The sequence below is a fragment of the Stigmatopora nigra genome, chromosome 1 (genome assembly GCF_051989575.1).
Source record: "Stigmatopora nigra isolate UIUO_SnigA chromosome 1, RoL_Snig_1.1, whole genome shotgun sequence".
NCBI classification, from domain to species: Eukaryota; Metazoa; Chordata; class Actinopteri; order Syngnathiformes; family Syngnathidae; genus Stigmatopora; species Stigmatopora nigra.
This window is the reverse complement of record NC_135508.1, coordinates 25,514,388-25,652,500: the sequence shown is the minus strand read 5'-3', so window position 1 is coordinate 25,652,500 and position 138,113 is coordinate 25,514,388. Positions and strand designations below refer to the sequence as shown.

At 40.3% G+C, this 138,113-nt stretch overlaps 5 protein-coding genes across 20 annotated transcripts in view; 3 read left to right on the top strand and 2 right to left on the bottom strand.

Annotated features, from left to right (window-relative positions):
* The first annotated feature begins 16,459 nt into the window (after nucleotides 1–16,459).
* On the top strand, nucleotides 16,460–39,845 carry hmga1a (high mobility group AT-hook 1a). 2 transcript variants are annotated; one of them, XM_077714100.1, is made up of 5 exons: nucleotides 16,460–16,699; nucleotides 17,621–17,716; nucleotides 23,252–23,332; nucleotides 29,528–29,581; nucleotides 38,193–39,845. In XM_077714100.1, exons 2-5 carry the CDS (start codon nucleotides 17,636–17,638, stop codon nucleotides 38,256–38,258), a joined length of 282 nt encoding a protein of 93 aa, XP_077570226.1. In that variant the 5' UTR covers nucleotides 16,460–16,699; nucleotides 17,621–17,635; the 3' UTR covers nucleotides 38,259–39,845. The 2 variants fall into 2 exon arrangements, with proteins under 2 accessions (XP_077570226.1, XP_077570233.1); XM_077714107.1 differs by lacking the exon at nucleotides 16,460–16,699 and adding an exon at nucleotides 16,768–16,923.
* A 1,192-nt stretch (nucleotides 39,846–41,037) lies between these two features.
* Nucleotides 41,038–68,380, bottom strand: smim29 (small integral membrane protein 29). Of its 10 annotated transcripts, none has more exons than XM_077714061.1 (9): nucleotides 68,073–68,380; nucleotides 67,940–67,974; nucleotides 53,042–53,247; nucleotides 45,878–52,955; nucleotides 45,555–45,642; nucleotides 44,251–44,276; nucleotides 44,048–44,153; nucleotides 43,397–43,467; nucleotides 41,038–43,274 (listed from the first exon to the last, which is right to left on the bottom strand). In XM_077714061.1, coding segments are annotated over exons 4-9 (342 nt in total). In that variant the 5' UTR covers nucleotides 45,880–52,955; nucleotides 53,042–53,247; nucleotides 67,940–67,974; nucleotides 68,073–68,380; the 3' UTR covers nucleotides 41,038–43,225. The 10 variants fall into 10 exon arrangements, 9 of the variants coding, with proteins under 9 accessions (XP_077570187.1, XP_077570208.1, XP_077570162.1 ...); XM_077714082.1 differs by having other exon boundaries at nucleotides 46,152–52,955; XM_077714036.1 differs by having other exon boundaries at nucleotides 45,362–45,642; nucleotides 68,073–68,375.
* On the top strand, nucleotides 55,622–100,089 carry LOC144194738 (protein kinase C and casein kinase substrate in neurons protein 1-like). 2 transcript variants are annotated; one of them, XM_077713995.1, is made up of 10 exons: nucleotides 55,622–56,033; nucleotides 71,264–71,393; nucleotides 84,444–84,600; nucleotides 88,266–88,501; nucleotides 88,611–88,766; nucleotides 88,833–89,008; nucleotides 92,734–92,854; nucleotides 92,953–93,059; nucleotides 93,806–94,002; nucleotides 95,664–100,089. In XM_077713995.1, exons 2-10 carry the CDS (start codon nucleotides 71,334–71,336, stop codon nucleotides 95,771–95,773), a joined length of 1,320 nt encoding a protein of 439 aa, XP_077570121.1. In that variant the 5' UTR covers nucleotides 55,622–56,033; nucleotides 71,264–71,333; the 3' UTR covers nucleotides 95,774–100,089. The 2 variants fall into 2 exon arrangements, with proteins under 2 accessions (XP_077570121.1, XP_077570131.1); XM_077714005.1 differs by lacking the exon at nucleotides 55,622–56,033 and adding an exon at nucleotides 69,200–69,369.
* Nucleotides 100,090–113,466: 13,377 nt separating this feature from the next.
* On the bottom strand, nucleotides 113,467–125,598 carry LOC144197907 (protein ILRUN-like). The gene is made up of 5 exons (XM_077718628.1): nucleotides 125,194–125,598; nucleotides 122,401–122,555; nucleotides 121,132–121,329; nucleotides 120,627–120,943; nucleotides 113,467–117,080 (listed from the first exon to the last, which is right to left on the bottom strand). The coding sequence occupies exons 1-5, from the start codon at nucleotides 125,343–125,345 to the stop codon at nucleotides 117,045–117,047; spliced, it is 858 nt and encodes a 285-aa protein (XP_077574754.1). The 5' UTR covers nucleotides 125,346–125,598; the 3' UTR covers nucleotides 113,467–117,044.
* Nucleotides 125,599–126,425: 827 nt separating this feature from the next.
* Nucleotides 126,426–138,113, top strand: part of bltp3a (bridge-like lipid transfer protein family member 3A) — a 33,169-nt gene continuing 21,481 nt past the window's right edge. For 3 of the 5 annotated variants that reach the window (XM_077740619.1, XM_077740537.1, XM_077740366.1), the window contains exons 1-2: nucleotides 126,427–126,635; nucleotides 132,480–132,642. In XM_077740619.1, coding sequence (XP_077596745.1) covers nucleotides 126,592–126,635; nucleotides 132,480–132,642 — 207 coding nt within the window. In that variant the 5' untranslated portion in view covers nucleotides 126,427–126,591. Of the gene's footprint in view, nucleotides 126,636–130,177; nucleotides 130,269–132,479; nucleotides 132,643–138,113 lie in introns of all 5 variants that reach the window. The other 2 variants (XM_077740455.1, XM_077740706.1) reach the window with 2 other exon arrangements.

The window sequence follows — 138,113 nt, the reverse complement described above, 5'->3', positions numbered from 1 at the left end:
TGTAAAAAAGACCACAAAGAAGTCATATACTCCTCATAAAGGGATTTGTTTGTGGCAATTTGCATTGAAATAAACAATATTTAACCTTTAAATTACAGAACTTTTCTATAACATGAGACTCTCTGAATATAAGATTCACTGTAGATTCACATTTTATTAAACTAAAGCAATAAATACATAAATTAAACAATAATTACCTTGCTAAAAGATAAAGAACAAATGACCAATGGAGTAGATTGATGGACTCAACGCCCTCATTCTCCGGTTCACTTTATAATCCAAAAATAATCGTTGTTTTGTCACTTGAATTTTTCATATGATAGTTTTAGTAATAATTACATGAGATTGAGTACCAGAATGATTTTGTTGACAGATACACGTGACACAACCCAACCAACAACACCAACCACTCGCACCACCGGGCCGTCCATTTCATTTTATCTCATCTCATTTTCTGAACCGCTTTAATCCCATTAGGGTCGTGGATGGTGCTGGAGCCAATCCCAGCTGACTCCGGACAAGAGACAGGGGGCATCCTGAAGCCGGCCAATCGCAGGGCAAAAGGAGATGAACAAGCATGCACACTCACACCCATACCTAATGAGACGTGAGTTGGATTTGAACCCAGGACCCCAGAGCCGTGAGGCTGACGTGCAAACCACTCGCCCCACCGGTCTGCCTCCATTTCATATACCAACATTTTTTTTCATATATATCTGTGAATGTTTTTAATCTCAGTGTGTTTGAGTTAGTTTTGCAAACACAATACAGTTGCAGTTAGTTATCAATTCTTCAACATAAGGATAATTTTTATTTTTTCCATTGACATTTTTTTTCCAATTCTAGTTTTGGTCATATTATTTGTTTTATTTCACAAACAGTTCTGCACGCTCAAATGTTGATAAAACTGTTGCTTTAACCAATCAGATTTCGAGTAGGCGACACTAAGGCCTTCTTACCGGCGTAGAGATACGTCATCGCTTTCACTAACTATGATTGACTAGTTATAGAGTGGACTAGCCAGAGGTGCCAAACTGTATCTGGAGCGAGCTGCACTAGCAAATATATTTTTGTTTTGACTTAATAGCGGTTTTGTCAACCTGCAATTTCTCAAGGAGAAGAAATTGATTTGTTTGCAGATTTACAGTCAAGGCCATTTTCAAGGCGGACTTTACAAGAAATGCTGGATAGAATTAAGGAAGGTCAGACAAGTCTGAAGCAAGCAAGCCCGTCACAACCGGGAACGAATATTTTCAGCACTAAATCGAATAAAAACTTCGATGGCGATAGAAAAGAAGGAGGAAAGAAAGAAGGGTGGATATTGTGTACAGCTAAAAAGGATTTTTGGTGGGTAAAATATGGCTATATTCCTATATAATATTTAAATTGTATAAGGTTATTATTCATGCTTTTTTATGTGTCGCAGCTGTAGCTGCAGTAAAGGTGTTATAGTCAGTAAAGGTTTAAATATTTTTTGAGGGTTGGATTGATCAGACATATCACTGAAAGTGTTGGTTTGAAATTCATCGCCCGCCACTGGTATTATACATATAAGTGGTTAGATTAGATTTGAAAAAAATGGATAATTGGGAACCTGTTAATTTAACATTACCAATTATTTAGATAGCAATATTATAGATATCACAACATTCTTTTTACCAATTACTCAATCTCTGAACAAATTTCTTTCAAATCCATTTAAGTCTTCAGTCTTGATGCAGTATCAATTCTGCAGAACTGTGGAAGTAGAGGCTCTATCTGGAGTGCCCTTTCTCACTTGTCAGCTTAGAAAAAAAACATCTAAGTTGCCCCCCTACTAAGACTATGAAAAAAGTAAGATTTAAAGAACAAGTATATAATATTGGCAAGAGTATGGGGTGTCTTCATTCTGTATTGATTAAATGTTTTATCCTCCCTATGATATCTTATCTCTGTATAAACCACCAAATCAGCAAAATGTAAATTTGTCAAAAATACAGTAGTACCTCAGTCATTGAATTTACATCCTTAGAGCTTATCTACTCACCTTCTGGGACTGACACTGGGATAGATGGGTTAAAATGTGTGATATAAGATATATATAAGATCTTCCTGTTGGCTCTCAGTGGATGATAAATCCTATGGGAAAACGTGGCAAGCCTACAGTTAGTGAGTCTATCAAGGAGAAATTATCTCTGTTTGAGCTTGGGATGCTCGGAGACGGTGACTTACTATTAATGGCCAGTAGGGTGGGGGTGAGGTAGCGGTGTCAGATGATGTAAGGGGGAATAACTAGAAGAAGGTAGGATGAGAAGAAAGAGCTACAAATTACAAATTATGTGGTTGCTAATTGCATTTTTTGTAAATTATGACAGTGGCCTGGTGGGTGAGTGGTTAGTGTGTCGGCCTCACAGTTCAGGTTGTAGATTCGATCTCAGGTGGGTCTTCACTGTGTGGTGTTCTTCATGTTCTCCCTGGGTTTGTGTGGATTTTCTCTGAGTACTTCTGTTTTTTACCACAAGCCAGAAACGTGCAGAATAGGCTAATTGAACACTTTAAATTGCTCCTAGGTATGAGTGTGAACGTGAAAAATTGTACTTCTCCTGGAACCCTGCGATTGGATGGCCACCAATTCAGGATGTGTCCCCCGTCCCGTGCCCATAGTTAATTGGGATGGGATAGTTGGGAGAAAAAAAGTACTACAAATCCTAAACATGACCTTGATGTAATTTTGTACAAGTACATGTTGTTTGATGCTATTCGTGTAGACCATAGCACTCAGAATAGATTGCAGCTGTATCTCTTGCACTTCATTCAACTTTAAGGTGGTAAGATCTGCACACAAATTCAAAGTTGAAGCCGGAATCCGCCCTCTTGCTAAGGAAGCTCAAACATTCTGAACAAAGCTCAAATGCCCTTGTCTTGTATTACAATGTATGACATAATCAAGGTTGTGGCATTTATATTGGAGAATCTCTACTCATGACTTCAGGAAGGAAAGATCAAATGAAGAACAAGAGAACATTTGTGTTTCCAAGGTCAAGTTCCAGTATGACTGTTATGTTCACTACATACTAATTCAATGTAAAGTGCTGATTATAGCAACAGGGACAGCTCATTCTAAGACTTTGTTTTTTCAGTTGCTGATCAAATTTCTTCATGAGCGGCAACTATATTTAATTTCCCTGATATGTCCTCTCCTTGGAGACTTGTTTGTTTTTCTGAAACATCAGCAACGTGGCCCTCACTGTGCAGTCTAACATCCTGTTTGTTTCCAAGTGCTGAATCCAGACTTCCGTCAAGTGTTATTTATACCTGAATATTTTGTATTACTTATTATTTCTTTAAAATTATCCATTGCTTTATTTATTCTTCAGAGTCATTTTGAAAAATGTGCATGGCGGGCAAACACCTACTGCTACCCATTATCTCACAATTGCTGGTATATTTTTGGATTACGAGGTCTGCAATCTTAGGGCAGAGGTCTCCAAACCGGTCCTTGAGGGCCGCTGTGGGAGCAAGTTTTTGTTCCAACCAATCCAACACAAAGAGTTTAAACAATGAGGTTTCTGCTGTAAAAAATTGAAGCACCTGACTGCAATCCACTGATTGTACCTAAAAAATACCAGATTGGTGGAAAAAAATCCTCTTACAGGTTGGAATGTGGCCCTTTCTGTATTAGTTTGGGGACCACTTCTCTAGTTCTTTAGACACTTCTTCTCAAAAAAAAAGAAAGCCATCAGTGGAGTGTAAGCAAATCTTATTTTAAACTGATGTTTCTCCATTTTAAAGGGAGAAACAACACATTTATCATGTATGATGCTAGTAGAAAGAATCTTGTTTACCAATTAATTGTAATTGTTTTGATTTATGGCTTTAAAGCCATACGAGAAATTACTGTTCGGGAGGATAATACAGAGACCGAGAGGAAGTCTGGATGTATTCTCACTTATAAGTCTATTCACCATGTGCCTATTTGATTAAATGTCAATAATTGAATCAGATGTCTGCCTGCAGTATTTTAATAATTTAAGTATAATTATTAATGAACCTATCATATGGGGTGTAATTTTTGTGTTTAAAATTTTTTTCTGCATCATGGGAGCTCTAACAAATTTGCATAGTTAGTGTATAAGCTTTGACCAACTGTTTGAAATGTAGTCATTTAAGTCGTCTGACCCGTTAGTCTAAACAGTACTTGTGTGTTCTGACCCGTTAGTCTAAAAACTACTTGTTTGTTTTTGGACTGTAGCCGGGTTAACTGTTTATTTTATGACATGTCCTCATACATCACACATTTAATGCGAGTGAGCCCTCACAAGGAAGGGAGAGGAAAAATAACCATAAGATAATAAACTCAGGGAGCTACCAAAACCTATGGTAAGTTTGTTTCCAGACAAAAAAGTACTTTCAGAAAATGAATGAAAGAATGAATGAACGAACGAATGAACAAACAAACAAACAAACATGCAAACAAACAAACAAATGAATGTTTCTCTCTTGCCACAGGGCAGGAATTGAAACTGCAAACATATGAGGAGTATGAGTTTGAGGAAACTCAATTATGCCAGTAGTGCCCCCTTGTTTTTGTATGTGTACTATACCTCTAATCTAATCTAAATAGTCCCTGGCGTGAGCTTGATAAACCAATAATAAACCAGCTGTATCAAGAATTAAACCCCTTTGGCGCACTCTACTTATATTGATCAAATGTCATGCTTCATAGCTTTCATTCCATTTACTAGGAACGATAGAAAGAAACCGAAGAGGTGCTATGTCGACTCTCTGGTCCACCTCCTCCGATCATTGTGCAGAGAACCTTATCCAAGCATAAGATGAGGCCTTGTCAGTCACTCCTAAGAACTGTCAATGTACTGTTGCTCCCACAGACAATGACAACTACAGTCGAACGTTGTGATACGACCGCTCATCATACGACATTCTTGTCTAACGACGAAAATTTCGATCGAAAAATTCGCCCGAGATACGATCAAAATTTCGTGATGCGACCAAGCCAGGTGGCCATTGTCTTTTTGCATCTCTTTTCTGTAAAAAATATTTCTACGACCACTGGGCGGACTTTGCATTTCCCCACCGGCCCGCTTTTCCCCCCGCGTTGGTTACATTTACATACCGGGTAAACATTATTACTATGGATCGGCAGAGTTCTGCAAAGAAAAAGAGACCGTTGACAATGTTACTGAGCTCGCTAGGCAATACGAGAGGAATACAATGAAATTAGGGGAAGGACTCTTAAATTGTTCTTACTTGGATTTCGAAGAAGATGGCTATTGAATCAACCTCCGAGGATACTCGCGAATTGTTTTATCAGTTTTGCTCGGTTCACCTAATATGGAATTGTTTTGCCCGAATAGGGGCTTGCTTGTTTTTGAGTTCCGACCTTAATTGTTGTTTTGAATACCTGATATGCAACCCTTTGCGGGCTGGATTTTCGACGGAGCACCTGGATTCACGACGGTTGAAGACTAATCCAACTAAGCAAGACATCTGAAGGCATCTCTGGCGAGTCCAAATGAATATCTGCATGTTGCGACAGAGGCTCCAAATGCGCGAAAGGGGACGAAGACTTTAAAACCTTCTGAAATACTAGTCTCTGGCAGGTGACAAGAGTGTAAAACTATGAAATTAAGGGCATCGGTGTCCTGTACTCCGGAAAAGTACTTAAACTCCGATAGTGGGTCACGTGTGTAGTTCTGAAAAAATACAAAAAATAAAATGGAAAGATCACCTAAGAAAAAACAACGAAGGGCGGAAAAGGGAAAAAAAAGTTACTACCTAATTACGCACGAACTTACTACAAAATGGGGAAAATCAAAGAGCCTACTACAAAATGGGGAAAATCAAAGCGCTTCAAGGGTTAAATGTGGGTGGGTGTGGGTGGGTGTGGGTGGGTGGGTGTGGGTGGGTGTGTGTGTGTGTGTGTGTGTGTGTGTGTGCGTGGGTGGGTGGGTGGGTGTGCGTGTGCGTGTGCGTATACATAGACATATACATAGACAGATATATAGACAGATATATAGACAGATATATAGATATATATATATATATATATATATATATATATATATATATATATATATATATATATATATATATATATATATATATATATATATATATATATATATATATATATATATATATATATATATATATATATATATATATATATATATATATATATATATATATATATATATATATATATATGTATATATATATAAGAAATTAGTATTTTAGGTTATCGCAGGTGGTCTCGGTCCCCATTGACCGCGATAACCGAGGTCCTACTGTGATTCAGTTGAGTTACGAGAAAATTGACATATGAGCTCAGTCCCGAAACACATTAAGCTTGTACCTCGAGGTACCACCGTAACTCTATTTCCCCACATGGAAGTCAGACCCAGGGCTAGACAGGTTGGTGGTTGCTCCTGTCACCCAATCACAGGTCCAGCAGCTGATGGGATAAGCAAAGGCAGGTGCAGGTAATTAGTTATCAAGGACTATTAAGGCCCTCCGCCATAACTGTAACATTGGAAATGCCATACGTTTGAGTCACAGGGTGCATTGTAAAATTTACTGATAAACGTAATAAGCTCTAAAATCAGTTTAAATGATTTTCAGTTTGTTCATTAAATGAGCTACACGTGCTACTTCCTGTGGTTATGTGACTCAGATGCTACTCAGAAAACGGCCCCTTCCCCCGCCCACTAGAACCCCCTTTCAACCCCCCTCTCCCTCCTCAAGGAGAAAAGATGACCCCACACACACATTTGTATCTCCACCCACCTTGCTTTTCAACTATTGCCACATGTTCCTTCCCTCTTTCCAATGGATGTTTACTGTCCTTTCCTCCTTCATGTTTTGATCACCCTTTTCCCCCATGATGAGAATTTGTGTGGTTTGTGTGCACGTGCATGTGTTAGGCTCCATCTTGGGTCAGTAATCATAGAAGATAAAACATAGGCAGGAATAGACAAACTTGGCCACATCTTTAAGCCAGTTTGGCTTCAGCAGCCATTGCAGTCAACAAGCTATCTTTTAAAATGGAGTTCTAGAACCAAAGAGCAAAATGAATGAGCCTGTTAGGAAAGAGGGGAAAGGGCAAGAGGACATCAGTGGGGGATGGGTGCGCATGCAGTAATGGGTTAAACCCCCCCTCTAAATGTCCCTCCCACTGAGATGCTTAATAGGATTCTGTCTGGCTTGGGCTATAACACAATTCAAGAGCCTGGAGATGATGAGCGAAACACGTTTAAAATGATTTTTTGTTTTGAGTCCATATTTGAATTACAGTTACTTAATTTGAGGCTAGCATGAGGGTACTGCATACAAAGTTGGTGCCAGTGGATTAAAAAATATTGGAAAGGGAAACACTTTTTGACCTTCACCTTTAATAGAAAAATGTATAAAGTGTGGAAATATAGACCATTTCTTATCTAGGAGACCCCTTTTTTTAGAATTGTTGCTCAGTGCCCTTTCCGGTCTCCAGGTGGTGTCAATGTATGAAGAAGAACACCCCTGCTCACACCAACCCACACTACAGAACCTATATCCTCCTCTTCATCCACTTCCTGACTGCCTTGTGTGGCAAAGATGTGGGATGGCGTGGGGGATGGGCATGGAGTAGTTGGGGAAGATGGAAAGGAATGAAGCAAATAGAGTATGAGATGGAGAATGAATGGGGTTGCATGCCAAGTGCTAATATACTGGGAAAAACATTGGTCTTATTGAGGAAAGAAACCTTCCCAAATTAAGACCAAACCCATTTGCCATTCCACAATCAACCACATTACACATGGATATAACATTCTTTAAATAGACTATGCCCACAGTATAATGGATTAAAAAGCAGATGTGCTTTGAGAGTTTTCTGTTCTAATTACCTTTTAACCAGAGTATTTTTAGCTACATATGGTTGTGTAATTTCCATTATAGACCCTATTGTAAGTCTCAGCATGATGTTTGTTTAGGACACTGTCTTAAGATTTAATTTACACATTGCTATTTTCGTAAATGTAATTTATTCACCAAAAATCCTTCCTTTCCTTACGAAGATTTAGACGACTCTGTCGTACAGATTATGCCTATGTTCTCGGAATGGAAAATTCCTAAATGTGCCCCAAAAAAGGTTTTATAAAAAAAATCCTATTTTTCTTCACCAGTGAGTGACAGACACTGGTACGTAATCTTGTAACATTACCACTTTTTTACTCCTAAAATTTATTTAATCTCCTAACATTATGCGAAGAGCAGTTTGTGCTCACACAGACTTTATGTTGACAAAAGTTGAAGCCAAACAACCTCCGGTTCACGTTACAGAATAATAAACAACAAAATGACTGTTTTATGATTTGAATCATATATTATTTAATGTTTGTCATTATTTTTTTATTTAAACATTGGAATACAGTAATACCTTGACATACGAGTGCACCAACTTATGAGGAATTTGAGATCCCAGTAAAATTCCGAGCAAATATTTAACTTGAGTTTTTTCATTGAAATATCCTGTTTTTCTTTTTTTTCAGAAAGTGGGAACAAATTAATTTGTATTTCTACAAGAAACTGTGATTTCAGATACAATAAATCGACATACGAGCTCGGTCCCGGAATGCATTAAGCTTGTATCTCAAGTTATTACTGTAGTTTAATATTAATCTCGTAATACTCTGATTTTCCTCTCTGAATATTACAAAATGTGTTAGGAGTAGTCTGCTATTGTTTTTCCCTTCGCCTTTTCCCGACTATCGTTTGTCCCTCCTGCCTTGCCATTATGTTCGCGTAGCTGCGCGTTTTTTGAAATGAGTCCCTGATGTGTCTGAGTTTAATGTCATTGTCGGATCGTCTGCCTAAATTCCCTACCATGCATCCACGTTACCTTGTTCCTCGATTCGGTCCGGTTTGGTTTCATGTTTCTTTTCATAAGTCTTTGTTATTTTGTAAGGTCCCTGCTAGGTCTGAAAATACAACTTCAGGAGCAGGCTAAGAAAGAGTGAGATCAATTTAAATAGAAAATAGGTTTATTACCAGACTGCAAAGCGGACAGTGAGAGTTCCTACAGTGGGGTCCTGTTCAACGCGATGTTCCTGCAACTCTAGTCGAATGACCAGTGAGTGTGTCTTAAATACAGGCAAAACTGACAGTTGTCACTAGGACTTTGGACAAATACGTTTCAGTCATTTGCAGGGCAAAAATTAATTGATCGGTGTCGGACAGTTGAGTATTTGTGGTGACATGTCAGCCCAATCACAAGACTAGGATTGATTATTCAGTCAGACAGTTGGGTGTTTATGCTGATGTGACAGGGTGAAGTAAGTGAAGTTATAAATGAGTGCAGGTGTTAAGGTAAAAATGGACTCACGCAGCTATGACGCGCGAAGCACGCAGATATGCCGCGCGAAGCGTGCGCAAAGCACGCACCGATGACGTAATGGGTACGCGCGAAACACGCAGCGATTACGTAATGGTCGTAGACCTGTGTATAGAATAAAAGCCGGGTTGTCAGACACTTCACTAAGTTGGCTTGAACATCAACAAAGGACCTGTCTGATTATTTCCCCCGTCTTTTAAAGGCAAATACAGTTACCCCGTAAATTCAGGGGTACAACATTTTTGGAGGCACCGCTGGGATTGCTGCTTAGATGACCAGTATTCACAACCTGATTAATGAATGCTGAGCCAGCAAAACCTAAACTACAACCAGGAACAAGACAGTGAGGAGAGGCGTTGCGGTGAAGAGGAACTTGAAGTTGGCAGAGTACTCGTCATCTGAGGCCAGTAGAGATCATCAGAGAGACGGTAAAAACGTGCCAGTTCAGTGTTCACTTTTGCACCATAAACCAAACTCCTACAGTGTTGAGGAAATGGAAATGGAACGGGAGCAGTTATACCTAGAGGTAGAAGAAATGTTGAACAAGCTAACAGTTAAAGACCTGTTAGAAATTTGTGATTTTCTGAACATAGGGAGTCCGAGACGCACATCACAACTTAGATTGTGTAGTCACATTAATAACCACCTGGAAAGAAACAAACTCAAAGACGAGGATCAAGGTATGTCTGAGTTGTTAAAATTAAAAGAGGGGATAAGGATGTTGTATGAAGACAGAAGACTGGGGTGGCATAGACTTTTTGGGGCAAAGCAGGCAATAAATAGTGAACACTTGGCCTTTCTTGAGCGTGAAAAAATTCTCAAGAAGGACCTTGAATCCCTCAAACAAGAACAAGCTAAGCAAAGAAGAGATTTGTTGGAGCAGCTCTCTGCTAAAACTGAAGCTATGGAAAACTACAAAGCTGAGAGAGAAAATCTGCGGTGCGAAAATGTAGAGCTGAAGAACCAGCTTGACAAAACAGTTGGCTGTGTAGCAAAGGCAGCAGCAGATGTGGAGGCAAAATAATTGAAACTTTTATCTTATGAAGAGGAAATAGCCCAACAGAAAAACTCTTGGCGCTAGAAAACTTGCATACTGATGAAATCGTCCAATCTAAAGATCACATCATCAAAAGACTGGAGGAGGACATATCGCAACAGAGAGAAGCCTTTCAGAAAAAGATTGACCATCTTGAACTTCAGTTTGAACAAGCTAAGCAGCAGAGAACTGATGAGATTAGAATACTACAAGAAGAGCAAAAGGCTCTGGAGAAACAGGAGGACATGCTTGTTGTGGAGAAGGAGAAACTTTTTCAGACCAAGCAAGCAAAAGAAAGTCAAAAGGCAAAAGGACAAATGAAACTGAACCAGAACCAACTGGGACCCTTTGTCATCAAAATCTAATTTGAACAACCACTTCTGACTTACCTGTTACACCTATATTGAGCATAGACTTGACTGACATACCTTTAGGGAAACTTGCTGCAGGAGACACACGTGAAAGTGATTGTAATGCAGAAAAACAAATTGAGGCAGCCGTCTTAAAACTACATGATGGAGTTAGGCCAGAAAGAGGTAAAGGGCGTTCCAGAAAGAAACAGCAGCCGGCATCTCATCAGGAGTCAGACAAAGAAAGCGATGACGAAGATGACTTCCACTATGAGCTCCGCCAGCTAAATGAGAGAGGTATCCAAGAGATGGAGCCGGAGCACAGACCACTGCCAGTGGACCAGAGACACGAAGTGAGGGGCCCTGCTTCCGGACCAGTACAAGTAGAAGAGGACCATCAGCTGGAGGACCTGCCTGGTGAGGGAGGAAACCCTCCTCTTGAAGGTCCTAGTGATGATCAGTTATCAGAGACCTCCCCGCCAACCGCCGTGACGGAACCTGAGGCGCTGACTGACGAACGGCTGAGAAGGGAGAGACACCCACCACGACGCACGACCTATGACCATCTTGGTATCCCCTCCTGTTATAGTACCCAGTCACCGCAGGAGCGGCTAACTGTTTACCCTGCACCAGGAGTGGCCCCTTGGTTAGTACACCTGCATCCATATTACCTGCAGCCACCCTTTATGTATGGAGTCCAACAAGCTTGAGCCTACAAGGGCGACGTGCATGATGCGGGCATGGACTGTCATGGACTGTCATGGACTGTCATGGACTGTCATGGACTGTCATGGACTGTTATGGACTGTTATGGACTGTGATTGCAGTGCCCATCCAGTAAAACGTGGACCGTACGAGTTGAGGATTATATTTGAACAGTGGCCCGTGCCGCCTGTACTATAATGAGCATCGGCTCACCGAAGTGGAAATGTTTGGGAGCATATTAATGTCGGGACGACATTTGTTTTTGTGGGGGAGAGTGTGACAGGGTGAAGTAAGTGAAGTTATAAATGAGTGCAGGTGTTAAGGTAAAAATGGACTCACGCAGCTATGACGCGCGAAGCACGCAGATATGACGCGCGAAGCGTGCGCAAAGCACGCAGCGATGGCGTAATGGGTACGCGCGAAACACGCAGCGATTACGTAATGGTCGTAGACCTGTGTATAGAATAAAAGCGGGGTTGTCAGACACTTCACTAAGTTGGCTTGGACATCAACAAAGGACCTGTCTGATTATTTCCCCCGTCTTTTAAAGGTATGTTGCTTTGTTTTGAAGATCGATTGAGTGTGGGATTTGCAAGAGACAATAGTTAGCATGTGAGAGAGGACGTAATGCTTAGTGATGGTTGTTTACTTTTTTTATGTGTGTGCGTGAATGTGCGAGTCTCGGGTGTATTATTTACAGCAAGCTACCTTCGGCCGCCGTTATAACGGTAGCATGATAGTATGCAGTATATGACGGCCGGAACAAAAGGTAACAAGTTACAATACTCATAAGTTATAATCGTTTATGCAACAAGTACATTGTTTTGGATTATAACGGGTTGTTAATATATTAATATGTATATATTCGGGTGTTATTGTATATTATGTTTTGTGTGAATTGCTTTGATATAACTAAAGTTGGCTTGAACATCAACAAAGGACCTCTCTGATTATTTCCCCCGTCTTTTAAAGGCAAATACACTACCCCGTAAATTCAGGGGTACAACACTGACATGTCAGCCATAAGGATGACTACGATGCTGTTATACTCACAAAAACTAATACAATATGAACAAGCAATTGCAAAGAGACTTTGTCTTACCTTACAGTCCCTCCTAAGTTATTCAAGTTTTGGTTATGAGCACTATTTGCCTCGTCCTCACCTGCTTCTCCGTGATTCGGTCATAATTCCCCGTACTTCGCCTCGACCTCTCCCGTGGACATAACAATATGACTTCTGGTAATTTGCACATTGGTTGTGAAACAATGGGTTAGAAGACTGAAAGTGGCGGGCAAATCCTTTTTCTGGTTCGGACAGGCTTGCTGGGGATAGATTTCTGACCCTGGCAACAAATTATGGCTAAACTGTGATTGGTAAATGCTTGAATTTGAAAACACAACCTGGAAGCAGCAGAATCAGGGAATAAGCAATGTAAGGAAACTGAGAGATAATTTGGAATTATTTAAGAAATATTCATAGACGTAATATAATTGACACCAATCTATGATTCAGATATTTTTAAGGCCAGTTCAGAAGGCCCTGAAGGCCCTCACGGCGCACCACTAACCTGGACTGGCAGTGATTTAGATAAATTGTCATTTTGGTTGTGTTGGGTTTCAATTGGTATTTACATACATTCATTCATTCATTTTCTAAACCGCACGGCACAAGGAGACAGACAACCATTCACATTCACACTCATACCTAAGGGCAATTCAAAGTACCCAATAAGCCTACCATACATTTTTTTGGAATGGGGGAAGAAACCAGAGTACCTGGATAAAAACCATGCAAGCCTTAGGAGAACATGTAAACTCCACACAGGTGGTCCAACCTGGATTTGATCCCAGGACCCCAGAGCTGTGAAGCCGACACACTAACCACTCACCACCCGAAATACAATCTAAAAATGCCTGGCTACCAATTCAGGGTATCCATCGCCGAATGCCCATGGTTGGCTTTTATAGGCTCCAGCACCGACAATGACCCTTGTGAAGATAAGAAGTGTGGAAAATTAATGAATCTATAAATATTACTATTTCTGAATGTGTGTGTGAGTGTGTAAGTCAATGTGTTTGTCCATTAACTTCGGATAAAATGGAAAAAGCACCGTACATCCAATTTTAATGCAATTCTGAACAAAAAAATGCAAATGTATGGCTGTAGAATGTTACAGCGCTCGATTTTTTTAATTTGGGCTGCAGTTTTTCCAAAAATATTTTTTTCTAACTGGGATTTGCATTTTTAAGCATCATGAAGACGCAAACATCAATAGCAATAGGTGCACGTAGTAGCTAAGAATCAATAAAAACTCTCGATTTTGGACTTTGATTGGACACTCTAAATTACCTCCACGTGTGATTGTGAGAGTGCATGGTTGTCCATCCCTGGAGTCAGCTGGGATAGGCTCCAGCAGCCCCCGTTATCCTAATGAGGATAAAGCGGTACAGAAAATGAGGTGAGATTTTGGACACTCAAGTCCATTCTCTAAAAAAACCTATTACTAAGTTTGGAAAGTTTTAGGGCTGTATTTTACATCTTAAAAGCAGTTACCCCAATTGGTGCTTCAGGTCCGGGTGAAGATCAAGTGTTGGTTTTCATTTCAACTCTTTAAAAAAAAAAAAGCAATTCATCCAGGTATGGTCAGCAAGTTTTAGGGTAGCCTTCTACAACTTTGATTAAATTTTTCCGGTACACACAAACCAGCCTGACCAATAATTATCTGCTATTCCATAGCACAATACGGAGATGAGCATTGCATGCATGTGTTATTCCAAGTTATCTGTACGCAGAGCTAAAAATCGATAAAAATACACAATTTTGGATCGAAAGTGGAGAGGCTTTGTTGCCCAAGCAGGTGGGACCGGCAAAGCCGACGCCGTCTGCTTGTAAATAATGTAAAAAAAATGTTTTTTTGAACGAGAAAAAATCACACAGAGATAGGGAATTTCCTTCATTTTATACATACAATACTTATTACAATACTACTAATCTACCCCCTATATAGAATAGGACAAAAAAATGATAATGTACCGTCTGCTAATTATTAAAAACAGGAAATAAACTGTCAGTGTTGGTTGTTTTTGTAATTTTATTACAAGATTTATTTTTTACCTAAAATAAGTATTATCACAGTATCAGCGGCCCGGTAGCTGAGTGATTAGCAAGTCGATCTTCCAGTTCCTGGGTTCAAATACAGGTCAGTCCATCAGTGTAGAGTTTGAATGTTCTGCGGTGGGTTTTCTCTGTGTACTCCAGTGACCTCCTATATTTTAAAGATATGCATGTTAGGATGGTTGGACACTCTAAGTTGCTCCCAGGTATGAGAGTGAACGTAAATGGTTGTCTGTCTACTCGTGCCCCACGATTGGCTGGCTACCAATTCACCCTGAATTTTATGTTATTCGGAACATCAGTGCCACCCAATTCAGCGCCAAAGTAGTGCCCTGACTTCAATACATTGTTCATCTTGAGATTTTCAGCGTGAATTTGGATATGACTATTCTGCTGAATGTCTCTTGAGACAGTCAAGCTTCCATTTATATGCAATATTTTTCCAACGGAAAACTCTCTTACAACTTTAGCTTTGCTGCATGTTTGGCATGGTAGAACTTTCTTTTAATTTGTGTTTATTTATTTAATAAGGGACAGCACATATTATCCTCTTTAGAGTCACAGGGGGTTCTGGAGCCAATCCCATCTGTCTCCGGGTCAGAGGCGGGGGACCCCTGAATCGGTGGCCAGCCGATCGCAGGGCACAAGGAGATGGACAACCATGCACACATACCCATACCTAGGGGAAATGTAGTGTCCAATCAGCCTACTATGCATGTTTTTGGAAAGTAGGAGGAAACTGAAGTACCTGGAGGAAACCCACGCAGGCTGGGGGAGAACATAAAAACGCCACACAGATGGACATGACCTGGATTTGAACCCAGGACCCCGGGGCTGTGAGGCTGACGGGCTAACCACTCCCTCCACTGAGCCGCCACAGCAATAATTCAGAAAAATGCATATACATATGTAAAGGCCACAAAACTAAGTGAAAACATGTTTTGGGTTAAATCATATTAAGCATCTGTATAAAACACTGTACCGCCAATATAAAAATGACAATAATGCAGAAAGAAAGAAATCTAAAACATAGAAAAACTAATGACCAAATATTATTTAATTTAATACATTTTATGCAGAAGAATACGCAGGGAAAAATATCTAGCCAGTACAATTCATCTCATCTCATTTTCTGAACTGCTTTACCCTCACTATGGTTGCTGGAGCCTATCCCAGCAGACTTCGGCCCAGAGGCAGGGGACACCCTGAATTGGTGGCCAGCCAATCACAGGTCACAAGGAGACAAACAACCATTCACCCCCACACTCATACTTAGGGGCAATTTAAAGTGTCCAATCAGCCTACCATGCATGTTTGCAAATGTGGGTGTGAAACCGGAGTGCCTGGAGAAAACCCACGCAGGCCCAGGGAGAACATACAAACTCCACAGAGGTCGACTGAACGGGATTTGAACCCAGGTTCCTGACTGTGAGACCTAGGTGCTAACCACTCAACCGCCTGCGCCCCCCTTAATTGAAATACTATGTTCATTCAAATTAAATATCGCCAGAGTTGCAAAAGACAGAGGTAAAAGGATGTATTTTTTATCTGAGATTTTACATTATCAGGTAAAAGGATGTATTTTTTATCTGAGATTTTACATTATCTTAATACCATTTTGGGAGGGACTCCAGACTTATTTTTCATTTAGAAATGTATTTTCAAGAATTATTTTACTTTATTTGTAAATGGTAAAAAAACAACAAAATATACTCAGAAACGGCATGATTATTTTGTAAGTGGGTCATTTAACATTTGGGACTAAACGCCCACTGATTTTGGAATGGCCCTGGCACATCATTTTTTACCCTCCACTCAATTATACTATTTACACACAGACATTGTTCCCTGTAGTTCGCATGCGTGGCGCAAGTTGTACGCATCCATTTTAGTCGAAGACTGGCGTGCTGAGGGAGAAGGGGGGTGAATGGGGGTTGAGCCCATCGAGTGCCGTTGGTGGCCCATTTATCATATCTCCGCCCTACAGTCCTCCTGCTCCCATGAGGGCGGCTCTTTATATCACCCCAAAATCCTCCTAACTGGCGCCTTTTCCCCTTTTATCTGCAGGAGAGGAGACGCGCATTCTACTTGGACCGCGTTGGATTAAACCTCGTATTCTACTGGTGAGAAAAACACGTTCTATGTTCAAATATCAACAAAAACAGCACCTTCCTGAATGCAGTTGCTTTTAATGCTTTGCTTGGATTTAAAGGGGGCGGGCTGCGTACTTGTGAGTCGACTCAACACGACGCTTTGTAGTAGGTCGGTACATGGCTCTCTAACCGGGTAAAGCGCCTAGTTTTAAGGGGCATATTTCGTTTTGGAATTCGGGCTGGGTTTTAAACAGGTGAGTGCACATTTTGCACCCGAAAGAGAATTTAAAGAGTATAGTTCGAGCCCCAGTGAGAGGAGGCGATATGCTTTCAATGAGAACCCGCCTATTGTTGATGTTTGCCCGCCGCTTAACACGAAACGCGCCTCGTTAGCTAGGTCGCATTTTTGAACGAGATGAATTGATATTTTCCACACGTTTAAGAACGGCACGCTGTAATAAAATGTAGATAAAGCTCTGATTTATGTATGTGCCCAGTGGGGTGCATATACTGAATGCATGGGATGCTTTTGGTATGTGAACGCACCGTGAGGCCTGCTGCTCCTGGCTGCACTATTCAAGCCGGTTAGACTGAGATCCGTGCGTATGAGCGTGCACATGGGCCCGAAATAGAGCCACAGGCAACCGTAGGTTTCAGAACTAGAGGCGTTGTGGCTTTGCGCCTTTTTCGCCCATGAACCAACCCCCCCCCCCCCCCCCCCCCCCCCCCCATACTAAACCCCCCCACCCACTAGCCCCCCCCCCCCTCCACCCAGGAGGCCACCCCCTCCACCCACTAGCCACCCCCTCCACCCACTACACATCCCCTCCACTCACTACGCATCCCCTCCACTCACTACCCATCCCTCCACTCACTACCCTTCCCCCATGTAAGTGAAACCAGCGCGTTGTCTTTCAAGGGGCTTTGACCATGTGTGGTTTTATTTCCTAGGTGTGAGAAGTAATCATGAGCGACAAAGGAACAGTGTCGTCTAAGGAGAAGGAGACAGAGAAGAGGGGTCGTGGAAGACCCCGCAAGCTTCCTCAGGTAAAAAAAAAATCCTTCAGGTGCACTTTTTTCAGTATCAACTGTGCGTGACTCACCAGTTTTGGGAGTGCCATCCTATCCAACCATTGCAATGTGATATTCCCGTCTTTTAATGTATTGCTGTAGGATAGCTCATTATAACATCATTCTTAATAATACTATTGATACATTGACTCCCGCTGACAGTTAGACATCCAAACCTTTGGAATTGGGAAGGTTGCCAACAAATGACCATGGCTGGGATAGCAAGAAGTGACAAATTTCTTTAAATTCACATCGGCTCGATAAAATAGCCGAATTGCCTAATCAGTTTTAATGCACTCAGACCCACCTTTGCTCCTATTGCACCGGCAGACATGCCATTCTGCAGTTTGCCGAATTGTTTTGGTGGCTATGAGCCGCAACAATGAATAAGAAACAAGAAATCCACCAATGTGGGTTTGCACTGTAGGGTAATTGGTCAAAATGTATTCATTAATTTATTGCTTGCGCAATTTCTTTCTTTTTTTATGGCGCTGACTTACAGTTTAGTAAAATTATAGGTGTCTGTATTCTGGTGTACAGTGGCACCTTGAGATACGAGCTTAATGTGTTCCGGGACTGGGCTCGTAAGTCTATTTACTCGTATTTCAAATCAACGTTTCCCATAGAAATGAACTACTGTATTTTCACGACTATTCGGCACATCGTATTTTTAGCCGCAGTGTCAATAACGTGTGCTAATTCTGTTATTTACACACACAAAGGACGCACCGTTCTTTTAGACGCAGCCAGGCATGGCGTATATATATCATTTATGGATGAATAGCAAACCGTAATAGCGCTGTCTGCGGAAGCAGCCCCAGACGCTATTTCCGGTGCACAGTGAATGCTGGGATATATTGGATTGGATAACTTTATTGATTCCGTATTCGGGAAATTTCATTGTCACCGTAAGCAAAAGGGTGAGGATTCAGAAATACGAAAGGTATTTTAGACAAAAGGTCCCATAGTCCTTTTATCAATGCACCCAGGTTGACGGCTGACGGCTTTGCACTGATAGTATCAATATACTACAACGGCGAACATGCTAGTTTTGTGCTACATGAAAAAACATAAAAACACGTTTTTTAAAAAGGCAACGGAAGCAAAACTCTTTACAATACTCGCATCATCATCACCCACAAAACCATCAAAGTCCTCATTTTCGGTGTCCAAATTGAACAATTGTCCATCGAAAATGCCGAGTTTAATACGTACGTCCAGACAGTCACAATCGATTCGCAAATAGTAGCTAGCTGGTAGCTAGCATGACTTTTCCAACGGTGCTTTTCATGCTTCGTCAAGCTGTATTGTTGTTGATGTACATAGGCCACAATCCATTGGGTCTATTGACAAAATAACTACTTCATATGCATTCACTGCACAGTACTATGTCTAAGGGAAAATAGTAGAGTCGGTTTACCCTATCGACTGATTTGTTTTATTTTATCCTGGTAACAATTTTAGTATTGGTTCATATATAAAGCGCACTGGATTATAAGGTGCCCTGTCTATTTTGGAGAGAAAATTTGACTTATGTGCGCCTTATAGTTGTGAAAATACGATAAAAAGAAATTAATTTGTTCCAACCCTCTGGTGACAACAAAAAACAGGATATTGGAATAGAATTTTTTTCAACAGTTTTATTTTGATTTCTATTAACAGAGTAAAAAATAAATACAGTGGTACCTCAATATACAAGCTTAATTTGTTCCGGGACTGAGCTCGTATGTCGATATTCTCGTAGCTCGAATGAACGTTTCCCATTGAAATGAACTAAAAACAAACTTATATGTTCCAGCCCTCTGAGAAAGCACCAAAAACAGGATATTGGATAGGGAAATGTGTTTTATTTCTTCTAATTCGCCACCTTTTAACAAAGTAACACATAATTAGTGGTTTATATTACTAAAATGTGTTTAATAGAACTAAAACTAGACAGATTTTGCGGAGGGTAGAGAGAGAGAGGGCCAAGATGGCGCCATCACGCGGAAGCCAGTGACAGTAGCTCTGTCCACGCTTATTTGTTTTTTATTGTTTTACAGCCCTTTTCTCTTTTTTTAAATTACATTTGAATATTTCTTAATACAATCAAACCTTGTGATATGACCGCTCGTCATACGACATTCTTGTCTTGTGATGAAAATATTGATCAAATAATTTGACCGAGATACGATCAAAATTTTGTGATGCGATCTAGCCAGGTGGCCATGGCACTGTCTTTTTTTTCATCTCTTTCGTATATAAAATATTTGTACGACCACTGGGCGGAATGTGCATATCCCTACCCACCCGCTTTTCCCCCCGCGTTGGTTACAGTTACATACCAGGTAAACAATATTACTATGTAATTTATTTTCTAATTTTACATCTATTAAATACATTTTACTACTATTAAACTACTTTGTCAATATATGGCGAATTAGAAGAAACAAAACCTTTTTTTCCAATCCAATATCCTGTTTTTTTGTGTTTTTTCAAAGGGTTGGGACAAATTAATTTGTTTTCAATTCATTTTAATGGGAAACGTCTGCTTGAGTTACGATATGCTTGTCATACGATCAAAGCCTCGGAACGGATTACGATCGTAAGTCGGGGTACCACTGTATATGACACAAATATTGAATGTCACATCAAAGTTTATGAGTTCCCTGCCCTCACGACCATAAATGTTTTCATCTTTTTGTCGGTGAATCTCGGTCTCACTAAAAAGAAAAAAGAAAAAGACTATAGTGAAGAAGACAGGCACAAATGTAATAAACAAGCTACAGTCATAACCACTAATACGTAAATATACATAGCATTATTCAGTATTTGCTTTTATTATTTTCTGTCCTCTAATGGAATATAGAATGTGCTGTCATTACTTTCAAGTTTCAACCTGTTTATATATGAACATTATTCATTAGTGATAAATGAGCAATACCTAGGGGTGGCATTGCAAGGACATAGTGATTTTGCTCATTGATTTCGCCTTCTCCTCCATCATTGGTTGCACTGACTCTGACCCAGTACGTATCCATTGCCCCTAGGCTTTTAGCAGTGTAGGTGGTTGTAATGGTGAAGATTCGGGACCTATCACTGTGCATTCCTTTTTTCATCAAAATATCCTTTAGCTTTATCCTGTATGTCAGGTTTATCCTGAGGCTTGGTCCAGGTCAAGACAAAGTGGTCTTAAGACGTTTCTACTACTTTTAAGCCAATAACTTTACCAGGGGGTTCTGGGGATGAAACATATTAATCTAGTTTAACCAAAACAAATATAAGAGTAACATGAACTTGAATTATATTCATTTCAATTGACAAACTTGCAAAAACAAAGTCACATGTTGGTTACATTTACACACCAGGTAAACAATATTACTATGGGCAAAGTTCTGCAAAGAAAAGCCGACGGTTGTCAATGGACACGAAACGCGATAATTGATTTCCACTTCCATTTCCACCATCCTTAGCAACAAGATATTTGCTTTGATTATCGCAGAGGAAAGTTACACGCCTCAGCAAATTTTCAACTGCGATGAAACTGGTCTTTTTTTTGGAAAAAGATGCCCAGGGGGACATTCATCGTGGTCTAGGAGAAGGCATTACCGAGACACAAACCCATGAAGGACCGCACAACACTAGCGTTGTGTGCTAATGCGAGCGGTGACTATAAAATTAAGCCGCTACTAGTGTACAATGTGGAGAACACTCGTGCCTTTAAGAGACACAACAACATCAAGAACGAAAACCTAAAAGTGATGTGGTGCGCTAATTCTATGGCTTGGATTATGCGTATTGTGTTGATATTTGTATGCGTCATTATCGAAATATTTTGAAGGGGAGGCAAAAACAATCAACTCTTGATGCGTCCGTTTTGAAGACTGGCAAAACGTCCGGTTGGGGTCAACTCGTAGAACTAAGGTAAAAAAAAAAAGATTAAAACTGAATTAGAATTCAGTTTTGTGGGAAGTTACATTAAAAGTTGTCTGTATATAGTTATCCAAGTTATTTTAATTTGTTTGTTCGTTTATGAGTGGGTTGTTACCATGGATAAAGTCCCCCCGAACAGCCCTGACCTCTGCCTCCCTCATTGTCTCTTCCCTCTGCGATATACGTCTGATTTTACATCTATTAGACACATTTCATTAGTGTTAAACCACTCGTTATTTATTACTTTGTCAATATATGGTGAATTAGAAGAAATAATACCTTTTTTTCTCTCCAATCCACTATCCTGTTTTTTGTGTTCATTCAGAGGGTTGGAACAAATTAATTTGTTTTCAATTCATTTAAATGGAAAACGTCCACTTGAGTTACGATATGCCTGATCACAGTCTCGGAACAGATTGCGATCGTAAGTCGAGGTACATATTTTTAAAGTGAAATGTCGAGTTGGCCCAACCTTGATCTAACCGTACACTAAACTTAATTCAATTTTTTTTCTACATTTTTTTTTTTACCTTCCTTCTCCCAACCGGGTTGGCTGTTTGCCCCGCCTCCCCCTGACTTTCACTATCGATGGGCTTTTTTTTTTTGCTTTTGTATTCCCTTCAAAATAGTCCGAAAATGATGCACAAAAATGTCCTCACAATAAAATACCGCACAACCACTTTCCAACGAGAAGTAATATATAGTCTTCATGCTAATGATCGCTACGCTATTCGTGCTGAGTGACAGGAAAAAAACACTGAAAAAATGCTACGCCCCGCCCAGTGCTCGTAGATATCTGCAATACACGAAAGAGATGCGGCAAAAAAGACAGTGCGCTAACATCATAAACAGTCTCATGTCTTGGCCACCTGAGAGATACTTATTTGCTCAAAATTTTACTCGTATCTCGAAATGCTCGTATGTCGAATGTACCACTGTAGTTGTCATGGTGTTTAGTACTGCTAAAATGATTTCGCAGAGGGGAGAAAGAGACTTTTTGCACGGCAACATGCTCGTAATAGATTTAAATGAACTTTGATCATAATACAGACACTCAAAAGTAAATTTAATCTAACCTTACACTAAACTTAATTCTAATTTTGTTTTACATTTTTATACCTTCTCCCGGTTGGCTCTATTTGCCCCACCACCACCCCGACTTTCAGCTTCAGTTTTTAAAAGGAACCTATCGAGGGTTGTTTACTTTTGTCTTCCCTTCAAAATACTCAGAGAAAAATCCGCCACGCGCACACACTGGACCGACTATTGGGGGGGGGGGGGGGGGGGGGCGATTAAATGCAACTCTTCGCCCAGTGCTTGTAGATACATTTACAGGAGGGAGTTGCGGTGAGAAAGATGCATGATGTTCTCATAACAGCCTATCGCGTCGGCTGTATGCTCGTATATCAAAATTTGTCTTGTATCTCAAGGTAAATATTTGCTCAAAATTTTACTTGTATCTCAAATTGATCATATGTTGGGGCACTCGCATGTCAAGTTATTATTGGATTTACTCTACAGTGCAATCATGAGCAGAATGTTAAAAAAAACACTGGAGTTTTCAGATTTTTTGGCTAACATGAGTGTCTTGATTCTAAGGAGCCCAGCGAATCCCCGACTGCAAAGAAGCCGAGAGGGCGGCCCAAGGGAAGCAAAAACAAAACCACCACCAAGGGCAAAGTAAGTCCATGATGTCTGAGTTCATCGCGTCAAATAACTGAAATGCAATGATTGGGATAAGTCCTAACTAAGGTTACTGGATCAGAAAGACAATCTCTATCCCAATCACAAAAAAATTCCATGCAGGTCAATAAAATTTGGTCAAATTACAATGTCCTGTTTTATATAAAATGGTATCCTTTGACCACTTCATATTTCTGCATAACCAGTAGAAAGTTAAAAATGGGTCACAACCTATAGTAGAAATGCATACATACGTACGTACGTACGTACATAAGTATTCTATCTCTCTCTATCTCTATCTCTATTATTTCTCTATTATTTATTTCCTATTTAACTGCCTCAAAATTTACACCATCGCTACGGTTTCCGCCATCTTGATTCAACTGCTAAATTGGAAGAATTCGGTAACACAAATGCATTCTGATGAATGACTTCATCGCATATCGATTTTGCGGGAATTGCATTCACTCTGGAAATAGGACTAGGGTACTTCTCAAATGGCATTGGCGGAGGTTGGCAGCTCTGCATCTGAATGAGTGCTTTATATATTAGTGGTTGATTTTTTTTAATCAAGATTATCGCATATTAGCATTAATTTACGAGACAATATATTCCTTACTTAAATTGGTCATTACGACTGGCCTAAAATTAGTCCAAATTTGATTCGGCCGTCCAATGCCTTTCTCTCGCCCAAAATAGCCCAAGTGACCTAACCACATGGTTATAACACAACATAATAGCACCAGCCAAACCCTGAAGAACGCATTTTCCTTGGTATTCCATGGCTTTCATCATTGATGTCCTACAGTTCCTGTCAAAAATAGCATAGTGCAACTGCATAGTGATGCTCAGTGTAGTTATTGTTCTTCATCAGCATGTCATGCGCAAAGTGACATGGGTGCAGACATTCATGCTGTTTCCACATTACCAGCAAACACTCCACTCAACGCACAGTCCTAGTTCTTCCCAGCCTGTTGTCTTCATAGCAACAACTGATTTTTGTCCATCACTCTGAACCCACCATGCGCATTGTCCTCACTGCTACTTTACATATGAGGGGTAAGGCAAATATTTATATTTTACTCAAGTTTGTGATATGGGTTCAGCGACTAAGGCCATTTGATTAAGTGTATAGGCCAGGGGTGGGCAAACTTTTCGGCCCAGGGGCCACATTGACTTAAAAAAATTGACGGATGGGCCGGGTCTGCACAAGATAAGATACATATAAAAAAGCTGCATCCATTAACAGTACATATGAAACAGAAACAGAAAAAAAGGACTTAAGTACTAACATACTCATCACTCATAATTAAAGTATATAGTAAAAAGTAAAGTAAAAAGGAATGTATTAAGAAATATTAAAATGTAATTTAAAAAAAATAGAGGGGCTGTAAAACAAGAAAAACAAATAAAAGTGGACAGAGCTACTGCCACTAGCATCCGCGTGACTGCGCCATCTTGGGGGAAAAAAACATTTGGACAACGTCGGCAGGCCGGATTAAAATCCCTAGCGGGCCGTAGTTTGCCCATGTCTGGTATAGGCCATTGGTTTAGGCCTCTGCTCATTTCCACCAGAAGTTTCTGAGCCGTGGGCCAGGTAGCCAGCGAACTACAGTGCCTGGAGTCTTTATAGTTCCTCTTGGCCTCCAAAATAATAGCCAATGAACCCAGTGCCCTGTGTTCATCTTTCTGCGGAGAGGGAGGCCTGCCTCCTGCAGGCGGTTCAATGCAATAGGCACCATAATGTGTTCAATAAATTATCAACTGCCCTAAAAAGGAGGTTCCATTCGTACAGGGGCTCACAAAGGAATTTATATGATTTACATTTTGGAAGAAGTTTACACAAATAATGGCAAAAGCAGTCTTTCCCCTCGATTTCTTTCACCAGCAGAAAGAGAAATTTAAAAAAATTAAAAGAAATTTTAAATTGATTTGAAGAAAATTGAAATACAGTCGTACCTCGAGATACAAGCTTAATGCGTTCCGGGACTGAGGTCGTATGTCAATTTCCTCGTAACTTAAACAAACATTTTCCATGGAACTAAACTAAAATCAAATTAATTCGTTCCAACCCCCTGAAAAACCAAAAACGTGATATTGGATTGGAAGAACATTTTTATTTGTTCTAATTCTCCCCTTATTAGCAAGGTAACAAATAACTATTGTTTTAATATTACTGAAATGTGTTTAATAGTACTGAAATTATACATAATTTTCGCAGGGGTAGAGAGAGAGACGTATAGCGAGGGGGGGGCTTTTTGCACTTCAACGTGCTTGTAACATTACATAAACAAATTTAAACGAACTTGGATTATGATGTGGACACAATCAAAAACAGATTTAATCTAACCTTACATGTGTCGATAAAACTGTAGCTTTAACTCTGGGGTCGGGAACCTTTTTGACGAAGAGAGCCATCAACAATTCATATTTTCAAACATTATTCCTTGAGAGCCATACTCAGAATTTAAAAGTAAAAATGAAAATGTGCATTTATTATTCATTTCACCACTTTGAAAGTAACAAAATCTGAATTATTTTGAGAACATTATTTCACTGTTGCTAATCAATTATCAATGAAAGAATGCATGCAGAAGAGAATAAGGAAGAAAAATTACGATTGAAAATGGCGGAGAGGCATATACACCCATCAAAAGAGCCACATATGGCTCTCGAGCCCTAGGTTCCCCACCCCTGAATTTGATTTGGCGACACTACGGCCTTCTCGCAGGCGTAAGGACACGTCATTGCCTTCTCGTAGGCGTAGGGATACGTCATTGCTTTCACCCACTATGATTGGATAGTGATAGAGTAGGCAAACTCCACCCACAATGGCCGACGGAGGAAAACAAATGGATTTGGTTGCAGGATTGCTGACAGCCATTTTCCAGATGGACTTCTCCAGAAAAAAATGGACATCATTAAGAAAGGGTGGTCAATTCCTAAGCTAGCAAGCCTGATTTACAACAGGGAAAAGGGTTTGTCCGCCACTTTCAGTTTGCCAAATACGAGCGCTACCCCTGGCTCACGGGCTTGTATTGCTGAGAGTGCTTGTTAGTTGCCACCGATCGATATGGTGTTTGGAGCAAATTTGCAAACCAGCAATGAGACATCAAAGCACTGCCTTACACTTACGAGCAATGGTGCTCTTCAAACCTTGGGGAAACCTGAGTGGAGTTACAGTTCAGCGAGCAAGTGCACAGGGACACAGAGCACCACAACGAAAAAGTAAAGAAAAATCGGGAAATCTTAAAAGGTTTGATAGACTGTGTAAACTTTCATTTCGGGGACACGATGAAAGCGCTGCATCACCACACAGAGGAAATGATAGGTTCATTAATAATTACCCTTCTGGTGTAATTATCAATATCTGCAGGTAGACATCTTATTCAATTATTGACATTTAATTAAATAGATTGCATCATGGATAAGGACCTTAAGGGAAGATACAGCAAAGCCCCTTGTCTTCAAAAGTATCCTCTCGAATAGTAATTTGCGTACGGCTTTAAGGCCATGAATCAAAACAATTACAAGGTTCAAAAACAACATCTGTAACAATAACAGAACAGGAAACTAAAACCAACCCTCATTTGGATTCAAACAATCACGCCTTCATTTGACCTAACAATCATATAACAATTACATAACGAAGCCCGAAGTGCGTCACGAGGTATGTACACTATACGAGTGTTATGGAAGTGGCAGATATCCCGAGTCCTTGCTGCTTCCCGATCAACAGCCCTCAGAGCCCGATACTGGGTGAGATGTAGCATAAACATTCCTTGGATAAGAGGTCCACGTGAGAGTGGACCAGGCGGCTGTTTATGTCCTCGAGCCGAACAATAGGAAGAATGATTTTAACAAAGAAATGAATTACTACACATATGTATTATAGTAATACAGAATAAACCCAACAGGAAATTATGTGGAAGTTTCGGGAATACCAAAAAACTTTCCCTCACGCAGCCTTCTCCATCTTAACGTAGAGCCACGGCACACTTTTCGATTTGCCTCGGTCGGCTAAGAACAGAACTGATTGTAATGTATGCCATGGATGATTTTACAGGAAAATCTCCCAAAAGTCTCCTTGACTTCCTTCAGCAGAAAAATCTGAGTGAGAGCATGTGGCGGCTGTACACATAAGTGGGTTTGACAGTGACCATCCCCCTGTCCACTGCTTCTGTCGTGCGGACCTTTTCAGCCCAAAATAGAATCAAAACTGATTCCAGAACTACAACAGGTTAGACTCGACTGTCATTATTAGCTTTGATGGCGATAGAAAAGAACTTCTTGATGGGGCTGAAATGCATGTGTAATCTGTACAACAGAGTAATTGAAATCTTCTTGGGGGAAGAATGGAGGCTGGATTTTGTGTATAAATTGAAATAATTTTTGCTGAGTAAAATGTCTATTTTCCTAAATAATGTTTGAATTTTTTAGGTTATTATTGATTATTTTTATGTATCGCAGCTGTTTCTGCATTAAAGGTTTTTAGCCATAAATTACTTATTGAGGGTTGGATTGATTCACACACTGCACTACTGAAGGCCTAGGTGTGAAATGCACGGCTCGCCACTGAATCTAGGTGATGTCATGTTCTGCGAGGGTTTCCTCCCACATTTCAAAAACATGCATGGTAGACTGATTGGACACTCTAAATTGCCCGTAGATATGGGTGTGAGAGTGCAAGGTTTTCTGTCTCCTTCTGCCCTGTGATCGGCTCGCCACCAATTCAGGGTGTCCCTCGCCTGTGGCCTGGAGACAGGTCAAATAGGCTCTAACACCCCTGCGACCCTAATGAGGGAGGATTAAGCAGTTCAGAAGATGAGAATGAGTGTTATCTTTGCTTAATAATGCTTCTACATATGACAATTTCCACCCTTTGATATGCAAATTACTGTTCTACTATACACAAACAAAATCCAAGTCATGAAATACCCCACAACGTCAATTTTTTAAATTATCACAGTCTTATGTATGGTGACGTGCTTTTGCACTGAGGTAATATATTTGGTAGGGTGGTTAGGGGGGCCTTACTTGTAAGCCCACAGTGATCAATTATACTTATCATTCCATTCAAAAGAAGAAAGCTTTGGTTTTTGACAGCATTTTATTTTGGGGGAAACCTTTTCCTGGACTATTTTGAAACATTGTCCAACATCATCATTGTGCTTTTATGGCTTGTCACTGACCAGCATTGGAACAGACTTTCAGTACATATCACTCCTACACAACAGTCATCTCCAACTTTTCCCCCCAAAAGTCAGAGATTTATTTATCACATTCATTATTTCAAGGACTACAGGATTATCAGAGCTGTGCAAAGGGGTTTTACTAGTTTCGGGAAGAACATAGAAGTGTGAGGACCATATTTTGAGAGTCCTAAAGCTTGGGAAAACCTCAAAAAGTGGATTTATGGTGCGGACACTCCCACATTCACAATGAATGTGTTAATGGACGGAAAGCTGTGCGCTGCTCATGCTCGTCTGAAAAAGCCTTTGACCCCAGCGTGCACAAAATGTTGATGTCACACGAAAGCTAATGGTCCTATTTATCGCATACCAAGCGCTCTTGACAATTTTACGATAAGTAAAATACTTTCTTCATTGTACACAGTGCAGAGCCATATATGTTGTATTAATAGCGCATGAAAAGTGGATTTGCATGTACCGAAAATTAGGTGATAGTACTTATCGAGTGATTGGTCTGGAAACTGACTTTCTGATTTAGCAACCATCAGTCAGAGTGTGCCATTGGGTGCGGATTGCCAGTGAAGAGTCAATGGTGCATCTTGTGCACTAGGCTTTAAACTGAAATATTTATTTTCTCATACGACACCTGAACAGTACTGACCGGTGGACCGGGATGACCTATGTTGAGCATAAGTTTGTAACTTCCACGATTTAGATTGTGTCTCTGTTGGAAACATGTTTTTCTTGAACATTTTCTTGTCATGGCATTTAATTCGGGGAAGCGCACTTTGTGGAGTAGCACTATCAATTTCGTCATACACTGCTATGTATGATGACAATAGGCTTTTGGTGATTGGATTATGATAAAGCCCATGTCTGAACAGATACATTATCAATAATTTTCCATTTTTTTAACTTGAACACAGGTCCGGTCATTTTAGTGCGATGCCACAAAATAAACATGACACATGGTTACTCACACTTTTTTTTCCATTTCAAGGCAAAGGCAGAACCTGCTCCTGGTGCAAAACGCAGAGGAAGACCCAAGAAGGAGGTAAAAATCTCCGTCCTAATACAATTAGGGTGATTTCAGGACACGTTTTCTGCCACACAGAGTACATTCCAAAACACTTCATGTCACTATTGGCGCAACAAGAATTTTGACTTTGAAGCATTATTTGAACCTGCTTTTTTTAAATCTATGATTTATTATAGGAGTGAACCATTGACATTTAATTTTGGAATTCTCACACTAGAGGGGTCAGCAGTATTTACCACCGAAAGAGTCATTTGATCCTGTTCCACGGGAAAGAAAACACTGGGAGCCGCAAATACTGTTTTATATCTAAAATGAATTTATGAACGCATTTATTAAATAGAAAGACAAAATATTTTTTCATAAACAACTTCCCTTTCATGCTTTGGGGTTCACCCCAGCCGTACACCTATGAGTGTTTATAAATGTTTATTGTTAGATCGTTTTTCTCCACAATTTAGGCATCGGAAGGAAATGCAAATGAATCTGCCCTGGCATCTTTGAATGTTCCATTTGCTTCTGATATTTAGCTTTTCTTAAATTTCTCCATACTTGGCCTTGCTGCAGTTGAAAGTTGCAACAAATGGGCAGCATTTTGACCGGTATACCGGCTTTTGCGAGTATGACGTTTATTTTGAGTGACGAAAAAAATAAAATATTTATTCTTATATCAAGATCACAATAATCCTCCAATTTAGAACATGTAATGAGGAGACGTGGAAACAAGGTAGCGTAAATGAGACGGTCCAACAAATAACAAACTACCCGTGGGGTTTAAATAGACAAGACTGGAAATAATTGTCAATGATACGCACCTGGAAACAAGAGGCAAGGGCAAGCGAAGAGGGGAAACACACGAGTAAAAAGCGAACATACACACACAGGATAAAATTAAATAACAACCTAAACTGGGGCTTTGCACGCCAACGCACTCGTAACCTAACAAACAAATTTAAATTAACTTGGATTAATATATACACACTCACTCAAACATACGTTTAATATAACTTTACACAAAACTGAATTCAAAAAAACTGAAACTGAAGATTCGACAGACCTACAACAGTTTTGAGAACTGAGACAAATTATTATGAGACTGAATAATGTTTAGACTTCTGTTATGCATGTTGTTTAAATCTTATGAATATATTAGCAAAAGTACACCGGGGTCTTCAGAATCATGTGACCGGAGGCGCGTGTGGATGGATTCTCTTCTTGCAAGAATAAAAGGTTATGATATCAGATGCCTCCATTATTGAAAGTTGAACTTTGGAGTACCCTTTGGTAAATCTATCAGTTTTAATTGTTTTTACCTTCGTTCTCCGGGTTAGCCGTTTGCCACGCCTCCACCCTCTCGTTTGCAATCGATGGGCAGTTTGCTGTCGTATTCCCTTCAAAATAATCCGAAAATGATGCACACAAATGTCCTCGCAATAGGATAACGCACGGCCACTTACCAACGAGAAGTAGTCTTGAATGAGCGATCACAGAAGCTAACAGGCTAAGGAAGGAATAACACTGAAAAAATGTAACAGCTCAGCCTACCCACATATTGATTATGGGTATTAAAGTTTTATTTTGAGAAAGGCTGCCATTGGCTATTGGTTTTGTGTGCAGTATACTTCCTTACCCAGAAAACCCTCTTTTTGCCCATGGATGCGCGTTGTGCGTTTTCTGGTCCATGTGTAGGCGAAACTCGTGTGAAGAAACCGTTCAGTGCTCGTAAATATCTGTTATACACGACAGATGTGGCAAAAAAGACTAGAGATAATTATTTGCTCATAATTTTCCTCGTATCGAGCATTTCGTATGTCGAGGTACCACTGTAATTTATTTCCCAAGCCACTCAGATCCGCAGGATAAAAGAGCCGCACGTTGCTCCGGAGCTGCTGGTTGCCTACCCCAGGACTAGAGAGTAAAAGAAGTTTAAGGTACATAATGTCCTCCCAAACTTGAAATTGGACTCTTGTAGCTCAAACAGAACTACGGTAATACCTCGATTATCGTGGTTATTGGGTTGCCGGACCCCCTGTGAAAAGTGAAAATCTGCAAAGTAGGGTCACCCCCATGCATTAAAAGAATAATTATAATAATGATTCCTTCTGTGCTGAGTCCTAGTTGCGCGAGTGACCTCTGATTACAGGTTTCTGTGTGAATTTTTACATTTTTATGTACTTAAAAAAATGATTTTTTTTTTTCAGTGCTGAGTCTCAGTAGCAAGAGTGGCTTTGGTGTTTTTTTTCTTCTTTTTATTAAGAGCCCCACACAGCAGCATTCCCACACATGAGGAGAGTCAATCAATCTTTGAGAGCCTTGAACCCTGGCTTCTTTAGTTCGTCCTTGGACAGAAATGTTCGGGACAGCATTCTCTTCCAAAAAAAAGGCCATTTTCATCCATATTGAAGATTTGCTCCGGCAGCTTTTCTCAATAGTTTTAGGGAACACGTAATGCCTCGCCGCAAGAGGCAGCCTTTCCATATAAACGACACGCTATGAAGGCCGAATCGCTGCTTCAATTTCTCGAACCAACCCTTGCTGAAAACGAAAGTTGTACGTGGTCGTCGCGGGCTAGTCTGGCTTGAGGTACCAGGCTGAGGATCGTGTTCATCGCCATTTTGTCTCCATTACCACCTTCAGGCCCCATAACATTGTGGAAAGCTTTAGCCTTACCTCAGATTATATTTGCATCCAGGCTAGAATTATTTTGCCTACAATCTTGGATCCAGAAAGAAGGTGCATTTTTCATTCGGACAATGGTCTTATTTTGCGCGTTTGCGACCGTTTTGGCATCCTTTGTTAATGATATCGAGGCGGTTTTATGGATGCTAGTGAACGCTAGATTCAAGTCTGTATTTTCCAGTTACTGTCGCTGTTTCCCGCTTTCATGTCCAACAGTGCCACTTTTTCATTAATTCTTAGCATTTTTCACTTTTTCTTCAGTTTGGTTGATGCACAAATAATGAGCGTTTAGGGCACAATGGTGAAGGCTGCAGAAATGAGAGAAATTGGCCAATTGGCATCCGAGAACTCGTAGCTCGACATATGAATGCGCCAAAATACAAGCAATATGAAATACAGGTACAAATTTTTGCAAATATTTATCTTGAGATACTAAACAAATTTTTATATACGAGAGGGTGCTCATAAGAACATCATGGGCACTGTCTCTTTCCCCACAACTCCCTCGTGTAATGTCTCTACGAGCACTGGGCGGACAAAGCGTTGACTTTTTTCAAGTGCAATTAATTAATTTCATAAGTAGAGGTGTACATTTGTACTATTAAACATAATCACAAGTTATTTGTTGCACTGTTAATAGACGGCAAATTAGAACAAATAAAAATGTTTTTCCAATCCAATATCCTGTTTTTTTTGTTTTTTCAGAGGGTTGGAACAAATCAATTTTTTGCTATAGATAATTAGTTCATTTTTATGGGAAACGTTCGTTTGAGTTACGAGAAAAAGGAACATACAGTTGTGGTCAAAAGTTTACATACACTTGGGAAGAACATGTCATAGCCCTCTTGGGTTTCCGTTTTTTTCTACAACTCTGATAGAGTGATTGGAACAGATACTTCTTTTTCACAAAAAAACATTCATGAAGTTTGGTTCTTTTACAACTTTATTATGGGTGAACAGAAAAAATGATCAAATCTTCTGGGTCAAAAATGTACATACAGCATCATGAATTAGCAATTTTGGTGACTTAGGAGGTTGCGTCAGTGAAATGAGCTTTAAAGCATGGCCTCTTAACTTCTTGTGATTATGAATGACTACAGCTGGTGACTTCTCTGAGGCCATTTAAAGAAGGCACATTGGATGCAGATGACCACAAACGCTAAAATGGGAAAGTCAAAGGAACTCCGCGTGGATCTGAAAAAGCAAATCGTTGACTTGAACAAGTCAGGAAAGTCACTTGGAGCCATTTCAATGCAGCTGCAGGTCCCAAGAGAAACACTGCAAACAATTGTTTGTAAGTATAAAGTGCATGGCACTGTTTTTGTCACTGCCACGGTCGAGAAGAAAACAGTCAGGGGGGTGAAAATTCAACCGAGAATCACCAAAAAGGAGATCTGCCAAGAATTAGAAGCTGCTGAAACACAGGTGTCAGTGTCCACAGTCAAGCGTGTTTTCCATCTCCATAGAATGAGAGGCTGCCGTGCAAGAAGGAAGCCCTTTCTCCAATAGCTGCACCCTAAGGCTTGACTGAAATTTGCTGCTGATCACATGAACAGAGAGATAAGACCTTCTGGGGGAAAGTTCTGCGGTCAGATGAAACAAAAATCAAGCTGTTTGCCCACAATGCCCAGTAATATGTTTGGAGGAGAAAAGGTAAGGCATTTAACCCCAAGTACACCATGCCTACCGTCAAGCACAGTGGTGGTAGTATTATGCTCTGAGGCTGTTTTGCTACCAATGGAACTGGTGCTTTACAGAGAGTAAATGGGATAATGATGTAGGAAGATTACCTTCAAATTCTTCAAGATAACCTAAATCCATCAGTCTGAAGATTGGGTCTTGGGTGCACTAGGGTGTTGCAACAGGACAATGACCTCAAACACACATCAAAACTGGTAATAGAATGGCTAAATCAGGCTAGAATGAAGGTTTTTGAATGACCTTCCCAAAGTCCTGACTTAAAGCCCATTGAGAACTTGTGGATAATGTTGAAGAAACAAGTCCATGTCAGAAAGCCATCAAATTTAACTGAACTGCACCAATTCCGTCAAGAGAAGTAGTCAAAAGTTTCAACCAGAAGCTTGTAGATGGCTACCATAAGGGCCTAATTGAAGTGAACATGGCCGGGGGACATGTAACCAAATATTAGCGCTGCTATATATATATATTTTATCACTTTTTTTCTGTTCACCCATAATAAAGTCATAAAAGAACCAAACTTCATGAATGTTTTTTTAGTGACAAAGAAGTATCTGTTTCAATCACTATCAGAGAAAAATCAGTTAGAAATAATTGGACACTCAAGAGAGCCATGAGATTGTTATTCACAAGTGTATGTAAACTTTTGACCACAATTGTACGAGCTCAGTCGCGGAACGCATTAAGCTCGTATCTCAAAGTCCTTGAAGGGGAGGCCTTTCAGCGAGGTACACATTTGCGTTAGGGAAGAAACAGTTTGTGAAGGCTTTTGGTATCCATCCTTTCTGTTTCCTTTCCAGTATACAGGCAGAAAGGCTTTGCTCTTAGTTGTATTAAGTTCATTTTGTCTTCTTGTGGCCATGTCTGGTCTACATTATCCGCGATATTCCACGGATGACTGTACTTTCTTGACTAAGCGTGGCATGGAAACGTGTCAGGTAACAAAACGACCTCAAAAAACCTCCACTGTCTGTTATAATAATCGAACATAGGCTTTGTCATCATCATTGACTCGACGAAAGCCTTATTGTCATCATACCCAGAAACTGCAATTGATGAAATTTGTAGTGCCATAAGGTGCGTTTTTTCGGCAAAAGACCCAAATAAGTGAAAATAATTTCAGACTCGTGATTTGGCATTCTGCCGTGATGGATACATCGCATCACCCCCGAGCAGATCACTTACCTCACTGTCTTTCACTTACCTTCAGTCCGCCAGTAGGAGGCAGATCACCACCCAACGTTTTTTCATGTTACCTCACCTCGAAGTTATTACACAGAAGGGATTGTGTGTCGTGTTACCTACCGCAAGTTTAGAGTCCTAATGGATGTGGGGTAAAAAACGTAAGCCTGTTTTTACGTACTTTATGAGACCTATAGCTTCTGCCAGAGGGCAGCAGCTGGAACAGATTGTGACCGGGAAGGTATGGTTCCCCGATGATGTTCCTGGCTCTGCTGAGGTAACAGGGGCTGGCAATGTCTTCCAGTGAGGGCAGAGAGCAGCCGACGATCTTCTGGGCAGTGTTAATCATTCTGCATGGCCTTTTTGTCTGCTGCCGTGCTTCCAGCGTACCACACTGTGATGCAGTATGCCAAAATGCTCTCCACGGTGGTCTATAGAAGGTTACCAGAAGCTAAGTGTCCAAGTTGTTCCTCCTGTGGACCCTGAGGGAATGGAGTCGTTTCTGGGCCTTCTTCACTACTGCTGTGGTGTTTATAGACCAGGAGAGCTTATCTGTGACGTGGACCCTCAGGAATTTAAAGGACTGGACCGTGTCTACACATACTCCATTTATGAGAAGTGGGGCCAGATCTGTGCTATGTTTGCGAAAGTCCAGGATTATTTCGTTTTTGTGGTGTTCAGTGTGAGATTGTTCACCAAGCACCACGAAGGCAGTTTGTTGACCTCATCTCGGTAAGCCGAGTCATCCCCTCCTGAGATGAGTCCGACCACAAAGGTGTCATCGGCTGATTTGATGATGGAGTTAGACTGGTGGGTCTGTGTACAGTCGTATGTGTACAGGGAGTTCAGAAGAGGACTAAGTACCTAGCCTTGAGGGGAGCCAGTGCTCAGTGTAATTGAGGAAAAGAGGTGGGGACCAAGTCTAACAGTTTGTGGTCGGTTTGTTAAGAAGTTCTTTATCCAGCAGCAGATGGAAGAGGATAGTCCAAGGTGGGAGATTGTCAGTCAGAATGTCCGGTATTATAGTTTTGAAGGCTGAGCTATAGTCAATGAAAAGCATCCTCACGTAATTCCGATGGTGCTGTGTGTAGAGCAATGTCGATAGTATCCTCTGTGGACCTGCTGGCTCTATAAGCAAACTGGTGAGGGTGAACTGAGGGAGGGATTTTATTCCTGATATGGCGGGCGACCAACTTTTCAAAGCACTTCATGATCACAGGTGTGAGTGCAACAGGCTTATAGTCATTCAGGCTGTCAATGGTTGGCTTTTTGGGGACAGGGATAATGGTGGCAGATTTCAGGCAGGATGGAATGATGGATTGTTGCAGGGAACAATTGAATTTGTTTGTGAAGACTCCAGTCAGCTGGTCAGCACAGGCTTTAAGCACCTTCCCAGGTACTCTGTTGGTGCCAGCAGCCTCCCTGGTGTTCACAGACCGCATTACCAGTCTCACTTCATCTTCCAGAAACGTCAGTGTACTGCTGCAGGGTGGTGGTGGGGGTGTTGAGACTGGGACTGATTTGTCAGTCTCAAAGCGGGCAAAGAAACAGTTCTGTTCCGCAGATGAGAAATGTCTATTTTCGGATAAAAACAACGTACACTGCCAGCTGCCTGCCGTTTTCCCCCCCCTCGGTGCTGAGTTGAGTGACAGTCCTCTGTCTTCCGCCATTTTCCTAGTTGCAAGCAGAAGACGGGAGTGGCTTGCGCTTGCCAGTTTCAGCATGGATTTTCACATTTTTATGAACGTTTTCTCAGAAAAATAATCTGCAATGTGGTGAGGCCGCGAAGTGAAGATCACAGTACCTTGCTATACAAGACTCGCAATACTATTTTGTCTCACGATATTGGTTTCACTGCCAATGACAGCACTGCGAATCCGCCCCTCATATCGAAAGTGAATTAAATGTCTACCACAACCAATGGGTACCAGGTAATTAACAATATTTTTACATCAACCTGTTGGTTATTTATTTATTACACCCTTTACAATTAATATATCTATTCTACAACAATAACCTTTTGAGCTACAAAGTATCACGGTATATCAGAGGTGTCAAAGTGGCGGCCCTGGGGCCAAATCTGACTCTCATCATTTTGTGCGGCCCAAGAAAGTTAATCATGAGTGCTGACTTTCTGTTTTAGGATCAAAATAAAATGAAGAAGATAGATTTATTGTACATTTCCTGATATTCCCCCTTTTAAATCAATAATTGTAATTTTTATTATTTTTTTTCTGTTTTTAGTTCAAAAATCATTTTAAAATCTAAAAATATATTTAAAATGGCGCTCAAGAGGTGATGCGATGTTTCCATCGTGGCGGAGTGCTAACAAGTCTGAATATGTCAGTTAAGAGGTCTTGCCTGAGATGGCGGACCTGTGGAGAAGCACTATACAATTTCGTCATACGCAGCTGAGGGTATGATGAATACTAGGCTTTTTGTCAAGTCAATGATGACGACAAGGCCTATGTCTGATTAAAAAGATAAAATAAACATTGTTTTAGATCTATAAAAAAGAAAAACTGAATATTCAGGCCCTTTTATACAGTTTATTTAATCCTTTTAAAAAATTGTCCGTCCCACATGAAATCGAATTGACGCTATAGCGGCCCGCGACCGAACCCGACCGAGTCTGACACTCTATATGATGATATTGATGTATTGTACAAGTAAATTTTGAATAATAACCAATATAACCACTCTAGGTTTTCTTTGAAGTATCTGAATAAAAAGCGACTGCTTCTTACGCCACGACTTCTTCCCAGACATTGTGGTTCCGTAGTAAAGTAGTTCTGGATGTTCTCGTCTTGGCAACTCGATGACATTAGTCATGTGGTGGAATGACCCGTAATTACCCTCAACTTATTTTTATGAATGAACACAACCAGCTGGGAATTAGTTATGGGAGACAAAAAGACTGGTGACTCACTGTGCCCACTGAGTCACTGCCCCCGTTTTCTTCAGACCAGAGCGCGTTGTCAAAATGTAGGATAAACATTGAACCTCTGAATATAGTCAAAAGTGTTGAGCTTTAAGCATTTATTAAAACATTGTTTTCTCTCATTTTTAGGACAAGGAAGAGAAGGCTTCACAGGAGTCCTCTGAGCAGGAAGAGGAGGAGGAAGAGGACCAGTAATATAAAGCGCATGCTACCTCACTTAACATTTACTGACTTACTGTTAACCATAACTGGACTGTATTTCCAAGAGCAGTGCTACTTTCATGATCACCGAGAGCCTCTTGGTTTAAACAAGGGCCAACAAAGTACAATTCTCATGCAACAGCACTGGATAGAACGCTGGACCTGAAGAGTAGGTCTAAGTATCACATGACATACGACAGCGCTTTTCTCTATATCTTGAGTTTCACCAGTCTTTTATACAGGACAGGTGGGCTTTTAGGGGGCTAGTGTATTTTCTTTTTTCCACTGAGAGATGGTTTGTAGTCTTTTTTTGTTTCTCCTCTCCTTACTCAATGTTACTTATTGATTATGCTGTACCTGCGTCTGAGATGGTAGGGCTTGTAGACTTTGTTTTGTACTGGATAAAGGTGACTTTTACCAATACTCGTGCTTTCGTGGTGTGGTTTACCCTTTTCTTTGCATCGTTTGCTCAATGGGGTTGATTTTCTGTGTTAACAATGAGAATAGATCACTGGTTGTGTACTGCATATACATTTCTCTTCCTTTCCCCTGTGTTACCACTCAATTGTAGAACGTTCTGTCATGTAGGACGTGAGGTGTTTCTTCTTGAACGGCCTTGTAGTGGGGGAGACAACTAGTTTATCGTTATTGTTTTTTTTTTTCTATACTTGCTAATTTGATACCATCTTAAACCATGTGCTGCTTCTGTTAAGATAGTGTCAGTTCATAAAGCATAGGGTACCGGGTTGGGAGTAGTCGGTCTTTCAGGGAGCTTTTACAGACGTTTTTCCTGCACCCTCACCCTGCTAACTCAAAGACAAACTGCCGACATAAAAACCCTAATGTAAATTGGTACTAATCTCATAGGGCTGCATATGTTATCCCCCTCATGCCACCTACCACCTACATCTTGATTTGTGTAATTCTCGTGTTCTTATTGTTTTAATATGCGTTTTTAAGTATGTGTTTGGATTCCTAAAATGTTTTTTTGTCCACCTGGAAGTCCATCCACACACCTCAGCTGCTGCAACCTCAGTTATATTCCCCGGAAAACTGCAAACAGACAACACAATGCCTGGAGGAGTTTGGTACCTCATTCAGCAGACTATACTGTATCTTTGCATTTAACCCTTTAGTGTTGGTTTATTTTGGCAGATGTTGGACAGGTTTCTTGATTACGTTTTTGTTTTTATTTTGTTTTTATATACCTGGTGGAAGCAGGCCTCAGCTTGCAGACTCGTGTATGCGTGTGTGCATGTGTGAAGCGAGTCAGGGAGACTTGTCAGCTTGACTGATGTGTTCACTGGGTCTAACAGTTGAGTAGGTTTTTCTTTTTCTTGTTGTGCACTGAAAAAGCACTGAGATTAGACATTTCCTGCTTGTTTCTCAAAATTTGATTTGTATCAAAAACTGACATCTACATCTGTTCATTTATATACTGGAACCAGTTGAGGAAGAAATCATTCTTTCTAAAGGACACCGTATATAAATGTACAATGTATATATTTTCTATGGTACCCAACAATTTGTATGAGATGAAATGGTCAATAAAGATAATTTTCTGTCATGTGTTCCATTAAATGTTTATTTGGTTATTTTAAAAGACATGGGTTGGAGATGCATGGAATGACGTGTTTTTAATGATTAGTGGGTTGTTGGGTTTGAAATTATAGGGTTGAATTGGTCCATTTGAGTTGGGTGGTGGCATTTGTTTCCAACCCTCCTAGTTCAAATGAATTAGAAGTCTTCGTGATAAATTCAGTTAAGTCTTCGATTTGACAATGATCAATAACGGTAATCAATACCCTGATTGAGGGAGGATAGAAAATCATTTTCAAACGTTACTTCCCTTAAATGTTTTTAACTTTTACAATGAGCGGTGGTTACTATTTTCTGTTTGGGGGTAAATTTAATTATGTCTCACTGGAGCATCCAACTTTAATATTGCTGTTTACCCCCACATATTTTGTGTGTATGTATGAGGATAGGCATGCATGGTTGTTTGTCTCCTTGTGGCCTGCAATTGGCATCTGCCCTGAAGTAGGCTGTGATAGGCTCTAGCACCCCCCGCGACCCTAGTGAGGATAAAGCAGTTCAGACAATAAGATAACTGAACGAAAAGAACACTCGGTTCTGAGGCATGGAGTAGCAAGAAGTTCTACCTCGAAAGTCGCGGTGGAATACATTAACATCTTTGCCTTGGTTATTGCACAACTAGTAGGTTTAAATTTAGTGTAACGTCAGATTTAAAGTTATTTTTAATGGTGGGTGTATAATAATCTAAAGTAATTTAAGTTATATTTAAAGTTTATGTTATGTTCCTAGTGCCTCCGTCAAGCCCCCGTCCTTTCTCTCTTACCGCAGTGGGGGTCAGTGCATTTTTTCGTGGGGCCTTCAACGGGTAAAATCCCGGCCCGCCACTGTTGAGTAGTTACATTTTATTATTGAAGATTTTAACAACTAGATAGGTGTTACTTTGTGAGTAGGTGGTGAATTAGAACCAATAAAAAGATGTTTTTCCATAATAATATCATAATTTTTGTTTCTTCAGGGGGTGGTAATTAATTAATTTGTATTTACAGTAGTTCATTTCTATGGGAAAAATTTATCTGAGATATGAGTAAATTGACATACAAGCTCGGTGCCGGAACACACTAAGCTCATGTCTCAAGGGGTTACTGTAGTATCGTAAAAAAAAAAAAAAGCAATTTTCAAGATATCTTCAAATGTAATGATGCAGTAAAAAAAACACTTATTTTCAGAAAGGGAAAGGTTCTTTTGACAGGCATATTTTATTCAGACGCTTAAAATGCAAGACTAATAACAAAGAATATCTTGGTGAGTTCTCATTTCCGTGTAAACCAATTGATAAATAATTAATTCAGGTAGAATCCAATGGCTCAAAATCAAGTAAACCTGCGGTATAACTAAAACGTAAATATTTTGAGGAAAACTTGAGCCTCAACGACTGCAAAGGAGAACATGAACGTTCAACAAAAAATAACCTGGCTAAAACACATTTACTGCTTTAGTCACAAAGAATAACTGGTATACAGTGGTATCTCGACATACGAGCATCTCAACATAATAGCATTTCGAGATGCGAGTAAATTTTGAGCAAATTATCGAGATGCAAGAAAGCCAGGTGGCCAAGACATGAGAGGCTGTTTATCATTGTAGCGCACTGTCTTTTTTGCCGCATCTCTTTCGTGGATAAAATATATTTATGAACACTGGGCGGAGACGTTGTATTTTCCCATGTTTTTTTCCTCCCGTTAGTCAATGCATAATACCAAATGAACAACAATAGATCCAAAGCAAACAGGTAAATGAAGAGTTGTGCAAAGAAAAGGCGAACGTTGACATTCAATATTAAGCGTGAAATAATTGAAAAATGAGATTAGTGTCACAAAGCTTGCTCATTGCCATGGATGATATTGTGTCACTTGGGAATTCCTTGGGGTTGGAGGTTAACAAGGCAGATGTGAATGGCCTAATTGCCGAGCAACACGAAGAACTGATTATACAGGATTTAATTGAGCTCCAGGAGCGTGAACATTTGGAGGTGTTGCGGGAACTCGTAGCGAGGAGTAGGTGGAAGAGGGGGGAGTCACCTGGCTACAAAGGATATCAACGACATGCTAGCCAAGTGGCAAGTTTTCTGATTTTGTAGAAAAGAGGCACCATGACAAGCTGTCAAGCGGCCGCGCGTTATCGTATTGTGAGGACAAGTAAATTACAAGTGAGTTTTGCGTAAAGTTACATTAAACATGTTTAAGTGTATCTGTATATATTAATCCAAGTTAATTTAAATTAGTTTGTTCTGTTACGAGTGCGGTGCCGTGGAAAGCCCCCCTTCGCTTCTCTCTACCCTCCGTGAAGTCTGTCTAATTTTAGTTCTACTAAACACATTTTAGTAATATTAAAACAATAGTTGTGTTAGTTTGTTAAAAGATGTTGAATTAGAAGAAATAAAACATTTTTTCCAATCCAATATCTTGTTTTTGGTGTTTTCTCAGAGGGTTGGAACAAATTAATTTGTTTTTTGTTCATTTCAATGGGAAACATTCATTCCAGTTACAAGAATATCGACATAAGAGCCAAGTCCCGGAACGAATTAAGCTCGTCTGTATATTGTATCTCAGGGGTGCCCAACTCTGGTCCTCAAGGGCTCCTATCCAGTCAGAAACACCTCAATCAAATTAGCAATTAATCAGCGAACTGTCCAGAAACGTGAAAACGACCCTGATTATTTGATTCATGTGTTTTGGTGGAGGGAGACATCAAAAACAGAGTGGATAGGGGACCTCCAGGACCAAAGTTGGCCACCCTTGTTCTATGTGATGGTCCTGCACTTGGTAGGAGAGGAATCTGCACTGGTGCCATTTCCTGTACAGATAACATGTTTGTAGTAGGAGTAAATTAGAAACACCCTCTTTTCTAAGTTCATTTTGAGGACTTGATGCAACTCTTTGGATTGGGCAAAATCAAACCAAAATCCCCAACAGGACTGTTCATGATAAGAGCAAAATAGAGAGCATTCATTTCTTCTGACAATTAGAAAGTGAAACACACACGCACGCACACACAATCAATTATTAGCAGCTAAATTATTTAGAAAGAGGATTATTCTAACCCACAGATGTTTTATTTGAAGGTGTTTTTGTAAGATTTAACAAAAGCTGCAGTCGAGAATGAATTTTAATTATAGGTCCAGATTCTTCACTAATGCAACCATTTCCTGGCTGCACAGTTAAACCCGTTTTTACATTGGACACTGAACTTCAAAAAGAGCTCTTCATACATGAAACAATAAAAACGTTGAAGCTTAAATGACTCATCAAATATACAACCAACGCCGCACTTGTGGTACTTCAAGAAAACGTGGGGAACAAAAATACATTGTTTAAGTGTAGTGTTATCTGGTATTTCCATGGTTTGGTTCCTTCAAGCATTTTTGGTCAGAAGAGGGCGTCGTTGTTGATAACTTTTTGCCCAACCTTGAACAACCTACCAAAAGAGAAAACGTGGTTAAGTGAGAATCACCGCTAAGATTCCTTGTGGGTCTGTATAAAAAACATGGTCTGTACATCGCTAAAATTTAGTTTAGAGAGAAGCAATTAATCATTTACCTAAAATGATAGCATGCAATTGTTCTTCTCTCTAAACTGATGTTGAGAGCCATGTCAGTCCAGCTGTTTTCCTACATGAAACACAGGGTTTGGGAACCTTTTGACCATGAGAGCAAAAAACAATTTCTATTTTTAAATATTATTCCTTGAGAGCCATACTCAGAAATTAAAAAGTTCATATACATCAAAATGTGTGTTTTTGAGTAATTTCAACACATTTTTAAAGTAAAGTATGTGAATTATTTTTGACAACATTGTTACGCTGTTGATAATGAGTATCAATGAGAGTATGGATGAAGAGTCTAATGAAAAAAAAAAAAAGATTAAAAAGGCGCCAGCGGTAGTGTCATCGCCACAGTGCCGAAGTGATGTTCCTATTAGTGTGTTGGGGACTCAGCTCTCTGACCATCGGTTTCAATATTTTAGCTCACATAGAGCCACATATGGCTCCCGAGCCAGAGGTTCCCTACCCCTGTGATAGAGGAACAAAGCTGTGAGAATTAAAATATCAGCCTGTCCACAGCACAGCACATATTAAGCAAGAAAGGAAAACCAGATTAAAAAGAAGAGGGGAAAAAATAGACACAAATGTACGAGTTAATGTGTGCATTTAAACACAACATACAAGTGGAAAATAGAAGTTTGTCTTACTCTGGTATCATCTTCTCGCCAAAGCATCTCTTGTTCAGCTTCATTCACCTCCTCAGATGGGTCATATGAATAGATTGGTAGCAGCTGATGGCGCAGTCTGTCAAGTCTGGGAAGATGGCATTTCACAGAAAGATGTAGTTTTAGATGGGAGGAAAGTTCTAACGAGTTGAGGTTTAATCTAAAACCTGAAATTATATCTTCACCTTCGTTTTTTGCGGATGTACAAGATCTGAAAACACATAACCCACGGATATAAATAAGTTATAACGCAACATTGTCTCCACAGTGGTACCTCGACATGTGAGGGGCCCGACATACGAGCAATTCGAGATAAGAGTAAAATTTCGGGCAAATAAATATTTTGAGGTCCGAGAATTTTTTTGATATACAAGCAGACAGCGGACGCGAGATGCTGCTCATAAGAACATCATGGGCACTGTCTCTCTCCCCACAACCTCCTCGTGTAATGTCTCTGGTCGCAACTCCCTCTTTGTAATTGTCTCTGTGAACACTGGGTGGTGCATTTTTTCCATGTTTTTTTTTTCTCGTTAGTCAGTGTGAATGCTAGTTCTCGTTGGCAAGTGGTCATGCGTTATCCTATTATGAGGACATTTGTGTGCATCATTTTTGGAATATTTTCAAGGGAATACAAACCCAAACCCTCGATATTGACTGAAAGCCAGTGTGGAGGCGGAGCAAAAAGAGCCGACCCGGGAGAAGAAAGGTATCAATTTGACAAACAAAATTAGTTAAAAAATTAATTAAGTTCAGAGTTAGGTTTGATTAAACCCATTTTTAAGTGTCTATATTGTAATCCAAGTTCTTTTAAATTTGTTTCTGTTATGTTACGAGTGTTTTGCCGTGATAAATAACCCCCCCCCCCCCACCACACACACACACACACACGCCTCTCTCGGTCCGTCTCTCTCTCTCACCCCTTCGAAATCCGTATAATTTTAGTACTATTAAACACATTTTAGTAATATTTAACCACTAGTTATGTTTTACCCCTTTTAAAAAATGGCGAAATAGAACAAATTTTAAAAAAATGTCCAATAAAATATCCTGTTTTTGGTGTTTGTTCAGAGGGTTGGAACAAATTAATTTGTTTTCAGTTCATTAATGGGAAACGTCCGTTTGAGTTACGAGAAAATCGAAATACGAGCTCAGTCCCGGAACAAATTAAGATCGTATATCGAGGCACCACTGTATTGCCATTACAGTAATATTATGTTACTGCTTCATGTCAGACATGATGGTGGTACTTTAAGAGTTTTGTGCATGTGTTTTACTGCATTTCATTTGGGAACTTACCACCGCTACAGCTATTCCGATGATGGTGATGATGATGAATGAAATCAACACATAGCCAACCGCCACATCCCCATTAATGATGGGTGATGGGGTGGTACTATTCATTGCATATAATCAGCCCAAGGGTAAAAGGGTGGGCTGCTTATGCAGGACCTCTACAGAAAACTGCAATTCCCCAACCAGGGATACACACACTGTGCAGTGGCCTTCTCCTCAAACTGTCCCCTTGCTGTTCAGGCCTCATCCTTTTCCTTTTCATCCATGTGATATCACTGCTCCTCCTTTACAAGACAAACCCCACAGGGCAGTAAAAGTATACCGTGAATGGTTAAGTCATGTGAACATACATTGTAATTGACATCAGACCATAATGAAGCGAAGATAAATAAGATAGTTGCATGTTGATTGTAAAAGTCAAATACGAAATGTCAGCACCGTTTAGTTGCGTTGAAAAATGAAACGACATAACCTATTTAAATCGAGTTTAGAACGGGGTTTTCAACAAAGTTTTCTCACATTAATGAAGATGCCACTTCCTTGCTTGACCTGTCCTCAACGCAGCGCGGTCTTAGGAGGGCACTTCCGGCTTGCAAAATATCGCATTTTGTCGCGCGTTCAAACCGGTTAGCTTCACCCTAATGTTGCAGTCGTAGCGGCTGCTGCCTCGGGAGTTGTTTAATCTAACAAAAATTCGAAGACAAGCAATTTACCCAAAGCTACTGTTAGCATCTCATCGGCTGCCAGTAAGGCGTCGTCGTTTAGGGGTATTACTAGTTGAATTGCCACTCACCTTCCGTGAATAACGTCGATTTGTTTGTGTTTCTTCCGCAGCAGCTTATATGTAGTAAGCTAGCTGTTGCATTGAGGACAAAAAGAAAGCTTCTTCTTTCAAAATAAAGCACCCTGACAGCTCAGCTCTGCCATACATACTCCATTTCTTTTTTTTTTTACCTTTTCTTTTTACCGCGGGCATGTTAACCCTTTGTTGCAATTTGCGATGTATTCATTCATTCATTTTCTGAACCACTTATCCTCGCAGGGGTCGCGGGGGTTGCTGGATCTTATCCCAGTTGACTTTGGACACCAGGTGGGGGACAGCCTGATTTGGTGGCGAGTCAGTCGCAGGGCACAAGGAGACGGACAACCATACATGCTCACACATATACTTTGGGACAATTTACAATGTTCAACCAGCCTACCCTCCATTATTTTGTGATATGGGAGGAAACCAGAGTACCTGGGGGGAAAAACACGCAAACCTGGGCTGAATATGCAAACTTCACACACTGAAGACCTGCACCAAAGTCTCCAAGGACTGAGAGGCCAATGTGCTAACCTTTTGTCCACCGGGCCACCTTAAATACATCTCATCTCCTTTTCGGAACCGCTTTATACTCATTAGGGTCGCGGGGCTGCTGGAGTCTATCCCAGCTGTCTCCGGGCCAGAGGCAGGTGGCCAGCCGATTACAGGGCATAAAGAGACGGACAACCATGCACACTCACACGCATAACTAGGGGCAATTTAGAGTGTCCAATCAGCCTACCATGCATGTTTTTGGAATGTGGGAGAAAACCAGAGTACCCAGGGGAAACCCACAAAGGAGAACATGTAAAACTCAACACAGTTGGACATACATTTGAACCAGGGATCCCAAAGCTTTGAGTCCAACACGCTAACCACACTAAATTGTGTGGTATTTGTAGTAATGTCACCACTTTTAAAGTACAAATATTCTCTGAGATCTATCGATGATAATCAGTGAGAGTATAGATACAGAAGAATCTTATGGACAAAAAAGTTTTAAAGTCGTACTAGAGGTAATGTCGGCGCCTCAATGATCACATAACGCTCCAATTGATACAAGCAGGACAGCTCTCCCATATTTTACCTCAGTTTAGCGGAGACCTTGCACCCATCAAAACCGGTAAATATGGCTCCTGAGCCATAGGCTCCCTACTGTCAGGTTTAAAACCATATACATTCAATAACTTTGGATCAGAGGTAGCACACGGAGAGTCGGCTTGATGAGATTTTCAAAGACTTCAGCTGAAGGAGGGGTCAGAGTAGCCAGTGCTGGGAGATGTGTCTATCCTCCAGCCTTACCGGTTCAAATCCCTAGCTACCTCCAAACGATAAGCTAGTTTTATTAACAAATGATCATGTGACATAGGTACAAACTTTAGGCGGGAAAAGGTGAACATAGAAATGGGCGTGTCATGGTATATGACGCGCCACTAACTAAAAGGTGTCATGATGGAAATTTCCACTAGGCTATGCAAATTTCTATTCTAGTGACTACACTAAACAAACCAAAAGACATAATAAAAATCATAAAAATACATTCCATACTCCACAGTCTGTTCGACAGAAGCAGTGGACACGGGGATGGTCACTGCCAAACACACTAATGTGCATGTACAGCTGCCCCATACTCTCACTCAGACGTGTTTTTGCTGAAGGAAGTCAAAGAAATCAGTGGGAGATTTTCCTGCAAAATCATCCATAGCATACATCACAATCAGTTCTGTTCTTAGCCGAGGCAGATCAAAAAGTGTTCCATGGCTCTGCGTTAAGGTGGAGAAGGCTGCATTTGGGAAAGTTTCCTGGTATTCCCGAAACATCTGCCAGTCGAGGAGGAAGAGAAACATCAGTCTTTCGTGGTCTTAGAATCTGGTCCGTGTCTGGCAAATAATATTGTCCAGAATCCTGTTGTGAAGTGTTGGGTCTGAAGTTACAGATCCCCATACTTACCAACCGTGCACATAGGAAAAACGAGGCATGAGACTGTTATATTTTAAAGCAACCGCGCGGCTGGGGAAGGTTGGAGGCGCGAGTCCATTATGGACACGCACTCGGCTCTGCGGACCTTCTTCTCTTCCCAAGTCCCAAGTCGCGCTTTTATTAAGTTTCAGCAATGATGTCATGGAAACGGTACAACAGTCACTGAGACATGTTAAAGACATCATTATGATTATTGACAGGTTGTTCTTTGTTATAGGAAATTTGGATGTCACGAATCCTTGCATATAATCTCTCAATCCGTGTCACGGTGAAATGTCATAGGGACCTTCAATCAATATTACAATCATCAGTGTCACCACCATCATAGGTGTCACTAAGTGTCACTGTTTGGCTGCGGATTTGTCAGAGAGCCAGTAGGAAATATGTATGTCCTTTGAAATGCACTTGTTAATGTTTTACGCAACTTTACATTCCCTCCTGTAGTGGATTTAAAAGGACATCAGACTAAAACAATTAAGCCTTCTCAGTATTACATCACTAGTAGATTTACAACATTAGAACCATTCTCAGGAATTGGCGAGAACCTCTTGGACTGAGAATGGAACTTAAATTGAAGTTAGGGAAGTAGCAATGTTCTCCAACTATGGCACACACACCTCCATCCTTTGCTGTTATCAAATCTATGACCATCCGGTCTTGCAACTCCATTTCTCTAAGGGCTCTTGATTTATCTGCTATACCTTGTAGGGCTTTGACAGTTTAGTTAATGAACACTCATGTAACACTTCAATGTCCAAGTTGGGAAATTAGTGACAATGATTTTCTGGGGGGGTGGACCACAACTTATGGTCACCAGGCACTGCCCCAAATTGAATCACGTGGTTTGACTTGCATCGACTTTGATCTTATATATCTTATCACCATTTGCATCTAACACTTCAACTTCTTCTACAGTGAAAGGCTGTGAACAATATTTGCTAAACATCGTAACCATCATTTCCAGCACAATCTTTGCCTTAGTCAAGTCTGTCTGTGCACTCAACAAAGACATTTTTTGTCATCAGAGTAATTTTTGAGTGATCTCCATTGATGATGGAGGCATTTAAAGAACAACACCATTGCTATCATAAATAACAGGGTACAAAGGCTTGTCTTCAATAATATGGAGGAAATGTTTCAGGTGGCTGTCAGTCTTGTACAGGCTCATGAGTTGGGTGGCTGTGTATTCTTTGAGCTGGTTTAGGGGCTTGAAGAGGATGTCTCCTGGTGGTTTAACTGTATACGTGAAAGGACCTGAGATGGTGTCTAGGTCATGAGTCCCTATCGCCACCAGACTCCTCTTTCTGCAGATGTTTTGATGCAGTTTGTTCAGAGCTCGATGAAGCTATTGTAGCGTTCCTGCGTGAATGTGATGTTCCTTAAAACTGCTGCCACAGCATAGGGCCGTACAGCTGCTGTCTCCTTGGTGATAATCCGCTTCTGAACCTCTCCACTAATTGGGCTGACCCGTTTGTACCGAGGGGCCTCCAACTTATTCTTGCAGTCCACGGACCAAACCTTCCAAACAGAGAAGGTCATAGCGGTTTGCTGGTACATCGATCTTGTAAAGGACAACATCTGACGCTCCCGCTGCCTTTACATCACCTTGCTCACGGCTGATAATCACCTTCTCGGAGGTAATTTCATCCAGCTCCAGTCGAAATTCGAAACATAGTTCGTCAAACTCCTCATCAGTATAGGTTTTCCCCAACGCTTTAGAGAGATCTCTTTTTACGCCAACAGTCTGCATGCTTTCTACTATCCTTCCTCTCTTCAGCCACGGTGAAAAGGACCCAACCAGACGCCTGTAGCTGCCTGCAGAGGTGCCTGACTACACAGGCGCGCACATATTTTCTTGGTTCTTCGACTTCACTTTCCTCTGTGACAGGAGCACGGCATAGTCTCATTTTTCAACTCGAATCTCTGGGGGCGTGGCATTCAGCCACACCCAGGCTGCCACTGATAGTACAGTCACAGTGATGAGGGTAGCAGCGGATTTCATTTTGGCTTCTGTGTGATGGTGTAAAAACTATGAGAGGTCAAGGTTAGGTGAAGGGTGCTCGTGGCAGGTGAGCAGACGTTAGATGATTTTTTCCGCGGACAAGGGTTTTGGAACCGTCCGACTTCCAGTCTACTCAGAGTCACCGATGTCCCGAACTACTTTGACTTGGGATTGGTGAATCCACATCGACCTCTCAGCAATCTATTACTGCGGTGGGGGTGGTGAGTTGGACCACGAAGGGGCCTTCCCAACATGGCGACGACCAGGACTTCCTTTTTGTGACTCAAGGTCACCAGACTTCACCACCTCCTGCAGTGTAGACACAAGGATCACGGCAGCTTACATGTTCTTCGGACAAGTTTATCGGTTTCTTGGTTTTATCGTACCATTCGTTCGCTCCTCAAGTCCCACTCTCTTTTGGACGTTTCACTTGTTGCACTTGTTGTTGTTGTTAGGCCACCCAGGCGTCTAAGGGTTACCCTCAGCTGCGCTAGAGCTGGCCCTGGAACGCGGATTAGTTCTTCCGGGGGGTAGCCGTTGGTGGTATTTGTTGCATTCGAAGGCGGCGACGGGCGGCCGCTCAGGACACACCTCGTGAAGGTTCCAACTTTGTCTCCCTGTTACACTTGTTTGGGCCTGAGATTATCTTGAACATTGTCTGTAACAAATTAAACAGTTCCTACAAAAATTTTAAAGTAGGTATTTAGACCTCTGGGACATGGAACACATGCTCTTCCATGTACACCCTCCCTCCTGTTGAGACATGGCTTTTTCCATGGCTCAATTTTGTAATAAAGTCTTTGCTAGGCACGGTAGGCCTTTCGCTGTAAATGGGCCGTCTGTAGATTGTTCAAATCAATTAACACTTTTTAGATCGACTCAGTTTTTGTTGTTGTGTATGCTGTTTGGTAAGTGTTTTCCGCTTCTGCTTTAGCTGCTGCATTCTGTCGTTGTCTTCAACGTGTGATTAACATTTGCTTAACATTTGCTTACCGCTATGTGGTTGGGCTTAAAACCCCAATGAACAAAATCACAACAATCTTACTTATTGTATAACTATAGTTTGTGAAAATTTAAAATCCTTATGAGTCAAAATCTAATATTCTAGCTGGTATTCTATTTTGATCACTGCTTCCTTGTTAAAATCAATAATTGTATTTGTTTTTTCCTTTCCTGCAATTTCACAAATTAACTAATCATACCAAAAATCGAAAGAATACAAAAAGCAAATCAGGCTGCTCTCTCCTCAGGAAAACAGCTTTTCCGTTCTCTGCAACAGTTACATTCAAATCAATTAGTATCCAGAAACAAATACACACATGTATGATTCTGAGTAGAATTGAACCCACTAAATTGTAAACACCCCTTGTTTGTTAGGGTCAATAATTTTAGCTTAATTGAGTCATTTAGAGCAATTAAAACTCATTACTTATAAAATGCATACTAATCAAGTCCAAATGCATGCAATAATGTGTATCGTGTTGCATATTATACTCAGTTGTTTGAAATTGAAAATATCCCAATTTAGTAGTCTTTTTAGCAATTGTCACATTCCATTGTCTTTGAAGTTTGCCCATCATCTATAAAACTTTCTTAATCAACATTTTTCAATAGTCAGGCATAAAATTAAATTGCAGTTACATTTCTACCCATTTTCTTTCTAATCGTTCACATTAACTATCTGTAAGAAGGTTTGGTCTCAATTGAAACGCTTTCGCTCTTTTTATGGAGACAATAAAATCAATATCAAAAGTTCCTAATGGCTTACGGTATTTCTCTCGGAGCAATAATCTTTCCGATCCACATTGGAGTGCTTGACACTACGTCTGATCACGTCAAAAAGTTTCTTACTCGTCTCCTCAAACGTTTCCACTGAGAGAACCTTCTTACAGTGTAAAGGTGGATCTGCATCCTCCTTTTCAGCTATTTTCATGTCTGCTGGTTGGTCAGCAAAACTTGGTACAGATGTTCTCATTTGAGTTGCTCGTGCGTCTTTTCCATGTTTCCTGTTGAGAAGCACAGTCTCCAACTGCTAACCCAAAATTAGTGCGTTTCTTTCAAGTTTTTTCTTTTATGCAGATAGCCAGATTAGACTCATCATGTAGCTTCAATCATGTAGTGCATGATGGCGGTTTGTCTATAGGCTACTAAATAAGATTTCCATATTTTGTCGTCCGGGTGACCTCGTCCTGTGGGCGCAATGATTTCATAATGAAATATGGAACCTTTAATCAATCCCGTCAATTAGTCAGTTAACACATTATTACTATAATCAACGGTACTTTGGAATTTCATATGATGCACTGTTTTGCGGGGAATTTGGATGTCACAAATCCTTGCATATAATCTCTCAATCCGTGTCACGGTTAAATGTCATAGGGACCTTCAATGAAATCAGTGGGAGATTTTCCTGCAAAATCATCCATAGCATACATCACAATCAGTTCTGTTCTTAGCCGAGGCAGATCAAAAAGTGTTCCATGGCTCTACGTTAAGGTGGAGAAGGCTGCATTTGGGAAAGTTTCCTGGTATTCCCGAAACATCTGCCAGTCGAGGAGGAAGAGAAACATCAGTCTTTCGTGGTCTTAGAATCTGGTCCGCGTCTGGCAAATAATATTGTCCAGAATCCTGTTGTGAAGTAGTTGGTAGTGCACGCGAGAATCTTGCGCTTGACCTCTCCGTGTGCTTGGAGCACCCGCACTGCGTTCGGTGGCCTCGTAGATTTCCTCATATCGGCTCCTCTCGCGTTCAACCGTGTCACAAAACTCATTGACTCTTGCAAGACAAAACTGTACATCCAATTTGTTGTTCTGTAGTATTGAAAAAAGCATGTCTGAATGCTTAAAAATTCCATTAAATGTGTGAAGCAAAAAACAAAATTCAAAATCATCCAGACCTGCTTTAAATCCATCAGCACGCCCCACAGACTGCTCGTCGTACTCGTCATGATGCTCCAGGATGTGATGAAACAGTTCCTTTAGAGCAGCTCTCTTATCAAATACTGTATTCACCACTCCGGATGCGTACTGCCACCGTGTTGGTGCCACTCGGGGCAGACGCCGCCGGCAGATTTCGTCAAGCAGCTGTGTGCGTCGAGGTGATCTCGAAAAACATGCAGCAATGACATTCAGGTGAGCAAAAAGTATCTTGCATTCTTTAGACTTTCAGGCCCCCTGAGTCAGTATTAAATTGAGCCGATGGGCATAGCAGTGTATAAATAAAGCTAACGGTGCTCTCTCCTTAACTTTAGCCTGCACCCCATTTAATTCAAAAGACATGACCGCTGCACCGTCATAACACTGTGCCGGGCATTCATTTTCCACCAAAAATTGAATGATGAGACCTGCAATGTCACCGGCTCGCTTCCCACTGGTAACATTTTCAAATCTGACGAAGCGCTCCTTGACACCTTTGCCCATGACGTAACGCAGAACCAGTGCGAGCTGTGCTGCATTACTCGCGTCTGCTGTCTCGTTCACCATTACAGAGACAAACTGTATTTTTTTTATTCTGCTTCTGATCTTTTCCTCCATCACTTCAGCAATAGCAGTGATCAGGTCGTTTGGTATTTTGCCCGATGTGCCACCAAACACTTTATTGGTGGACAGGTGGTAATGTAAATCCGTGTTTTTCTCAGCAATGAGAGAAAGAAGTTCCACATAATTAACTTTGTTTGGGGAGGCAGCGCTTTCATCGTGTCTCCGAAATGAAAACTCCTGCTTGCCCAAATAAATTACGCAGTCTATCAAACTTTTTAAGCTTTCCCTATTTTTCTTTACCTTTTTATTGTGGCGCTCCGTTTCTCTGCGCACTTGCTCGTTGAATTGTAACTCCACTCGGGATTCTCCAAAATTCTTGGAGCGCACCATTGCCTGTAAGTGTCCGGCAGAGCGTAGGTGTCTCGTTGCTGCTTTGGTTAAACAAGTCAAATTTGCAATTCCAGTGTTGCCAGGGGTAGCGCTCGTAGTTGGCGAACTGAAAGTGGCGCACACACCCTTTTCCCGGCTGTCACAAAGTTGCCAGTTTTGGAGTTGACCGTCCTTTCTTAATGATGTCCATTTTTTTCTGGAAAAGTCCATCTGGAAAATGGCTTTGCCAGCAACTCCAAAACCAAATCCACTTGTTTTCCTGCATCGGCCATTGTAGGTGAAATTTTCTAGCTCTGGCTGGCTCACTCTGGCTTTGGCCCGCCTACTCGATGACTAGCCAATCATCCAGATGTGCTTTAAATCCATCAGCACACCACACGGACTCATTCACCATTACAGAGACAGACAGTACTTTTAATTCTCTTCTTCCATCACTTCAGCAATAGCAGTGATCAGGTTGTTTTGTATTTTATCCGACGTGCCACTAAACACTTTATTAGTGGACAGGTGGTAATGTAAATCAGTGTTTCTCCCAGCAATATGAGAAAGAAGTTCCACATAAGGTATTTTTTTTGGGGATGCAGTGCTTTTATCAAGTCCCCAAAATGAAAGTTGACACAGACTATCAAACTTTTTAAGAGCTCCCTATTTTTCTTTACCTTTTCGTTGTGGCGCTCCGTTTCCCTGCACACTTGCTCGCTGAACTCTAACTCCACTCGGGTTTCCCCTAAAGTTTTGGAGAGTGTCGTTGCTTGTAAGTGTCCGGCAGTGTTTGGTGTCTCATCGGAGCCCGTGAACCAGGGGTAGAGCTCGTAGTTAGTTAACTGAAAGTGGCGTGGCGGACAAACCTTATTCCTGGTTGTAACAGGCTTGCTAACTTTGAAGTTGACCACCCTTTCTTAATGATGTCCATTTTTTTCTGGAAAAGTTAGTCTGGAGAACTGCTTTGTCAGCTCATTTTTTTCCTCCGTCGGCCATTGTGGGTGAAGTTTGCGATCTCTGGCTGGCTCACTCTGGCTTTGGCTCGCCTGCTCTATCACTAGCCAATCATAGTTGGTGAAAGCGATGACGTATCCTTATGCCAGCGAGAAGGCAATGACATATATCTATGCCTGCGAGAAAGCATTGTGGTGTTGCCAACTTGAAATCTGATTGGTTAAAGCAACACAACGCGTGTTTAATGCAGTAAAGCCTGCAGAACTGATTGTGAAGGCATTGTTGAGGCAGATTTCTGATCCTGGTAACAAATATTGGCTGAAATGTGATTGGTTAAATGCTTCCATATGAAAACACATCTGGAAGCAGTGCAATCCGGGGAAAGCAATGAACGGAAGCTAACAGACAACTTGGAATTATTTAATAAGTATTGATGGACAAAATATAATATGATTCAGATATTTCTTAGGCCATCAGAGAAGACCTTGAAATCCCTGACGGCCCGCCACTGCTGCGTACTGAGAAGACTGCAAATGAATCCGTAAATTCCACACCCGCACATCTTGCAGTAAGTGGCAAGTGGGCGTGTTTGGCAAGCCCGGACGTGACGCCCCCCCCCTTCCATCTACTCAGCGATTGGTTTGAAAGTGGAAGTCGCATGTGGGGCTCTCTCCATTTGGGGAGACAAATCCATCATGTTCATTTGAACCAATTCATCTATTTATCTCACAGGGTCGGGTTCAACTTGATGACATCTCACTCGAAAGAATGATCCTAACTGAACATTGAATGAATAACTAAAACATTTTTGTGCACCATCCCCATTCTTGCAGCCAGATTTTTGGAAAAAAAGACATTGAAAAATAGACAAATAATTGAAATTGAAAAAAGATCACGGGGCCATCCTCCCACGTCGCGCCTTTGGTGTGGAGCTCCCTCTCACTGCGTGCATCGTGATCAGGCTGCAGTATCGTGCTGAGGACGCAGGGTCACCTTCTGTCAGCGCAAGGGGAAATAGTGAATCATTTGCAGACGAGGCGACGTCCATTCGGTACACATCGGCAAGCAAGCAGCTTTTATCTGGTAAGCGAGTACGCCACTAACATAACAGCATCCTAATACGGAATCTCACCGGATCATCCCCCTTCACCACGGCTACGATGCATTTTCACGGGCAATGCGCTAGCATCTATAATTTAAGCATGTGTCGTTATAAACTCTGTTGTTATTCAAGAGGAACGTCATGTCAGGGTTTCGTTACCCGCCAGTGAAATCAAATGTATGAAAAATAGTAAATGAATTGTATATCTTTGTCTTTGTATATTGGTGTTTTCTCTGGATTAAACGGCAATGGTGAGTGAATGTGTTTTATTTTAAATTTATTTTCATCCTTCGGCATTTATAGAATCGGCGGTGTCCTCAAGGACTATTGCAATGTTATTGTAGTAGATGGAAATGGTGGCCATGTCTGGGAAGGAAGATGGACATTTGCACTCAATTCCTTTCCCTATTCTTGCACAAACTCGAGGATTTCTAGTTGAATTCAATTACTAGCACATCAGTAGATGTGAAATTGTCGCTTTTAACCCCTATATTTTATATTTACTGCTGGATATTTGTGCGTATCTGAATTATACACGAGAGCGTTCTCTGTGCTGTTATGTAATTGGTTGTCACAGCTCAGTAGGAGCCTTCTCTCGCGTCATTGTTTTTCATTTTTTGCCTTTCTAGCCAATGAGCAGCAGTACAGACGCACATTCTTTTTTTGAAGGTCTTGCATGTGGTCTTTCAAATTGTATAAAATACAGCCTTGACGTAAAATGGTTGCAGTTTCAACGTGGTCACATTAGAGCTTTTATTGCATGGTGCGATATACTGTAAGGAACTGTTCTAACTGGTGCAGCTAAAAAAAATAACACCAGCCAAGGCTGCCGGAAGACGCATAGCAGGCAGCCTCAGGGGCGTTCGTGTGTATTCAGTATTCAGTCGAGACCAGTCATTTTGCAAAGGGTGACGCAGAATCATACGAAGAGGCTCCTTATTCTGGAACTATCCGCAGTCCTGAATATTCTGTTTGGTTGGGTGGCTGTCTGCCAAGAACCAAGGTGCTCCCAAGAGAGAGATGATGATCATACTATTACAGAGGATTTATTGCAAGGAAGGAATGATTAACTCATAGGCTGCCGATAATGGTAATAGACGAACCTGATCTGATCTAAAAAGGAACTATGGTCTATACTCTGACAACACAATAACTTTGTCATTTATCCACTTAACAGTGAAAAAACAGCTCAACATCCTTCTTTAATATTATTTTGTAAATTAACAGCTTTATCAGTCAATATTTACAAAGGACAAATATACCCACTATAGGCACCCTGGTTAGCGCATCAGCCTCAGTTCTGGGGTCGATGCTTCGATTCTAGGTGGGTCCTCACTGTGTGGATTTTGCATGTTCTTAGTTGGAGTTTTCTCCGGGTATTCTAGTGTCTTCCTTCCACATCCACAAAACATGCTTCTTAGCCTGGTTGAACACCCTTAATTGGTTTGTACACTTTTCGCCTATTGCCTCATGGTTTCCCTTTTGTCGTGTGACCAAGTGTGTGTACTTTGTAATCAACCCCTGTCTGCCTATTTAAACCCTGTGTGTTTATCATTATTTTTCACAACGTCTGCCCTGTCTGCTTCACGCTATGTTGGCATGTCATGTTTCAAGTTCCTCGTTCCTCCATGTCTTCCGTGCCAGGTTTGGTTTTGTTATTTATTTCTAAGTTCTTTTTATTTTCTTGATTTCCCCTCCACCATCTCCTTGTGTCCTGCGATTCGCTGGTCACCAATTCAGTGTGTCTACTGCCTTCTGCCTGTAGTTGGCTGGGATAGGCTCCAGCACACCCTGTGACACTTGGGACAATAAGCGCTTCAGAAAAAGAATGAAATACGTATACAGACTAATTAAAAAAAGTCCTTAAATTGTAACTATAAATATCTCCATCAATTTCAAAGATGGGAATTGTCCTAAATTAACAGGAACTAACCAGGTATGAACAGGAAGTACCCCAAAATGAGCAAGAATTATGTGTGTGCCATGGACACAGTGTGACAATGTGTTTTGATATTTTTATTATCCACCCCAAGCACCTGCAAAAAGCTGCTGAGTGCAAGCTTGTTATAGCTAGAGTTAGCAGTGTCTGGCAGGGTGTGAAAAAGAGGTGACGCAAGAAAAACAGAGCACTCAAATGGGAAAAGACAGTCTTTGATGGAGACAGTGGAGGGGAAGATCAAATTTGAGTTTGCATTAGCTCTGCGTTTGTATTAAAATCTAAGGAAAATAAACAAAAATGGTGATTCATGTTCGACATTTTTTGCTTGTGTTTCGAAATAGAATAAAAATCTTGTCTAAATGGTTAATAATCTTTACATGGATAGTAGCTGCAGAACTAAGTGACTTTGGATTCTAGTCTATCATGCTTTGTGCCATATTTAACTAGCTGTGCCACACTGACGTTGCTTATACCTCAGGATAAGTGAGGTTGATTACAGTTCTTTCTGAATTTACAATCCCCAATTGTCTGGCCTTTGGTCACCAAGCCACATAAATATCCTGATCATACATGCATTGTCGAAATGCAGAAGATATGACAAACTCATTAAAAAGTCATCATCATTATACAGTGTGATAGGTTCACCAACAGGCATTCCCCAAATGCACACACAAATTAAGAGGAAAAGACAGTCTTCTGGAATTTTTTTCACTTGAAAGGAGAACAAACCGTTGGGGCCAAGTTCCGACTTCGTTCTGACCTTACACATATTTTCTGTTGTTTATTAAATTCAATGGCCCAGATCACAATGTACGTCTCAACTCTCAGGGGAGAAGTGAAAACAGAAGTGATACGTAAATAGTCAAAATAAATGAAGGCTTAGAAGTCTGGTGGCGTCCGTGGTGGACGCAGGTGCAGTTCAAGGCGTTTTGGATTTCCTTTGTTTCGTCCACTCTAAGCAGTCCAAGGCTTTTGGCTTCTCTTTGTTTATTCTAACTAAGGTTCTCAGGAGAAAAGCATTTATTTCGTTGCAAGCAGCCATAAAATAATATGAAACTAACAATGATGTGCAATGTAAGTTTAATAGTGAAGCAAAGCATTTCTTCATCGCAAGCAAACATACAATAAGAGAAAACTAATAATGATGAGCAAACTTAGTTTAATAGTTAAGCAAAGCATTTCTTCATTGCAAGGAAATGTATGATAATAATATGTGCACTGAAGGCAAGATAGCTGCACATAATATGATTTTACTACTTTTCAGAATTTGTCTGACTAACAATTAAAACATATCACTTGTTCCAAATATTATATTGATAGCTCATTAATACGTTATTGTTGACTAAAAAACGAGAACATATGACTTTGTATTTACCATTTATTAGATTGAATAGTTGAAAAGTTTTGTTGTTATGCTTTGTAGAACAGTGTCCAATACACAAGCATAGAGGACCATTTTTAGAATTGTAAGTTGTGAGTTCAATAATTTAATCACTCAACTTTGAAAAGGCATATGTCAAAATGTTCAAAGAAAAGAAGATACCATTTTCCCACTTGCAGAAGTTAATATTAATTGAATTGAAGTGAATGATTTTATTGTCATTATACAAGTATAATGATGTTTTATTACCCTATTCCCACATATTGTAAGAAACCGTATTTTCACCACTATACGGCACATCGTATTTTTAGCCGCAGTGACAATAATGAGTTCTATTTCTGTGTTTTACACGCACAAAGGACGCACCCTTTTTATAGCAGCCAAGCATGGCAATACAAAACATACACGCTAAACCCACACGCTAAAAACACGTTTTTAAAAAGGCAACAGAAGCAAAACTGAGTTCGGTTGTACTTTATTTAGCCATTTAACAATGTACTCACATCATCATCACCCACAAATCCATCAAAGTCCTCATTTTCTGTGTCCGGATTGAACAATTGTCGATCGAAAACGCTGAGTTTTATACGTTCGTCCAGGCGGTCACAATCCATTTGCAAATAGTAGCTAGCGTAACTAACCCGGCGCTGCCTGCCATCCTTTGTAAAGCTTTGTTGACGCCGATGTCCAGCGTATCTAGCGTAACTGGCCCGGCGCTGCCTGCCACCTTTCGTAATGCTGTGTTGATGCCGATGTCCAGCATAGCTAGCGTAACTTGCCCGGCGCTGCCTGCCACCCTTCGTAACGGTGTGTTGATGTCGATGTATACAGGCCACAATCCATTCACAAATAGTAGCTAGATGGTAGCTAGTGTAACTTTTCCAACGCTGCTTTCCATGCTTCGTCAAGCTCTGTTGATATCGATAAATACAGGCCACTATCCATTGGGTGTATTGACAAAAGAACTACATATCCCAGCACACACTGCACAGTACTTTTTCTACGGGAAAATAGTAGACTCGGGGGCTGCTTGCCGTAGTTGTGAGAGCTGTAGAGGATGGTATACCCTATCGACTGATTTATTTTATTTTATCATGATAACAATTTTAATATTAGTCCATATATAAAGCACACTGATTATAAGGTGCTCTGTCTATTTTGGAGAAAATTTAACACTTTTATGTGTGCCTTATAGTCGTGAAATACAGTATATATCTTTTAAAAGCCAATCTTTGGCAAAATGTAAGCCCCACATATAGCTTAACATGTTTTTTTCGAAATATAATTAAGAGTTTTCAATGAAACCAGAGAAAACCACAAAAACACCGGAAAAAACAATCGTTACTTATTGACACTTTTTCCGATTGATTAAATGGGTTTTTATTTCCAAGATGTGCTCAAATTTTGCCAAACCCTTCCTTGCATCTTTGAATAAGTAAGGGTTGCTATCCGGAACACATACTATTGTGTAAACTTGCTATTTGTAAACTTTCCTCTATTTTAGCAATACTATGCTGAACTCGGGGTTTATTTTTTTTTCTTTTTTCTTTTTTACCATGCAGTGATTGTTTTTTTTCCTGCTGATACTTCATTCAATGTGGTGGAGTTGATGAGTTATAATCAAAAGCGGAGTTAAATGAATTATAAATGTTTTGTAGATGTACCTTCTGAGTAGTACTATCATTCAGGAGAACATATGAGACATTGAGTGGCGAGTTTTGATTTTAACTAAAGATCAATAGATGTGGAGTTAGTTTCTATTATTCTAATGTGCAAGTTGAGAAGAGGTGGCACAACATTAATGTAACACTCGCAATAAAACCAACTATCTATTCAACAACATTCTTGTTTTAATAAAAACAAAAACAGCCTAAAGATGCTCCCTGGCTTCCCCTTCCCATGAGCTCACCACCTGTGGGAGGGTCCAAAAAGTTCAGAGGCGCAGATAACTGGGCGGCAGCCAAGGAGGGGTCTTTGGCGGTTTGATCGCGGACTGGAAAAACTTGCTCCTAGGACATGGAATGTCACCTCTCTGCTTGGGAAAGAACCATACCTAGTGCGTGAGGTTGAACATTTATGTCTTCGATGCAGTCGGGCTCACCTATAAGCATAGCTCGGGCTCTGGTACCACTCCTCTTGAGGAGTTTGGACACCTCCACTCTCGAGTCACTGTGAGATACGACAAGCAGGTGTGGGCATACTCATTGGGGTTCATCCCCACGCCTTTAGGTGTGGCTACAGGAACTGATTGTTGTTTGTTATTATGTTCTAAACAGCACTTCAAAGTACCGTCTCTTTTATGAGTCCTTAGAAGGGGTGTTTGAGAGTGCCCCTCCTGGCACCTCCCTCATTCAGCAGGTGGACTTCAATGCTCACTTGGGCAATTACAGTGAGACCTGGAGAGGCATGATTGGGAAGAATGGGTCCCCTGATCAGAACCCAAGTGGTCTTCTATTGTTGGAATTCTGCGCTTGTTATGGCAGCTGATGGGTATCGGCTATCCAAGCGGAAGACGGCTCTGGTGGTCTCCCTGAAGTAAAAACACGGACATGGGAGGACTGTGATGAGGTCATAGAGAGCAACATCCGGGTGCCCTCAAAGAAATTTTGGTCCACCATTAAACGTCACGGGAGGGGAAAGCAGTGCACCATCAAGACAGTGTATATTGGGGGTGGAGCGTTGCTGACCTCAACCCAGGATGGTGGGGGGAATAATTTGAAAACCTCAACTCCACCGACATGCCTCCCCATAAGGAAGCAGAGCCTGAGCACTCTGAGGTAGCTTCTCCAATCTCTGGGGTTGAAGTCACTTAGATGGTTAGAAAGCTCCACAGTGGCCAGCCCCTGGGGGTGGCTGAGATCCATTCAGAGTTTCTTAAGGCTCTGGATACAGGCGTAGGAATACGTCATCACTTTCGCCAATTATGATTGGCTAGTGATAGAGCAGGCGAGCCAAAGCCAGAGTGAGACAGCCAGAGATCGCAAACTCCACCCACAATGGCCGACGGAGGAAAAAAAATGAGCTGACAAAGCAGTTTTCCAGACGGACTTTTTCAGAAAAAAATGGACATCATTAAGAAAGGGTGGTCAACTCCAAAGCTAGCAAGCCTGTTACAACCGGGAATAGGGTTTGTCCGCCACTTTCAGTTCACTAACTACGAGCTCTACCCCTGGTTCACGATAAAATCGCTGCATCCCCATACAAAAGAAATTATATGGAACCTGTTTCTCACATTGCTGAGAGAAACACTGATTTACATTACCACCTGTCCACTAAGTGTTCAGTGGCACTTCGGGTAAAATAAAAAACAACCTGATCACTGCTGAAGTGATGGAGGAAGACATCAGAAGGGAAATCAAAGTACTGATTGTCTCTGTAATGGTGAATGAGTCTGTGTGGTGTGCTGATGGACTTAAAGCGATTTAGAATTTTGTTTTTTGCTTTATACATTAAATGGCATTTTTGAGCATTCAGACTTGCTTTTTTCAATACTAACAACAAAATGGATGTACATTTTTGTCTTGCAAGATTAAATGAGTTTTGTGACACGGTTGAACGTGAGAGGAGCCGATAGGAGGAAATCTACGAGGCCACCGAACGCAGTGCGGGTGCTCCAAGCACATGGAGAGGTCAAGCGCAAGAATCTCGCATGCACTACCAACTACTTTACAACAGGATTCTGGACAATATTATTTGCCAGACCCGGACCAGATTATAAGACCATGAAAGACTGATGTTTCTCCCCCTCCTCGACTCGCAGATGTTTCGGGAATACCAGGAAACTTTCCCAAATGCAGCCTTCTCCACCTTAACGCAGAGCCACGGAACACTTTGCGATCTGCCTCGGCAAAGATCAGAACTGATTGTAATGTATGCCACGAATGATCTCCTTGACTTCCTTCAGCAGAAAAATCTGAGTGAGAGCATGGGGCAGCTGTACACATTAGTGGGTTTGACAGTGAACATCCCTGTGTCCACTGCTTCTGTCGAACGGCCATTTTCAGCCCAAAATCGACTCAAAACTTATGCCAGAAATACAACAGGACAGACTCGACTGTCAGCATTAGCTTTGATGGCGATAGAAAAGAACTTCTTGATGGACCTGAAACGCACACGTGGTCTGTACGACAGAGTAATTGAAATCTTCTTAAGGAAAAAAATGAGGATGGATCTTGTGTATAAATAAAAAGTGAATCTTTGGTGAGTAAAATTAGTGACTGTTCACTGTTTTCCCAATACATTTTCCAATTTTTTAGGTTATTATTGATTCTTTTTTGTGTTGCAGGTTTAGCTGCATTAAATGTTTTATAGCCATAAAGTACTTATTGAGGGTTGAATTGATTCACACAGCACTACTGAAGGCCTCGGTGTGAAATGCAAGGCGCACCACTGGTTCCAATTACAGTGGTACCTTGACATACGAGCAGCCCGACATACTAGCATTTCGAGATACAAGTAAAATTTAGAGCAAATCATTATCTCTAGATACGAGAAACATTTCGAGATACGAGAAAGCTAGGTGGCCAAGACATGAGATGCTGTTAAGGATTTTAGCGCACTGCCTTTTTTGCCTCATCTCTTTCGTGTATAACAGATATCTACGAGCACTGGGCAGAGTGTTGCATTTTTTGCAGTGTTTTTTTTCCATCACTCCGCGCGAATGGCGGCACGATTGGTAATACGAGGAGTATATATTACTTCTCGTTGGTTGCTCATAAGAACATCAGGGGCACTGGCTCTCTCCCCGCAACTCCCTCGTGTAATGTCTCTGGTCGCCACTCCCTCTTTGCAATGTCTCTATGAGCACTTGGCGTTTGTTGCATTTTTTTCAGTGTCCCCCCCCCCCCCCCCCCCCCCCCTTAGCCTGTTAACTCTCGATGGTGGAGTGATCGCTAATACAAAACTACTTCTCGTTGGCAAGTGGTCGTGTGTTATCCTATTGTGAGGACATTTGTGTGCAACATTTTTGGAATATTTTGAAGGGAATACAAAAGCCCATCGATAGTGAAAGTCAGGGTGCAAGCAGGGCAAACAGCCAACCCCGCTGGGAGCAGAAAGGTATCAAACTTTAATACAAAATTAGAATTAAGTTTAGTGTAAGGTTAGATTCAACTTATTTTTCAGTGTCTGCACCGTAATCCAATTCATTTCAATTTTTTTATGTTATTAAACGAGCGTGTTCCATGCAAAAAGCACCCCCCCTCTCCGTCTCTTTCTCTCCCCCTTCGAAATCCATATAATTTTAGTACTATTAAACACATTTTAGTAATATTAAACCACTTATGTGTTACTTTGTTAATAGATGGCAAATTAGAAGAAATCAAACATTTTTTTCCAATCCAATATCCTGTTTTTGGTGTTTTTTCAGAGGATTGGAACAAACTAATTTGTTTTTAGTTCATTTCAATGGGAAACATTGGTTCGATTCACGATAATATCGACATACGACCGCAGTCCCGGAACAAATTAAGCACGTATCTCGAGGTACCACTGTACATTCAAAGTATATTCACAGCAATCTATAGCCCAAATGACATTATTCACAGTAATCATCTATTCCTTTCTTTTATGATTCAGGTATTGTATCTGTTACACACCCCACACTTATCTTGAAACACACAGTCTACTCATTACTACACACTTGTGGTCAAAATAGGTAAACAAAACACACCCACTTATATTCAAAACTATGGGAGGCCCTATATATTGGCCAGTGGCAGGCCTTCAAGGCCTTCTCTGCTGGCCTAAGAATATCTAATACATATATCAAATTTTGTCCATCAATACTTATTAAATAATTCCAAATTGTCTGTTAGCTTCCTTTCATTGCTTTTCCCCCTGGTTGCACTGCTTCCAGATGTGTGTTTTCATATTGAAGCATTCAACCAATCATTTCAGCCATTATTTTTTGCCAGGGTCAGAAATCTGTCTCAAGGCCTTCACAATCAGTTCTGCGGGCTCTGGTGCATTAAACAAGCATTGAAGACTGTTGCTTTAACCAATCAGAATTTGATTTGGTGACACCATGGCCATTTTGCAGGCATAGAGATACGTCATTGCTTTCACCAACTATGATTGGCTAGTAGGCGGGCCAAAGTGAGCCAGCCAGAGATCGCAAACTCCTCCCACAATGGCCGACGGAGGAATACAAATGGATTTGGTTCCAGATTTGCTCACAAAGCTATTTTCCAGACTAACTTTTCCAGAAAAAAAATGGACATCATTAAGAAAGGGCGGTCAACTCCGAAGCTAGCAAGCCTGTTACAGCCGGGAAAATTGTGTGTCGGCTACTCTCAGTGCGCTAACTGAGAGAGTTACTAAACTGTATTTGGAGCGAGCTGCACAAGCAAATATATTGTTGTGTTGATTTAAAGCCATTTTCAAGACGGACTATGCCAGAAATACGACAGGACAGGCTCGATATTCATCATTAGCTTCGAGAAAGAAAGGAGGATGGATATTGTGTACGGTTATAAAGGATTTTTGGTGAGTAAAATTTGGCTATATTCCTAAATAATATTTCAATTGTGGGCCCAGTTCTGACATCTGAAAAGCTCCAGTGTTTGTATCACTAAATGCTGCTAGGAAGTGGATTTTACCCAATTTTAGTGTAATTTTTGCCGTTTTGCCATTGACATCCATCGCTGTCTCTTCCCGTGGAAATCACCCCCTGGCCTGGTTGTAATGGCTCAAAAGCTCAAGTATTTGTATTCAATCAATAAATGCTGCTAGGAAGTGGATTTTACCCCATTTTAGTGCATTTTCTGCCATTTTGCATATGGACGTATCAACAACGTTCATCGCTGTCTTTTTCCCGGGGAAATGATCCTCCGAGCCTGGTTCTGATTTCTGAAAAGCTGCAGTATTTGTATTTAATGAATAATTGCTGTTTTCGGCTGGCTTATACCCCATTTTCGGGCAATGTTTGCCTGATAGCTGAAAAGCTCCAGTATTTGTACTTAATCATTAAATGCTTCTAGGAAGTGGATTTTGCCCCATTTTTGTGCATTGATTTATTAATTATTTGTTATGTCGCAGCTGAAACTGCAGTCGAAGGTTTTATAGCCATAAAATAGTTTTTGAGGGTTGGATTCGTTGAAGGCGCTACGAGAAAATGCACGGACCGTCACTGATATTGGCGTCATAACATGAAAGTCTTTGTCTTTTCTCTTGCAAATAAACAAAGCATTGAGAACTGACCTGGAATCCCATTTCTGTTTAACGTGTGTTAATCAAATGGAACCTCCAGGACAAAAATGAAGACGTCACATTGTAAGTATGAGTTCGAAAAGAAACAAACACCAACAATATTCACAATGCCTTTTAGTAAAAAGTAAGGAAAACTGACAATACATTTCAAAAGAAAGGCTGACGAATTTTACCTATTTAAGCAATGTTTGGGTGTTATTTTTGGTAAAACATTGCAAACCAAAGTGAAATTTTGACGAAATTATAAACTCACACAATTGCGGTGCTGTTGCGTAGTTCATGCAAATAACTTCATGTGGAAATTACTAAGCGGAAGCACTTCTGTGTGGATTCCAGGCGGAGACACACATAGACATCCATCCATGTATCACGCTTGATAAGCATTATAGAATAGATAAAGCGTGACTTATAGATGGATGTTTTATAACTCTCGCTAGGACAGAGAAAAAAGTGTTCCGGGAGAACCAACAAACTTGCTGGCGTAAATTCTTCCAAAAATGATGTGGAAAGGCGTTAAGACCAGTCAGCCACGTGGTGTGTTTAGGAAACATCATGTAAAAACAATGATTCATACATCAACTCTGCTTTCAGCTTAGAGTTGAGTTTAGACTCTTAGAGAAGGTGAAGAAATTCAATCAGTCTATTAGGATCCGACAGCTGTTTTACTGGCCACCATAAAAAAATTAAACTCTCTACATTGCACGGTTTGGACAAACAGCGAAAGAATCTTAACATACACACACACTCACACCCATAAATTACGCCTTATGAAGATTATAGATGACTTTTGATTTATTAAGTTGTGTTTTCGTTCGTGCTGGAATAGAGAATAGTATTGTAACAGGTCAGTTAAATTATAGTTAAGTTACCTTAAAAACACTCCCTACATTGGTGTTATTCGTCTATGGCACCAGGTCTTAGAAACTATTAATTACGATAAACAAGGTATTACTGTACTGGGGCATTTCACTAGCTGAGAGAATGTTTAATACGCAAAGAAAGCACTTGAAATGCTCCAGTACGGTTCTACGTCATGGAAACAAAGGAACACCGGTGCATAAGGAATAATAACCAATGCAAGTGACACAGTTTTGAACAAAAAATGATGTAAGAAAAACAGTAACAGTCTAACCAAGAACAAGAACATATAACAAAAGAACTAGGTAGAAACAAAAAATACTTGCATGTGAGGATAAACATGGCAGAAAATAAGAGAATGTTTTCAAAGTAGGGCAAGAAAAATACACACAATTGTGTTACAACCAGGCTTAACAATGTTTCAGCAACTAATATACTATAGTGGTTGGTCATCATTGTAAATTCATATACGTAGTAAACAATCTGTGGAGTATGTTTACCTTTTTTCCATGATTGAAGTGTAGTTCTTTACATCCTAATGTTTAGCAGGAAAATAAAAACATAAAAAAACATATATATTATGGTTGCGCATTTTCCCTCTGACGTTTTGCCTAATAATGAGGAAATCTTCACCATGGACCGCTGTTTCCCTTGCAACAATCACGAGATGGATCACATCTTACTTTTCCTACCCGTTTGACCACCTCCACTGTTTTCCCTGGGATTGCCACACCTTTACTACAGCTGGCCCCCTAGTCTTCCATCACGTCACTTTACTCTCTGCTTTCATGTCAATCGTTGTTACCTGTCACCACCCGGACGCTGATGTCTCTCCCAGCTTATCTCTGTCACGCTGCCTAAGCTCATGTCTCAATGAAAGACCTCCCTGTCTCGCGATTAGCATGCCCTTCAGGCCCCGGTGGATACACTGGGTGATTGCACCTTCCCTTGTCTCAACTACTTTTGTCTAAACTAAAGAAGGGCTAAAGAGGAGCAGGATAAAATTAGTTCATCTCTATGAAATCTTCTTAGTGTAACAAGCTTATGTTTGTTGTGATTCTCATTTAGCGCCAGTAGGTAATCGTGGACACTCAAATGTATCAGGAACATTTCAAACTGTGTTTTTATTTACTTCCGTATTTACTGAGCATTTGCAATTCAAATCATGTACTATACATCATGTTAAAAGTTAACTGAAGATGCCTGTAAAACAGGGATGGCCATGTCTGGTCCTCAAGTGTCCCTATTCAGTCTGTTCCCCCTCCTCTATCACACCTGAATCAAATGATCAACTCATTAGCAAGCTGTCCAGAAGCTTCATACTGATCCTGATTATTTGATTTAGGTGTATTGGTGGAGGGAGACATTGAAAACAGACATCTCGAGGACCGGACTTGGCCACCCATGTTTTGTATCTGTGAGTCTGTGCTACCTTTGGCATAAGGTCAAGGTTCACTTGAAACATTTTTTAATAAGAATCACACATGGATGGCTAAATTGATGTTAGCTATAAGTGGATTTCAGTGGAAGATAAACTCTAGAATTGCTCTGAAACCACAAGACTTTTTGGTATATAACTTTGTGACCATTTCCCAGACAAGGTTGCCCTGGTCACCTTGCTGTTCCGCCAGATTTGTGGCATGGCCTTCACTAATTTGCATGTCAACCTCACATTTGTGTCCGATCCACCCTTTTGCACTTCTTCCAGGCTCCCTCCCTCCCCCTCTAAAGCTATTCAAGTGGCACACCGAGGGATTATCCTTCAGCATCTGAGACATACTTGTTTGGTCGCACTAGTCCGCTCTAGATTTTCTTTCACAACATAGGTCATTGTTAAAATTGCTTTAGCTTTCAGATGACCTCTCATTAGAGATACATTTGGAATCTACTACTTTTACGGTTTTAGCTGTTTTTAATGGAGGCAATGATGGTAAGTGTATATGCAGAACAACATAGGGTTAAAATACATATTTTAAAGGTGTGGTTATGAAATACATTGAACACAATGTTATTGTGAAGAATATGAATTGAGGTAGTCTTAGAAATTTATTAGCATGGCTATTATGGGAACTTCCTAAGCAGTGAGTGTACTGAATAATTAGATAGATGTTTATAATTATTTTTTTCATTACTCTTACAGCACTACCTCCCACTATTGTTTTCCTCTTTTCTTTTTCTTGGCATGCATGAAATGCCCGTAGTGTAAGATGCTTTTGTGTGTGCGTGTTTGCGCTGCTGCCCCGTGAGTCACCAGTCTTGTATAAATTTTGCGATAACTTGCATACATTGTGCATGGATGCAAAACAGTAGAGAGGACAGGATTTTTTTTCAGAATTAATGAATGCATGATCTTTCCGCATTGTTTGATTTGTTAGGGTATAGTGGAATCATCCTTGACGTGAACAGGCTTTGCTGTTGTTGTCTTCGTAAGGAGCTGATTGGACAGCTAAGTTAATGGACAGGCTTCCTGACTACCTCCTTGAGATGGTTTCTGAGATTATCAAGGTGCTTTAGGCTTTCTTGTTATAACAGGAAAAGATAACATTTATTGTGTCTGCGCTGGCAGTTTCTTTTTTTTCATATCGATCCAGAGACATTTGTTAAGGTTTTTTTTATTCTTGTCCTCTTGCATATATATATATATGTATGTGTGTGTGTGTGTGTGTGTGTGTGTGTGTGTGTGTGTGTGTATGTATGTGTATGTGTGTATATATATATATATATATAAATATATATATATATATATATATATCCATCTATAGATTATCATCTAATATTGTTATTTTCACAGTCAAAATAAAATATATTTGGCAAAGTAGATATTTATAATTAGATAGTATAATGCAACTTGATATTAAGCATGAAAAGATTAAAAAGATAACTGGTGCAGCAAGGTAAATGCTTCTACCTCGTTACTATTGCATGTACAAAGCAATTATTTATAGTTGTTCTGTCAGCTAATCTAATATATGTGTATATATATGTATGTATATGTATGTATATGTATATATATATATATATGTATATACATATATGTATATACATACATACATACATACATACATACATACACACACACACACACACACACACACACACACACACACACACACACACACACACACACACACACACACACATACACACATACACACATACACACATACACACATACACACATACACACATACACACATACACACATACACACATACACACATACACACACATACATACATACATACATACATACATACATACATACATACATACATACATAGACATTCATATATATACATATACATAGACATTCATATATATACATATACATAGACATTCATATATATACATATACATTCCAAAAAGTCCCGGTTCTATAGAAATACAAAAGGAGACGTTTTCTTATAAGACTGTAAAAATAAACTATAGCTTGTCTGAGAGGCAGAATAATTTCCATGGGTCTTCCCATCAAGTTCTAGCTTTATACACTCTGATGTAATGTATGCTCTAGTCACCTGAAACGAAACTAGTAGCTGACAATTGTTGAAATTATTTGTAAGTTATCCATTTACCTTTGTTGGGCCAGCTGAGTGGCTGGAATCGGAATCATGCACGTGTGATGGCAGTCTTTTCTAGGACACACCAGTATGAGATGTACATTGCTGTTCTAGGGGTAAGAAAATGGGATGCGTGGCTGAGAAAGCTATTAATACAATTATTATGAACATTTCACCACAACAGGGCTGAATAGTTATTTCAGTGCTGTATTAATAATTCAAGGACCACTTGCTTCTAATTTATATCTTTTCTCTATCTTCTTACAGTGCACTAGAAACCAGGCACCGTTGAAGAGTACAGGTTTGCTTGAGAAAGGGCACTGCACCATCCACAGAAATGTCTGGCTCCTACGATGAAAGTGCAGGTGCTGATGACACCATGGACAGTTTTTGGGAGGTACAAAATACAAGATGAAAATATTAAACCTTCAATCCTGTGACTTTTTTGTTAATAAAAAAAAAAAACGCAAGCACTTTTGTTTTGGGCCTAGCTGTAAGGACATTTGCCCCACAGTTAAGAGGTCAAGGTTTAAATCATGCCTCGAGCATACCAATGTGGTTTTGGAGTGTACTTTTGCTTCAGTTGGTTTTCTCTTGTTAATCTTACTTCCCCGCATATTTAAAACAGATAGATGCTAGGATGGAATTGGTGTGAAAATGGCAGTGGTTATGTTTGTTGTTGTTAGTGATGTTACTGCTGCGAATATCCATACATATTATCCCATTGACTTGCTAATAAAACCTGGTTGGCATAAGTGGTAACATTAGTAACTCTAAGTTATCTATTAGGTGTACTCATTAAAATTAGTTCTCCTGTTTTTGTTTTTGGTATTTGCACTTAGCAAGACAAATGACACCTAATTTTAATGTGTTAAAGATAATAACGCTTGGATAGCTCTTGATTTTAGCAACTGTGAAGATTTGCATTGTAGTGAATTAGATTGAATTAGATTACCGTATTTTCACGACTCTAAGGCGCACTTAAAAGTCTTAAATTTTCTCCAAAATGGACAGTGCGCCTTCTAATCCAGTGCGCCTTATATATGGAAAAAACTGAAAACCAAAAATGAAAAACCACCACTGTCGGATATTAAAAAAACACAAACGCCTGAACTGAAACAATACAGTTAAATATGCAGTTGCCATCTTAGTTTACAACAACTTCTATCATATAGCTCCTCCCCCACTGCAAGATTTTATACAAAAAAATCCAAAACATCAACAATGGCTGGCTCTAGAGGTGACTGTGTAGTGAGTGCTTCATACCTGGAAATCAATAGCAATTACCGTATTTTCACAACTAAGCCGCACTTAAGTCTTAAATGTTTTTCAAAATAGACAGTGCACCTTATAATACAGTGCGCCTTATAATACAGTGCACCTTTTCTTCACTCAACAAAATTACAACTAGAATGCATTTTTTGGAACTGGGTGAAGAAACAGAGAAAAGCTGCAAAAATGTCACATAACCCTTTACAGATGCTCCCTCTACTTACGAACATTCAACTTACGAAAAAAAACGGTACATACGAAAATGTCTGTAAATTGCATTTATGTCGAAAAATGTACGTAAGTCCGATTTTGTATTCCGCGCCTTTTTCCGAGTAGTGCTTCTTTCCGCCGCTAATACCGACGCCTGGCGCTGTAAGAGCTCAGCTCACCCAGCATCCACCTTCCTCTGCCCAGTTCGTTGCAGTGCGGAAGTTGCGGAAGTGCGTGACGTATCTCCAGTGCTTAAAGAACCTTTTTCATTTTTATCATTAAATATGTTGTGTATCCATTATTCAATATGGTTGGTGAAAAGTGAAAGGCTTCTAGTGAGGGAGGAGCAAGAAAGAGGCAAGCCATTTCATTTGAAACGAAAGTGGCAACAATAAAGAAGCTTGATGCGCGTGAGAAAGTGGTGAGCGTTGCACGGGAATACAACTTGAATCGTTCAACCATCAGTAAGTACCATTTATAAACAGAAAGATGAACGTTGCACAAAAGGTTGCAAATCCCTTGAATGATGCCATATAGTGCTACCGCATTTATGATGAAAAAAGAGGAAAACTGTGCAATCGTCATTAGATAGCTTCTTTCAGAGAGTTTCTAGTATATCTCTCTCTCCATCTCTCTAATGTATGTATACAGTACTGTATGTATTCTTCCCATTTTATCAAATGTTTTTTTAAGTACAAACCAATGCTGGTTACTTATACAAGCCTAAACATACAAATGCACTTATATAAACCTTCAATATACTTATATAGGCCTTAAACATAGATTATAATACAAAATATAGCACTGAATCAACTTCAATTTGAACAATTTCAACTTATGAACAATTTCAACTTATGAACAATTTCAACTTATGAACAATTTCAACTTATGAACAATTTTAACTTATGAACAATTTCAACTTATGAACAATTTCAACTTATGAACAATTTCAACTTATGAACAATTTCAACTTATGAACAATTTCAACTTATGAACAATTTCAACTTATGAACAATTTTAACTTATGAAGAACTTCAACTTATGAACAATTTCAACTTATGAACAATTTCAACTTATGAACAATTTCAACTTATGAACAATTTCAACTTATGAACAATTTCAACTTATGAACAATTTCAACTTATGAACAATTTCCACTTATGAACAATTTCAACCTATGAACAATTTCAACCTATGAACAATTTCAACCTATGAACAATTTCAACCTATGAACAATTTCAACTTATGAACAATTTCAACTTATGAACAATTTCAACTTATGAACAATTTCAACTTATGAACAATTTCAACTTATGAACAATTTCAACTTATGAACAATTTCAACTTGAACAATTTCAACTTGAACAATTTCAACTTATGAACAATTTCAACTTATGAACAAGTGCTCGGAACGTAACTCGTTCGTAAGTAGGGGAGCGTCTGTACTGTCATACTCCAGCCTTCCCTATCCTCGCACTTGGGTGCCATCAACGGCACTAAATGTGCTCATATCTTTACTAAACAGAACAAAATCTTAGAGAGTCAAGTTTGAAAGAATATCACTAGTTATTTAGACACCATGCAACGCCCAACAATTTTGATGAGTAGCAACATGCACGGTGTGCCTAAGACAGCCAAGGGCAAACTACGGCCCACGGGCCACATTAGGCTTTTTAATCCGGCCCACCGAAGTTGTCCAAATATTTTTTTCCCAAGATGGCGCCGGCATGCGGAAGCCAGTGGCAGTAGTTCTGTCCACTCTTATTTGTTTTTCGTGTTTTACAGCCCCTCTATCTTTTTTTAAATTACATTTTAATATTTCTTAATACATTCCTTTTCACTTTAATGATGAGTGATGAGTATGTTAATACTTTAGTCCTTTTTTCAGTTTTTATTTCCTATGAACTGTTAACGGATGCAGTTTTTTATGTGTCGAATCTTGTGCTGACCCATCTGTCAAATTTTAAAATTGGCCTAAGAGGACAGGAACCCTTAAAAGCCTGTCAAATTAGTGGTAATGAATTGCTTTTGTCTCCTTTGTGTCATCGTGTTCAAACACAGTGGCACAAAAACCTTGACTTGACCTTTGACATAAATGCCAAAATATGATGAAAATCCTTCCACGCGCACCACTTGTTCCTTCAAAATCAAGTAGTACTCCACAGATCACTTTGTGGTGCAGAAAGTTCAATCTGCATCATCTATGAATTTATCACTTTTTTTGTCATCCATGCCTTTAAATCCGCCCACCTGTTCTACACACCACTCAGGCGGATTAGTGGGAACACATGCACATGCACACACACGCACACGCGCGTGTACGACACACGGACACACATGCGCGCTCACACACACTAATACAGTGCTTCTCAAATAGTGGGGCGCGCCCGGGCGCGGTGCGATACCTGGGGGGGCGCGTGTAACCCTGGGGAACAGGATTTTATTTGGCCGTACTAGTATAAAGTGTAATTGCGCATCCACAACAGTAGCTGGCAGTGGCGCTCTCATTGTTACTTCTGTCATGTTTGTGAGAGTGCAACATTTCACATGTTGTACCTATAACACTTTTATAAAATGATCTTATTTATAGTCACGGTGGGAAGTGGGGGGGCGCGAATAGTTTTCTTCTTGCTAGGGGGGCCCCAACAGAAAATAATTGAGAAGCACTGCACTAATACAAGACCATGCCATTGCATAACTACAAATGCAAAGGCACAAGGCCCTCACTACTTTCCTTTCTTCATCATTCTACATGAGCTCAGACCCTCTGCAGAGACTGAGGTGGTAGGGCCATACTTGCTCTTTGTTCCTTTTAAAAGGAAAGACCTTGTATAATTGACATTTATAAAAATAAAAATAAAAAGAATTTCTTAGACATCTGATAATGGAAAAGATTATGTTTAATGGTTAATTACCTAAATTGATCGTGCCGGGTGTGGCCATTTTGTGATGTGCAAACACAGTTATAGATTTACGTACAAGTTAACGTGGGTTGTTACGACTCCCCCTGGGGTATGATATACCAGGGAGTCGCAACTATCACAGCAGACAGGTTCGGTCAAAGATGAGTTCGGACACACATTGCAAGTAGCCTTCAGTTATTTTTATTTACAATAAAGTTAATAAAACAGACTACGGGATAACATAGGGGAAGCACGAGATATTAAAGTGGCACCCTCAAATAAACACGGTAAAACCCCCTCCGAGACAGGTGTTCAAATGAACACCCACAAAATACAGGAAATAAGACCGAAGGATGCCACTGTTAAACTGATGTAATATAATCTAGACAGGGGAATAACTGTGTCTAAATGCACAAACTATATGTATACCCATGGGTGTCTAAACTTATCTCAAGTCCCCCTATGCAACCCAAAATCATTAACACCACCTACAAAATATAACATGGAGTAACGTACTCACAAGCCTACAGGCAGCAGTTCAGCAACAAGGGCGGCACTGACATTTGAAAAGGCTTTAAATAAGGGCAGGAGGGATGATTGGGGAATTAATTACAGCTGTGTTTGGCCTGGGCAGGGCTCTGTCACAGGGGTGGAGCCAGAGCTGGAGATAAAACACCTCCTACTGGTGTGTGTCCAGGCTGCCAGCCGTAACATGGGTCATGGGTAATAATGGTATAATATGGAATAATGGGTTATCGGAGATACTCAAATGGAGACCATCAAGGGGTTAATGTATGCGGTGGGTTTTTTACTGTTAATACCACTTCAACTGAGCTGCAGATAAAGCAACCATCAATATTGTCAGGTTTAAGACCATATACATTCAATAATATCGGAGCAGAGGAAACACACAGCCAGTCGTGATGAGAATTTAAACCACTTCATATGAAGGAGGACGCCAGAATAGCCAGAGCAGAAAGATAGTCTATCTTCCTGAATGACCGTTTGGAATTCCTGGCGACTCCCTACAAACAACCTGGTTTTATTAGAGACAAGTCATAAAAATGGGAGGCGTTAATACAAATGAAGGAGGTGGAATGCAAAAGGTGTAGTGCACATTTTAACCAATAGGTGTAAGTTAAATTCTATTCTAGTAACTTAATACATCATAGTGAAAAGGGTGCAATACTAAATATAAGAATACAAATGTATTTCACATTTCCCCCCTGAAGTTACTTTGAAAGAATTTTCATTTTCATCAATCTATATCCCTCCTCTGCAGGTTTTAGAAAACAAATATCATCAATAGTCACTCAACAGGGTATGGAAAATAACAAAATCACTTGTGAAGGCAAAGGTGAAAAACGTGAGGTAATTCAAGGTTATCTAAGAAAATTCCTTTGCGTCCCTCTTTATGAGCGAACACAGTTTTGAGGTTAAGACATGTACAATTACCCGGAGGACTCGACATACCGGCACTCGTAAAATGATGGGAGAATCTTCATCACGGCATGCCACACGGTGATACTGTATGTCGCTGTAAGCTACCAGCGTGTGCTGGTTAGGTTTTTGAATCATAACTTTCATACCAAGGATTACACACATTGAAAAGATACAGTATAGAAGTAAAACCGCAAGAAAGGGAGTTGCAAATTTAATCTGAATAGAGAACCATGATCCGGTTGGTAACCACGACCACAGTGATACCCAATTACGGCTGAGTGATCTTGGGCCATGGTGTTGGCTAAGATTTTCATTTCAGCTATGGCACGAGTTATGTTACCTTTGTCACCGGTTCCATCTTGGATGAAGGTGTAACAGTGCTCTCCAACTATGGCACACTCACCTCCATCCTTGGCTGTTATCAAATCTAGGACCGTCCAGTCTTGCAACTCCATTTCTCTAAGGGCTTTTAATTCTTCTGCTATACCTTGTAGGGCTTTAAAAGTTTGGTTAATGAACACTCATATAACAATTCAATGTCCAAGTTGGGAAGTTAGTGACAGAATGATTTTCTGGGGGGGTGGACCACAATTTATGGTCACCAGGAACATCACTGCCCCAGATTGAATCACGTGGTTTGAATTCCACTGACTTTGATCTTATATATCTTTCTGTTATGTTCACTCCCCTTCAAAGGAATGCATCTTGGACCACCTGCATCACTGCAGATGTGCTAAATGTGACACCTAGACCCAGTGAATTCAGGATATCAGGATACCTGTGGAAATGGGTATACGGCTACACACATAACAACTTTCATTCACACCAGTTAGTTTTTGTCTGAAATGCCATGAAATGATACCACATATTTTCTTCAAAGTGGTTATTTGGATTGCTCTTTTCATACCACTTCACTTTCCTCTGTGACAGCAGCACGGCATTGTCTCGTTTTTCGACTCAAATCTCTGGGGGTGGGGCGTTCAGCCACACCCAGGCTGCCACTGATAGTACAGTCACAGTGATGGGGGTGGCAACTGATTTCATTTTGGCTTCTGTGTGAGGGTGTAAAAACTATGAGAGGTCAAGGTTAGGTGAAAGGTGCTCGTGGCAGGTGAGTAGACGTCAGATGATTTTTTCCCGGACAAGGGTTTTGGGACTGCCCGATTTCCAGTCTACTCAGAGTCACCGTTGTCTCGAACTACTTTGATTTGGGATTGGTCAATCCACGTCGACCTCTCAGCAATCTTTACTGCGGTGGGGGTGGTGAGTCAAACCATGAAGGGGCCTTCCCAACGTGGCGAGGACCAGGACTTTCTATTTATGACTCAAATTAGGCTCTGGTCACCAGACTTCACCACCTCCTGCAGGATAGACAAAAAGATCACGGCAGCTTACATGTTCTTTGGACAAGTTTATCGGTTTCTTGGTCTTATTGTACCATTTGTTCGCTCTTCAACTCCCACGCTCTTTTGGACGTTCCACTTGTTGTTGTTATTGTTGTTGTTAGGCCATCCAGGCGTCTAGGGGTTACCCTCAGTCACATTAATTCATCCGGGGGCTAGCCAAAGGTGTGTAGTAGTCGAATTCGAAGGCGGCGACGGGCGGCCTCTCAGGAGACACCTCGTGAAGGTTCCAACTTTGTCTCCCCGTTGCACCTGCTTGGGCCCGAGGCTATCCCGCACACCCTCTGTAACAAATTAAACAGTTCCTACAAAATTTTTTAAAGTAGGTATTTAGACCTCTTGGACATGGAACACATGCTCTGCCATGTCCATCTTCCCCCCTGTTGAGACATGGCTCCCTCCATGGCTCAATTTTGGAATAAATTCTTTGGTAGGCACGGTAGGCCTTTAGTTGTGAATAGGCTGACTGTTCTGCTTCTTCATGTATCTATGCATCTTTTCTTTCTATGGTGCAGTGTTCTTAAATCAATTAACACAGTTTTTAGATCGACTCAGTTTTTGTTGTGTATGCTGTTTGGTGTTTTCTGCTGCTGCTTTCCCTGCTGTATTCTGTCATTGTCTTCAGCGTGTGCTTAACATTTTCTTACCGCTATGTGGTTGGGCTTAAAATCCCAATTAACAAAAATCATAACAATCTTACTTAATTTCTAACTATATGCCTTATCAGTCAAAAGTAGATATACTAGCTGTTATTCTATTGTGATTGCTGCTTCCTTGTTAAGATCAATAACTATATTTGATTTTTCCATTCCTGCAATTACACAAATTAACTAATGCAAGTTACATTCACATCAATTAATATCCAGAAACAAATGTAGACATTTATAATTCTGAAAAGAAGTGAACCCACTAAACTGTAACCACCCCTTGTTTATTAGGGTTAATATTTTCTAGCATAATTGTCTTTTAGAGCCATTAAAACTCATTACTTATGAATTGCATACTGATCAAGTCCCAATTCAATTAACAATGTGTATTGCGTTGCACATTTATCTCAGCTGTTTGAAAATTCTAAAATATCCCAAACTAGTAGTCTTTTTTATCAAATGTAACATTCCATTGTCTTTGGAGTTTGCCAATCATCCCCTTTAAAACTTTCTTAATCAATACTTTTCCAGTAGTCAGGCATAAAATTAAAATTTAGTTACATATCTATCCATTGGAATCTCTTTTCTCTCTTAATCGTTTACTTTAAAAATCTGTAAGAAGGTTTGTTCTCAATTGAAACGCTTTCACTTTTTATGGAGACAATCAAACCAATATAAAAAGTTCCTTATGGTTTATGGCATTGCTCCTCGAGCAATAATCTTTCCAATCAATATTGGATGCTTTCCATTACGTCTGATCGCGTCAATAAGCTTATCTTACCTGTCTCCTCAAACGTTTCAACTGAGAGAACCTCCTTACAGTGCAAAGGTGTATCTGCATCCTCCTTTTCAACTATTTTCATGTCTGCTGTTTGGTCAGCAACAGTTGTACGGACGTTCTCATTTTGGGTTGCTCGTGCGTCTTCTCCATGTTTCCTGTTGAAAAACACAGTCTTCTTCTGCTAACTCAAAATTAGTGCGTTTCTTTAAAGTTTTTCTTTTATACAGATAATCGTGTAGTGAATAATGGCGTTTGGTATGGTAACGAAATATGGAACATTTTGTCAATTCAGTCAATTAATCCGTTAACACAATTTGGATGCCATTATCCCTATAAATCAATGGTACTTTGGAATTTCATATGACGCACTGTTTTTGTTTTTTCATTTCAGTGCTTTGCATTGCAGATTTGTTCCTCCAATTCAATGCATTATCATCAAAAAATTTCTTTGGACTAAACAATTTTCCTTGATTTTTCATCGCCATCCAAAAAGGCTTATTGGCGATTTCAGAAATTGATTTCAAATTTCCAATCCTTCGCTGCCATCCCTGAAAAGGGCTTATTGGCAGTTTCAGAAATTGATTCCAATTTGCTAAATCCATTTCCACCTTGATATCTAAGGGATCAATTATATCTTGGTGGATGGCCAATCAAAAACACAAAAACACAAACAACCATTCACGCTCACACTCATTCATAATCAGACATCAGTGGTCTGCAATTTTTTTTTCACTAGTGGAGAGCGCCATCCCTGAAAAGGGCTTATTGGCAGCTAACCACCTTTTGCTGTCCTATCAGCACTGATCATTCTCAAAAGAACTAGGTTAATGGCATTTGATTGACATCAATTGTTTGATGCCTATGCAATCCGTTATATTCTAATAGTCATTAATATGACTTGTGCTAAAGCATATCTCATCTGTTGATAGGCGAGCGAGACACATCATTCCGTGCACTGAATGATCTATGATGCTCACATAATCCCAGAGAAATCATGCCTTTCCTAAATTAATTATTTTATCTAAACTTTACCTAATAATTTGGATCAATGCCATGTCTGCATTGTTTTCTTCTCGTTTGATATCATTAATACTTTGGATGAATGCCATTTCTGTCTCCTCTGCCTCTAAATTCTTATCTCCCTCTGCTCTTGTTGATGCGAGGTAACCTGAGACGTCTTGTCTGGCATTCCAGGAGACCCCCCCCCCCCCCCCCCCGTGCCTGGTACGAGAGGGGGGATAGTAAGGGGGCACTGTCATTTAGCAGGCCTGGCATCCATCAGACCTGTCATGCTGGCGAGTTTTGGGATGGGTTAGGGAAAGAAGGCTTTTTTTACCCCATTTGGCCGCCATTTTTCCTTTGTCCTTGGCTCAGCCATTTTTTCTTCACATGTGCTTTGCCCTTTTCACCCCCCACCCTTTGTCTTTATTCTTCCTCCACTCTTTCATATATGTGCAATTATCCTGGAAAATTCTTTAGCATAAACTTCATGTTGGTTGAGAGTTCTTTGCTGTTTGTTAAACCCATTTTTGAAACTTTTCTTTTGTTTGAAGATTTTTTGAACTTTTTCCAAGCAATGGTCAAATGTTACTCTATTAATATATTTCTTTAGGATTTTTTTAGGGACGTCCCAACTAATTTATTATACTTTTAATAACGTTATTATCCTATTTATCCGTCTACGTCGACTTTATAACCGTTATTCTTTTCTTTTGCAAGGCCTGCGCGCGTCACGACGTACTTCCGTTTTTATTATATCTCTATATAATGATTACTTTTTATTTAGCGCTTTTTACTCATCGGGTGCATTATTTTTGAAAGGTTTCCCTTATTTTGAACAATCTGTGAAATCCTTTTAACAAAAGGGGGACTCTTACTCCCGCCTTAAAGTAAACGTCACGTCACCGACGTACTTCATGGAAATACTCAGTTGGCCGACCAAGCATTCATCCGTGCATACCTTACGTTTCTATTTTAATTTTAACGACATACGTAATCCTCACATGTATGCATCCCTTATCTCCCACTATTGGAGCGTTTTTCTTCGACTCGTTCAAATGGAAAAACGGGATTTCACCAGCCTTGTTATGTATAAATTTTAAATGCACTTACCGTCTGTCTGTCTCCTCTTTTCTCCGGCCGGGTTCCTTTCTTCAAACGGGCCGCGATCGACCGAAATGCCCCCTCTTTCAAAGTAAGAGGGCTGACGTCAGTAATTCTTGGCCTTCAGTCCACCGCGGTCCGAGAAATTCAGAAAGGAATCTCCGGGGTTTTCGGCACCAGAAAATGTCAGGTTTAAGACCATATACATTCAATAATATCGGAGCAGAGGAAACACACAGCCAGTCGTGATGAGAATTTAAACCACTTCATATGAAGGAGGACGCCAGAATAGCCAGAGCAGAAAGATAGTCTATCTTCCTGAATGACCGTTTGGAATTCCTGGCGACTCCCTACAAACAACCTGGTTTTATTAGAGACAAGTCATAAAAATGGGAGGCGTTAATACAAATGAAGGAGGTGGAATGCAAAAGGTGTAGTGCACAATTTAACCAATAGGTGTAAGTTAAATTCTATTCTAGTAACTTAATACATCATAGTGAAAAGGGTGCAAGACTAAATATAAGAATACAAATGTATTTCACAAATATGAAACAAAATGCAAACCTTAATGCAAAAATAGACACAATTTGGTTTTCCATTTACACACAAAAAAACTCAAATTTGTTATGAATAAAATCTTTCATAATCACCATAAGGTAGGTATATTTTGCTCATCAAACATGGCATTAACCAACTAATCAAGGAGCAGAAAAATCTAATGTTATTTTGTGCCACCCATTTGTGAGTTGAATTTGAAATCTGGTTATTAAAAAGGGTGGCCCGGTGAGGCGAGTGGTTAGCGCGTCGGCTTCACAGCACTGGGGTCCTGGTTTGAAATCCAGGTCACATCCATTCGTGTGGATTTTGTATGTTCTCCGCGGGCCTGCGTGGGTTTCCTCATGTTATTCCACAGTCCAAAAAATGCATGGTAAGCTGATTGGACACTCTAAATTGCCCCTAGGTATGGGTGTGAGTGTGCATGGTTGTCCGTCTCCTTGTGCCCTGCGATCGGCTGGCCATTGATTCATTTTGTCCCCTGTCTCTGGCCCGGAGTCAGCTGGGATAGCCTCCAGCACCCCCTGCGACACTAATGCGGATAAAGCGGTTCAGAAATGAGATAATATTAATTAAAGAATCAGTGCCATTGCTAATATAACATTTTAATGATTAAAGTATTGGAAATAGTGTGAATAACCCTAAGAAGACAATGAGAGAACAGACTGACAAATTAGTTTTAGATATTTTCATAGTACAAAATATTCATATTCATGTTATAGAAGTTGGTCATATAATATACAGTTGTGGACATAAGTTTTCATACACTTGTGAAGAACATAATGTCATGGCTCTCTTGAGTTTCCAGTTATTTCTACGACTATCATTTTTTTCTGATACAGTGATTGGAACAGATACTTTGTCTCAAAAACATTCATGACGTTTGGTTCTTTTATGACTTTATTATGGGTGAACAGAAAAAAGTGATCAAATCTCCTGGGTCAAAAATATACATAGTGAAGCGCTAATATTTGGTAACATGTCCCTTTCACTTCAATTAAGTGCTTTTGGTAGCCATCCACAAGCTTCTGGCCAGCTTTTGGTTGAATCTTTGACAACTCCTCTTGACAGAATTGGTGCAGTTTAGTTAAATTTGATGGCTTTCTCCCCAAAACTCTCGTGACGGAAAGACTCAGCGAGACACGATGGTGGTGGACGCGCTGACCCAAGATGCCTTTACACGTCATTTACAAACGTCATTTTGGGGAGAATTTCCGCCAATGAATTTCCATCATGCTTTATAAGGATTAGAGCAGGGGTGGCCAACCCGCGGCTCCCGAGCCGCATGCGGCTCTTTGCCCAGTTTCACAGTAAAAAATGTGGCTCTTTGCGGTAACACAGTAAAAAATGTGGCTCTTGGTCTCTGACTGGTTGGCCACCCCTGGATTAGAGAATATATAAAGCGCGAGTTATGGATGTGTGGATGTTTTATAACTCCCGCCATGACAGAAAAAAAGTGTTCCGGGGAGCACCTAGAAACTCGCTGGCAGATCAATCAGCCATGCGGTGTGTTTAGGGCACATCATGTAAAAACAACGATTCATACATGTACTCTGCTTTCAGTTGTAACAAATAAAAGTTGAGTTTACTCAGAGAAGGTGAAGAAAATCAATCACTCGTCTATTAGGATCCGACAGCTGTTTCTGGCCACCATTTCAACTCTCTACGTTGCACGGTTTTGACCAACATAGCGAGAGAATCTTAACCTACACACACACACACACACACACACACATACCCATAAATTACGCTTTATAAGGATTATAGATTACACTTTTGATAGTCATGCAATACATTTTGCCCTTTATCAAACTTTAAAAAGTTGCAACAGACATTAGTTTAAGAGTAGACTGCTCACGCAATTCGGCTGATGTGCAGCGATAACCTGTAAAGCATATAATGATCATTGTGATCAATGAAAACATTTAATCCTAAATAATGTGACTGCAGATTCGACTGACTACAGATGCCACTCAGTGATGGTGTGAATGAGAAATAGATGGTGGTCTATCTTTTCAATGAGTGTGTGCAATTTCTGGATGTGAATTTGTGATGATGAGTCAATTTAAAATATGGTCATAGATCACACATAGTTACACATGATGAATATTTTTGCTCTCTTGTTCCTAGGTGGGAAACTACAAACGTGCTGTCAAGAGATTTGATGATGGCCATCGACTGTGCAATGACCTCATGGGCTGCCTGCAAGAACGGGCCAAGATAGAAAAAGCTTACGGGGATCAGCTGACCGCTTGGTCGAAGAGATGGAGACAACTCATTGAGAAAGGTTCAATGCTATAAAACAATTAGTTGACATATATTATCAGAGCTGCCAACCTCTGTCGAGCCCATTTAGAAGTACCCTTGTCCAATTTCCGGAGTTTATGTTTTCATCAGGAGTGAATGCAATTTGTGTAAAATTGATATAAAATATTTTTTTAAAGATATCATTGAACAATTTAAATTAAAGTGTTATAATGTTTTTACATGAATTGAAATATTTTGGTTATGCAAAGTATTGAAAAAGTAGAGCATAATGAAAGAAAAAAAGTATAGTCACCACAGTATAATTTGTTGATCATTTATTGGCAAATTCAAATTTGCAGAACATTAACACATGTTTTTCGACTGGTCCCTAACCCGCACGAGTTGTGCAATGTGCAAATGTCGATCCTTTTGGAGACGACCTCAACGTGGGATATTTAATTTAATATGAACCAATAAACTTCTGCGCGTGTCTGGGTTTCTTAGTAGAAGTTTCTTCCAATTTGGCATCCATTTTTGCGCTTATCCCAAGCAGGCATATTGATAAGACTTACCAGTGTTGTGTACTCCCATTTCCTTTAGAACAACCGTGGAAATGATAGGATTTGTGGCAATGGTTCAGTCAGCCTTAATAATACTTATTTCCAGCGGCGGTCTGGGCATTTTCTAGCGACGCCTTCAATCCAACGACACATAAAAAAATAATCAATAATAACCTCATACAATTAAAATATTATTTAAGAATATGGCCATATTTTACTCACCAAAAATCCTTTTTAACTGTACACAATATCCATCCTCCTTTTTTTTCCTCCTTCTTTTATATCGCCAGCGAAGCTAATGCTGAAAGTCGAGCCTTTCCTGTCGTATTTCTGGCATACGTTTTTATTCGATTTAGTGCTGAAAATGTTCGTTGCTGGATGTGACTGATTTTCTGGCTTTGGAGTTGTCAGACCTTTCTTAATGATGTCCAGCTTTTTTCTCTTGGAAGGTCCGTCTTGAAAATGGCTTTAAATCAATACAACAATATATTTGCTTGTGCAGGTCGCTCCAGATACAGTATGGTAGCTTTGGCCTGCCTACTCTATCACCAGCCAGTCAAAGTTGGTGAAAGCAATGTCGTATCCATACGCCAGCCAGCGAGAAGGCAATGACGCATCCCTACGCTTGCCACAAGGCATTGTGGTGTTGCCAACTCAAAATTTGATTAGGTAAAGCAACAGTCTTATCGACGCATGTTTAATGCAGCAGAGCTCGCACAACTGATTGTGAATGCTGGGGCAAAAGCAATGAAAGAAAGCTCACAGAAAACTTGGAATTATTTAATAAGTATTGATGGAAAAAATATAATATATGATTCGGATATTTCTTAGGCCAGCAGAGAAGGCCTTGACGGCCCAGACAAATCAGCTTTCTGACAAATCCATTCACTCCCAACATGAATAAAAAACTGTTTTATTATTTCCTCCGGGGTAAAGTATTAGTATTTTCATGACACAACAATAGCATAACTCATGTTGAACAGCTGGGCGAATGCGGCATCCAACACGTCCACACTCTGTCTCACCAAAGTCGTCATTTATCAAGTTAACAATTCCTACCTGACATCCACTGCTTCCACGCATTTTGCAGTCGACCTTTGAATGCTCTGACAAAGCCAACATTTAGTGGCTGGAGTTCTTTTGTCAATCCACCCAGAATGACGGCGAGCGAGAATTAGTGTGTTAAATCGAGCTCAACCGAAATGTAACCCCCGTTTTATATATCCCAGCATGCACCGTGCACTGCTACTTCTACCTGGGAAATTAAGTCGGCGGCTGCTTGCCGTAGTTGCAGCACAATATTGGTCCATCAGTGGTGGACCGAAGGAGCCTGCAAGGCCTTCTCTGCTGGCCTTAAAAAATATCTGAATCACAGACTGATGTAAATTATGTTTTCTCCATGAATACTTATTAAATAATTCCAAATTGTCTGTCACCTTCCCCTCATTGCTTTTCTCCGGTGCACTACTTCCAGAAGTGTTTTCATATTTAAGCACCTAACCCAGGGGTCGGGAACCTTTTTGACAAAGAGAGCCATAAACAATTAATATTTTCAAACATTATTCCTTGAGAGCCATACTCAGAATTTAAAAGTAAAAATACATGAAAACGTGAGCATTTATTATTCATTTCACTACTTTGGAAGTTAAAAAAAAGTCTGAATTCTTTTGAGAACATTATTTCACTGTTGCTAATCAATGAGTATCAATGAGCGAATGCATCCAGAAGAGCCCAATGAAGAAATTATGATTTAAAAGGCGTAGAGCCATATACACCCATTAAAAGAGCCCCATATGGCTCCCGAGCCATAGGTTCCCAACCCCTGATCTAACCAATGCCTTGAGGCATTCACAATCAGTCCGCAGGCTCTGCTGCATAAAACAAGCGTCAATAAAACTGTTGCTTTAACCCAGTGGTTTCAAACCGGTTCCACATAGGGCCGCAGTGGGTCCTGGTTTTTGTTCCAACCGATCCAGTGCTGACATTTTAACCAATCCGGTGTCTTTAAAATAAGTAGCACCTGAATCTAAATAACTGATTGCACTTGCAAAAGGTATCCTTGTTGAGTTGGAATGAAAACCTGCACCCACTGCGGCCCTTTGAGGACCGGTTTGAGACCACTGCTTTAACCAATCAGATTTCGATTTGGCGACGCCGATGTCTTCTTGCAGGCGTAGGGATACGTAATTGCCTTCTCGCAGGCGTGGGGATACGTCATCGCTTTCACCAACTATGATTGGCTAGTGAAAGAGTGGACTAGCCTGAGCTACCAAACTGTATCTGGAGCGAGCTGCACAAGCAAATATATTGTTGTGTTGATTTATAGCGGTTTTGTCAAAGCCATTTTCAAGACGGACTTTTTAAGAAAAAATGCCGGACATCATTAAGAAACGTTGGACAACTCCAAAGCAAGCAAGCCTGTCACAACTGGGAACGAACTTTTTCATCACTAAATCTAATAAAAACGTATGCCAGAAATACGACAGGACAGGCTCGACTTTCAGCATTAGTTTCGATGACGATAGAAAAGGAGGGGAAAAAAGGAGGAAAAAAAGGAGGATAGATATTGTGCACAAGTAAAAAGGATTTTTGGTGAGTGAAATATGGCTATATTCCGAAATAATATTTTAATTGAATGAGGTTATTATTTATGCTTTTTTATGTGTGGCAGCTGTAGCGGCAGTAGAGGTTTTATAGCCATGAAATAGTTTTTGAGGGTTGGATTGATTCAGGCAGCTAAAGGCGTCGGTAGGAAATTCACGGACCCCCACTATGATCCATATATAATATTTGCATAGTTAGCAATTTAGCTTTGAATGCTCTGTTGACGACAACATCTAGCGGCTGGCTTTTGTAAATCCACCCTGAATGAGGGCAAGCACTGAATTAGAGTGCTCGCCGTCATTCTGGGTGGATTGACAAAAGAACTATATATCCCAGCATGCACCACGCACTCCTTCTACGGGGAATGTCGCCGGGGGTTGCTTATTGTAGTTGCGGCTCAATATTGATTCATATTAAAGGTTCAAGGTCAGCTTTTGAAAAAAGAATTATGGGTTTTAGGTGCACCTTATGTTGCGGAAAATTCTGGAGAAGTTGGCAGCTTTGCATTAGCACATTTAGTCCAAATTAATATTTTTGTCAGGCCCCCAGTATGGCTCCGTGGAGAGGGCATGGCTGGCGGTAATGACCGAGGCAGAGAAGGTGAGCGAGCTACACCAAGATGTCAAGAACAACCTGGTGAATGAGGATGTGGAGAAGGTCAAGAACTGGCAGAAAGAGGCCTATCACAAACAAATGATTGGAGGTTTCAAAGAGGCAAAGGAGGCAGAGGAAGGATTTAAGAAGGCTCAGAAACCATGGGCTAAAAAACTCAAAGAGGTGAGATGTCCCATTATTTTCCTACATTAGTTTTAATAAATTCCCTTCATTTTAATACCCCATCAGTGTTAGTGCAGAATGATGAGGAAGTTTGTGATTTTACATGCAGATGGAGACAGTGAAAAAAGCCTACCACATGGCGTGCAAGGAAGAGAAGCTGGCGGTCACTCGAGAGGCCAATGGCAAAACTGAGGCTTCTGTCACACCGGACCAGCAAAAGAAACTTCATGAGAAAGTGGACAAATGCAAACAGGATGTGCAAAAAGTAAGGGGAAATAGACACTCCACCTGCTTTGACAAGAGGATAAATAATATTTTTTGTTTCTCTCAGGCCAAAGAAAAATATGAAAAGTCTCTGGAGGAACTCAACAAGTGTGCACCACCCTACATGGAGAGTATGGAGCAGGTGTTTGACCAGTGCCAGCAGCATGAGGTCAAGAGGCTGACTTTCCTGAAGGAGGCCTTGTTGGACATTAAACGTCATCTCAACCTTACCGAGAACCAAAGGTCAGCAGACCTAAAAACAGTCACATACACACCAGCCTTATAATCCTTGCGTCCCCAAAAGATCTTTGACCTGCAATAGGCTGAAATATGTGATATTAAAATTAAATAACTCCCAACATGGGGTGCAGGGGTGGAAATTAGGACCTACTGTTCTCATGTCAGTCTTCACATGCAGTTCTAATGTAGTATCCACGTTCCATATGCATTTATAAAACTACAATATCGAATATATAGTACTATAGCAAATAGGAATTATTACTACATGTTTGTTTTCCCTTTTTTGCTAATATCGGTTTTAAAAATGCCTTTCACAAGTGACAATGTGATCCCAAGTGAGAAGTTTGATTTTGTTCTATTTAATAAGGGACAGCACATATGGAGTAACATATTGATACTCATGTTGCCCGGTGGGGCCGGCGGCTGAGTGGTTAGCACGTCAGCCTTACAGCTTTGGGGTCCTGGGTTCAAATCCAAGTCAGTCCACCTGTGTGGAGTTTGCATGTTCTCCCCGGGTCTGTCTGGGTTTCCTATGGGTACTCCAGTTTCCTCCCACATTCCAAGAACATACATGGTAGGCTGACTGGACACTCTAAATTGTCCTTAGGTGTGAGTGTGAGCATGAATGGCAGTTGAACACTTGTTGGGGATGTAACTTTCCTGGGTGATAATCAAGGCATATGTGTGGATAAATTCCACTACTGACAAGAAAGATATTATCATCATACAAGGGGATTGGAACGCCAAGGTTCGGGTAGATGCAATCGAGGACGGGGAGAACCATTGTGGATCCTCCTGCAATTTAACAACTAACGAGCGTGGACTACGCCTACTTGAGTTTGCCAGTCTTAATGACATGGTGCTGGCTAATACCCTTGGCACACACAAGGATTCAAGACGCTGTATGTGGCATGCCCCCAATGACATGCGTCACTAAATCGACTATATCCTAGTGCCAAATCGGTTCAAATCAGGTATCAATAGAGCCACAACGCGCACTTTCCCAGGTTCAGATGTGGGAACACATAGGGACCCTGAGGAGAGGGATTCACTATTGACATCTCGTCAGCTTGGGCCTTCGGGTCGACAGATGTCACAAGCCCTCACCCATTCCCAAATCGCGCATGAGTGGCTCCACGTGCCATGCCCCGGAAACCGCTTCAGCTGGCGGGCAAAACCTCATTGCGCTTATCGGGCAGAAGGAGCCCGCACCCTCTTTAGGGAAATCCTTCTAGGAGATTGGCACTCCAATCAAAGCATGAAGGCTCTGGCAGCAGGGAGCTGGATGATGTCCTTGTCAGATGAGTGTGGACCAATGGCACGGGCAACAAGTCGGCGGACAGAAATGGACGGCGACATAGGGCTGATTACAAGTCAACTGCGGACTGGAGAGGAACGGGCCCCGCCATAGCCCCTGTAACACCAGATGAAAAAATGAACCAAAATAGAACCTCCATACTGGCTCGGTCGTCGCCCAGGATAAAAAGGGCCGCGCTTTCCGTCATGCATTGGGGCGGGAGTGTCAAGTTGGCTACTGATGCGACCATAAACGATAAAAACAAAAGTGAAACAAACATAGCAAGAAAAATACGGTCAACAGACCTAATCAGTATTGGCACATGGAATGTCCGGACTCTTGCCCAGGTAGGCAAGATACATGAGCTCATCCACAGCCTTTTAAACTACCATTGGCACATGATTGGACTTTGCGAAGTCAGATGGAAAAATCAAGGTGTGCATCAAACCGAAGATCAACATGTACTCTACTACTGTGGTGAATCGGATGTACACCAACGTGGCATTGGCTTCTTAGTTAACAAAAGTGTGAAAAACTCAATTCTTGGTTGCTGACAAATCTCAAGCAGACTTATATCCATCCGCCTGCGAGCATCGCCGTTCAATATGACGGTTATCCAGGTTTAAGCTTCCACCAGTGATGCTAGCTATGACATAGCTGAGGAATTCTATTCTCAACTACAGGATACTATTAACTCTACTGACAAGAAAGATATTATCATCATACAAGAGGATTGGAACGCCAAGGTTGGGATAGATGCAATCGAGGACTGGGGAAACCATTGTGGACCCTCCTGCAATTTTACAACTAACGAGCGTGGACTACGCCTACTTGAGTTCGCCAGTCTAAATGACATGGTGCTGGCTAATACCCTTGGCACACACAAGGATTCGAGACGCTGTACGTGGCATGCCCCCAATGGCAAGCGTCACCAAATCGACTATATCTTGGTGCCAAATCGCTTCAAATCAGGTATCAATAGAGTCACAACACGCACTTTCCCAGGTGCAGAGGTGGGAAGCGACCACGACCTGGTGCTGCTGAACTTCAGAGTCAGACTGAGGAGGATTGTAAAGGCCAAGAGCCCCAGAATCAAGTTTAATCTGGACCGACTGAAGTCCCCTGACAAACTGGAAGCATTTCAAGCAAAAATTGGTGGCAAGTTCGCAGCAATGTTGGAACTTGATGATAGCCTGGAAGGGTTAACCACCAATTTCAACTCTGCGATGGTCGAAAGCGCAACCGATATACTGGGAATTCATCGCAGGAAAAAGAAGCCATGGGTCACAGACGATATTCTAGACCTGTGCGACACACGTAAAGCATTGAAAAGGTCTATCAACACAACAAACGGGGCAACAGAATACAAAGCGGTCAACAGAACGATCAGACTCCACATGATTAAGGCGAAAGAAGATTGGATCAACCAACAGTGTTTGGAAGTCGAATCTAGCCTTAGAGGTAACAATAGCAAGAAGGCTTTCCAAATCGTGAAGGATCTGACCATACGGAAACAGACCAGAGTAAATTCAATCAAGGACAAAAATGGACATTGCCTCACCGAAAACCAAGATATTCTGAAGCGCTGGACTGAATACTGTTCGGACCTAGATAACCATGAGGTTAATGGGGACCCAACCACTCTCACGTGTCAGGATCCACCAGTTGACGACGATTACCCAATTCTCAAGGACTAAGTTAGATCTGCCATCAAATCACTGAAATCCGGAAAGGCAGCGGGTACCGACAACATACCAGCAGAGCTTCTGAAACACGGAGATCAAGCAGTTATTGACATCCTCACCATCGTATGCAACCGGATATGGCAGACCGGTAAATGGCCGTCGACCTGGACACAGTCACTGATCGTATCAATCCCGAAGAAAGGCAATCTGCAACTATGTCAGAACTACAGAACTATCAGTTTGATCAATCATGCTAGCAAAGTAATGCTCAAGGTCATCCTGAATAGACTGCAACCCCAAGCTGAAGCAATTATTGCCGGAGAACAAGCTGGCTTCCGTAAAGGAAGATCCACTGCCGAACAAATCTTCAATCTTCGAGTGCTGTGTGAAAAGTATGATCAACATCAGAGAGATATATACCATGTGTTTATCGACTTCAAAAAGCGTTCGACAGGGTATGGCATGATGCACTATGGGCGACAATGAAGAGTGTGTGTATGTGTATGTGTATGTGTATGTGTATGTGTATGTGTATGTGTATGTGTATGTGTATATGTATATAAACAACCCAATCCAATCAATTTTTTGGGAAAAACTTGAGTTTTCAAAAATTATTAATTCAAAAAACAACCCCAAAAATGCATTAATTTGAAAAAGTAATCTGTTGGCTCATTACCAAACTTCACAGCATAATCCTAGTGTCCTCTGGTGGAAATTTTACGTCAATGTTATTTGTTTGTCCTTAGTTACGCAACAATATACAGAGAACTGGAACGCACAATCCTATCAGCAAACACACAAGAGGATCTGAAGTGGTTCAGCAACAATCATGGACCTGGCATGCACATGAACTGGCCTACCTTTGAGGTAAAATATCAAAGGGAATTTTTTTTCATGAAATTTTAGTTTAGAACGTAGAAAAGCATCTTTTAATTATTATAACTGTGTGAATGTGCTTTGAGCAGGAATACAACCCAGACCAGGCAAATGCTCCCCCAAAGAAGAAGAAGCCAGATGGAGCCCCACCCACTCCAAGCACTGACCATGTAGCTCCCCCTGGTGACCGAAGCAGGTAAACCTTCAACCTTGAAAATCTCAAATTTTTAAAATGTGTTAATGAGCCTGTGTCATGAGTTTTACAAACAAAAATAAATAACATAACCTTGTCAAAGAGTATTCATTCAATTATTTTCCACAACGACTATTGTCAAATAGGTCGCGTGGGTAATGCAGTCTATCCCAACAAATTGTTAGCCGTGGGCCTGAATTGGTTGCCAGCCAATTGCAGGGTACATTGAGATGAACAACCTCAAACTGCATTCTAAACTATATTCTCAAGACTTATACAGATAAATAATTATTACAGTAATATACGAGATCCCCGACATACGAGGAATTTGAGATACGGGTAAAATTCCGAGCAAATATTTACCTTGTGATACAAGCCAATTTCGCGAGCACAGGGTGGAGTGTTGCATTTTTTCTGCAAGGATTCTGGCGGAGGGGGTATGACTTGTTGACAAAATGTCTACGCTTCTATCAAATTCAGTCCTCCTTAGGCGGCAGTGGAACTTAAAATGACCTGTAAATATAATTTTTTGATATGGGAAAAAAGATATTACATAAATATGTTGGTATATGTATATCTGTGTATATATATATATATATATATATATATATATATATATATATATATATATACATATATATATATATATCTACATCTACATATATATATATATGTAGATATATATATATATATATATAGTCTTATTTCAAAATTCAATGTCACCATATATATTCTTTTTTTTATTCTAGTGTCAGCAGCTATGAAAAGAACCAAGCATACTCAACAGAGTGGTCTGATGATGAGCAACCAACTGCATATTCAGTCAATGAAAACGGTGGTAACGGAAACTCCTTTGAAGAAGACTCCAGCACTGGGAAAGGCATTCGTGTGCGAGCTCTTTATGACTATGACGGCCAGGAGCAGGATGAACTCTCATTTAAAGCAGGTAAACACCAGTAAACACCAACTATACCTTAATATTTTCTTAAATAATGACAGAGGTGGTTAAGATTTTCACTTCAGTCATGTGGTAATGACTCTTCCACTAAACTTGATTAGTCAACAATAGGCGTACATTTTGCAAATAAAACTAATGTCTAATTCTAACTAGAGCTACAGAAAACTATTGTAACTACTGGCACCTACAGAATACATGTGCCTAGTATTGGCTCTTAGCTGCCTTACATGCAGTGAAAAAGTCACTTTTATAAACAGTATACTTTGTCATGGTCGAACTCTGCTATTGACGTGGTAGACTTCCAATCAATTTGATGCGGAAGGGTGGGCAGTGAAGCAATGAATACGCTGCCACCCTATTGCTTCAAATGGATTGGAAATCTGCAAGTGATAAACTACCGTATTTACATATAAGCTGCCTGCTCGTATAAGCCATACCCTTAAAATTGCCTTAAAATTATTGAATTTTACAATTCCTTGCGTATAAGCCACTCCCTGATTCCCAATTTTCACCATCATATTCCTGGTTTTAATAGGGAGTACAAATGTGTTCATTTGGATTTGATAACTTTATTCATTGCGTAGTCGGGAAATTTCAGGTACTCGGACGATTCGCCAAAAGACGTTTGACTCACGGACGTTTGACTGACGGACGGTTCGCCGAATGGACGTTTCGCCGAATGAACATTTCGCCGAATGGACGTTTCGCCGAACGAACATTTCGCCGAAACGGGATAGCGAGCGAATTGTTCTGGCAAAATGTCTGTTCGCCGAATGGACATTTCGCCGAGCGGACGTTTGGCCGAAACGGGATAGCGAGCAAATTGTTTTGGCGAAATGTCTGTTTGTCGAAACATTCGTTTGGCGAAACTTCCATTCGGCGAACTGTCTGTCGGTAAAACGTCCGGCGGTAAAACGTCTGGCGGCAAAACGTCTTTCGCCAAAATGTCTTTTGCCGAATCGTTCGGTCACGGAAATATCATTGTAACAGTAGCAAGGGGGTGAGAATGCAGATACAGGAATGGCATAGTTACACATAATTACATGTTAGACAATACAGACGCAAAGGCCGTAGAACAACAAAGCAAAAGTACAAAGCAAAGCAAAGTATATGGGATCATTAAAAATCATTAAATCAAATAATTAAGACAGAAAAGCAGCAAAAACACAAAACGAGCAAGAGCAGACGGAGCTGCCGCTAACGGCTGCAACTTGAGTGGAGCCATCTTGGTTAAGGTAGCAAAAACACATACAGACTCTAGAAAAAGACGTTGTAGAGTTGGATAAAACAGGAACCACACACAGGAAGTCTTCCACAAGATAGGGAACTTCTGCAGACTGTGACCGAGGTGCAGAGTCACTCTTCCAAGCGTCATGATTGCACGCCGCCATTGCATCATGACATCACGTCATCGTGTCATGGCGTCGTCATCCTGCAGTTTGGTGCATGTCGGGGTTTTTTGTGCAAAACATTTTGTCTGGCAAAAGGGGCTATGTGAGAAAATACCGTAATTAGTGGGGAAAATATTGTTTTGCCATTAACAGCTCTGGATGTCAAATCAATTTGCATGAACAATTTTGAAATAGAAAGAAAATATCTCCCTATTTTTACTTCATTTTGTTTCTAATAACGCTTCTGTGACCTGCCAGGCGATGAGCTCACCAAGACTGAGGATGAAGATGAACAAGGCTGGTGTCGAGGTCGTTTGGACAGCGGCCGAGAGGGACTGTACCCGGCTAATTATGTAGAGCCCATCTAGGCCAAAAGCTGGACAAAGAAAACATGCTCCTGGAGGCAGCTTGAAGAGCACCATCAAATGCACCGCACATAGCCAGAGACTTAGGCGCAACCCATCCTTTCCCCAACAGATGTGTGAAGCTAAACTTAGTAAGACAAAAGACAATATTTATCGGCATAGTACATTTTATCAACGTTTTTGAGTGGGTGGACTTACACGTTTGGAAACAAGACTGGCAATTACCCCAGTATATATACAGTACACACAACTATAGACCTTGACAGGAACATCATGGCTTTTTGTGTTGCTGTATATACTATGAAGTACAATGCAGCTTATTTAAATGTCCAGTCTATTGCAGTCTATTGTGCAAATGGAAGACAAATATAATCAGTTATACCCATTGGACAAAGACGAGCTTCTCCAACCTGCATTGTGTATACATATACAGAATGATGCCATTTTTGTTTAGCTTTTTTAATGCTGTGTGGTCAGCCATCATTCTTACATCAGGAATGCTGGGTCGTGTTAAAAAGTACCACAAACGGTATCCTTATTTTTTAAGGATGTATTCTTTTTCGTGCTCCGGTCCAATCTCTTTCCCTTTGTGTGCTGTGTTCCGTGTTTAGCTGTTTCTGAGCGTGCATAGCAGCATGTGCTATGCAACAACTCACATTCCCTGTATCCTCCAACCTTTTGGGGGCCACAATCTGATGCAATGCTAAAACTATAAATGCATACGTCACTTTCAAAGTATCGCATGCATCAGTTCTCATGTAAGATGTTTTTCTGACAATACATTTGATTTTATGTTTTATCGCGCAATCCATTGAAAAGATTCATGACGCTACAGCATCGTTCATTCTAAACAATGTCTACTAAAAATTACCATCAACGATGGTGCAAAGTGGGGTTTAAAACAATGCCTATGCCAGTCTTTTCATACTAGGAAGGGGACAATTTGGGGAGATGCTAACCTCTAGACCACCAAGTGAAGGCCATCCTCTTAAACAGGACATGAATGTAGTAATTTTCAGGCATGAAAAGACCGCACAGTCCAACAAAATAACATAGGTCTTCACCATTAGAACCAGCCCATTTTCATGCTGAGCCAAAGAATGCCTCACTGAAACCAACTGCATTTTCCCTTCCATGCAATAACCTCACATATCAGGTAACTAGACAATATCTACTTGTAGCTGCCTCATAATCCACCAAAGCTTCATTAGTCTTCATACCAGTGGCAGGGAATGCTTTTGTCATTATTATGACTGAATGTGTGAGGCTATGAGTGTACAGTAATACCTTGACATGCAAGTGCCCCAACATGCAAGAAATTTGAGATACGGGGAAAATTGTGAGCAAATATTTGCCTTGAGATACAAGACAAATTTGAGATACGAACATACAGGACCGGGGGAGGCTGCTTATGATAACAGTGCACAGTCTTTATCGCCGCGTCTCCCTCGCATAAAGCCATCTACGAGCATTAGTCGTACAGGTTGCATTTTTAACGTGGTTTTTTTTGCGTTTATCAGTGGAGAATTAAGGGAAAAACAATGGGTTGGTCCTAAACAAGGGGTACTGAGAAGGAATACCTTATGATGACATTCATAGCAAGATGGAGAGCTTTCTTCTAATGTGGATAAACGATTATCAGTTAGCAGGAGATAGTGTGACAGAGTCAATATTATGCAAAATTAAGTCTGCAGAATCTACATGGACTTGAGAGCAAGCATCTTAAAAAGACAGCAACAAAACCCTTCAAAGCAAGTCGTGGCTTGTTCGAATTTATTTTTAAAACTAACTAGACGAAACAAACACAAGAAGTTCCGCCTAGAAAGCAGTGGTGGAATACATTAACATCTTTGACTCGGTTATTGCACAAGTAGGTTTAAATTTAGTGTAACGTCAGATTAAAACTTAGTGTGTGTTTAGTAATTGAAGTTAATTTAAGTTAAATTTAAAGTTTATATTATGCTACGAGCATGTCCGTCAAGTCTTTGTCCTGTTCTGTCTCTCTTTCTCGTCCGCGCCGTCTGTCTGCACTGAGTCCCATTTTAGTACTGAAGATAATAACCGCCAGATTGGTATTTACTTTAAGTTGGTGGTGAATTAGAACTGATAAAAACGTTTTTCCATTGTAATATCCTGTTTTTTTGGTGTGTTTTTCAGTGGGTGGCAACAAATTAATTTGTACTTGGTTCAATTCTATGACAAAAAATGACACGAGTTCGGTCCCAGAATGCATTAAGCTCGTATCTCAAGGTATTACTGTATTATTGGTTAATATTTTTCATGGCTTCTCAATACCATTCATTCATTCATCATCCGTACCGCACATCCTCGTAAGGGTTGCGGGGGTTGCTGGAGCCTATACCAGCTGACTTCAAGTGAAAAACAGACTCGACCCTAGACTGGTAGCCAGTCAGCCATAGGGCACACAGAGAGACAAACAACCATCCACACTCACAATCACACAGAAGTCAGGCGAGTGAACCACTAAACCATGAGATGGCTGTGCTTCTCGATACTAATTACGATAAATGGCTGTTTTGTAGATTTGAAAAAAAACTATTTTTATGATTTGCATAAAATTTACTTTAAGAGAAAAGGCTATTATCTGTTTACTATCCGATAAAATGAGGATTAAGCGTCACTAACATCACATGTTTACAACTAAATAAGCGAGACAGAAATGGTCATCAAAATGTTTTTTTTCTGTTTAATTATCACTGGTTACTTCAGTAACTGTACCCAATTGGCACCACATTTAGAAACTCAAACCAAATGCCAACAAAAGTAATTTTGTTTTGTGATTTTATGGTTGTTGAGAACAAAATTTCAAAGAAGTGTATCAAGATGGTATCAGGTCGTTGTTTAATCACACTAATATCGGCCAGCATTTTAATGCCGTATCAGGGGCCCCTTCCGGTACTACTATCATTATTGGTATAACAGTAGTCATAATCGCATCACTGTTTGTATTAGGCAAACTCATTTGTGTGTTATTATACGATGGGTTACTCCTAAATTTGTGAAAATGAGAAGTGTCCGTTTTTGACCTGCTTGGAACAGGATTTGACAGCTGTATTTATCACAAATGAGGAGAAAGACATCACCAGCTCACAGGTTGTGTCTTAAGAGTAAAGTTGTCCAGCAACGCAAAAAGGACTTGTATCATCCATGATGCATGAAATCTAGATTTTGGGGGACCTCATCATTTGGTATGTATGCTTGTGTAGATTTTTTTTAAATGCAAGTGATTGACTACAAAAGCAACATGTAGTGTTAAATATGTACATGTGTTTAATTCAATTAACAGCAATGGAAAAGATGAAGTAATAGTCTGTATCGTATGGATTTCATGACGATGGTACAGTGTATCATAAAAGCGTTAAAACCCAAGCTGTCAGATTTGTATATGAAGATGTAATTTAAAGATTATATTATTCTATTGTAACTGTATAACTGTTCAGTTGAAAATGAGACCTGACCATGTTGAAACAGTAAAATGTGTCAATGTGGATGCTTTTTCCCCCTTAAATGTTGATCTCCTTATGCACACGGGACCACAATTCATTGTGTGGAAACCCTATATTAGTGGTCTAGATGATGTATGTTCATAGTTACTGAAGTACTTTTATCTCCTAACTGGTGTCATGCCTGTTCATTTTGATGTAACAATACGTTCATTTAAATATCCATAAAGATGATTATGATCACAGATAAAAATGACTAGTGGTGAAAACAACCAATCAAATATGTTTTGCTATCAATATTGAGATAATGTTTTGGAAGTTTGTCTGAAAAGTGTGGCCAGTGTTGGTTTTATGTGTGTGTGTATGTGTTGGGGGAGGGGGTTATACTGATTGTGTGTATGTTTAAGAGGGCCATTTCCAGAGATAATAAGGGATATCAATATAAAATACTTTACATGGTTTTTGATTGGCTGGCAACAAATTTATGATGTCCCCTGCCTGGTGCCCATAGGCAGCTGAGATCAGCTCCAGCACCCACTGCGACCCTTGTGAGGATAAGCGGTTTGGAAAATTATTTAATTTTATGGAAGTGTAAATACTTATTTTTTCTCTCTCCTTTCATAAGTGGAAAAAATACAAATGCAGTGTGAATCATCACCAATCAAGGTTTATAGAGTGCAAGGGTGGTGAAAAAGTTACAAAGACCAGAAATGTTAAACTGTGACAGTCAAAGAGCCACACCACATTGTGATCTGCAAAAACAGACAGGCACACACACACACACACACACACACACACACACACACACACACACACACACACACACACACACACACACACACACACACACACACACACACACACACACACACCACACACACACACAAACACACACACACATACACAATTAAAACAATATTATTTCTTCATGAAACTTTCTTCCCCTTACAAAACAACAATGTGTTCATTTCAAGGCAAGTGTCCACCCTCAACACACACATCCAATGCAGATATACAAAAATGTTACAAGAAGTGAAGAGCCGCATTCATTTCGGCCGGGTACCCGATGCGGCTCAAGAGCCGCCAGTATTGCACCCATGATATGGACTAAGAAAGTAACCAACAATGACACCAAATTGAGTAGAAGAGACTTATTTGTACAACTTTGTGGTAATGAATGCATTGTAATAGCCCAAGAGAGAACAGAAATGTAATAGCACCAAACAAGATAAGACATCTCTTTTTCAAACAATACATTTAGAAAAGATGGAAATTTCATTTGAGATATCTGCTAAATAATTTTGACGAGTCAAAAAACATAAATAAACTTGTTCTCTATAATTTTACCATTTTATGTCAATGATATGCAGAATGAAGGGGGGAAAAAACAATAGTAAAGCCCATCCAGAATCCCTTGCTTTGCTGGTGCAATTTTTAATTATAAATTTCTCAAATTATGGAAATTTTGTTCTTAAGGCTCAACACATATTCCACCACATATCCGAGCTCGGTTCACGGGGGCAGAAGATTCGGCAAAGATGCCCAGGCACTTCAGTCAGCTTTAAGACAGAGTCTCCCCAGGGTGATCTGGGTCAGCCCAGGTGCCTCCTCCCAATGGAAGTGTTACGGGAACACCTCAACTGTTACGTCAATAGCGACGTCGAGCGTGGAAACGTAGAGTGGACCCAAAGGCAAGAAAGCAGGAATGGATGAGGATGGAGTTCTCAAACAAAACTTTAATTCCTTAGGCAAGAGGGTTACAAAATAACAAGGGCTTGGCGTCAACTGAAAAAAATCAATCCTGATGTGGGAAACATGGGGAAGTAGGGAGCATGAAAACGTGGAAACAAAGCAGGCGATCCGACAATGACAAAACAATGATGTGGGTTTTAAAAAGACAGAAAGCGGAACTTATTGTCAGTCAAACAGAGCTGGTCGGCAAGAGGAAAAGGGAAACCAGGAGGGACACATGAGGCGAAAAGTGAACACACCCACACACGCAGGGAAAAGATGAAAAACAAAACCCAACCAAACCTAACATCAAAAGGGAGTTGTCCAGGGCCCAACCTCATCTGGGTTCTCGAAGCGGCGGATCAGCAGCTCTACTCAGACCCCTCAGATGACCAAGCTTCTTAACTTATCTCAAAGGGAGAGACTGGCGCCCTGCGAAGGAAACTTGTTACCGAGATGTTGTTCTTTCGATTATTACCCGCAGCTTGTGGCCATAAATGAGGGTAGGAACATAGATCGACTGATACATAAAGAGCTTTGCTTTCCGGCTTAGATCCTTCTTTACCACAACAGGCCGATGTAAACTCCGCATCAGCGCAGACGCCGGACCGATCCGCCTGGCACTCTATTGTCTTCACCATTTACGTGAGTCAAGACAATATCTGGATTTGTATCAATGTGTGTAAGGAGTAAGTGTGCATGCAAGAATGTATGAATTAGTACACTGAAGAATCTGACATATTTTACTCATTCTTTTTAGTATAGCTGTTTCATTTTGATATCACATTTGACTCATTCTTCTTAGTATGGCTGTTTCATTTTGATATCACATTTTACTCATTCTTTTGTGGCGGTCTTGTTTTAGTATCGCCACTGAAGAGTTGGGCTCCTGTTCCCAACTCAATTACAATATGAACAGAAGGATGGGTCCGAGACTCCTCGACTACAATGTTAACAAAAGGCTCTTCCTGAGATTCTTGTTTCAAGGTGGGATTCACACTGATAAGAGACCAGATGGAGGACTTCAAAGGGCAGAGGAACAAAGAGCAGGGCAGAGGGTCGGGACTTTATAGGACCAGCGGAGACAGAGGTCTGGATGATGTGGATTCAAGGCTGGAAGATGTGGAGCCCAGAGAAACCCCCCCCCCCTCACAGCAGCCCTGGACCAGCCCACATCTCATTATTAATCAGCGAATGAATATGCATTTTTGTTGGACTATAACTGGGCAAACGCGGGTTTGGACAATGTCTTTTCCATCCTCCGCTTTGGGACATCAACACTCAGCGGGCTTATTCTATGGGAGGGAGACCCGGAGCTCTGTATGAATCAATATGAATGGAATAAACCATCTGTGGATAAACTCGCTCAACCCTGGCTAGTCTCCTCCGATGCTGAACACGCTCCATTGTTAGACTGGAGACTACAGAGTTAAGGAATTGGAGTCAGGTGAAATAGTTTAGTCTAACAGTTTTGGTGACCCAGTCCGTGAGTCGGTTGCGTAGACAGTTTAGGGGTTAAGGCCGATAACTCCGTCCGTGAACCAGGGAGGAACTGCGTAGACATATGGGTTAAGGCCAGCCGCGGACTCTAAAACACGTCGGCGAACGTGGAGTCGCGGTTATCTAAGCACGTCAGCGAACGTGAGAATAAGGAAAAGTTAAACACGTCAGCGAACGTGAGAATAAGGAAAAGTTAACCACGTCAGCGAACGTGAGGGCACGCCGTCGAGCGTGAGACCTTTCTCTTGGGACTTCTCCAACAGGTGCCTGATCAACTGAAAGGTAAGCAGAATACCTATTACTGAAACGTTAAAATTCTGCTATTGGATTTTTTTAAATTATGGAGAAGATGCCATAGAAAGGGGGTTTGGGAATAGGAGATTTCGAAAAGGTTGTAATATACCTAGAGTCGGAAGTGATGACGATCCCAGGACGGTCGTTTTGAAATAGAAAAAACGTCGTATGAAACAAAGGAACAAGAGATTCCGGAAAGAGTTGTATGCAGGAGTTATTTTAAAGTCTTCAGCAGGGAAACAACTGGGGCCACAGATGTTTGAAAAAAAAGTAACAATAATTCCTAGAATTGAACATACTAAAATTCTAAATTTATCCGGAGACTTGATCTAGATCGAATTGGTGAAAATGGAAGGATGTGAGTGCGGGAGAATGTGGAGAATGGAATGAATTGACAATTTTGTATGCAGATGTGGAAGTACAGGTTCTGAGTGGTGTTCAAGTTAAAAAACAACCAAAAATAAGACGCGAGTTGGTGAAACAATTTTGTACTTTAAAAGGAAATGTACATATTGTAGGTCAAAAGCATGAATGGAATATGAATAACTTGTCCATTGCTTTGCAGAAAGTAGAGCGTGAAGTCACAGCTAAGGAGGTGAAGGCGGGGGCCGATAAAGCACCCCACAGTGGGGCCATAGAGAGAGAGAGCCCCCACCAGCCCAAGTCCCCCACCCCCTGCACAAAGCGGGGAGGGGTGGGGGACTGAGAAAGAGAGGCAGAGAAAGATAGAGACAGAGAGATGTAGAGAGAGAGAGAGACAGAGATGTAGAGAGAGAGAGACAGAGATGTAGAGAGAGAGACAGATAGTTGATAATATTATGATATATTAGTGACTAATTATGGGTCCTTTAATAAACACTGAAATTTATATTAGGAAATTCCTAGTGAAAGGTTATTTTTCCTAAATTTTAATTATGGTAATAGTGAGACCAGAAAATGGCTCTTATTTTAAATATAACCGCCTTCTTCGGAGCGGATAGGAATTCAATAGGAATTCTGCTAGCGCAATTTAACTATCCTTATAGCTAATTTATCAATATGAGAGTGATTTGTGATTTAGATTTAAGTATTAAGAATCATCCAAATTATTAAATGAAGACAATGCAGAAATGGCATTCATCCAAATTATTAATGATATCAAAAGAGAAATTTACAATGCAGAAATTGCACTGATCCAAATTATTAAATTGTACCTGGCAAGTTTAGATAAAATAATTAATTTAGGATAGGCATGATTTCTCTGGGATTATGTGAGCATCATAGATCATTCAGTGCACGGAATGATGTGTCTCGCTCGCCTATCAATAGATGAAATATGCTTTAGGGTGAGTCATATTAATGACTATTAACCTAGTTCTTTTGAGAATGACTATTGCTGATAGGACAGGAAAAGGTGGTTAGCTGCCAATAAGCCCTTTTCAGGGATGGCGCTCTCCACTAGTGAAAAAATTACAGACCACTGATGTCTGTGAGCGTGAATGGTTGTTTGTCTTTTTGTGTTTTTGATTGGCCATCCACCAAGATAAAATCAATCCGTTAGATATCAAGGTGGAAAAGGATTTAGCAAATTGGAATCAATTTCTGAAACCGCCAATAAGCCCTTTTCAGGGATGGCAGCGAAGGATTGGAAATTTGAAATCAATTTCTGAAATCGCCAATAAGCCTTTTTGGATGGCGATGAAAAATCAAAGAAAATTGTTTAGTCCAAAGAAATTTTTTGATGATAATGCATTGAATTGGAGGAATAAATCTGCTATGCAGAATTTGGGAGCACTGAGAAAAACAAAAACAGTGCATCATATGAAATTCCAAAGTACCATTGATTTATAGGGATAATGGCATCCAAATTGTGTTAACGGATTAATTGACTGTATTGACAAAATGTTTCATATTTCGTTACCATACCAAACACCATTATTCAATACACGATTGGAGCTGAATGATGAGTCTAATCTGGCTATCTGTATAAAAGAAAAACCTTAAAGAAACACACTAATTTTGAGTTAGCAGAAGAAGACTGTGTTTTTCAACAGGAAACATGGAGAAGACGCACGAGCAACCCAAAATGAGAACGTCCGTACAACTGTTGCTGACCAAACAGCAGACATGAAAAAGCAGGATGCAGATACACCTTTGCACTGTAAGGAGGTTCTCTCAGTTGAAACGTTTGAGGAGACAGGTAAGATAAGCTTATTGACGCGATCAGACGTAATGGAAAGCATCCAATATTGATTGGAAAGATTATTGCTCGAGGAGCAATGCCATAAACCATAAGGAACTTTTATATTGTTTTGATTGTCTCCATAAAAAGTGAAAGCGTTTCAATTGAGAACAAACCTTCTTACAGATTTTTAAAAGTAAACAATTAGAGAGGAAAGAGAGATTACAATGGATAGATATGTAACTAAATTTTAATTTTATGCCAGGCTATTGGAAAATGTTGATCAAGAAAGTTTTAAAGGAGATGATTGGCAAACTCCAAAGACAATGGAATGTTACATTTGATAAAAAAGACTACTAGTTTGGGATATTTTGAATTTCAAATAATTGAGTTTAATATGCAACGCAATACACATTGTTAATTGAATTGGGACTTGATTAGTATGCGATTTATAAGTAATGAATTTTAATTGCCCTAAAGGAAAATTATGCTAGAAAATATTAACCCTGATAAACAGGGGGTGGTTACAGTTTAGTGGGTTCAATTCTTTTCAGAATGAAAAATGTTTACATTTGTTTCTGGATATTAATTGATGTGAATGTAACTGTTGCAGAGAGCGGGAAAGCTGTTTTCCTGAGGAGAAAGCAGCCTGGTTCGCTTTTTGTATTTTCCTATTTTTAGCATGATTAGTTAATTGGTGTAATTGCAGGAAAGGAAAAAATCAAATATAGTTTTTGATCTTAACAAGGAAGCAGCGATCACAATAGAATAACAGCTAGTATATCCACTTTTGACTGATAAAGAATTCAGATTTTCACAAACAAAGTGATGGAATAAGTAAGATTTTTGTTCATTTGAGAATTAAGCCCAACCAAGTGGCCGTATGCAGGTGTTGAGCATGCGCTAAAGACGACAGCAGCTAAAGCAGCAGCGAAAACACTTACTGCACAGTATTCACAACAACAAAAACTGAGTCAAAAAGTATTAATTGATATGCAAAACATTGCATCACATAAGGTAGAAATGCATCTATACAGAAAGAACACAGAACAGTCTGCAGAAGACCTGTACACAGCTAAAGGCCGAGCGTGCCTCCAAAATTGAGCCATGGATTGAACCATGTCTCAACAGGGGGGATGATGGACATGGTACAGTGTGTTCCATGTCCCAGAGGTTGATGATGGACATGGTACAGTGTGTTCCATGTCCCAGAGGTCTAAATACCTGCTTTTAATTGTTTTGTAGTATCTGTTTGATTTGTTGCAGTCATGGTGTGCAGGGTAACCTCAGGCCCAAACGAGGACAACGTCCAAAAGAGTATGGGACTGGTAGAGCAAACAGACGTTCATGGAAGACCATTTCAACATCCTTTATGGAAGGTGAAACATGACAAAAGGCTAAGGGCAAGGCAGACCTAATCACAGAATGGATGGTAACATGTTTGGAGAAACTTGTCCAAAGAACGGGCAAGCTGCCGTGATCCCTTTTTGTCTACTTTGCAGGAGGTGGTGAAGCCAGGTGACTGGATGCTGATCCCAGTCATAAAAAGGAAGTCCTGGTTCTCTCCACAATGGGAAGACCCATTCGTGGCCCAACTGACCAACCTCCACTGCTGCAAAGATTGTTGAAATGTCAAAGTGGATTCACCAATGCCAGGTCGAGGTAGTTCGAGACACAGGTGACTCTGAGTAGACTGGAAGTTGGACGGTATCAAAACCCTTGTCCATAAAAACTCATCAGTCTACTCACCTGCCACGAGCACGCCTCACTTAACCTTGAGCTTCCATAGACTTTGCACCTCTGCACATTGGCCGCAGTGAAAGCTGTTGCCACTCACATCACAGTGACTGCACTGTCAGTGACTGCCTGGGCGTGTCTGAACGCCCCACCCACAGAGACTCGAGTTGGAATACAAGATGGTGACATACTCCTATCACAGAGGAGAGTAAATTGGTATGAAAAGGACAAACTGGAGAACTACTATGAAGAAGATGTGTGGTATCCTGACATCCTGAATTCACTGGGTCTAGACGTCACACTTAAATCTGCAGTTAGGCAGATGAGATGCATTCTAGTTACTCGATTGATCGGGTAAAAACATCGAGGTCTTGCATCGCCAAAAGAGAGCACCACACACCTGGATGGGTAACTCCGATCCCACCTATATTGACGCCATAGGCGTCCCCCGTGGCGTTCCTAATGAGTATAAACTTGCTAATCAGGTTTCAGCGGGATTCAAAAGTATTCTAATTTGGGTAACTCACAACAAAAATGTTGATCGCATCAATTATATTCATTACAATGTCCAGCGACTTGGCAATTACACGGTTGAGTCGTTAGAGGCGGTACGTGACCAGCTAGCGGCAACATCCCTCATGGCCTTCCAAGATCGTATAGCATTAGACATGTTATTGGCTGAGAAGGGTGGTGTGTGTGCTATCTTTGGTGATGCCTGTTGTACTTTCATTCCTAATAACACTGCTCCAAATGGACGTCTCACCAAAGCTTTAGAAGGCCTCCGAACCCTGACTAATAAGATGGCCGATCAGTCAGGTGTGGACACCTCAATCTGGGACCAATGGATGGATTATTTTGGTGCCTGGAAAGGTTTGATAGGCAACATCCTCATATCTGCTGGAGTGCTCATTACTCTGCTTATTCTCTGTAGCTGTTGTATCTTCCCCTTAGCTCGTACTCTAGTCACTCGACTGATCGATAAAGCAGTGGGACCAGGCCCTAGAGGTCAGTATGTCCAGTTGCGCCAAACTGACCCCTCTGGACCCCCCGCTGGGCACATGTTCATGGATATACTAATGTAATGCTTCTTTGTTTTTATACTAATATAGTTTTACATTTCATTTGACACTAACCTGTGTGGTGTTGTTGATGTGGTCTCTTTTAACCAAGAGAGGGAATGAAGAATCTGACATATTTTACTCATTCTTTTTAGTATAGCTGTTTCATTTTGATATCACATTTGACTCATTCTTATTAGTATGGCTGTTTCATTTTGATATCACATTTTACTCATTCTTTTGTGGCGGTCTTGTTTTAGTATCGCCACTGAAGAGTTGGGCTCCTGTTCCCAACTCAATTACAATATGAACAGAAGGATGGGTCCGAGACTCCTCGACTACAATGTTAACAAAAGGCTCTTCCTGAGATTCTTGTTTCAAGGTGGGATTCACACTGATAAGAGACCAGATGGAGGACTTCAAAGGGCAGAGGAACAAAGAGCAGGGCAGAGGGTCGGGACTTTATAGGACCAGCGGAGACAGAGGTCTGGATGATGTGGATTCAAGGCTGGAAGATGTGGAGCCCAGAGAACCCCCCCCCCCCCCCCCCTCACAGCAGCCCTGGACCAGCCCACATCTCATTATTAATCAGCGAATGAATATGCATTTTTGTTGGACTATAACTGGGCAAACGCGGGTTTGGACAATGTCTTTTCCATCCTCCGCTTTGGGACATCAACACTCAGCGGGCTTATTCTATGGGAGGGAGACCCGGAGCTCTGTATGAATCAATATGAATGGAATAAACCATCTGTGGATAAACTCGCTCAACCCTGGCTAGTCTCCTCCGATGCTGAACACGCTCCATTGTTAGACTGGAGACTACAGAGTTAAGGAATTGGAGTCAGGTGAAATAGTTTAGTCTAACAACACACACCAAAGCGCATATAGCATCCAAAAAATATTTAATAACCAAAAGAGTGCAACTCCCTACATCAAAGTGCACAGAGATAATCCTTTTTTTAATATTATGGAATGAGTGCATTTGGTTGTAAGTTCAGTTGCATAACAGTATCAAAGTGTAGAGAAATACATTCTGTTCAACTAAACATTAATACTAATACTAATCAAAACAAAAAAACTGACTCGTCACAGATTTAAAAGAAAAAGAGATGGAGCAACACAAAAAGCAAAAAATTCTTCTTTCAGTTATGAAAAGCAGCCTTTTTTAAGTGAGCGACTGCAGAATTCATTTTTAAGATGTTGCAATGGGATTTTCTCACCTTTTCCATTTGTGCAATGTGAATGCCAGTGGAGTTCAACATACTGTGCTGAGGCATTTTCTCCACTTTGCCTGTTACCTTCTTAGAAATGGTTTTGTGTCAGTCTGAGCTCCTAAACACGTGCCTCAAGGCAAAAATAAGCTTTATGTCAAAACCAACAGTTAGGTGATGCTTTGACAGAGCAGCGCTCCAGCCTGGTTATACCCCGTGTTTGATACTTGGCACTGAAAAAATAGGGACTGACAAGTTATTTGACATCACAGTTGTGAAAAACGGGGCATTATACAATAAGGGTAGGAACAAAACTTATGCAATCACAATGCAACGTTATTTGCAGTAGCTCCTTAGCCGGTAACCGGACAAAAAGCCTACATGGCCCCATATGGCTATGTAGCTGGTAAGAATTCTGTGAGGGGTAAATAATAAGAAACTAAATTTTATAAGGTTTATTTTCTTAATGTAATAAATGATAAGGACCTGTATATAAAGATAATTAGGCCTACTCAACTTTTATGGCATACAATTATTAACAAAAGCACAAACATGAATGGTAACAGTATTATGTGATCTCACAGATGTCTACATAGATCATTGACACCAATTTTCTTTAGAATTGAAACAGTTCTAAGACAAGTGTTATATACAATTCCAATGATACTGATAATAATAAAACACATGTAACCCTCCAATCCTATAAACTTCTTTAGAAGTAGCACTTTTTAGACAATTAAAATTGTTAACATAAAACATATCAACCATATCTGTTCATTAATCAATACCAATGGCAATAAAACACAAATCTGTTGTCATCACGCATGTTACAAGAAACATTGCCTACAGAACCAATGTTGTGTATGTCTTTGAGTGTAACCATTTTACCAGTTTTTGCTGCCATCACCTCACAAAGATGCTTTTTGTTTGCACTCACTTGGACCATCTCAAGAGCCTGCTGTTTTTCTTTATCTGGAAGCCGCCGCTGAGTTGGGCAAAGACCAAAGGTAGCCTGGTTAACATCATGGTTGTGTTCATCATTCGTGGCCTGGATCTCAAAATGTTGTCCTCTCTTGTAGACTTTAGCTTTATTTGGATCTGGCAGTCTGACCTAAAAGTAGAGGTATCTGGACGACTGCCTGTTGATTTGCTTTGGTACTTCCGTCCACTCTTAACACAGCAGTACTGAAGCTCCTAGTACTTGATATCTTCATTAAAGATCCTGTTTGGCATCTGTTTCTTGGCTGCAACTATGGTATGTGCATCACGCCCCCATAACTGGACATTTTCCTATTCATAGGTTTTAACAACTTCTTGCCATGAAGAAAAACTGAGGAACTTGTCCCCAACTTTGAATGACATGGTCAGAGTTTAAAATGTGACTAATAATACAGGGGCCACACATGGCTTATATAAGGGTTCTGGGTCTAGAGAGGCTGCATGATGATTGGTTATTGGGGATAAGATAATGGATTAGTGTGAGTAGAAACAGACACCTACATGAAAGTGACACCTTTTTCTAAACCATTCAAACAATCATATTGAAATTTGATGTGTTATTGCCAATTGATAGATTTTAACGTTAGGTGAATAGGGATTTAATGACTATTATTTAACATTGAGTGAATAGGTGATTTTCTAAACCATTCTACCAATCTTATTGAAATTTGATGTGTTATTGCCAATTGAAAGATTTTAACATCAGATGAATAGGGATTAAATGACTATTATTTAGGCAGTGGTTTCTTACTATTTACTCCACAGAATTTTTACTGGCTAAATAGCAATATGGGGCCATATAGGCAATTTGACCGGTTAGCGGCTAAATAGCCCCTGGGACTATTTGACCGGTTAGCGGCTAAATAGCCCCTGGGACTATTTGACCGGTTAGCGGCTAAATAGCCCCTGGGACTATTTGAACGGTTAGCGGCTAAATAGCCCCTGGGACTATTTGACCGGTTACCGGCTAAGGAGTGAAGAATATGATGACATATTTTACTCATTCGTTTAGTATAGCTGTTTCATTTTGATATTGCATTTTGCTCAATCTTTTTGTTGTGGCGGTCTTGTTTGGCTCCTGTTCTCAACTCAATTACAATATGAACAAAAGGATTGGTCTGAGATTCTTCAATGTTAACAAAAGGCTCTTTCTGAGATTCTTGTTTCAAGGTTGGATTCACACTGATAAGAGAACAGATAGAGAAGGACTTCAGAGGGCAGAGGAAACAAAGAACAGGGCGGATGGTCGGGACTTCATAGGACCAGCGGAGACAGAGGTCTGGATGATGGGCATTCAAGGCTGGAAGATGTGAAGTCCGGAGAAACCCCCTCACAGCAGTCATGGACAAGCCCGCATCTCATTGTTAATCAGCGAATGAATATGCATTTTGTTATACTATAACTGGGCAAACGCAGGTTTGGACAATGTCTTTTCCATCCTCCGCTTGGGACATCAACACTCAGCGGGCTTATTCTTTGGGAGGGAGACCCGGAGCTCTGTATGAATCAATTTGAATGGAATAAATCATCTGTGGATAAACTTGCTCAACCCTGGTTTGTCTCCTCCGATGCTGAACACGCTCCATTGTTAGACGGGATAGGACAGAGTTAAGGAATTGGAGTAAGTAAGGTGATATATTTATAGTCTAACAGGAGCCACTGCCAAAGTTGTTGAAATAAGCAGAGGTTCTTGTTCAGAATGGTTTTAATTGTATTTAGGAATTTTAAAAAAGGCTAAGTTCTGAAACTATTACAATCACTTTATGTGAGTGATAGGAAAAACAATACTGCATTGACTGAATGAAAGCTGAAATACAAACAAACTTTCCAAGTTTGTGGTGATTGTGGTATAATTGGTAGCTTTGCTTGGTAATAATTTACTTGCAAATTTTCACAATTTGAAAATTTACTTTAGCATGCAGTCAACAGATTTACAAACATTGCAACTGTGTACATACAGTATGTAAAGATTCGGTACTATTTAGTGCTTGGCCAACATAGCGCTGTGGTGTTGGGTTTATTCTGTATTACTATTATACATATATCTGTAGTAATTCATTTCTTTGTTAAATCTTTCTTCCTATTGTGCTCGAGGTCATAAACAGCCGTCTGGTCCACTCTAACGTGGACTTCTTATCCAAGGATTGTTTATCCTACATCTCACCCAGTATCGGGCTCTGAGGGCTGTTGATCGGGGGGCAGCAAGGACTTGGGATATCTGCCACTTCCATAACACTCGTATAGTGTGCATATCTCGTGACGCACTTCGGGCTTCTTTATGTAATTGTTATATGATTGTTAGGTCAAATCAAGGTGTGATTGTTTTAATCCAAATGAGTGTTGGCTTTAGTTTCCTGTTCTGTTATTGTTAAAATACCTTGATTGTTATTATAGTTACAGATGTTGTTTTTGAACCTTGTAATTGTTTTGATTTATGGCCGTAAAGCCTTACGCGAATTACTGTTCGAGAGGATATTTTTGAAGACAAGGGGGAAGTCTTGTTGCTGTATCTTCCCTTAATGTCCTTATCCATGATGCAATTTATTTAATTAAATGTCAATCATTAAATAAGATGTCTGCCTGCAGGGATTGATAATTACATCGGAAGGGTAATCATTTATGAACCTATCATGTGGTTAAGACACATTTTGTTCCTTCTTAATATTTCATGAAGTAAGGTGACTTATAAAAATGTTGGGTGATTTTTCTATGCATGAGTTCCATTGTGTGCTGAGGACAAAGATGGGACAAGTTTGAGTGATATATTTTTTAAAAGGCTAGTCATCAACACAAATGCATTGTTTTTAGTCTTCTAAGATAAAATGAAATAAAATGTGGTTTGAAGGATGGTCCATGCAATTATGCTCTACTTTTACAAACTGCATTTTTTCATTGATAAAACATGAAAGGAAACCTCTACATAAGGATCTTGATGCGTTGTTGTGAAAAGTGGAAAACTATCATTGGAAAGTCAAATAAATGTGAGAAAGTAAAGCAGGAGCAAAGAAGAAACTGTCAATGTTTGCTTTAACTAAACAATGTTTAGCTATTCCAAAGAGCTGCATCAACTATCTTTTTTTATTATTTATATGCAGGTTTTCTCAAAAGAAAAGATGTTGTTGTGTCCTCCCGACATTGCTTTCTCAAGCCGCTCACATCTGCATACAGGATTTCAGCAAAACAAACGTCCAAGCACTTCAAGTAGTTTATAGTGTTGATGGAGAGGACAGGAGCCGTTGACATGAGCCACATGCAGACCAGTAGACCTCCAAGCAACCATGACATGTGCCTCCTTCCAATAGATAAGGAAAATGAGATCTGATAACGAGTTAGCCTTTGAATGTAACGCCAAAACTTTGTCAAGTAAACTTTTCCAAACATTGTAGCACCGTTTCTCACATTTTAGAAACAGTGCCTTTCAGGGAACACCATTAACTTGAGAATTTTCATGTTAGGATAAGTCGGGACTAAAGAGATGACTTGTACCAAACTAAGGTGAAGCAATGTTCAACACTGGACACAAACAAGAAAAATCCTGACCATTTTCAAAGATTTATTCATTTATACATACATTCATTAAAGTCGCAAAGGAAAAACTTTGAACACTCCATCATTCAAACATGCTGCTGTGTGATTCATCATTGGAAACAATTTGACAAGTCTCTACTGAGAAAAATTATATTGTAGAATTGTTGCTCTTCAACCACTTGGGAGATCTTTTTGTGTGTGCGGCTTTGTGGCATGCTTCGGTGTTAGCTGGAATTGTCAGTTTACCTTATTTTATGGGTTTACAGTAACAGCTGTATTGTGTGCTCGTTAATTCACTTATAAATAGGACAGAGTCAGTCAATGAGCCCTTCCATAAACAAATGTAGGAATACACAGATATTCACTCTTAAATATGGCTGTGATTGACAGTCAGTCAATGAGCCCTTCCATAAACAATTGTAGGAATACACACAGACACGTATACACACAGCAGCCTCAGTCAGGAGTTCATGTTGCTCAGTGCATAGGTCAGCCAATTTGCTACTACATTTGCAGCAAAAACAATGAAAGAACTACAACTAGTGTCACTGGGATTGTTTTTTTGTTAGTAAGAAGCAAAATAAAACCAGAGAAGCCAAGTAGTATTCAACGCAAACGTAATATATATTCTTTGGGCTGATTTGGGAAAAAATCCAAATGTTTTTCCTTCTCTACATTCGTTCCAATACATTCAAATTAAAACACAGTTAGCAAGATCTTTTTAACTGGCTTTTGAGCGAATTTCCATTAATACTAACTGCTGTACAGTGTAATAATGGGTTAATGAGTTCATTCACTGGGGAATCACACTTAATCATGCAATAAATCACGTCGTATCACCAAGACATGATGACAGCATACATTATATAATATTGATTGTTTCAAAGGCATCACGCTGAGTTCTACGATCCCTTGCGTGCAGACAGACACATTTGAATCTTAGTGTGAATTGAGCATTTTTTCCACATACTAATGTCATGTTTTTTCTGGTTTTCTCCCACATTCCGAAAATACGAATGCAAGGTGAATTCAACGCTTCAGTAGAATATGAAGGGTTACTCAAAAGTATCTTGCGGATTGGACCAAATATCTATGGTGGGAGTTCAGAAATATGTCCTCACAAAATAACCTTAGCGCCAGAGTAATGGGAGTGGATGAAATAATAGTGCACTTTTGTGATTATTAGGATGATAACCAATTTACACACAGCAAAACAGACTTGTTCAAACACACACTACCAGTATTTTCCAGTTGTTTTGATAGAGTTCAGATTGAACATAAGAAAACATTTATTTATAGTGTAATCCAAACGTGGCCGTTTGTGTCAAATCAACGGGTAGTTGTCAATGAAACTAATAGGTCACCCTCGAATGGATGGTAGTAATGTACAGTAATACCCCAACATGCAAGTGCCCTGACATACGATCAATTTGGGATACGAGTAAAATTTCGAGCAAATATTAATCTTGAGATACGAGACAATTTTTTCCGTATACGAGCAAACAGCCAGGTGTTGGCCAACCCTAGAGGCTGCTTTTGAGAACAACATGGGAACTGTCTTTCCTGTCGCAATTCCTTCGTGTAAGGTCCATACGAGAATTTAATTTAAATTTCTTGATATATATATTACGATTCACCGGTGCAAAAAGTTTCCGTCTCCCTTTATGTCCCTTTCTCTACCCTCCGCAAAATCTGTCTAATTTTAGTTCTATTAAACACATTTTAGTAATATTAAACCACTAGTTATGTGTTACTTTTTTAATAGATGGCCAATTAGAAGACATTTTTAAAAAATCCAATATTCTGTTTTTGGTGTTTTTTCGGAGGGTTGGAACAAACGTTCTTTCAGGTTACGTGAATATCGACATACGAGCTCAGTCCCGGAGCGAGTTAAGCTCGTATCTCAAGGTACCACTTTATACTACCACTCGTTGGCAAGTAGTCGTGCGTTATCCTATTGTGAGGACATTTTTGAGCATCATTTTCGGAATATTTGAAGGGAAGACAAAAGCAAACAACCCTTGATAGGTTGCAGGTGAGAGTCAGGATGGAGTTGGGTCAAATAGAGGCGACCCGGGAGAAGAGAGGTATTAAAAAGTAAAACAAAATTAGAATTAAATTTAGCGTAGGGTTTTATTATTGAGTGTCTATATCATGATCCAAGTTCCTTTAAATTTGTTCATGTTATGTTATGAGCACGTTGCCGTGCAAAGTTTCTTTCGCTCTCTTTTTCCCTCTGGCCCTCTCTATCCCCCTCCGCAAAAATCGGTCTAATTTTAGTACAATTAAACATCATTAACACTAGCTATTTGTTACTCTTTTAATAGATGGCGAATTAGAACAAATAAAAAATGTTTTTCCAATCCCATTTCCTGTTTGAAACGAATTAATGTGTTTTTAGTTCATTTCTAACGTTGGTTTGAGATATGCGTAAATCGACATACGAGCTCAGTTCCGGAACACATTAAGCTCGTATCTCAAGGTACTACTGTATTTTATTTCAACCATAAATACAGCCACTTGTCAAGTACATTTGTGTTTCCACATTAAAATTGAGGTTATCGTTTGCAAAACTATGATATTCGAGGTGACATGAAACTCACTTCTTGTAGTTTAAAAAAAGGAGCCTTCTCAGAGAAAAGAATTTGTGCACGTATCATCTAAAGAAAAAAAAGGATGGAATATTAAAAAAAATAAAAATGTAAAAACTCGGCAGCACTTTTTTTGCATCGATGAGAAACACTTCTTTGTCATATGAAAATCACTTGAGTAAACACAGCAGTGTTGACAAATTGGGCAAACTCCCCACCGTACGAGTGATCATAATTACGGTGTTATTGGTTTGCAGTCTTTGTGATCTGGCAACCCTGAGGTGCAGCGTGCCAAAAGAAAGTGAAGCTGTATCATCTCCTGATTTGATTTTGCAGCACTAACAACTGGCGTATGCAACACTCGCGCTGCACTGTCATGAATCCTGCTTTACAACTTTTGCTGTCGTGAAGTTGAACAGACGTAATTCGAATAGGTTGTAAGTTGACAAGTGTTTGTACTTAAATGGAACACTCATTTAGAATGCAAGTGGAGGGTTTCTATGTATATGATGAAAATAAGATTTCATTTTCAGAAACGACTACACGATTGTTTTTGTTAAAGTGAAATTTACTAGGGAATCAGGGCAGCAACTGGAGAATAAATTGGCAAAAATCAATGGTTTTTCCTCCAGTTTCTCTTATTCAAATTGTACAAACTCATAAGAATACACGCATAACTTGATAAATACACGCAACTTTGCACTCTGACAAATAAATTATAGGAAAAAGATTTATCACTCAAAAGACTCAGGGCTACTTTTTAACTTGGCATTCACAGGATCATACAGCGGCTAGTCGATGTTGATAGATCCAACTTTGCGGACCTTCACTGCTTTGGGATGCTGATGTTAGGTAGAGCCGCTTTGCATGAAGTGATTCCAGTCTTTTTCTATAGCAACCGATAAAGCCTCTTCTTTCTTCCATTGATGAGGTAGGCGGCATATAACTTCAACTTTCCCCCCCCCAAAATGTTTTAAAAATTATAAAGTCAGACGATTTAAGAATGACCAAAATGGGAAGGCTCCTGTAAACCCTGAAAGGAAGAGGCAAAATTAGTAAACACAAAGTGGACAGAGCAACAGTTTTCACTTAGTGCCATATTTTTTTGAAAGCAATTATGTATTTTGTATTGGATAATATGCTACAAATATATTTTGAGTTGACTACACACAATTTTCAATTGCTATTTACCTATTTTTGTGTACTGGATTTGTTTGAAACATTTCTCGGAGACATATTTGTCAAATAATCTTAAGTAAACAAAGAATGATTCAATAGGAAATGTCAAATAATCTTAAGTAAACAAAGAATGTTTCAATAGGAAATGTCAAATAATCTTAAGTAAACAAAGAATGTTTCAATAGGAAATGTCAAATAATCTTAAGTAAACAAATGTGTCATAGAGACCCTCAATCTGTGTAACAGCCATCTGTGTCACAGCCATGCATCTATGGCATAGAGAATTTGTATGTCCTTTGTCATAGAGAATGTATGTCACGAAATCTTGCCCCAATTAAACAGTTGATGCAGAGCAGAGTCGTCGGAGGTTGGGGAACGGAGACAGTCGAAGTTTGACCGGAGTCTTACGTAGTAACTCTATCTGTTCTCCCTCCATGCCTTCCTTCTGCAGAAGCGTCAAAATCTCACTCATCTGTCTAGGCATGTTTACTTGTGTCCGATCTTGTGAATCTTCATCGTGGACCGGACATTTTTAAAAGGCATACAAATTAAGAGAACTTCAGCTTATAACTTACAGATTTGGCGAATAAAGATTTAATCATAGCCACTCGCATGGCAGTCGCTCATGCTGACTGACTAGGGCTACGAACAGCGGAAATTGAACTTCCAAAAAAATTATATTTGTTGGGTTTATTCTGTAATACTATTATATATGTGTATTTCATCATTTCTGTGTTAAATCATTCTTCAAATTGTCCGATGAGAGCTCGGGGTCGTAACCAGTCACCTAGTCCTCTCACAAGGACTGTTTATCTGACAACTCACCCAGTCCCGGGCTACAAGGACTGTTGATCTGGGTTTGCAGCGAAGAGTCGTCAAGGACTCTTGCTACCAGCAGATGGATCTCAATCACTTCCACGAACACTCGCATAGTGTTCCTACATCGTGACGCACTTCGCGCTTCTTTATGTAATTGTTATGCCAAATGAAGGCGTGATTGTTTTAATTCAAATGAAGTTTGTTTTTAGTTTTCTCTTTCTATTATTGTTAAATACCTTCATTGTCATTATAATTGCAGATGTTGTTTTTGCTTACGCATGTTGGATTAATCCATAACCTTGTAATTGTTTAAATTCATGGCTTGAAGACGAGAGGACAAAAAGAAAAAAGAGAACAACTCCATCCTCTGGTGCCGTCCCAAGGACTTCGACCCAACCCACCACCATAGACACCACCAAGCCAGGTGTATCCCATGGTTGAAGGGGCAAACCCACACTTCCCAGTGAACGGAGATTGCGATCAAACCATTCTCGTCCACCGTCCATGGACCGAGTCTGAATGCACCGAAGAACAGCTGAGACAAAGTTTTCACCTGAATCGAGCATAGACAAGAAGAGGGTTCACCATGAACCTGGGACACAACGAAAGGGACAACAAAGGAAGAGTCCACCCCATGACTCACAAGACCTAACGTAACTGGTGGAAAGACTCTTGACGGAGTGCGAGACAAGCGAGGAGGAAACTGAAGAAAATGAGGGGGAGGATGAAGAAATCCCTTGCTCGCCAGCAGAGGTGTTGGACTTAACCGAAATCACGTCCACCCTCTGGGACAAAGACAAACACCAATAAGATTATTGTGACAGATAAATCAGTCATCAAAAACAAAGTGCCAGGATTGGTACCAGGAAGGGAATGGATCACTGTGAAAGGAGCAGGAGGACACATGGAACTATTGAAGAAGTCAAGTAAAATAAAAATAACTGATGAAAATGGACGAAACCACGAAGCAAAGTTCGGCATGAGTAAGAACTGTCCTGTGAACCTCCTGAGAAGAGACCTACTCTGTAAACTGGGAATCAGCCTTATTTCCACAGATGATGGCATGAAACCAGTATACAGAGAGGAGGAAATGGAGATCCAAGTAGGTCAAGAGGAACCTCATACGTTCTACTCACTAGACTTAGAAACACAAGGGCCCTCATCTGTAGTCCGACAGTTTAAAAAAACAAAGTAGAAGATCTAGATGGCCAAGCACAAACCCACTGGCCACTACACATTACCATGAATTTTGGGAAAGCCTGAACAGAATTTGTTAAACAATTCGAGTGACTAGGACCCCAACTAGTTAGATTGGAGTACCTGTACACCACGTCTGAGGGAGATGCGGTCACCTCAGTGAGCTTGCCACCTCAAGCTGAAAAACTGCTACAGTTTGGGACAACACCCCACGTGTCCATAAATAGAAAACCCCACAGGCCCTGGAAGGACCTAGGACGCATGGTGTGATTCTTGAAGACCAGAAGCGAGGAATCGTGGTCACATCAGACTCCTATAGTCAGCGTCCTGACAAACACCCCCTATGGAACAGCCACAAGACACAAGATGAAGTGTATAAACTGACAACACAAAAAAAATGTCATTCCTGCCACCAGCAAGACACCTGGCCATAACAGCCACATTGTCATTGCAACCCGATCTGACCATAAAGCGATGCAATTCCTTGAATCCAGCACACGCTGGTAGCTTGCGGTGACATACAGTGCCACCACAGGGGAAACCATGCTGGAGATTCTCGCATTCCTTTGAAGTGTGATGAATCCCAGGACGCCGACTCCTCTGTGTAGATGTGCTAATCTTGACATCGCTCATTAAGATGGTGCCATGACAGGTGGCGTTGTTGTTTTTCATAACCTGTGAGGAGTGGCTGATGATGATGTTTGTATTATAGACCAGGAGAGGAGTGGTACAGATTGATGTGATTGGTGAAAGTTATTTCAGTTACTACAGGGGGGAAATGTCAAAAAATATGTGTCATAGAGAACCGTCAATCCGTTTCACAGCCATTGGTGTCACAGCCATGCCTTTTTGTCATAGTCATGCATCTTTGTCATGGGGAATTTGTATGTCGTTTGTCATAGAGAATTTGTATATTACGAAACCTTGCCCTAGTTAAACAGTTGATGCAGAGTCGTCGGAGATTGGAGAACGGAGACAGTTGAAGTTTGACCGGAGTCTTACGCAGTAACTCTGTCTGTTCTTCCTATGTGCTCTCCTTCTGCAGGAGTGTCAAAAGCTCACTCATCTGTTTGGCGTGCTTACTTGTGTTCGACCTTGTGAATGTTCAACGTGGACCAGACAGTATTCGTTCAATTTAACATTTAAAATTGGCGACTTGAATGTAAAAATCACCCAAAAAAGCTCAACACCAATTATGTATAGTGATGCGTGAAAAGTTAAAAATAAATAAAATCTAGACTTCGACTTTGTTTTAACCTAACAGCAACATACATAATTTTCTGTATTTTCTAGAGTTCGAATGTGACAGCAGAGCAGTACTGCACAAAACCCGGCCGGATGAAAGTGTCAGTCAAAATATAATTGCAGTGATGAGACAACTTACTTGGTTATATGTGACTATTGAAAGATTGTTTTGTAGGCTGTTCGCTACTATGTCCACTGAGTTGTGTGAATGTCCATTCTGATCTGGCTGGTTTGGGATTCCATGCCAGGGCTCCTCTGAGACTTTATTGTTGCTTTCATGATGTAAGGTGGTGTTGCTGTTTGGCCATTTGCTTTTCTCTGGTGAGGCAAAAGGGTTGTAATCTCCCTCTACATTGCGGTGAGGTTGCGTGTTGAACTCGCCCTGGAAAGACGAAAGCTGCTGTGTAACGCCAAGAAGGCCACCAATCTCCACACTCAGGATCACCCAAATAATATCTGTCAAAACACAAGGAGAAATATCTGATTGAAATAACTGGTTGATTCTGCAAGATGGTGATCAAATAAATAGCTTCAAAATACCATTAAAGTAAAAGAGATGACTAGGACATGCGCATAATACATAAAGGCATACTAAACATGAGAAATTACTATGTTTATGTGTATACAGTTGTTAGTGTGCGTACCTCCAAAGTAAAGTCCTGCTGCTGTGCACATTCTCCACTGGCCCTGGTACATACCAGGAGAGACAGGGCTCTGCATTGGTACACTCACATCCATCATTTCCTGAGAGACTAGAGACCGTACCGCTACCATGTTTACGTGACCGAACTGATCTCCTCTGACATACTTCAGGCAAACCCCAGGTGGCCAAGATTCTTTACCTGTGAGACATGAATGTGGTAAAAGTTATAGGCATCATAAGTAAGAGTTAGCCAAAAATAGAATGGCAACAAGGTTCAAAACACCAAACCCCACAACATCCTGGTCCCCATTAAGTTGTCAGATGCACATTTCACAATCTACCTTTGCATGCAACTGGCTCGTAATACAAATGTTTATCGTACTATTAAAAAAAGACAGAGGCTGACAAATTACATATCAACGTTATCAATTAGTTTGTGAACATACAGCGTGTTACTCTAAATTGCCCTTAGGTACGAGTGTAATTGTGCATGGTTGTCCGTTTCATTGTGCCCTGCGATAGGCTGGCCACAGATTCAGGATGTCCCCCGCCTGTGGCCTGGAGACACCTGTTAATGGCAAAAGCATACTTCTAGAATATTTATTGAAATACAGTATTTGGGCTATTTCCTGAATAAGTGAAATAGAATTGTTACGCATGGCTCCTTCAACTTTAGATTATACTTGTGTAGTCTGTTAGGGCTATTAGTCTTACATTATCATATATTCTCTTGCAATGAAGAATACTTTGCTTTACTATTAAACTTAGTTTCATATTATTATTATTATATGGTTGCTTGGAACAAATTAAATGATTTGCTCCCGAGAACTTTAGGTAGACTAAACACCGAAATGCCTTGGACCTTGGGATATTTGGAGTGAACTAAACAAAGAAGCTGCTAGCTGTGTATACAGCAAGATGTGAAAAAGAAAAACCCAAATATTGACAAAAACTCTGATTATATTTCAGATGATATAATCACTACAACATAAACAATGGAAAAACAGCAACATATGCAATAAATACGGAGAGAAATCAAAAATATTTTGATTTCAGATGTCAAGCTGGGCATGAATAGTGATCTTCACACTGATTTTGGTGATAACTGATTGATATTCTTATGTAAGCTACATTAAGCTTTGAGTTTATGATGAATGCCTCAAAATTAAAAATAATTGTTCCGAATACAGTTTTGTCCTATTTACCCACCACTCAATACTAAATACTATATGCTATATGTGGTTAAAAAATGTTGTTGTTTGGATTCTACCTGTGTTTTGTAACCTCCAGGTTTTGGTGAAACGTGTGTCAGGTGGAACTGATTCGCCTTCGCCGATCGTTACATCTTTCAATAGGGACATGCATGGCGCATTGACATTAGGACTTTCAAAGTCATAGTAGGCGCCAATGGCAGCTTGTAAATTCCTGAAAAAGAAAGTTGGCAACCATGAAGGAGGCTGTACATAATTTATATGATACTAATATCACTTATCAGACCTAAAAGCAATTTAATAGCCATTTGAAGTCAATTGGCATGATCTCAAAGAAGCTTTTGAATGCTCAACTCTTTAAAGAGTGAAAAAAGTAATACATAATGTTAAATAAACGACAAAGTTGCAATATCTTGGTGATAACTGGAAAAATACAATATCTTAGCAACATCAAATTACGTATTAATTGTCACAGAAATTCCGAAAGGGCGGTCCGGTGAAGTGGGTGGTTAGCGTGTTGCCCTCACAGATCTGGGGTCCTGGGATCAAATCCAGGTCACATTCACCTGAATGGAGTTTGCATGTTCTCCCTAAGCCTGTGTGGGTTTCCTACGGGTGCCTTGGTTTTCTCCCACATACCAAAAACATGCATGGTTGGGTAATTGGACACTCTAAATTGCCCTGAGGTATGGGTGTGAGTGTGCAGTTTGTCCGTCTACTTGTGTCCTGCGATTGGCTGGCTACCGATGTCCCCTGTCTATGGCCCAGAGTCAGCAGGGATAGGTTCCAGAAACCCCCCCCCCCCCACACACACACACACCCCGCAAACCCTAAATAGAGATTTTAAATAGAATTTGGCCCAGCTCCTTCTTCACAACGGCGGACTGGTGCAGTCTGCATCAATGCAGACACTGCAAAGATGCACCTGTCGATCTCCCTTTCTACTTTTCACTCACTCGTGAACTCCTCCACCTGGGGAAGCACCTGATCCCTGATATGCCACTTTTTTTCCGACTGGGGACCAGGGGATCCGATTTGGAGATTTGGAGGTGGTGATTCGCAACCCGACCGCTTCACACTCGGTTGCGAATCGTTACAGAAACTGTTGGAGATCACAGATCGATTATTCACATGTGCAGATATTTTGAACAATCTTGGAATTTAAGGTTAGCTGGATATTCTAAATTAACTCATCGGCCGCCACTAACAACTCTAGACGACAAATCTATTTGGGCTAGGTTGAGTCAAATTCGAATGGACATCTGTTGACATCAAGTAAATATGATCAATCAGTGCCAGCCATCCCAGTTCAAATTTTTGATTAGATGTCTAATGTGGAGAATATTTGCAACCTGATTGTAGCAATCGTAGCTGTAAAGGGAAGCCCTATAGCAGAGGTTTGCAAACCAGTCCTCGAGGGCCGCTGTGGGAGCAGGTTATTGTTCCAACGGATTCAACACAAACAATTTAACCAACAAGGTTTCTGCTGAACCAAGAAGTACCTGACTAAAATCCACTGATTGCACTTCTAAGATACCAGATTGGTGGAAAGATTTCCTCTTAAAGCAGGGGAGGCCAAGTCCCATCCTTGAGAGCCCCATATCCGGTCTGTTTTCCATACTTCCCTCCACCAACTCACCTGAATCAAATATTCTGGATCTATATCAAGCTTCTGGACAGCTTACTGATGACTTGATGATTTGATTCAGGTGAGGTAGACGGAGATATGGAAAACATTCTGGATAGGGGCTCTCAAGGACCAGACTTGCCTACCCCGATTTTATAGGTTGGAACAAAAACCTGCACTCACTGTGTCCCTTTCTGGAATAGTTTGTCCACCCCTGTTTCAACCGAACCAGCAGAGATGAAATTTCTGAAGAAAACAAGAAGAACCTGACTGCAATCCACTGATTGCACTTGTAGAACACCTGTGAAAAGGTGTCCTCTTTCCACCCACCCCTGCCCTATCTTAATGTCAAAAGTAATGAGATTTGTTTTTGTAATACTGCCATTGTGGAGACCCGTAATACAGTTTTGAGTGGGTAAAACCACTCCAAATTTCTGCTCTGGTGGTTGTTTCACGCAATGCACTCACCATGGATAATCCAGATGTTATTTTTTTAACAAACTGGTTGCAAGGAACTCGTACTCGATGTCACGTGATTTCAAAGATCGACATTGGCATGATTGAGCACAAGTATATCAGGATTTCTGTCTCTATCCATCGTAAACCTTAACTCAGAGTATTACTTTACGTTCTCTGTAGGTAGATAATGATGATTTCATCACATTAAAATGGCATTTCGACTGATTTGCGACATGAATTTTTTTTGACTTCCCACTGATGTAATATATTATTCGCAACAGACTTTTTGACGTAGACAATTTATGCGGGTTTTTTTTACATTATCGACGCCTTTGGGGGGGGAAACAAATTTGAAATTTCACATTTCTGGAAAAGTACAGTCTTACTTTTTCGATTTCGAGTTAAGTTGCTTTGGTGTCTGATTAAATAACAGCGTTAAACACATGGAAAGAATTTAGAGAACTACACTAGCATAGAATTCATATTTGTCAGACGTGTTACGTATTATTAAATCGCCACAGTAAGAATAACTGCGTAAAATTCTCAACCATAGTTAGCGTCTGATATTGCTTTTCGCCGCATTGATTATCAAAAGAATATTAAAGTTGCTTTGGAATTAACATACAAACTAAGCAAACAACAATAATTGTTTTCCATGGTATTTGTAAGCATATTTAATTATTTTTGTGGTATATCCACGACAGTACTTTAACTAGCAAGCTAACATCGAGCCAGCTAAACAGGCCAGCCAAGTCCTCGGGCTCACCAGTTGGTCATGTCCAAAAAAAAGGCACATCCGGTGGGGTTTAGCTGAAAGCCAAGGAGCCTCTGGAACTCCGATATGAGGATGTCTTTGTCTGTAGTGCCCATGCAACTAAATTTCTGCGTGAGCTCCTGATCCACGTCCATACCTTCCATCGTAAGTTTACTTCTCAAATATGAACCGCGGAAAAGTCAATAAAGAAAGAAACTCCAAATGCGAATCAAGGCCTCGGCTTGTCATAACAAACTAGGACCAGCACCCAAGCAGTGCGCATGTCACAATGACACTTCTCACCTCGGACACAGCCGATGTCAATGAACAATAATACGGCGAACAACATACGCACGGGAACACGACCTTTCTACAAACACTTTAACGCTCCTTCAATCGTTGTAATCTCATGTAATTTTTTGAACCACTTTTTTTCCCCTCACAAGGGTCGCATGGGGTGCTGGACCCTACCCCAGCTGACTTTGGGCCAGAGGCTGGACACACACCCTTAATTGGTGGCCAGCCAATCAACCATTCACGCTCACACTCATACCTATGGGCAATTTAGAGTGTCCAATCAGCCTACCATGAAATGTGGGTGGAAACCAGAGTGCCCAGAGAAAACCCACGCAGGCCCAGAGACAACAGGCAAGAAATGTTTAGAAATGTGTGCAATATTTTAGAATTCGGTGCAATATTTTAGAATCTGCAATATTTTAGAATCTGTGCAATATTTTTTAATTCTGTGCAATATTTTAGAATCTGTGCAATATTTTAAAATTCTGTGCAATATTTTAGAATTCACCTAGCCGGGATGTGACTTTTTATACTTTTATACTACTATCTATGTTTTTTTTTTTTTTTACTGGGAAAACATACTTTGAAAAGCTTGAGGTAGCACCACCAATTTTGTTCTACTTAGCTGTGAGTATAAATGTGTTTTGAATTTTGAATTGAATTAAAATGTGACATTATTGTGTAGTTTATTGTATGGAGTTCTTACTTTTGAGACAGACGCACCGGATAACGGCGGGGAGAGAGACTTGACACGAGAGGGGGACAGAGAGGAAGAAGGGGAGAGAGAGGGAGGAGGGGAGAGGGGGAGAGGGGGAGAGAGAGGGAGGAGGGGAGAGGGGGAGAAGGGGAGAGGAGAGGGGAGAGGGGGAGAGGAGGGGAGAGGGTAGAGGAGAGGGGAGAGGAGAGGAGAGAGGAGAGGAGAGGGGAGAGGGAGGGAGGGAGGAGGGTAGAGGGGGAGGGAGAGGGAGTAGGAGAGAGGGAGAGATAGCCAGCCTAGCATCGTCATGGCTCTTAAAATGCCACCAGCGAACGATGTATTCCGGTTAGAACGATTTCCAACCTGGTAAATGATCATCTAAATCGAAACACCAAGCCGTTACGACTAAACCAGAAATGGCCGGAATTATCAAAAAGCAAATTCTAAAGCATTTGTCAAGGTAGGTGACATAAATGTTAGCAAGATAGCTCTGCTGTCTATATTCTGACTTGTCACCATTAAATGGTTTGTGTCGGTACTTGCAGAATGCCGCAGTCGTGTGTGTTTTTGTACTGTGAAGTGTTATAAAATAACGATTCCCTGGTTATGAGACGATAGACGTTAGGAGTCAAGGGGCTAATCAAGAACTACCTTTATTTTTGATTTGATCATCCCTTTTAGTTAAAAAGTATTACGATGCATACCTTGGATGCACATGTTTTAAACTCACATCCATGCCTAGGGGTTATTTAGGCGTGTCCAATCAGTCTACCATGTATGTGACCACTCACCACTTGGCCGCCGTGACAGTCTATATTTGATCTTCATAATAGCTTGTTCGCTGCCAGTCTCTCCCAGTCTAAATTGTTTGGACAATTAAAGCGTTGTCAATGTCAGTGAAATGTGAGTTTTCATTACCAGTTTTTCCAGTTCAAATGAATTGGATGCCTATCGTTGTTATTGGGAGGCAATGAGTTAATTCAGAGGAATCTAACTTTAAAACATACATTATGAATTTGATGTATTTAAAACAAATTTAGCTCTGAGGAAAACAATAAAGCAGTGTTTTGAAAGACACCATTATTGTTGAATGATAATGTGGCTGTTTTAATTTTATTAGGTTGCTATGCATTTTGAACAAAGTTTAGATTTGATCATTTCAAAACGTATCTTTTGTGTAACTGTTTAAGGAAAAATTTCATGTGTTCTAATTACAAGACAACAGTTTATTACAAGGACTCCTTTGTTTTCTGGCTGGGTAAATCAGTTTTTTTTTGGTCCCAATTTAAAGCATGCTAATATTACCAAGTTTCTTAAAGTACCAGCACAATTAACAGTCTGAACCAATACTGGTCTCAAATTTCTTTAGATATTTTTAATTTGTAAGTTCGAAGTAAAAGTACATTTGCATCAGATTGAAACAAACTCAAATAGGCCTCAGATTTGTTTAGAAGTGATCTTGGTGTTGAATGCTGAATGAGAGCAAGAGTCTTAGTGACTGGTCCGTCAGATCTTTTGGATTGGATTGGATAACTTTATTCATCCCGTATTCGGGAAATTTCATTGTGGCAGTAGCAAGAGGGTGATTTGACAGAACTGCAAAGGAAAAGCACAAAGTACAAAGCAAATCAAAGTAAATGGAATCATCAAATCATTGAGACATGAAAGCAGCAAAAAACACAAAACGAGCAAGAGTGGACGGAGCTACCGCGGCCGCCGGCTGCCGCTTAAACAGCGACATTTTGGTTGCGGTAGCTAAAACGAATACAGACTCAAAAAGACGTTGTAAAGTTGGACAAAAAACTGGAACCACACACAGGAAGTCTTCCACGAGATGGGGAACTTCTGCAGACTGTGACCGAGGTAGAGAATATGCAGAGCCGCTCTTCCATGCTTATCCGCACAGATCCTCAGTAGTCTGAGGCTGAAGAAAACAGCAGCAGGCCAGAACTCCTCGACTCCTTTGCTGGTAAGCACCGACAGCTCTTCCATCCTATCCCACGATGGAATGGTTGGTCAGAAGCGTTGCCTCTTCTCCCGACACTTTTTTCCAGCTCCGAAACTCCGGCGGCACCAAGGTGTTGCTCCTTCTGTTGCGTATTGTAACAGCTTGTTCCATGTGTGTGACAGCACAGGCATGGCTGACTGGTTCCAAAAAAAGAAGTAGCCAAAAGAAGCCAGGCTAACGAAACAAGGAACATTGTAAAAACATTAAAGTAAAAAGTTTTCCAGTTCGTACTTAAACGAGCACTATCCAAGAATTGCAATATACTTATTCGTACTGGCCCTAATATTTCAATAAACATTTTGCATAGATTGTAGTTTATGCACGCAGTATGTTCAGATGATCATTGCTCATGTTTGTGTAGTTTGTTCGCTTCTGTCGTTTCTGATTGATATGTAACATTTGTGTGTCAACACAGTTTGATTCTTTAGTCCAGCTCCATTGTCCTTATTGCTCCTTACACTATGTAAGATTGGTGGCCAAAAATTGTACTGCAACCAGGATTAAAATGTTGACTACAATTAAGTACACGTTCTTGCCATAAAAGTAACTGTAGTTGACTCCAATTATGTACACGTTTTTGTAATAATGTGATACCTTGTGTTGGGGCTACCAGCCAACACTTAAATAAACTCGAACACAGGAACACACACTGAGGCAGATGGAATGAAAGTTAAAGGCCGCGTCTGCAGAGGCGGGGGAGTGGACCATTCTGAGGCCCGAGAGTGTGACTACTCTCCAAGCTCCTCGAAGCTATCTCCCGCCGAAAAGCTGCTTTAACGGTGGTTTTATTAGAGATAAGACAAGTCATAAAAATGGGAGGCGTTAATACAAATGAAGGAGGTGGAGTGCAAAAGGTGTAGTGCACATTTTAACCAATAGGTGTAAGATAAATTCTATTCTAGTAACTTTTAATACATCATAGTGAAAAGGGTGCAAGACTAAATATAAGAATACAAATATATTTCACACCTTGACATACAAGTGTCCCAACATATAAGAAATTTTAGATACAAGGGAAATTCCGGCCCGGCAAATTATGGCCTTGAGATACGAGCATACCAGATGATTCCGGATGCGGCTGTCCATGTGGCCGAGCATGCGAGAAGCTGCTTTTGCGAACAGCATCGCTGTCTTTCTCGCCGCCTTTCCCTTGCGTAAAGATATACCGGATTTTCTCGCATATAAGCAGTATCTGCAACCAAAAAAAATTATGACTGAATCAAGGGTACAGCTTATATGTGCACAAATTAGACTTGGCATGCACGAAAATGCAAGGTGACATAGGTGCAACACCATACCACAAGACAGAGCGGACAATACGGTCATTTATTTCAAAATAGAAAAAAGATGAACATAAAACACTAAAATAAATGTATTTTGATGTCTATGAATGAAATTCAAGAAAAAAATGTGAAAAAAATCACTTGTGCCTGCCATTGCTCGCTCAGGGTGCCGCCATCTTACCTTTCACTGGTAGTTAAACGTGCTCTGACTCGCCAGATGCGAGTAGCCTTGATACATGTGTTCGTGTTTACCATGTCAGCACATCCCAGTTGTTGTTAAGGCTGGTCGTTCATTATAATATCAGCTTTGATACCTGAGTAATGTGTATCTCGTGCTATTATTCCATCCAGGAAATCGGACACACATCCTGGTTGTACTATTCACGTGACTTCCTTTTTGAATTCGTCCACGTGCAGGCAACAACCGTTTGGAATGTGCAATCCAGCAAAGGATCCTTTTGATTCATACAGAAATACCACGTTCCATAATTATCCTAAGATTTTCCCCTTTAAAGTAACACATTTGTACTCCCTATTAAAACCATGAATATGGAGGTGAAAATTGTGAACTGCGGCGTCTTATACGAGAGAAATCGTAAAATTCAACGATTTTAAGGCAATTCTAAGAGTACGGATTATACTGAGGCGGTCAACATGCGAGAAAATACGGGATACGAGGACCGGGGCACACAGGTTGCATTTTTTTTACAGGAGATAGCGTGACCGAGTTGATAATCTGCAAAAAAGACAACAGAATCTGCAAAGCGAGCATCGGAAAAAGACAACAGTGAAACCCTTCAAAGTGAGTCGTGACTGGTTCGATCATTTTAAAAAATGAATTGGCACACACTCGGTTCTGAGGTATGGAGAAGCTAGGAAGTTCTGACTCGAAAACCGTGGTGGATTACATTAAACATTAAATTTAGTGTAACGTAAAATTAAAACTTATTTTAAGTGTGTTTAGCATTCTAAGTTCTTTTAAATTAAATTTAAAGTTTATGTTACGAGCATGTTGTCGCCAAGTCTCTCCTGTCCTTTTCTCTCTCTCTCCTCTGCGCACACTGCGCTACCCTGTGTACTGAATTATGTCACGTTTTAGTATTGGAGAACATAATGTAGATAGGTTTGTTACTTTGTGAATAGGTGGTGAATTAGAACAGATAAAAACATGCTTCTCCATTATAATATCCAGTTTTTTTTCAGAGGGTGGGAACGGATTGATTTTTATTTAGTTATTTTCTATGAGAACAATTGGTCTGAGATATGAGTACGGTATTTTCACACCTGTAAAACGCACCGTTTGATGGGGTGCAGTCTCATTTGCGGGTATATCTTGTTTTTTGTCAATACATTGGGCGCTTCAGAAAAGGCGCGATCATGACACTAAGATAGCGTATGTTATGCCATCCGCTAGCATATGTTATGCTATCCGCTAGCGTATGTTATGCCATCCGCTAGCATATGTTATGCTAGCTGCTAGCATAACTTAGGCTAGCCGCTAGCATGTTTTTTTAAAGACAGCTTGAGCAAAACTAAGTTTGATAATGCTTTATTGAGGAAAAATCATATTAAGAGTTCGGCGTTCAACATGATAGGCTCCACTGTCAGTCAGAGTTGTGTATTCTGGGAACTTGATTTGAGCTTTGGTGAAAGCTCGAACAACAGTGCTGTCCGACACTTGACCCCAGTCATCCACAATCCATTGTAACTTGCGACATGCATCACCCTCAAGCCTTTGATTCTCTTCACTGTTATATCGGCGTCGACAATTCATTCCAAATCGTCACGTAACTAGTGCGACATTGCCTGCCAGATCTACTAAGTTGGCCATCCGTTAGCAAAGCCGTTAAATTGTGCTTGATCCATGGCTTCAGTCCATTTTCCAAGCATTCACACCCGCACTGTTTTGCCATTCACATCAGGTATTTCCTCTGGACACCTTTAATATGCTGTTTCTTTGACTATTGAGATTGTTTTTGAAAGTTAGAAGTGCTGCAAGCGAAGTCAAATGCATGGAATGTGCGGGGAGGCCATTTTTAGGGTGAACGCCCGCAGGGTTGATCGCAATAAATAGTGTGCCAGGAAGAAATAAAACCAGTCACACAAGTGGTCAGGGCCATACAAATATTGAATTTAGTGCACAGGCAAGGCCCGATTGGGTACATTGACTATCTAAAAGTAAATTTTAGACTTTTAGGTGCGCCCTATAGGTGTGAAAATATGGTACCTTGACATACTAGCTTAGTCCTGGAAGGACCTATATCTCAAGGTATAACTGTATAAGTTAGCATACTTTCAGTACAAGAGCACAACGTCGATGCCTATGCATGTCTTATTTCTACAACTTTAGTGTAGGAAGCAAACTGCATAAAAACAAAGTAATTGGTTGATTGGTAGAGGGCAAGAAACCTGTTGTAAACACAAAACAATAATTAAAATGGGCAAATCTCTGTTTAACTATTGAGAACTGTGTTAGAAGTATTTCTAAAATCAAATTTCTTTAATGTTTATCGTAATACAAAAGTGGACGGCCGAGTAGATAGCGTGCTGGCCTCACTTTTCAGGAGTCGAGGATTCGATCCCAGGTGGATCCTCGGTGTGGAGTTTCCATGTGCTTGCGCGGATTTTCTCTTATGAGTGTAAGCATGAATGATTGTCCATCTCTTTGTGCCCTGCGATTGGCTGGCCACAAATTCAAGGTATCTCCAGCGAGGTGCCTGAAGTCAGCTGGGATAGACTCTAGCACCCCCACGACCATTTTAAGTGGTTCAGAAAATGAATGAAAGAAATATGGCATTTAATGAATAAATGATTGAAATTCAAATCATATATTGCTCCTTTAGCTTAATTTCATGTGTACCATTCTTTTCATTATTTACATTTAACGGAAGATGCATTTGCAGGGGCAGTGTCAGAAGAACTGTAAATTGCTTTTATAATCATCGTTTTGCTCCCATTTCCGATGTAGTTTGGTCTAAAAACGGTGAATCTTTGCTTTGGATTTTGTACTTAGGTTTACCAAGAATCTGTCCCCAGACAAGATCAACCTTAGTACCTTAAAGGGCGAGGGGCAGCTGACCAACCTTGAGCTGGATGAAGATGTACTCCAGAACATGCTTGACCTGCCTACCTGGCTCGCAGTCACTCGTGTCTATTGCAACAAAGCCGCCATCAGGGTGAGTCACTTTGAAAACAGAATGCAAAACTGTATTTTGACACAATGATCATATCACATCTGTTGTACTGCCTAACAAGCTGGTCATCTGCCTGCAAGACAACACTAAAACAAATTTAAAACGTTTATAAGCAAGCTCTGAAAGTACTGGACAGAAAACCAAAAATGAAAAATGTACCATCACCGTCCTCTCAACTGTTAAATATGCTCACGCAATCTTGGTTTCTGAAATGTCCATTACAAAGCTCCTCCTCCACTGCAAGAATTTGTAAAAAAAAAAAAAAAAAAAACATTCTTCACCTTCTCTGTGGCTCACATGCCTGGAACTCAATACCTCATACTATACGTGAACTCCCGTGTCTGAACCACTTAACTAATCACCAGCCTGGCTGGTGGATGAACAGTATTGTTATCACAACACTACCTAGACCTGTGGTATTTGTGTATGTTTCATCGTTTCTAGGCTGCTGTCGAGGCTGTTGTAAAAAGTTATATTCGGCCTGTTGTTGCCTCTACTGTTATCCTCCACCACTTTGCGGCTTCAGTCTATCGTGGTATTTTATGTTATATTTGAAAATAAATATTCAGAAAGATGTCAGAATTCACGCTGAAAGTCATAAGCAGAAGACAGGATGGCTGGGAGCCTCGGTAAGTGTTTTTTCCTTCAATTCACCTTAACTGTATTACAGAAGTCTCTCATCGTCTTATTTTAAGATTAAACAGAGATCTTAAATTCAAGGGAATAGTGCATTCCTTTGATAAATATTATCGTAATTTTTATTATTATTATTTTTTTTAATGCATTTCAAGATGACACTTGTTCTTTGTTCTGGAAATAAAATTCCCCCAAAAATGTGATATCTACTTCAGTGCGATTTATTTTTTTCCTCACTGCTCTGTCTTCCCTCGAAATGCCCGGATCAGGTAGACCAGAAATCGCTACGATAAATGAAAAACGTGGGATTACTCCTATTAGATCTACCATACTCATTTTTTTTCGCGTCTATACAATATCAAGAAATGTATCTATTAAACATTGCACAGTTAGATGTATATATAAATAATTTCTTGTGTTAATATTCAAATATATTCTATATAGATATACATTGTTCCCTTGCTACTTCGCGGTTCAGCTATCGCGGACTCAGAGCTTCGTAGATTGTTTTGGGGAAAAAAAAGAAAAAAGCAAATATTACATTGAAACAACATATTTTTCAGTTTTTTTGTTATAACATGAATTTCACTCTCTCTACCCGTATTCTATATGGTGTAATGTATACAGGGGGGTAATTTTTTTTAAATAAAAAAAATAAAAAAATAAAAATAAATAAATAAATATTTTTTTTGGAATTAAATTCAAATTAAGCATTTTTGAAGGGGAATCCCTACTTTGCGGAAATTCACTTATCACGGGTGGTCCCGGTCCCCATTAACCGCGATAATCGAGGGAACACTGTAATAAACGAAAATGCTTTAAATACTGTACTCGCTGACAATTTTTCTTCTCCGCTTGACTAAAATGAGATACCTGTACAGTACATGCAGGTGAAGTGAAGATGGTGAAAATAAAGATTAACAGCAGAGGTTATGGAGAGCTTTATTCCAAGTCAGGTAAGGCCTCAAGTGTCAGAATTCAAACCCATCCAGGAGGAACCGGGAGCTTCTGCTGAAGGTTTTCGGCGCACAATGAACATGGTGATAGGGAGTTGTGACTACAGTGGTACCTCGTTTTACAATCGTAATCCGTTCCGAGACTGCGATTGTATGACAAGCATATCGTAACTCAAGCGGACGTTTCCCATTGAAATGAATTGAAAACAAATTAATTTGTTCCAACCCTCTGAAAAAACACCAAAAACAGGATATTGGATTGGAAGATAGGTTTTATTTCTTTTAATTTGCCATATATTGACAAAGTAATAAATAACGAGTGGTCTCATTGTAATAAAATGTGTTTAATAGATGTAAAATTAGACGCATTTGGCGGAGGAAAGAGACAATGACATACACGGAGGCGGAGGTGGGGGCTGTACGGGGGGGACTTTATCCACGGCAACAGCGCACTCGTAAACAAACAAACAAACAAACAAATTTAAATTAACTTGGATAACTATATATAGACACTCAACTTTTAATGTAACTTCACACAAAACTGAATTCAATTTTTTTTTTTTTTTTTTTTTACCTTAGTTCTACGGGTTGACCACACACGGCCGTTTTGCCTGAGTCTTTAAAACGAACGCATCAGGCGTTGTTGGGAACATGCCTCCCCTTCGAAATGTTTTGAAAATGACGCACACAAATATCACAGTACGCATAATCCAAGCTTTAGATTTAGCGCGCCACATCACTTGTAAGTCACCTGGCTTGGTCGCATCACAAAATTTTGATCGTATCTCGAGTGAAATATTCGATTGAAATTTTCGGCCTAAGACAAGAATGTCGTATGGCGAAGCAGTCGTATCACAAGGTTCGACTGTACTTCTATTTTTTACACCGTCAAGACTTTTGCCAAATTCAATGGTTTTACCATGTTGTCATCAATCTTTGGGACCGTTTGTTGCGAACTGCATGCCATCTTGAAGTTCTATTTCTCAAAATAAGACCACATTCTTCATCCACATTGTTGTCATTGTTGTCCTCTTCCTCAAAACCCAATTTCATCATTTCTATTATTATCAGTTTTGGGAGGGGTTGACTGTCTTGCAAGCATGACGCCGTCATATCTAAGAAGCCTAGCTAGCCAACCCTAGCCAGCTTCACTGCCTTATCTATGGCCAAATGATGAACCTTCTCAGGCATAAATGGATGATTTTTTTTTTTGTTTCAGCCACAAATTTTTCCATCTTAAAATTTTCGTCTTTTCCTTCATAGTATTGTTGGCATTCTTCCAATTTTACTAGCCGCCCGTTCCTCGGTAGTTGGCTGTTCTTCTTCAGACCTTCTTCAAGGAGGCTATAGTGCTTACGAGTTTCAACACAATTTTTTTGTAATTTTTTATTTTATTTTCGATACCGATGAAAAATTCTGCAATGGTCTGATGCTGCGACCTAGGAAGCCTGGGAGCATCTGATTTAGAACCATATACTTTTGTGTAATTGCACATTCACTCAATGGACGACAGTGGCATGCTCACTGTCAGTGTTGTTAATTTTAACAACGTGTTGGGTTTATTCTTTTTTACTATTATAATAGTTATATTAATTCATTTCTTTATTAAATCATTCTCTTTCTTTTCTCTGTATTAATTCATTACTTTGTTAAATCATTCTCTTTCTGTTTTTCAAAAGTCTTGAGGTCACACCAAGTCATCTTTAACCTAGACAGCCTGTTCCAGGATGGTTATACAAACAATCCACCCAATCTGGGTCCTTGAGATTTGGTGGGCCCTTGGTGACGAGGACAGGGCTATTCGGACAATAACAAGAATATTGTTATCGTTATGTAACCGTACACTTCGGGTTTTTCTGTATGTAACGATTATATGATTATGATTATATTATATGATTCTTAGGTCAAGGAGGTTGTATAATTACTCTAATCTAAATGTTGTTAGGTCTAGTCCCTGTTTTTGTTATTAGTAAAATACTTTGATTGTTATTGTAGTCCCAGATGTTGTTTTTACTCATACGTGATGGAATGATCAACAACTCTGTAACTTGTGACCATAAGAATGGGACGAAAACGTCTATTCGAGGAGACGTTCGGAAGTCGTACGGTGACGCTTGCTGTAACTCTCCCTTCCGGAAGCTGTTTATCTGTTGTATCCATTTCTATTTAATTAAATGTCAATAATTGAATAAGATGTCTTCCTGCAGTTATTGATAATTACGGACGAAGGTAATTATTAATGAACCTGACATTTTGGTCCTTCTGAGCCATGGAGGTCAATATACCGGAGCGAGAACCCAGGCGCTGCTGTTCGACATCTGGTAAGTGACCGTGCGCACGGCGTCTTCAAAACCCTTGGTGGGCCGGAGTTTTTCGACGGGGGCGCCTGGATTCTCGGCGGTTGAAGACTTTTCCTGCTGGAGGGAGACATCTGATGGATCTCGGGTAAGTCCACATTAATGTCTGCATGTTGTGAAGGTGTTTACAAATGCGTTAAAGGGACATTGTATGTGAGGCCCATTGTTGGGCTGGTTTCGCGTCCTGGGTGACGGCGATAAAACCCTGTGTTTATACTAGTCAATGGCAGGTACGGTGGGGCACTTTGCTGGAAAGTGTCCTGTGTCTCAGGGGTAGGCACGAATGTATTGTACTAGAGGTACAATATTGGGGCCGGGGAGTGTCCTGTGTCTAAAGGGTAGGCACGAATATACGTTGTATGTTGTTTGTGTGGTTTCTGCAGTAAAATTAAGATAAGCCTAGGAAATACAGTCGAAGGAGTGATAATAATAAAAATAGATATAATAAAGTTAACTGTGTGAGGCACACGAACTCACTACAAAAAAGTAAAATATGGGAAACACGTGTTGTAAGGCGGGTTTGGATGACGATCCAAAAAATACGTCTAACTTGTAAGGATTGGAAAAAATTGGAAAGACAAAGCGCTTTAAAAATATTACACAGCTAAATTTATGGATAAATAAATATGGGTTTGCTGGCCAGCTTAAAATGCATAGAATACAGGATAATATATACACTAATGCATAGAGGTAATATACATATATAAATAATATGTGAGTGGATAAAAGTGTAACAGCTTGTTCCACAGACACTAATGGAGGTAATATACATATATAAATAATATGTGAGTGGATAAAAGTGTAACAGCTTGTTCCACAGACACTAATGGCGAAATAAGGCCGGGGAGAAGTTAAAAAATACTATTTTGGGAAAATAGTGGGGGCTCCCTCGGATAACGGGGATATATTTAAGACCGTGGCGGCGGGAAAGTACTGTTTGGTAAGGAAAAAATAGCGGGGCCTCCTCGGCTGACGGGGAAAATATTTACCGAGATAGGTGACGGGCGCGGAGGAAGTTTAACAAAAATAAAGGGAGCTAGAAAATTAATGGGGACACTGGTATTTGATTTGGTTAATCCAGGTATGACGTTTTGTGATTACAATTAAATTGGGTTTTTTTGTGATGCTTGGGCTTGTATAACAACAATTAGAATGGTTATTTCCAAGTGCTGGTGGTGCTTTGTTAATATAACCTATATGTACTGTCAATTTACAGCAATGTGATGGCTTATTGCAGCTTGGTTTTTGATCCCGTCCGCTAGCGGGAAGATGGTGTTTAAAAAGACAAAAGAATATATACAAAATGATCATTTAAATGTTTAGCAGGGAATGTCACCTGTGTTTTTATTATGCTCTAGACTTGCCAAAAAATGTGTCAACTGCGGGGGAAGCGTTTCTGGTGCAGCGGCTGCTGATTAGATGGGAGTGAAACATGTGGGCCGCGGGGCAGACGATTTAACTGTGTTGGGCTTTCGGGAGCGTTCGGACCGTGTAAACGACAAAA

Coding starts and splice junctions, on each gene's coding strand:
- LOC144194738 (XM_077713995.1), top strand. CDS start 71,334: ATGTCTGGCTCCTACGATGAAAGTGCAGGTGCTGATGACACCATGGAC. Junction 88,502..88,610: donor GGGCTAAAAAACTCAAAGAG/GTGAGATGTCCC, acceptor TTTTACATGCAG/ATGGAGACAGTGAAAAAAGC. Junction 92,855..92,952: donor TGAACTGGCCTACCTTTGAG/GTAAAATATCAA, acceptor TGCTTTGAGCAG/GAATACAACCCAGACCAGGC.
- hmga1a (XM_077714100.1), top strand. CDS start 17,636: ATGAGCGACAAAGGAACAGTGTCGTCTAAGGAGAAGGAGACAGAGAAG. Junction 23,333..29,527: donor AAACCACCACCAAGGGCAAA/GTAAGTCCATGA, acceptor TTCCATTTCAAG/GCAAAGGCAGAACCTGCTCC. Junction 29,582..38,192: donor GAGGAAGACCCAAGAAGGAG/GTAAAAATCTCC, acceptor TCTCATTTTTAG/GACAAGGAAGAGAAGGCTTC.
- smim29 (XM_077714020.1), bottom strand. Junction 45,643..67,939: donor ACTTCAATCATGGAAAAAAG/GTAAACATACTC, acceptor TGTCTTGTAAAG/GAGGAGCAGTGATATCACAT. Junction 44,277..45,554: donor GGAGAAGGCCACTGCACAGT/GTGTGTATCCCT, acceptor ATGTGTTTTCAG/ATCTTGTACATCCGCAAAAA.
- LOC144197907 (XM_077718628.1), bottom strand. CDS start 125,345: ATGGAAGGTATGGACGTGGATCAGGAGCTCACGCAGAAATTTAGTTGC. Junction 121,330..122,400: donor CTGGAGGTTACAAAACACAG/GTAGAATCCAAA, acceptor CATGTCTCACAG/GTAAAGAATCTTGGCCACCT. Junction 120,944..121,131: donor AGCAGGACTTTACTTTGGAG/GTACGCACACTA, acceptor GTGTTTTGACAG/ATATTATTTGGGTGATCCTG.